At 58.8% G+C, this 144,179-nt stretch overlaps 2 protein-coding genes across 2 annotated transcripts; one reads left to right on the plus strand and one right to left on the minus strand.

Annotated features, from left to right (window-relative positions):
* Nucleotides 1-13,803: 13,803 nt before the first annotated feature.
* Nucleotides 13,804-15,978, minus strand: LOC126101485 (nucleolar protein dao-5-like). Its single transcript, XM_049912134.1, has 3 exons — nt 15,778-15,978; nt 14,956-15,726; nt 13,804-14,568 (listed from the first exon to the last, which is right to left on the minus strand). The coding sequence occupies exons 1-3, from the start codon at nt 15,976-15,978 to the stop codon at nt 13,804-13,806; spliced, it is 1,737 nt and encodes a 578-aa protein (XP_049768091.1).
* Nucleotides 15,979-29,905: 13,927 nt separating this feature from the next.
* Nucleotides 29,906-115,672, plus strand: LOC126101486 (nascent polypeptide-associated complex subunit alpha, muscle-specific form-like). Its single transcript, XM_049912135.1, has 8 exons — nt 29,906-30,669; nt 31,369-31,778; nt 42,140-42,382; nt 76,456-77,166; nt 95,991-96,765; nt 97,465-97,897; nt 114,266-114,938; nt 115,260-115,672. The coding sequence occupies exons 1-8, from the start codon at nt 29,906-29,908 to the stop codon at nt 115,670-115,672; spliced, it is 4,422 nt and encodes a 1,473-aa protein (XP_049768092.1).
* Nucleotides 115,673-144,179: the final 28,507 nt, after the last annotated feature.

The following is a 144,179-nucleotide window of genomic DNA, read 5'->3' on the forward strand; positions in this document are numbered from 1 at the left end:
GCGCCTAAACACCGCGCCAGCCGCTGGGCACCGCCCACGCACGCAACAAACAAAACGGCCCTTTTAAGGGCCACTAACATCACTCCGTCGCGAGCAAACTTTGTCGGTCGCCTCTCGCCCCACAACCACAGAACCAAAGACAAAACACACCACTTCCACTTCCCGTCCGTCCGCCACAGCCGCTCTCTCTGCCAGCTTGCTGGCGCGCGCAACAATCAACATCATCCCTCCCCGGCGCGGCGCTCAAAGCGCACAATAACCCATCGGCCGACGCCGTCAACCACACGGCCGGCCGCCGCTTCGTTTCGAAAAGAAAAGAAAAACAAACAAAAAAGCCAGGCAAGTCCAACGCCACCGACCCTTTCCACATCTCAGCGTCCCCCGCCCCCGTTGCAAGAACACACACAAGACAAGACACGTCCGAGAAGAAGAAGGCAGGCAAACCAAAGTATTCAAACAACATGACACAAACCAACAACCGTCGGCCGGCCGCGACCAAAAACGGCGACAATCAACCGCTACCGCCGCCCGCACCCGCCACCGACCCCCCGCAATCCAACCACCACGGCACGCAAACAGTATCCACACACGGGCATACAGAAACGCCAGACGACGCAACCACACCGCAACACAAACACGACAATCAAAACCTTCCCGACGTGCTTTGATGGCCCTGAGAAGGGCCGTTTTGGGCCGCGCGTCTCTTGCGCGCCACTAGACGACGGGGACGGGGGGTGGGGACGACGGAGTCATCCGCCAACCCTTCCTTTCCCATTCCTTTCTTCTTCTCCTCTACTTCTTCTTCTTGGGCGACGCCTTCGCCTTAGACGGCGTCGTCGCCTTCTTCGGGCGCGGCGCCTTCGGCTTCTTCGTCGGAACCTTGGCGGCCTTCTTCGCCTTCGACGGCGACTTGGCCTTGGCCGGCTTGGCAGCAGCCGCCTTCTTCGCACCGGCGGGAGCGGCCGACGCCGCAGACGCCTTCTTGGCGGCGCCCGCCTTCCGACCAGTCGCCGCCTTCACGCCACCAGCCTTCTTTGCGCCGGCCGCACGGGCGCCCTTCTTCTCCTTGCTGGCCGGAGCGGCGCGCTTCTTCTTGGCACCGCCAGCACGAGCCTTGCCGCCCTCAGCCGCCCCGCCGCCGGCGCCGGCAAGCTTGAAAGAGCCGGACGCGCCCTTCCCCTTCGTCTGCACCAGCTCGCCCGCCACCACGGCCGACTTGAGGTACTTCTTGATAAACGGCGCCAGCTTCTCCGCGTCCAGCTTGTAGTGCGCGGCAATGTACTTCTTGATCGCCTGCAGCGACGATCCGCCGCGCTCCTTCAGACTCTTGATGGCGGCCGTCACCATCTCAGAGGTGCGCGGGTGCGCAGGCTTGGCGCGCGGCTTCTTCGCAGACGACGCAGACTTTGCCTTCTTCGTAGTGCCGGTGGCGGCGGGTGCCGCAGCAGTCTCGTTCGTAGCCGCCTGATCTGCCATTTCGACGACGCGCGTTAACACACAGCGAGCAGCGAGAGCGAGAGGAGACACGCAGCGAGCGGAGCGCACAGCAGAGGAATAGCCGCCTCGACGCACAGGCCCAGCCAGTGTCGCGGGCGGGCGCGGACGGCCGAGAGAGCGGCCGCCACTCTGCGCGCCGCCGCGCCGCGCCTCCCGCGCTTGCTACCGCCCAACGTCCGACAGCCTGTGCGGAGCAGCCCCACACCTGCGCCACAACCACCCGCGCCTTTCAAACCACCGAGGATGGGGCTACACACAGCCACACCACAGTCGCCAACCAGTCGCCACGGCAGCGCCGCAAACCACGGCCAAACTGCAGCCACCGCGCGCTACAGCCTGGGTCGGCCCGCCGAGAATCGCCGCCCACGCCCAAATGCCGCCCCCACAGCCCCAGCCGACGACCCGCCACAATGGCCAAACCTTCGGCAAAAGCCCCACACCGTCGCCGCGGCAGCCCGGCCAGCGCGGCCGGCGCCACAGCCACACAAGCGGAGGCGTGCGGCGATGACGGCCGTGCAAACGCACCTCCGCCGCCCCATCGCCCTCCCACCGTTTCCCGATCGGCCCGCAGCCGTCGGGCCACGTCCTCCTCCTCTCGCCCGCCAACATTCACAGCCCTTTCGTTCGTTTCCCAACAATTTCAATTGTGCCCGCCGCAAAAACGGGCGCCGCCTGCAAAGCAACATGCTCCGCCGGAGCGCCCCTCGCCGCTTACGAGCCAACCCCTCGCCCGAGGCAAACCGAAATCCGCAACTACAGACCAACCCAATCTGCCGTCAGCACACACGACAGCCAACATCACGCGTGACGAGTTAGACATTAGGTTCACACGTCTCGGTTAGGTTCGGTGGACGTGGGTTAGGTTAAGGGCACTTGGGTTAGGTTAAGGGTCGGTGTTAGGTTAAGCGTCAAACTTAGGTTAAGCATTCAAACACACGTCGGGCGTCAGAGGTTAGGTTAGGTTAGGTTAGGTTAGGTTAGGTTAGGTTAAGGCCACTTGGGTTAGGTTAAGCCTCAAACTTAGGTTAAGCATTCAAACACGTCAGCCGTCAGGTGGCCGCAGCAGCCGCACCTACCTACCTACCTACCTACCTACCTACCTACCTACCCACCCACCTCACGGCCGGACAGCTTAGCTTACTTGGCGCTGAGGCTGACCTCACCGCACCTCACCTCACGCTAACGCTACGCTACAGGTTCGGTTCGGTTCGGTTCGGTTCGGTTCGGTTCGCTCAGCTTAGGCTTAGAGCTTAAGCGCCGAGGTCGGATTACGTTGGTTCACACCTTCGGGCGCCACACTTTGGGTGTAAAGGTCGCCGAAGCCACAGACAAACGGGCAGCACGACCACGACCAGATACCGAGACACACGGACCACCCACCGGCCAAAGGGCACCAAACAACAAACCAGAGCACCACGTGTCGACCAGAGCAACCCGCCGCTCACGCGACGTGGCTGGCACCGAAGGGCCGCCGCAACTGCGCTTTCCGCGCCGGGCCGGATGCACGTGCGGCACCACCACCACCGCACACAGCCGCTGTTCAACATCAACCAACAACACGCCGCGGTCGCAGCCTCAACGCCAGCACACGTTTGCACCACCATTCACACGCACCGCACAAACAGCTGTCGCCGACAACACAAACACACCGCAACGACGCCGCCGCCTCTACTTGTGCCGGCCGGCCACCCACCCCACCGACGGCGCACCTGTCGGCAGTCGGCAGTCGACACGGGAAACGCACACCGCCACTTCGCTCGCGCGCACGCCACCAACCAGTCGTCGTCTCAAACATAGGGCAGGCAACAAATCGCCTCGCACGAACCGTCCACAAAACTATCAAAGCACAGCCTCTGGCTAACGGCCACGACGCAGCGGCACCGCTGCTCCTTTCCCCGCCCCACTCGATTCACAAAGTCACGCGACACCGCCAACGACGGCCTCGCTTCCCGCAACCGACACCTTTCCGCCACTACGCACAGCCGCACCCGACGCCCGTGGCAACGACACAACTACTGCACTATCCACCGCCGCCTCCCCCTTCCCGTACACACAGCCAGCCAGCCAAAACCACACCAACGACCCAAACACGCACGTGCAACGGCACACCCCAACCAGTCAACGTCGACAACCACACGCACGGCTCGAAACCGGCGTCCTTCCACGTTGCCATCAAGCTACACACAAGACACAAGGAACCAACAACAGCAAAAGCCTGCCCGCCCGCCCCACTCTCACGCCGCAAAAAGCACACCGAAACCGCCAAACGCACATTCCCATCGCACTGACACCGACCGGCTCGCTACCACCACACCTGTGCGGCAGCCGTTTCGCAAACATGACACGGCGCGACATGACATCACGACCAACTCTCCTTTCCGACGCCTTCGGCCGGAGCACAACGCCGCCAATTCGCCACACAGTCACACAGTCGACAAGCGCCCGCCCTCCCTGCACGACGCCGCGCAGCAAAGGCGCCCGCAAACACATACCTCTCCTCTCTCTCGGCCGCCCGACGCGCCAACCGCCACACCGCCAGCCACTCGCAATTGTGCACTGCCGCCAGCCACACGTCCAACACGCCGCGCCGCCTCCGGCCACCCGCCAGGGGGCGCTCACGTCCGCGACAACAGCGCGGCCCGCCGGGCCAAACCGAACCGAGCCGCCCGCCGCTGCTCTGCACATCTTCCTGCGCGCATCAACAAAACGAGGCACGCGAGCACACCCCGTCACAACGCCACATCACGCAAATGCCGTGCCGACCTCTTGTGTCTACCGCCTAAATTGCACTCACCAGCCGCCCCTTCTTCTTCCTACCTATCCATCTGTGCGTCTGTGTCGGTCCGCGCGTGACGCCTCTCAACATCCGCCGTCGCCGTCCCCGTTTCCGCCCCAATGCCATCGTCGCGCCGCCGCCTCCTCCTCCTCCTCCTCCTCCACCGCCCCTGTCCGGCCCGCACCACACCATACACCGCTGCTTGTCCCGGCCGTTGCCACCAAAGGCGCCTACCGCAAACGCGCCACGCCGCAGCCCCCGTGCGTGCATCTCCGTGCCGACGCTGCCTCTCTGCCCTCCCGCACGCACTCGACCGACCGACATGCACTGCGTCGACGGCCTCGACAACACAGTCTCTGGCTCCGCACTGCGTGTTCCGGTACGCACGCTCAAACACGTATGTACTCATTACCAGCGATGGCGAGGCACGACACAATCTCTGACCAGAGAGTTTCTTATCGTCGCTAGTCTGCGCCACACGACACTAGTAGCACGTAGCGGGTCGGCAGGAACAGTTGTCATCTATATGTGGCGGGTCGGGAGAGGTAGTAGTCAGTCGACAGTATTAGCGAGTGGACGATTCTACTGAGCGGGCGGCGGCGTGCTCTTCTCGCGACTCTGGTCTCCGTTCGGGACGATGCATATTGTTATTAAAGGTAAGGTAATGAAGCTGCATTGCGCAAATCTAATAATGTATGTCAATTGTAACTATTTTCTTCACAACAAAATGCCCCAATAATACTTTGTTTCCAAACTAACTTTTTTAAAGTACAACCATTCATTTCCATTTAAAGAATATTTCCTACGCATTTCCTCCAACAATCAAAATTAAATGTGTGAGCCGGCATTCATTGCACGAAGCTGTGTACAGGTATCTACAGTTAAGAGCACATGTAGATGCAGTTTGTTTTCTCTTTTGTCTTTTTGTTTTTTTTTTTTATTGACGTAACGATCTTTTGCTCTTTTTATTCTAATTTGTACGTAGGCTGTTTGTTTAGATTTTTATACTGGTAATGCCACGTAGCGCTCTGCGTGAAAAATCAATGCCTGTGCTGTGTGCAGTCTGTGGCTAGTTTGCATTGTTGTCATGAACTGCTATAGCTGGATGTGAACAGCGCGTAGCGTTGCGCAGTTAGGGGTGAGCCGCCAGCACTGGTGCATGTGAGGAGAGAGATGGCGGACTTTTCAAATTACATATATTATGACTGGTGATGATGATATTAAGGGTAAATACATTGTTTGTTGTTCTCTATTAAACATCTTTACTTTGCTAACTATCCCTATCAGTAGTTAGTGCCCTCCGTAGTTTGAATCTCTTATTTAGCTGGCAGCAGTGGTGCTCGCTGTATTGCAGTAGTTCGAGTAATGAAGATTTTTGTGAGGTAAGTGATTTCCGAAAGGTGTACTTTAATGTTACTCAGGGCCATTCTTTTGCAGGGATCTTTGATAGTCAGATTGCGTTGCGCTCAAAATATTGTGTGTCAGTTTAAGCACAGTTTTGTATACATTGTTGTTCAAAGGGGGACGTCTCAGAATACAGGGCCGAAGGTCAGCCAGCGCTGCCCTTACAACGTTTATCGGGTTTTCAACTACGTCTGTTGAGATGTTCATCGTTCATTATTTCCATTCATCAATATTATCGCGCGTTTCTCATCAATCTTCGTTCGTTCATTTTCTAGGGACGTTAACAACATTCTGGCACATTTTTATCATCATTCACTCACTCACTCACTCACTTACTTACTTACGACTATTTGTGCGGGGAGGTTACACTTGGGTCCGTTTCCATTTACATTCAATGTTGATAGACCTTTTTTTTTTGTTGTTGTTTTGTTTCTGGCAGGTTACAAAAGGCCTCATTTTATGTTGGTTGCAGCAGCGTTTTTCTCCTTCTTTCTTCTAGTGTTTTCCCCGCCCCCGCCCCCGCCCCTCCCGCATCCGTCGGGTCTCACCACGTTCACTGACAGCCGCGTCTGCGGCTACACCACAACGGCCCCCTCCCGGCAACCCATTCGTTTTCTCTTCTTTTGCACAAAAACAACGCCGCACGCGCCAGCCGAGCGCAGCGCAAGCCACCCACACCGCGCCCCTCCCCGTCTTTATAGCCTCCGCGTCTCGTTTTCTTCGTTTGCCCCCTCCCATCTCCCGAATGCCATGCCATGCCGGCAGCGTTACGCGTGCCCCTCCCCTGTCCACACACTACCGCGAAACGAACAGCCTTCCGGGCCACATGCAGGGCACGCCCACCGCCATTCCCGGACGCAATTCTCAAAACAACACACACACACACACACACACACACACACACAAAATGAACGCACTATCCCACTTCGCTTCTCTCTCTCTCTCTCTCTCTCTCTCTCTCTCTCTCTCGTCCCTTCCCTTTAACGAAAGACAAACAGACCCCGGTTAACACACTTTCTCGACACCTTCATGTAGGGAGGGAGGGAGGGAGGGTGCGTGCGTGCGGTGTCTCGACCGTGACGGCAACCATCCACGATCCATTTCCCCCACTGGTAAAACATGTTCACTAACACCTACAGACATCATTCCGTACACACACAATGGCTTTGCACACGAACATAGACGGCACGGGCACTGTCGTACATTCTTCCTCAGAACCATCTCAACGAACGTTACATACACATCCGGGAAAGCAAAGCAACGCAACGCACAATTCAGCCGTCAAAGGTAACGTTCACCACGGCAGACACTTGCCGCCGCGCCGTTACACGCATTTCAGTGCGGCTACAATACACCTCCGACACGGGAACGTTCCGTTGCTCTACACTGCGTTTCTCCGTTTTGTTTGGTTTCTTTTTATCCGTTTTTTTTTTCTTCTCTCTCTCTTTTTTTTTTTCCCCTCTGTCCTTTCCTCCACCATTCTCTCCTCACGTTCTGCCCAGACATTCGACCGATCAGAGGTTCACCTTTCGGTAACCGTTCTCAGCGCGACCGTATGACGGGTGTTCAAGACGTCCGTTGCGTGATGCCGGTGTACCGCGCCGATCGACAGTTTCCCAGAGGCGACGGATCGGACCACATCACCGACACACACAAACACGTGTGCGCACATTCGCCAAAGCGACCGTCGTCTTCTAGCGTCGCGCTTACTCTACTGTACTGCACTGGACTGGACACGCGTGCATGCATCTTCAATGACGACGTCGGTGTGCGTGCGTCGTACGCACAAGCAGACACAGACACGACTATCGAAATCACAGTCGGAGGGAAAGGTACATCATCGTGCGTGTCGCCCGTACAATGCAATACACATTGGTGTCTCAATGCGCGTTCATTTAAGCGTCACTCACACGCCTCCACGCTGCAGCATTTACAGACACATCTCACCCTCGCCATGTATGGCGTGCAAACCGACCCGAAAAAAAAAAAAACGGCCGTCGTTACACACTGACATTCCCAACAATCGCGTTTCGTTTCCATCCGTCACGTAACTAACCGGCACCTCCATCCAAAGGACACATCACCGATCGCACTTCCCCCACCTCGCAGACAGGTAACACCAACGAGTTGTGCGCACGTGCCTCCATTCCACGTCACACCGTGGCCGTACCCCGCAACACGCGACGCGCCCCCATCAATCAAATTCATCGCATCGGCCACCCCACCCCGTCGCGTCGCAACCAAAGCGGTAGCTATTGCCGCCGTCCACCCACTCACACACACACAAAACAACAACAACAACAACAACAATTCCGCCCTTCCCGCAAAGGCCATTTGGTGGCCCTGAAAAGGGCCGTTTTTGCCGCTCTCGCAACGGAGGAGCCTTCTCTCCTTCCATTCCAGAGCCACCTCCTTACTTGGAGCTCGTGTACTTGGTCACCGCCTTCGTGCCCTCGCTCACGGCGTGCTTGGCCAGCTCGCCAGGCAGCAACAGCCGCACAGCGGTCTGGATCTCGCGGGACGTGATGGTCGAGCGCTTGTTGTAGTGCGCCAGGCGGGACGCCTCGGCCGCGATGCGCTCGAAAATGTCGTTCACGAAGCTGTTCATGATGCTCATCGCCTTCGACGAGATGCCCGTGTCAGGGTGCACCTGCTTCAGCACCTTGTAGATGTAGATGGCATAGCTCTCCTTCCTCTTGCGCTTCTTCTTCTTGTCGCCCTTCGAAATGTTCTTCTGCGCCTTGCCAGCCTTCTTGGCGGCCTTCCCGCTAGTCTTGGGCGGCATCTCAAACAAGAACGTGAACGTACGGCAGCAACACCAGTAGCAAGCGCTCCGCTCTAGTCAGCGTCTCCCCACACAGTGGCACCCAGCGCGCCCCGCCGCCGCACCTTTACCAGCTCGCCCCGTTGCGGCCGCCGACCAATGGGCCGCGAGCGCAACCGGCCGCCGCACCCGAGAGCATAAAGGACCCCCACCCCTGGCGGCGCCGCCACTCCGCTGCTCGACTCGCTGCGGCTCGCACCGTCGTTCGTCTCGTCTCGTTTCTACACCACAGCCCATCGCCATGTCCGGACGCGGAAAGGGAGGCAAAGTCAAGGGCAAGTCAAAGTCCCGCTCAAGCAGGGCCGGGCTCCAGTTCCCGGTCGGCAGAATCCACCGCCTCCTGCGCAAGGGAAACTACGCCGAGCGCGTCGGCGCCGGGGCGCCCGTCTACCTCGCCGCCGTCATGGAGTACCTCGCGGCTGAGGTGCTCGAGCTGGCCGGAAACGCGGCCCGCGACAACAAGAAGACGCGCATCATCCCGCGCCACCTGCAGCTTGCCATCCGCAACGACGAGGAGCTCAACAAGCTCCTGTCGGGCGTCACCATCGCACAGGGTGGTGTCCTGCCCAACATCCAGGCCGTCCTGCTGCCAAAGAAGACCGAGAAGAAGGCCTAAACAGAGAGGCCAGGCAATCGGCACGCGGACCCGCCGCCCAGCAGCGCTGCGTGCTCCCCTGCACGCAACGCGCGTTGCCGGCTCGGCTCACAACAATCGGCCCTTTTCAGGGCCACCACACAAACCTACGTCCAAAGCAAAATTTCAGTCGTCCTCGCCGCGCTTTACTTTACTTTAACGTCACTTCCACAGCCGCCGCCGCCGGCAACAAGACCATACCAACTGCTACGGATTGCAGGGGGAGATATTCTGCGAGGTACCTCGGTGTCACGCCTGACATCGAAGTGTCACATAGGGGAACGTGGCACAAACGCTCGCGCCAGGATGCAGATCCTGTACCCCTGTTCCCTCGACCCCGCAACAGGGGTAGCGATACTGGAATATGCGCGCCCTGTGTGGGGCTATGCAGCCAGATCGACGATGCATCGCCTACAGAAGGGTCCAGAGCAGAGCGCTCTACGACGGGCCTTACACGTCCCCGCGGCAGACCTGCCTAGAACCACTCACAACACGATTCCGCGCCCTGGCAGAAGCGTTCTACGCGACCGCGCGGAATTCACACAATGACTATTACGTCTTGACCCTTGGGCAATATGAACACCACAGGGACAGATGTGCAAGACCCGAGTCGCTACTCCAGCAGTAGCACAAACAGAACACATAATCACTCTCAACAAACAGCAACGTCCGAGAAAGCACACTACCAAAGATAAGAACAACACACAGAAAAGAGGAGCTAATGTCCACAGGCGACAATAACCTCCACCAACTCCCCCTCTAACGGTAGAGGACTAAAGGAAAGAGAGAAGAACAAGAAGAGCCGCCGCCGCCGCCATCTTGTCGTCCACAGCCCGTGTGGCCCAACACACACACACATTTCTCTCGTTTTGTTTCGTTTGCCTCAAGCACCTCCACGCACGCACAGTCGCCTTCCAAACGACAACGACAGCAATAATCACCACTGTTAAACGAGCGTGTCGACACACCGCCCTCCACTCCCGCGCGCCCCATACAAACGAAACAGCTGATCCGGCCGCCTTGCCTCGGCAACTCCAACGCCGCCGCAAACACACAGCCAAAACCACGCAGATATTCACCGCCTCTCGCACAACAACAACACACAGCCCGGCGTCTCCATCGATCGATAAACAAAACAAACACACAACGCCCTCTCTCGCACACACACAGCCACAAGACCCGCTTCCTTTCCTTTCTCCCAGTCACGTCAGTCAAACGCAAACGAAATGAAGAATGAAAGAAAGAAGGCAGGCAGGCAGGCAGGCAGGCAACACAGCGCACACACGCAGCAACAACACAGACTCTTTCGCACTTTTCAATTTCCGAACAGTGTGGTGGCCCTGAAAAGGGCCGTTTTCGTCTCTCCCACGGCCGCGGGAAGGCCAACGCGGCACAGCACACCGGCTGCGACGCGCCTAACCGCCGAAACCGTACAGGGTGCGCCCCTGCCTCTTCAGGGCGTACACCACGTCCATGGCCGTCACAGTCTTGCGCTTGGCGTGCTCAGTGTACGTCACCGCGTCGCGGATCACGTTCTCCAGGAACACCTTCAGCACTCCGCGGGTCTCCTCGTAGATCAGACCAGAGATGCGCTTCACGCCGCCCCTGCGAGCCAGGCGGCGGATCGCGGGCTTCGTGATGCCCTGGATGTTGTCGCGCAACACCTTGCGGTGCCGCTTGGCGCCACCCTTGCCGAGCCCCTTTCCTCCCTTGCCGCGGCCAGTCATCTCTTCTAAATCCTCAAAAAAGCTCAGGCAAGCAAAACGTCTGCTGCAGCGGCTGGCTCCTCACCCGGCGCTAGCGAGTCGGCTACGGTCTGCGCCCAGCGCCAGGTGTGCTAATGTGTGGAACATGCGTGTTTGTTCCACGTGACGAGGTTGTAGTTTCTAATAGCCTTTCGCTATTTTTCCTACAATAGGCAGAGTCTTAGTTATGGGGTAGGCTTATGTCTTCTTATGCTGTCCTGCACTGCGGACTTCGTGTTAAGGTATGCTGCGTGGTTACTGACGCAGCAAGTCTGGCCAGCGAAGGGACGCTCGCCAGTGTGGCCGGTGGCCGAGTCCTCTAACCAGTTGATTGGTTGACCTCTCGGCCTTTTCATAGAAAGTCGTCGCTGTTTCTCGGAATCTTTGCCGCAGCGGCTTGATTCCAGCGACATGGTGGAGTTCCTCTGTGGGGAAGTCCTTGGGTAGATGCAGTGCAAGACGCAACGCCCTGTTCTGTATTGTTTGCAGGCGTTTGAGGTTGGTTTCAGCCGTGTTGCCCCACACGACTGCGGCGTACTCCAGCAGCGGTCGAATGGCGGCCTTGTACAGCGTAAGACCGACGTCTTCTGGCAGCGTTGTCGTGGGGTTGAGCACTGGGTAGAGCAGCCTTAATCTACCCAGTGCCTTTCCTCTGGTTGCTTCTATATGTTGCTGCCATGTGAGACGCCGGTCTAAAGTAACGCCTAAGTACTTGGCGGTGCGGTTCCAAGGTACTGGCACACCACTCACCGATACTGTCGGCGCGTCTTGACGGAGGGGGCGATTTGTGATGATTATCGCCTGGCTCTTGTCTCCGTTGTAGGCGAGGCGCCACTTTCTAGCCCACTCCGAGAGCTCGTCGGTGGCTGCCTGTAGACGCCGCTGCAAGACGTCGACGCTCCAGCTGCTACTGTAGATCGCCGTATCGTCGGCATATAGTGCCGTCTGGACGCGGTTCGTGCGTGGCAGGTCGGCGGTATAGAGGGAGTACAGCGTCGGACCGATGACCGAGCCTTGAGGTACACCCGCAAGTATACGGCGCTCCGTGGAAATTCCACTGGAAGCACGGACGTGAAACGTCCTTTCCTGCAGGTAGCTCTGCAGGAGCCTTACGTGCGACACAGGTACCCCCTGCACAAGAAGCTTGAACAGGAGGCCGTCATGCCACACGGAGTCAAAGGCACGAGACACGTCCAGCAAGAGAGCGCCGAAATACTTGCGTCGATCAACGGCTCCGAACGCTTCCTCCGTCAGGCGGAGCAGCTGGTGCGTCGTCGCGTGTTCCCGACGGAACCCGAACTGCTCGTCAGGGAGAATTCCTTCGGCGTTTACATGCGCCAGCAGGCGGACCAGGTACAACCTTTCGAAGACCTTGGAAGTTGCTGGTAGAAGGCTGATGGGCCGGTAGTTGTTCGCAATGCGTGCGTCCTTCCCCGGCTTCGGCAAGGCGACTACCTCAGCATGCTTCCAACAGGCTGGAAACTCGCTGGAGCGCAGAATCCCGTTAAAGATGGCCGCAAGATGTTGTGCTGCGGCGTCGGGAAGCTGCTTCAGCATTAGGTTTGTAATGTTGTCTGCTCCGCCTGCTTTCTTGGGCTGAAGGTGGCGAAGCTGTAGTTGCACTTCTTCCGACGAGACAGGCTGAATCTCGTCGTCCTCTGCGCGTTCACGTAGGAAGACTGGAAGACGGTCTGCTACGAGTCGGACGTGTTCCTCGTCTATTGGGTCCTCCATAGGGGTAAAGTTTGCAGCGAAAGCATCAGCCAATGCGTTAGCCTTGGCGTCTGGTTCGCTAACAAACCTGTTACCCACTAGCAGAGGCGGTATGGGCTGCGTGCGGCGTAGGAAGCTTTTCATGGACTTCCACGCCGACCCGTCCTCGACGTTAAGTTGCCCTATTTTTGCAGCCCACTCAGCGTTTCGATGCGCATCCACATCCGCCCTGATGTGGCGGCGCATCCGATTTAATTCTCGCTTGGTGCGCGGGTTTCGCGTGAGCTGCCACTCTCGCTGCAGCCTGTTTTTAGCTGCTATGGCGTCTCGGATGCGTTGCGGGAGCTGGTGAGGGAGGTGAACTTCCTCCGCTGGACGCCTCGCGGGTGTTGCGGCCGTGGCTGCATCTGTGAGGGCTTGAGACAGGTGCTGTAGTGCGGCGTCCACGCCTTCGACGTCGACGTCGGGGAGTGTCGTGAGGGCTTCCGTGACGTTCGCTCGGTACTCTTCCCAATTTATACCTCGTAGGTCGAGTCCTCTGCGTTGCAACGGCATTACGTCGGCGTTGAGCAGGAAGATGACTGGCAAGTGATCGGACGCGAGTGCCGTTCGAGTGCTGGCCGCCACTTGCTGCCGTATGCCCTTCATTATAATAAAGTCCAACACGTCCTCCCGTCCGCGTGCTGGATAGATGGTGGCGTCGTGTGGGCCTACTGCGACGGCGTCGTGACGCTCTATTATGCGTTGTAGCCGTCTGCCGCTGGTGTTCGTAAGGCGGCTATTCCATGCCGCGTGCTTCGCGTTCCAGTCGCCCCCAAGTATAAGGTTTCCTTGGAGGGACAGGAGTTTGTTGGCGTCCGCGACATCTAGTTGTCCACGCGGCGGCCTGTAGACAGCACAGAAGGTTATCCTGCCGTGCACAGTGTCGACTGCGACTGCGGCTGCTTCAGTCGACGTCAGTTCTGGCACGGGAACCCGATGGTGTCTGATGGAACGCCGAACGTAAACGGCCGTCCCACCTCCTGCAGTCGGCCTGTCGTAGCGGTGGCAGACGTAATTAGCGACGCCGACTCGTACGCCTGGCTTTAGGTGAGTTTCCGCGACGAGGCAGATGTCTATGTCCTCGTCGCGCAGAAACTGCCGGAATTCACCGTCCTGCGTTTTCAGGCCATTGGCGTTGAATACGCAGACCCTGAGGCTTCTTGGGTTTTCAGGCATGATGGGCGGTGGAAGAGGCTATGGCGAGTACTTGCTGTACTGCGGCCATCAGCTCGGTCACGCGAGCCATCATTAGTTGCATCGTGTCAAGGAGACGGTCGATGCGGTCGCCATCCTGTCGGGGGCCGATATCATGGCGGTCGGTGTGTACGCCATTTTGTCGGGGGCCGACAGTATGGCCGTCGCCAGTGGTCCGGTTGCCGCTGCGCTGCTGGCCGCCGTTGGTGTGGGCTGCTGGAGCAGGCTGCTGGCCGGTGATTGGCCGCTGGCGACGCCATCGCGGTTCAGGGAAGTCGGCCATGCTGGACCGGTCCGGGACGGGCGGCGCTGATTGGTCCGCTCCGTTACGGCGAGGCGCGGTGGTAGGAGCTGATTGCCGAGGTAGGGGCGCAGGCGGGGGAACTACCTGCGGCTGGGCCGCCAATGGCGCGGCTCGCTGCGGCGGGGAAGGCGGGCCTGCGGCCTGGTTGGCTGCGGCCGGTGCTGCGTGAAGGCGCGCTTGTACCTGCTGTGAGGCGGCGGGCGGAGTCTGTCCGCCATCGCGCTCCATTGCCGGTGGGGCGTTCTGCGGCTGCCTGTGGGGTTGCTGCCGCTCTTTGTTCCGGGCGTCGGAGTTCCCGCGCTGCTGGGCGAGGTTGACGACCGCCTCGGAATGTGGTCGGCCGGATGCGCGGCCTCGGCGGCCTCGTCTCCTCTTTGTCTGGCTGTGCGTTGGGGCTCCACGTGGGTGCGACGTTCCCGCCGAAACTCTTCGCTGCTGCGTTTCGTTTCCGCGGGCGCGAGCCGCAAACGTTTTGTGTCTTGTGCAGCCTCTATAATTTGCGCAGTGCTCTTCGCCACAGAGTTTGCACTTGGGCGTAAAGTCTTTGTGTGGTACACCAGTTTTAGCACACGCTTCGGTGGCGTGTTGCTCACCGCACTTAACACAATACTCGGGCATTCCACAGTACTTAGTCGAGTGGCCGAGTTCCAGGCAGCGAAAGCACTGAGCGTATGCAGCTTTGTTGCGTAGCACTTCTGCACACACTTCCAAGTTGCCTATCCGCTTGAGTTGGAAAAGCTTCCGGTTTTCCGCCGTGTTGCTTGCAATTACCAGGAAGAGCGGGTTGCGTCCCTTGGTGCGATGAAGTTTCATTCTTATGACTTCCTCGACGCAGTAGCCCATTTGTTCCAGATCTTCCTTCACCTCTTCCGGCTTTAAGGTGCGAGGGATTTTTCGAAATACAACCTTCAGGGGCTTCTTCCTGTTGGAGCTGAAGGTGTAGAAATTCCAGCCCCGTCTGGTGCATTCCTCGCTGAGTTTCACGAAGTGTTCGGTGGTTTTCACCTTCACTTTGTGAAGGTCATCGCCTGACGTGCTGATGGTGTAGCTGTCCCTTCCAATCAGCAAGTTCAGAGCGTTCTGCAGCTCACGAAAGTGGCGTTCAAACTTCACTATAAGCGGCGGCGGTGCGCGACGCTGCTGCAGCGGTGGCAGAGTCAGCTCCTCGTCTTCCGAGTCACTTAGTGCTTGGAAGCTGTTGCTCGTGCCTACTGGTGCTGCTGTCGGTTGTCGTGTGGCTTTTGCGGTCTTCGTGGGAGCTACGAAGCTGTCGTTGTCCACTTTGGACTTCAGCGTGCGGCGGCGAATTTTCGTCCCGGTTTTGGTGCCGTTTAGCGCGTTTTCCTTGCGGAACTTGCGCGCGTCCGGGGCTGAGGAGTCGTCGTCGGACTTCTGCCTCTTCCTCGAGGCGCGCGACGTTGACGGTTGTGAGCCTGCCGATGTCTGCTCCGTCTGCATTTCCTCTTCGTCGTTATCGGAGTCGACTCCGAGGGGTGCAGCGGCTGCTTGCGGCATGAGACTCACCAGATGCTGGAATGCTTCGTCGATGTCCTGCTGCGCGGTGGGGACGTCCACAGGCGTCTCCAGCGGCAGCTGCAACGACGCACAACACTCGCTAGATATCGAAAGCGCGGTTTCACTTACGCGAGTGACGCGATAGGCGTGAGCACGGTCGACGCTCGTTGAGGGAGGAGTACTATCAGAGACGCTCCGTAGCGAATCTGACGTACTCGACTCGACCCCGTTAGCGTGCAGGGACGCGGCCCTGTCCGCTGGAGCTGTCGGAGACGCATTAGCGGCCTCTGGAGCGGAGCGCTCGGCGCGTGCGTCCGTCTCGCTCGGCATCGCTAACTCGAGTGCGCCCAGCGCACGCGCCAGCCCCCCTATATAGACTCTGGCCCGCCCTCCCCCCACCACGCGCAACCGAGGGCATATAAGCGCACCACGGTGGCTGGCGCGCGCCCGCCCAGCCCCCATTCGAGTTCGTGATGGCGAGCAAGGAGGACGTATGTAACGCGCGCGCGGCCGCGGCAGCTGCCGCCGCCGCGCCGGAGCTGTCTGATCGCCGTCCGGCGGCGCCCGCGCCGTCGGCGGCCCCATTGGACGCTCCACCTATGACGACCCGGCAACCCCAGGCGGACCACGAGAATATGACGACCCAGCGAGACCCGGACGATGAGATGGACTACTCTACGGACCCTCCCCGTGAAGACTGCGCTACCGGCGCCCCGCAGCGGGTGCTTCAGCGCAAGCGATCGGCTGTCACGTCAGCCAGTGATGACCAACACACTTCTGGTACGAGTGACGCTGGCTTCAAGAAGCCGCCGCCTAAGAAGAGGGCGGCTCCACGACGGCGCAACCCTGTTGCCCCTGTGCCTACTGCTAATCCGTACGACGCCCTAGCGGATGGCGCCGACTCTGAAGATGCCGACGAGCCTTCCCCGGCGACCGCCGACGATGCTACACGTCGTTCCGGCCCTAAGCTGCCACCGATTGTCATCGACTACCCTGACGATTACATGACGCTTCGGGACTGGCTCCAGGCCAACCTGAAGAATGCTTTTACCGCCAAACACTGCGGCGAAGACCGTCTGAAGCTGACTGTCGCCACCACTGAAGATTACGTTGCTGTTATGGACGTGGTTGGTGCACGTGGTATACCGAACTACACCTTCCCCACCGTGCGTCCCAAAGTTCTCAAGGTTGCCATGAGAGGCATACCGCTGAAGATGAAGGCAGACGCCTTTAAGGACGGCCTTATCACTATGGGTTTTGCGCCTACTGCTACCACGCGAATGAAGATGCCTGGTACTCAGCGTCCCATCCCTTTGATGGAGATCGTGTTGCCTGACACACCTGATAACAGGCAAATTTACCAAGTCACCCGGTTTTATGACCTTTCGGTGACTGTCGAGAAGCTACGCGCACGGAAGGGCCTCGTTCAATGCTACAATTGCCAGGAGCCAGGCCACACTTCCCGCCTGTGTCGCATGCGGCCCCGTTGTGTCAAATGTGGCGAGGGTCACCTCAGTCAGCAGTGTACCCGGAACCGGGACGAACCGGCCACCTGTGCCCTGTGCAAGCGGGCTCATCCTGCCAGCTACCGCGGTTGCGCTGTTCACAAGGCAGCCAGCCGCCGCCAGCGTGGACTACCTCCCTTGCGGGAGACGTCCCGCTCCGATGGTCGACAGCTGCGGCGCCGAGCTGCACCACCGCCTGCTACTCCTTCGCGCCAACCCGCCCAGCGGCGCCTGCTTGCTGCTCGGGCAGACCTTGGCTACGCCGACGTCCTTCAGGGCCGGACGACGCCTCCTCCTGCCCCTGCTGTCCAGCCTCCGCGACGCCCTGACGACGGGCCTGCTCCTCCTGCTGCAGCTGATGATTTCATCGCGGTCCTCAAAGAAGTTCAGGCCACCCTTGTGGCTGTCTCCGCCGCACTGGCCCAGCTGCCGGCCGCCATCACTGCTGCAGTCCATGCAGCCCTCCGAAGTTTCCCCACCGCCGCGGCGTCCACATCCACTGGCCATGGCTCGCAACCTTAGGCGCCACCAGAACTTCACGGCTGTCACGTGGAACGCGAATGGCCTCTTCCCAGCGCTTCTCGAATTCCGGCAGTTTCTCCAGGACTACAGCGTTGATGTGTGTCTCCTCACCGAGACGCACCTCAAGCCTGGCCTTCGAGCGAACGCCCCGAATTACGTCTGCTATCGCGACGACAGGCTGACGGCTGGCGGTGGCACAGCCATCTACGTCAAGCGGACACTCCGGCACTACCGAGTCCCTCTGCCACGTCTGGACTCCTGTGAAGCCACGGCCGTTGCAGTGGAGACGTCCCTTGGCACGGTCATCTTTCTCTCCGTGTACCGGCCGCCACGTGGCCACCTCACCATCCACGACGCTGACGCTCTCCTCCGTGCTGGGGACAAGATCTTCCTCGCTGGGGACCTTAATGCCAAGCACCAGCTCTGGAATTCTCGGACGCTGAACGTCAGTGGGAGGCGGCTCTATAATGCTGCTGAGAGGGCACGAGCTTCTGTCTATGGACCTGACGAGCCAACGCACTACCCTCCGAATGGTACTGCTCCCGATGTCTTGGACATTTGTCTCGTCAAGGGTGTCGACTGGTTTGTCACCCCCGACGTTCTCCACGTCTTGAGCTCCGACCACTTGCCGGTGCTCTTTCGGCTGTATGTCACTCCGCTTCCTCCAGCAGCTAAGCTCGACACCCGGAAGACCGACTGGCCGCGCTTCCAGCAGCTTGTTCTGGAACGCCTCCCTGCCGAGCCACCTCCCCTGGACACCGATGTCGATGCTGCTCTCCACACCCTGACTGCAGTTCTCACCGCGGCTGTCGCTGACTCCACTCCGCCTCCGCGGGTTTCCTCTGTGGCGGCTCCAGCTCTTCCTGCAGCCATACAGGCCCTTATCCGAGAACGAAACCGTCTCAACAGAGAGTGGCGTGAAACACGGCAGCCTCTGCTGAAGCGGCGCATCAATCATCTCCGCCGCACCATCAAGGCTGCCCTTGCTGCTCATCGTATACGCCGGTGGGAGGAGAAGCTTGCCTCCATTGATCCTGGGGCCGACACGTGGGAGATGGTCCGTTCCCTCACACGCCATCGCCCGCACATGCCGCCGCTCACAACACCGGATGGACCTGCCTACACGCCTGCCGCTCAAGCCGAGGCCTTGGCGACGGCTTTCGAGGCCAACTTCCGGCCCCTTGCGGTGCCGGTCGACCACGAGAACGTCCGCACGGTCGAGACCCGACTTCCTGTCTTCCTCCACGGCGACCCCGGTGACGCCACCATTGTCCCGACGTCGGAACGGGAGGTCACTGACCATCTTCGACGACTTCCCCAGAAGAAGGCCCCTGGGCACGACAACGTTGACGGGAGAGTCCTCCGCATGATGCCCAGGCTTGGCATCTTGTACGTGGTCGCTCTCTTCAACGCCATCCTTGTCCAGCTGCAGTACCCAGAAGCTTGGAAGACGGCTGTCGTTGTGGCGGTCCCGAAGCCGGGCAAAAACAGGACGGTGCCGGCGCATTATCGCCCCATCAGTCTCCTCCCGACGTTGAGCAAAGTTTTCGAGAGGATCCTCCTCTCTAGGTTCGGCCGGCTGCTTCACCAGGACAATATCATTCCTCGGGAGCAGTTTGGATTCCGCCAGCACCACTCCACCACTCAACAGCTGCTCCGCGTCGTCGAGGAGGCGACACTGGCTTTCAACAATCGGGAGTTTTGCGGCCTTGTCCTGCTGGATGTGTCAAAGGCCTTTGACACCGTCTGGCACCACGGCCTGCTCTTCAAGTTGTTCCACCTCGGCATCCCTTCGTGCTTCGTCCGCCTTCTTGCCAGCTACCTTGCGGGACGTACTTTTGTCGTCCGGGTTGGCAGCACGACTTCCTCTGTTCGCCCCGTCCTTGCTGGCGTGCCGCAAGGGAGTGTTCTGGGCCCGATCTTGTATTCCGTTTACACCTCCGACCTGCCGGTTTCCCCGAGGGTTGGTCGTGCCATCTATGCTGATGACACGGCCCTCTTCTCGCGCCATCGCGACATCGACGCCGTCCTCCGACGTCTGCAAGCTGCGCTGCAGGACCTCGAGCGTTGGGCCGCCGATTGGAGGATCAGCTTCAACGCCACCAAATCTCAGGGGCTGATCCTCACTCGCCGTCTCCCACCTGACGTGCCACCCCTGGTGCTTTGTAACCAGGCCATTACTTGGACCACGACTGCTACCTACCTCGGGGTCATTCTCGATCGCAAGTTGACATGGAAGGCTCAAGTCTCCGCTGTCCACCGGAAGACGTCTCAGCGGGCTGGGGCATTGTACCCCATGCTCAATGAAACCTCCTCGCTTCCTGTCGCCAACGGACTGCGTCTTTATCGCACGTGCATCCGTCCGGTCATGGACTATGCGTGTGAAGTCTGGGGCAATGCTGCCCCCTCTCACATTAAGAGGCTCCAGCAACTACAAAACAAGATTTTGCGCCGAATCTACCATGTGCCGCGTGATTTTCCTCATCGCCTCCTCCATCAGGCGGCTGAGGAACCCCTAGTCCGGGAGAGATTTCAAGCTGCAGCGCGCCGGTTTTACACCACCACCCGCACTTCAGACAATCCCCTCGTCCGGAACTTAGGGCGACATAATGACAATTACGACCACTATAGGCGGCCCGTTGCCCTGATCGAATAATCAGGTCAGCCCCGCAGATTCCCCACCACCAATTCCTCTCTGCGACTTCCAGTTATCACACGCGATGTCCTCCACCAACCTCAACCTGCAGCCTTGGTAGGAAATGCCTCTCGGTAAACCCTACATTCACGATAGACCGGGATGTTCCACACCCCGTCCAGAATCAAGTGAGGCCGCGGCGCGCGCCCGTGTCGTCAAGGCAGCACCCGACGCAGCACCTCGCCTCCACGCCGCTCCGCTACCGCTACCGCTATGGCCCGCACAAAGCAAACGGCCCGCAAGTCCACCGGCGGAAAGGCGCCGCGCAAACAGCTCGCCACCAAGGCGGCGAGGAAGAGCGCGCCCGCCACCGGCGGCGTCAAGAAGCCCCACCGCTACAGGCCGGGCACCGTCGCCCTGCGAGAAATCAGGCGCTACCAGAAGAGCACAGAGCTGCTCATCCGCAAGCTGCCATTCCAGCGCCTAGTGCGCGAGATCGCCCAGGACTTCAAGACCGACCTGCGCTTCCAGAGCTCCGCGGTCATGGCCCTGCAGGAGGCCAGCGAGGCCTACCTCGTCGGCCTCTTCGAAGACACCAACCTGTGCGCAATCCACGCCAAGCGCGTCACCATCATGCCCAAGGACATCCAGCTCGCGCGCCGCATCCGCGGCGAGCGCGCCTAAACACCGCGCCAGCCGCTGGGCACCGCCCACGCACGCAACAAACAAAACGGCCCTTTTAAGGGCCACTAACATCACTCCGTCGCGAGCAAACTTTGTCGGTCGCCTCTCGCCCCACAACCACAGAACCAAAGACAAAACACACCACTTCCACTTCCCGTCCGTCCGCCACAGCCGCTCTCTCTGCCAGCTTGCTGGCGCGCGCAACAATCAACATCATCCCTCCCCGGCGCGGCGCTCAAAGCGCACAATAACCCATCGGCCGACGCCGTCAACCACACGGCCGGCCGCCGCTTCGTTTCGAAAAGAAAAGAAAAACAAACAAAAAAGCCAGGCAAGTCCAACGCCACCGACCCTTTCCACATCTCAGCGTCCCCCGCCCCCGTTGCAAGAACACACACAAGACAAGACACGTCCGAGAAGAAGAAGGCAGGCAAACCAAAGTATTCAAACAACATGACACAAACCAACAACCGTCGGCCGGCCGCGACCAAAAACGGCGACAATCAACCGCTACCGCCGCCCGCACCCGCCACCGACCCCCCGCAATCCAACCACCACGGCACGCAAACAGTATCCACACACGGGCATACAGAAACGCCAGACGACGCAACCACACCGCAACACAAACACGACAATCAAAACCTTCCCGACGTGCTTTGATGGCCCTGAGAAGGGCCGTTTTGGGCCGCGCGTCTCTTGCGCGCCACTAGACGACGGGGACGGGGGGTGGGGACGACGGAGTCATCCGCCAACCCTTCCTTTCCCATTCCTTTCTTCTTCTCCTCTACTTCTTCTTCTTGGGCGACGCCTTCGCCTTAGACGGCGTCGTCGCCTTCTTCGGGCGCGGCGCCTTCGGCTTCTTCGTCGGAACCTTGGCGGCCTTCTTCGCCTTCGACGGCGACTTGGCCTTGGCCGGCTTGGCAGCAGCCGCCTTCTTCGCACCGGCGGGAGCGGCCGACGCCGCAGACGCCTTCTTGGCGGCGCCCGCCTTCCGACCAGTCGCCGCCTTCACGCCACCAGCCTTCTTTGCGCCGGCCGCACGGGCGCCCTTCTTCTCCTTGCTGGCCGGAGCGGCGCGCTTCTTCTTGGCACCGCCAGCACGAGCCTTGCCGCCCTCAGCCGCCCCGCCGCCGGCGCCGGCAAGCTTGAAAGAGCCGGACGCGCCCTTCCCCTTCGTCTGCACCAGCTCGCCCGCCACCACGGCCGACTTGAGGTACTTCTTGATAAACGGCGCCAGCTTCTCCGCGTCCAGCTTGTAGTGCGCGGCAATGTACTTCTTGATCGCCTGCAGCGACGATCCGCCGCGCTCCTTCAGACTCTTGATGGCGGCCGTCACCATCTCAGAGGTGCGCGGGTGCGCAGGCTTGGCGCGCGGCTTCTTCGCAGACGACGCAGACTTTGCCTTCTTCGTAGTGCCGGTGGCGGCGGGTGCCGCAGCAGTCTCGTTCGTAGCCGCCTGATCTGCCATTTCGACGACGCGCGTTAACACACAGCGAGCAGCGAGAGCGAGAGGAGACACGCAGCGAGCGGAGCGCACAGCAGAGGAATAGCCGCCTCGACGCACAGGCCCAGCCAGTGTCGCGGGCGGGCGCGGACGGCCGAGAGAGCGGCCGCCACTCTGCGCGCCGCCGCGCCGCGCCTCCCGCGCTTGCTACCGCCCAACGTCCGACAGCCTGTGCGGAGCAGCCCCACACCTGCGCCACAACCACCCGCGCCTTTCAAACCACCGAGGATGGGGCTACACACAGCCACACCACAGTCGCCAACCAGTCGCCACGGCAGCGCCGCAAACCACGGCCAAACTGCAGCCACCGCGCGCTACAGCCTGGGTCGGCCCGCCGAGAATCGCCGCCCACGCCCAAATGCCGCCCCCACAGCCCCAGCCGACGACCCGCCACAATGGCCAAACCTTCGGCAAAAGCCCCACACCGTCGCCGCGGCAGCCCGGCCAGCGCGGCCGGCGCCACAGCCACACAAGCGGAGGCGTGCGGCGATGACGGCCGTGCAAACGCACCTCCGCCGCCCCATCGCCCTCCCACCGTTTCCCGATCGGCCCGCAGCCGTCGGGCCACGTCCTCCTCCTCTCGCCCGCCAACATTCACAGCCCTTTCGTTCGTTTCCCAACAATTTCAATTGTGCCCGCCGCAAAAACGGGCGCCGCCTGCAAAGCAACATGCTCCGCCGGAGCGCCCCTCGCCGCTTACGAGCCAACCCCTCGCCCGAGGCAAACCGAAATCCGCAACTACAGACCAACCCAATCTGCCGTCAGCACACACGACAGCCAACATCACGCGTGACGAGTTAGACATTAGGTTCACACGTCTCGGTTAGGTTCGGTGGACGTGGGTTAGGTTAAGGGCACTTGGGTTAGGTTAAGGGTCGGTGTTAGGTTAAGCGTCAAACTTAGGTTAAGCATTCAAACACACGTCGGGCGTCAGAGGTTAGGTTAGGTTAGGTTAGGTTAGGTTAGGTTAGGTTAAGGCCACTTGGGTTAGGTTAAGCCTCAAACTTAGGTTAAGCATTCAAACACGTCAGCCGTCAGGTGGCCGCAGCAGCCGCACCTACCTACCTACCTACCTACCTACCTACCTACCTACCCACCCACCTCACGGCCGGACAGCTTAGCTTACTTGGCGCTGAGGCTGACCTCACCGCACCTCACCTCACGCTAACGCTACGCTACAGGTTCGGTTCGGTTCGGTTCGGTTCGGTTCGGTTCGCTCAGCTTAGGCTTAGAGCTTAAGCGCCGAGGTCGGATTACGTTGGTTCACACCTTCGGGCGCCACACTTTGGGTGTAAAGGTCGCCGAAGCCACAGACAAACGGGCAGCACGACCACGACCAGATACCGAGACACACGGACCACCCACCGGCCAAAGGGCACCAAACAACAAACCAGAGCACCACGTGTCGACCAGAGCAACCCGCCGCTCACGCGACGTGGCTGGCACCGAAGGGCCGCCGCAACTGCGCTTTCCGCGCCGGGCCGGATGCACGTGCGGCACCACCACCACCGCACACAGCCGCTGTTCAACATCAACCAACAACACGCCGCGGTCGCAGCCTCAACGCCAGCACACGTTTGCACCACCATTCACACGCACCGCACAAACAGCTGTCGCCGACAACACAAACACACCGCAACGACGCCGCCGCCTCTACTTGTGCCGGCCGGCCACCCACCCCACCGACGGCGCACCTGTCGGCAGTCGGCAGTCGACACGGGAAACGCACACCGCCACTTCGCTCGCGCGCACGCCACCAACCAGTCGTCGTCTCAAACATAGGGCAGGCAACAAATCGCCTCGCACGAACCGTCCACAAAACTATCAAAGCACAGCCTCTGGCTAACGGCCACGACGCAGCGGCACCGCTGCTCCTTTCCCCGCCCCACTCGATTCACAAAGTCACGCGACACCGCCAACGACGGCCTCGCTTCCCGCAACCGACACCTTTCCGCCACTACGCACAGCCGCACCCGACGCCCGTGGCAACGACACAACTACTGCACTATCCACCGCCGCCTCCCCCTTCCCGTACACACAGCCAGCCAGCCAAAACCACACCAACGACCCAAACACGCACGTGCAACGGCACACCCCAACCAGTCAACGTCGACAACCACACGCACGGCTCGAAACCGGCGTCCTTCCACGTTGCCATCAAGCTACACACAAGACACAAGGAACCAACAACAGCAAAAGCCTGCCCGCCCGCCCCACTCTCACGCCGCAAAAAGCACACCGAAACCGCCAAACGCACATTCCCATCGCACTGACACCGACCGGCTCGCTACCACCACACCTGTGCGGCAGCCGTTTCGCAAACATGACACGGCGCGACATGACATCACGACCAACTCTCCTTTCCGACGCCTTCGGCCGGAGCACAACGCCGCCAATTCGCCACACAGTCACACAGTCGACAAGCGCCCGCCCTCCCTGCACGACGCCGCGCAGCAAAGGCGCCCGCAAACACATACCTCTCCTCTCTCTCGGCCGCCCGACGCGCCAACCGCCACACCGCCAGCCACTCGCAATTGTGCACTGCCGCCAGCCACACGTCCAACACGCCGCGCCGCCTCCGGCCACCCGCCAGGGGGCGCTCACGTCCGCGACAACAGCGCGGCCCGCCGGGCCAAACCGAACCGAGCCGCCCGCCGCTGCTCTGCACATCTTCCTGCGCGCATCAACAAAACGAGGCACGCGAGCACACCCCGTCACAACGCCACATCACGCAAATGCCGTGCCGACCTCTTGTGTCTACCGCCTAAATTGCACTCACCAGCCGCCCCTTCTTCTTCCTACCTATCCATCTGTGCGTCTGTGTCGGTCCGCGCGTGACGCCTCTCAACATCCGCCGTCGCCGTCCCCGTTTCCGCCCCAATGCCATCGTCGCGCCGCCGCCTCCTCCTCCTCCTCCTCCTCCACCGCCCCTGTCCGGCCCGCACCACACCATACACCGCTGCTTGTCCCGGCCGTTGCCACCAAAGGCGCCTACCGCAAACGCGCCACGCCGCAGCCCCCGTGCGTGCATCTCCGTGCCGACGCTGCCTCTCTGCCCTCCCGCACGCACTCGACCGACCGACATGCACTGCGTCGACGGCCTCGACAACACAGTCTCTGGCTCCGCACTGCGTGTTCCGGTACGCACGCTCAAACACGTATGTACTCATTACCAGCGATGGCGAGGCACGACACAATCTCTGACCAGAGAGTTTCTTATCGTCGCTAGTCTGCGCCACACGACACTAGTAGCACGTAGCGGGTCGGCAGGAACAGTTGTCATCTATATGTGGCGGGTCGGGAGAGGTAGTAGTCAGTCGACAGTATTAGCGAGTGGACGATTCTACTGAGCGGGCGGCGGCGTGCTCTTCTCGCGACTCTGGTCTCCGTTCGGGACGATGCATATTGTTATTAAAGGTAAGGTAATGAAGCTGCATTGCGCAAATCTAATAATGTATGTCAATTGTAACTATTTTCTTCACAACAAAATGCCCCAATAATACTTTGTTTCCAAACTAACTTTTTTAAAGTACAACCATTCATTTCCATTTAAAGAATATTTCCTACGCATTTCCTCCAACAATCAAAATTAAATGTGTGAGCCGGCATTCATTGCACGAAGCTGTGTACAGGTATCTACAGTTAAGAGCACATGTAGATGCAGTTTGTTTTCTCTTTTGTCTTTTTGTTTTTTTTTTTTATTGACGTAACGATCTTTTGCTCTTTTTATTCTAATTTGTACGTAGGCTGTTTGTTTAGATTTTTATACTGGTAATGCCACGTAGCGCTCTGCGTGAAAAATCAATGCCTGTGCTGTGTGCAGTCTGTGGCTAGTTTGCATTGTTGTCATGAACTGCTATAGCTGGATGTGAACAGCGCGTAGCGTTGCGCAGTTAGGGGTGAGCCGCCAGCACTGGTGCATGTGAGGAGAGAGATGGCGGACTTTTCAAATTACATATATTATGACTGGTGATGATGATATTAAGGGTAAATACATTGTTTGTTGTTCTCTATTAAACATCTTTACTTTGCTAACTATCCCTATCAGTAGTTAGTGCCCTCCGTAGTTTGAATCTCTTATTTAGCTGGCAGCAGTGGTGCTCGCTGTATTGCAGTAGTTCGAGTAATGAAGATTTTTGTGAGGTAAGTGATTTCCGAAAGGTGTACTTTAATGTTACTCAGGGCCATTCTTTTGCAGGGATCTTTGATAGTCAGATTGCGTTGCGCTCAAAATATTGTGTGTCAGTTTAAGCACAGTTTTGTATACATTGTTGTTCAAAGGGGGACGTCTCAGAATACAGGGCCGAAGGTCAGCCAGCGCTGCCCTTACAACGTTTATCGGGTTTTCAACTACGTCTGTTGAGATGTTCATCGTTCATTATTTCCATTCATCAATATTATCGCGCGTTTCTCATCAATCTTCGTTCGTTCATTTTCTAGGGACGTTAACAACATTCTGGCACATTTTTATCATCATTCACTCACTCACTCACTCACTTACTTACTTACGACTATTTGTGCGGGGAGGTTACACTTGGGTCCGTTTCCATTTACATTCAATGTTGATAGACCTTTTTTTTTTGTTGTTGTTTTGTTTCTGGCAGGTTACAAAAGGCCTCATTTTATGTTGGTTGCAGCAGCGTTTTTCTCCTTCTTTCTTCTAGTGTTTTCCCCGCCCCCGCCCCCGCCCCTCCCGCATCCGTCGGGTCTCACCACGTTCACTGACAGCCGCGTCTGCGGCTACACCACAACGGCCCCCTCCCGGCAACCCATTCGTTTTCTCTTCTTTTGCACAAAAACAACGCCGCACGCGCCAGCCGAGCGCAGCGCAAGCCACCCACACCGCGCCCCTCCCCGTCTTTATAGCCTCCGCGTCTCGTTTTCTTCGTTTGCCCCCTCCCATCTCCCGAATGCCATGCCATGCCGGCAGCGTTACGCGTGCCCCTCCCCTGTCCACACACTACCGCGAAACGAACAGCCTTCCGGGCCACATGCAGGGCACGCCCACCGCCATTCCCGGACGCAATTCTCAAAACAACACACACACACACACACACACACACACACACAAAATGAACGCACTATCCCACTTCGCTTCTCTCTCTCTCTCTCTCTCTCTCTCTCTCTCTCTCTCTCTCTCTCTCGTCCCTTCCCTTTAACGAAAGACAAACAGACCCCGGTTAACACACTTTCTCGACACCTTCATGTAGGGAGGGAGGGAGGGAGGGTGCGTGCGTGCGGTGTCTCGACCGTGACGGCAACCATCCACGATCCATTTCCCCCACTGGTAAAACATGTTCACTAACACCTACAGACATCATTCCGTACACACACAATGGCTTTGCACACGAACATAGACGGCACGGGCACTGTCGTACATTCTTCCTCAGAACCATCTCAACGAACGTTACATACACATCCGGGAAAGCAAAGCAACGCAACGCACAATTCAGCCGTCAAAGGTAACGTTCACCACGGCAGACACTTGCCGCCGCGCCGTTACACGCATTTCAGTGCGGCTACAATACACCTCCGACACGGGAACGTTCCGTTGCTCTACACTGCGTTTCTCCGTTTTGTTTGGTTTCTTTTTATCCGTTTTTTTTTTCTTCTCTCTCTCTTTTTTTTTTTTCCCCTCTGTCCTTTCCTCCACCATTCTCTCCTCACGTTCTGCCCAGACATTCGACCGATCAGAGGTTCACCTTTCGGTAACCGTTCTCAGCGCGACCGTATGACGGGTGTTCAAGACGTCCGTTGCGTGATGCCGGTGTACCGCGCCGATCGACAGTTTCCCAGAGGCGACGGATCGGACCACATCACCGACACACACAAACACGTGTGCGCACATTCGCCAAAGCGACCGTCGTCTTCTAGCGTCGCGCTTACTCTACTGTACTGCACTGGACTGGACACGCGTGCATGCATCTTCAATGACGACGTCGGTGTGCGTGCGTCGTACGCACAAGCAGACACAGACACGACTATCGAAATCACAGTCGGAGGGAAAGGTACATCATCGTGCGTGTCGCCCGTACAATGCAATACACATTGGTGTCTCAATGCGCGTTCATTTAAGCGTCACTCACACGCCTCCACGCTGCAGCATTTACAGACACATCTCACCCTCGCCATGTATGGCGTGCAAACCGACCCGAAAAAAAAAAAAACGGCCGTCGTTACACACTGACATTCCCAACAATCGCGTTTCGTTTCCATCCGTCACGTAACTAACCGGCACCTCCATCCAAAGGACACATCACCGATCGCACTTCCCCCACCTCGCAGACAGGTAACACCAACGAGTTGTGCGCACGTGCCTCCATTCCACGTCACACCGTGGCCGTACCCCGCAACACGCGACGCGCCCCCATCAATCAAATTCATCGCATCGGCCACCCCACCCCGTCGCGTCGCAACCAAAGCGGTAGCTATTGCCGCCGTCCACCCACTCACACACACACAAAACAACAACAACAACAACAACAATTCCGCCCTTCCCGCAAAGGCCATTTGGTGGCCCTGAAAAGGGCCGTTTTTGCCGCTCTCGCAACGGAGGAGCCTTCTCTCCTTCCATTCCAGAGCCACCTCCTTACTTGGAGCTCGTGTACTTGGTCACCGCCTTCGTGCCCTCGCTCACGGCGTGCTTGGCCAGCTCGCCAGGCAGCAACAGCCGCACAGCGGTCTGGATCTCGCGGGACGTGATGGTCGAGCGCTTGTTGTAGTGCGCCAGGCGGGACGCCTCGGCCGCGATGCGCTCGAAAATGTCGTTCACGAAGCTGTTCATGATGCTCATCGCCTTCGACGAGATGCCCGTGTCAGGGTGCACCTGCTTCAGCACCTTGTAGATGTAGATGGCATAGCTCTCCTTCCTCTTGCGCTTCTTCTTCTTGTCGCCCTTCGAAATGTTCTTCTGCGCCTTGCCAGCCTTCTTGGCGGCCTTCCCGCTAGTCTTGGGCGGCATCTCAAACAAGAACGTGAACGTACGGCAGCAACACCAGTAGCAAGCGCTCCGCTCTAGTCAGCGTCTCCCCACACAGTGGCACCCAGCGCGCCCCGCCGCCGCACCTTTACCAGCTCGCCCCGTTGCGGCCGCCGACCAATGGGCCGCGAGCGCAACCGGCCGCCGCACCCGAGAGCATAAAGGACCCCCACCCCTGGCGGCGCCGCCACTCCACTACTGCCACTCCACTCCGAGTTGCGATGTCGAGGCGAGAGGACGTGTTTGACGATCGAGCGAAGGGTGTGGCGGATCGCCGCTCGTCGGGGTCAGCTCAGGCGACTGAGTTGCTCCCGGCGGCGGCCCCATCCGGCCCCCCACTTATGACGAACCGGCTTTCGACACCTGACTACGACAGGACTGACTCTTCGGATCATGCCGCGCGCACTCGTGAACGAGTGTTCATCCTTATGAATAAACTCGCCCATGGGGGCCCCTACCCTGGTCGAGAGGCCGACGAGGCGGCTATATTCGCCCTCTGTAAAATACAGACGGCAGCCGCTCTACCGCACACGAGGCAGCAGGTGTTGGGTGTGCCACCGAGAGCCCCGCCGGTTACATCGCATTTGCTTGCGGTCCCGGCGGCGGCGGCCTCGGCGGGAGTTGCGCCGCTGGTCTCGACCACTCAAGAGGTCGATGTGCCCCCGGTTGCCCCCCTGGCCCCCGAAACACAAGAAGAGCCCGTGGCTGCGCTAGCCGTGGCCACCGAGATGGAGGACGTCGATCTGCCCGACGCAAATCTGGCTGAGGCAATTGCCGAGTCAGAGCGTCGTGACACTGACCCTGACGCTGCCCGCGCGCCCAGAAAGCGCCGGGCTATGACAAATGACGATTCTGACACTCCCTCACAGACATCTGACGCAGCGAGGCCGCGGAAGAAGGCCCCTAGGGCCTCCCGCACCTCCACCACAGAGTCTGGGACGACTATCGCGGGCTCCTCCCGGAGCACCGCCAAGCAGAAACCGACGAAGACAACGCGGCGGTCCACTCGTCCACCTGCCGCCTCCCGGCATCCGGACGAGGACGGTTTTGTTGCCCCACCCCGGCGGCACACTGCCAGGGCTGCTGCGCTGCAGCAACCGACCCCGCTGCCGACCGCCAACGCGTTTGCGAGCGCCAGCGTAGATGCATTGGACGATGGCGCCGCGCCCCCGGCGCCTGCCCAAAAGAAGCCGCCGCCTATCGTCATCCAATGGGCTGGCGAGTACAAGGAGTTCCAGCACAAACTGGACAGGGTGGCCCCGTCCGCCGCTGTCAAGAACGCTGGCCGTGACCTCTACAAGGTCACGGTGTCGTCTAACGACGAGTACCGCGCGGTGATGGACGCCATCTGTAAAGACGGCCTCCCGTGCTACACACACCCCTCCGAGCCGCTCAAACTTCTGAAGGTGGTTTTCCGCCACCTTCCACTCAAGTTTGGTGCGGACTACCTTCGCGAGGAGCTCGAGGACATGGGCTTCGGTGTCCGGTCTACCGGACTGATGAAGTCCCCGCGCACGCACCGTGACATGCCACTATACCAGGTTGTCCTCGTTGACAACCTGGAAAATCGGAAGATTTTTCAGGTGCAACGGGTCGGCCGGGTCAAGGTAGCGGTGGAACCTCTCCGGGCCAAAGGCAAGAGGGCCCAGTGCTTTTCCTGCCAGCGGCTCGACCATGTCTCCCGCTACTGCTCCATGCAGCCCCGCTGCGTGAAGTGCGCGGGCCAGCACGAGAGCAAGTCCTGTGGGCTTGCCAGGGAAGACAAGCCGACGTGCTGCAACTGCGGCGGCACGCACGTCGCTAGCTACAGAGGCTGTTCGGCCTTTAAAAGGGGCCGAAATCAACCGAGAGGAGGGGCTGCGCCCTCTCGTAAGGTGCACCCGTCCACCAGCTTTGCTGCCGCCACCAAGGGCGGCCCGTCAGCCTCCACCGCCCGACCTTCGGCGCAGGCGGAGGGCGAGACGCAGCAACCGACCGCGCCGTCCACGGCTTCGCCCGTGGGGGTGGCAACCCCTGCGCCCTCGCAGAGCGCGCGAGTTGCCGCCCCGCGCAGGCGTCGTCGGCGCGCGGGCCGGGCCACACCTGCCGTTGCGCAACGGACTGCCGCCAACACTCTGCCGCAGCAGAGGACGGCACCTCGTGCTGTGCCGCAACCGAGATCGACTGCTGATGCTCCACAGCAGCCGTCTACTTCGGATCGGCCGCAACAGGCCGCCCCAGTGGTGGAGGCCGCCCCAGAGGCCCCCACCGCCCCCTTGGCCGCCGACGCAGCCGAGCTCCGATCGCTCTTGCGGTCGTTGAGTCAGCTGCTCGAGCAACTCCCGGTGCTAGTCACCGCGGTCACGTCGGCCCTTCAGGCCGGCGTTGCAACTCCACCGCGCCATGGATAATCGCCATATCCATGGCCTCACCGTTTGCACATTTAATGCAAACAGTTTGGTCCCCCAACAAGGAGAATTCAGGGAGTTCTTGCGCGACGAGGCGATTGACATCTGCCTCGTGTGCGAGACCTTCCTGAAGCCGGGACTCCACGTGAATGTGGCCAACTATCGATGCTACCGCACCGACAGGTTGACCCACGGTGGCGGGACGGCAATCTACATCAAGGCGTCCCTGAAGCATCATGATGTTCAGCTTCCGCCCCTCGCTGCAATGGAGGCCACTGGGGTGGCTGTCACCACAACGGCGGGGGTTATCACCTTCGTTGCGGCCTATAGGCCGCCGAGGGGAGTACTTCAGGAGGCTGACGTCGACGCCCTGCTGGCACTGCCCGGGAGAGTCTTCATTGCGGGTGACTTGAATGCCAAGCATCAGCAGTGGAACTCTCGCCTCACCAACGCCAGCGGCCGCCGCCTCCTTCGCGCCACACAACGGCATGGCGCTATTGTACTGGGGCCTTATGAGCACACAGTCTTCCCCCATCGCGGCCAGTCAGATGTGCTCGACATCGCCGTGCTCAAAGGTGTTGGGCACTTCACGTCTGCCACCGTTAGATGCGCCCTGTCGTCCGATCACCTCCCGGTGGTCTTCGACATGGACGTCATCGGTGCAACCATGCAGTCCGACCGCCACAACTTCCGAGGCATAGACGAGGCACGCTTTCGTGTCGAGGTCTCTGACCGCCTTGAGGGCGCGCCCGATCCCGATGTGCAAGGGGCTGATGCAGCATTGGCCTTCTTCACGCGGCACACACTGGCTGCTGCGGAGGCGGCCACCCCCAGGCGGCCGGGAAGACCGCGTGAGATGTCGCGCCAACTCCCGCCGCACATCCTCGAGGCGATCACTAACAAGAATCGCCTCTTCCGGGAGTGGCAGCTTACGCGGCTGCCCGAGACGAAGCGCCGCCTCAACAGGGCGAGGCGTGAGATTCGGGCTGCCATCGATGACCATCGCCATAGGGACTGGGCGGGCCTTGTGGCCACCCTAACTACGACGGACGGTAGTGCTTGGAGCACCGCCAAGCGCTTCCTTCGTCGTCGCCAGCGAGTCCCGCCTCTCGATACGGGTGCGAACGTCGTCTGCGAGCCAGATGCGAAAGCCAGCATCCTTGCGGATACGTTCGCGGCAAACTTTCAGCCTGCTGAAGACGCGGTCGATCCCGACCACGTCCGCCTGGTGGAGGACCGCCTGCCGGTCTTTCTCGCTGCACGGGAGGACGACGACTCGATCGAGGAAATCACAGCAGAGGAAGTGGACTTGCAGCTCCGTCGACTCAACCCGAAGAAGGCGGGCGGCACGGATGGTGTCACTAACCGCCTGTTGAGGATGCTTCCGCCGGAGGTGCACCAATCTCTGGCGGACATCTTTAACAGCATCCTCCGCTCTGGGACCTTCCCTTCCGCGTGGAAACACGCGGAAGTGGTTGCCATCCCCAAGAGCGGCAAGGATCCACGCCAGGCCGCGAACTACCGGCCGATCAGTCTGCTCCCGTCCCTCTCAAAAGTGTTTGAGAGGTTGTACGCGGAGCGACTGCTACGCCATGTGACGGAACAGCAGCTCATACCCGAGGAGCAGTTTGGTTTCCGGTGCGGCCACTCTACCACGCAGCAGCTGTTGCGCCTCGTGGAGCAGGCGATGCGAGCGCTGGAGACGCGGGAGTACCTAGGGGCGGTGCTTCTCGACGTCTCCAAGGCCTTCGACTGCGTGTGGCACGACGGCCTCGTGTACAAACTTTTTGCACACGGGGTACCGACGTCGCACGTAGTCCTGCTGCGCTCGTATCTCTCGGGGCGCACTTTTCACGTCCGAGCGGATGGAGGCATTTCCACCGATCGGCCGATTCGAGCGGGAGTACCGCAGGGGTCGGTCCTCGGCCCCCTGTTGTACTCCCTGTACACCGCCGACGCTCCGCGGGTGGCACGCGTGGAGTTGGCACTTTACGCCGACGACACGGCGTTGTTCACCCGCAGCATGAACGCGGCCGAGATGCGCCGTCGCCTCCAGCTCGGATGTGACGCCCTGGGCTCATGGTCCACGAAATGGCGCTTGAAGTTCAACGCTGCCAAGAGCCAGGCTGTAATCTTCAGCAGGAAGAGGCTGCCACCGGACCTACCGCCGGTCACGATCATGGGGGGCCCCATCCCGTGGTCGCGGACCGGCAAATACCTCGGGGTGACGTTAGACAGGCACCTGACGTGGCTGCCACACGTCCGAGACGTCAGAGGGCGGGCAGTGGGGCGCCTTCGTGCGCTCTACCCACTGCTCAACCCTTCATCGCCACTTCCTCCACGCCACGGCCTCACCATGTATCTGTCCCTAGTCCGGCCGGTACTGGAATACGCGGCTGTGGTGTGGGGCAACGCGGCAGCGTCGCACATTGCGACGCTCCAACGAGTGCAAAATAGGGCGCTGCGACTGGCGCTCCACAAGCCGCCTCGCTATCCGGCGAGACTCCTCCATGAGGAAGCTGGAATCCCCCTCCTGCGGGATCGCTTCCGGCAAACCGCCAGGGTGTTCTACAGGAATGCAGAACACTCTGGCAACCGCCTAATCCGTGGTCTGGGCCGCCAGGTCCACCACAGGCCGACGACTCGTTGGCCAGATATACTGCGAGACTAATATCTCGCAGCCTGCTGTCGCAACGACGGGCGTCCCAATACACGACGCCCAGTGAGGACAGCTCACCCTCTTAGGACACACAGCAACAAATAGATGTCGCCGCAGGAACAGCAGCCCAGCTGCTTAAACTGCCCCTACACCTGGCTTAGGAAGCCAGAGTTTTTTGTGCGTGCGTGCGTGCGGCGCCGCCACTCCGCTGCTCGACTCGCTGCGGCTCGCACCGTCGTTCGTCTCGTCTCGTTTCTACACCACAGCCCATCGCCATGTCCGGACGCGGAAAGGGAGGCAAAGTCAAGGGCAAGTCAAAGTCCCGCTCAAGCAGGGCCGGGCTCCAGTTCCCGGTCGGCAGAATCCACCGCCTCCTGCGCAAGGGAAACTACGCCGAGCGCGTCGGCGCCGGGGCGCCCGTCTACCTCGCCGCCGTCATGGAGTACCTCGCGGCTGAGGTGCTCGAGCTGGCCGGAAACGCGGCCCGCGACAACAAGAAGACGCGCATCATCCCGCGCCACCTGCAGCTTGCCATCCGCAACGACGAGGAGCTCAACAAGCTCCTGTCGGGCGTCACCATCGCACAGGGTGGTGTCCTGCCCAACATCCAGGCCGTCCTGCTGCCAAAGAAGACCGAGAAGAAGGCCTAAACAGAGAGGCCAGGCAATCGGCACGCGGACCCGCCGCCCAGCAGCGCTGCGTGCTCCCCTGCACGCAACGCGCGTTGCCGGCTCGGCTCACAACAATCGGCCCTTTTCAGGGCCACCACACAAACCTACGTCCAAAGCAAAATTTCAGTCGTCCTCGCCGCGCTTTACTTTACTTTAACGTCACTTCCACAGCCGCCGCCGCCGGCAACAAGACCATACCAACTGCTACGGATTGCAGGGGGAGATATTCTGCGAGGTACCTCGGTGTCACGCCTGACATCGAAGTGTCACATAGGGGAACGTGGCACAAACGCTCGCGCCAGGATGCAGATCCTGTACCCCTGTTCCCTCGACCCCGCAACAGGGGTAGCGATACTGGAATATGCGCGCCCTGTGTGGGGCTATGCAGCCAGATCGACGATGCATCGCCTACAGAAGGGTCCAGAGCAGAGCGCTCTACGACGGGCCTTACACGTCCCCGCGGCAGACCTGCCTAGAACCACTCACAACACGATTCCGCGCCCTGGCAGAAGCGTTCTACGCGACCGCGCGGAATTCACACAATGACTATTACGTCTTGACCCTTGGGCAATATGAACACCACAGGGACAGATGTGCAAGACCCGAGTCGCTACTCCAGCAGTAGCACAAACAGAACACATAATCACTCTCAACAAACAGCAACGTCCGAGAAAGCACACTACCAAAGATAAGAACAACACACAGAAAAGAGGAGCTAATGTCCACAGGCGACAATAACCTCCACCAACTCCCCCTCTAACGGTAGAGGACTAAAGGAAAGAGAGAAGAACAAGAAGAGCCGCCGCCGCCGCCATCTTGTCGTCCACAGCCCGTGTGGCCCAACACACACACACATTTCTCTCGTTTTGTTTCGTTTGCCTCAAGCACCTCCACGCACGCACAGTCGCCTTCCAAACGACAACGACAGCAATAATCACCACTGTTAAACGAGCGTGTCGACACACCGCCCTCCACTCCCGCGCGCCCCATACAAACGAAACAGCTGATCCGGCCGCCTTGCCTCGGCAACTCCAACGCCGCCGCAAACACACAGCCAAAACCACGCAGATATTCACCGCCTCTCGCACAACAACAACACACAGCCCGGCGTCTCCATCGATCGATAAACAAAACAAACACACAACGCCCTCTCTCGCACACACACAGCCACAAGACCCGCTTCCTTTCCTTTCTCCCAGTCACGTCAGTCAAACGCAAACGAAATGAAGAATGAAAGAAAGAAGGCAGGCAGGCAGGCAGGCAGGCAACACAGCGCACACACGCAGCAACAACACAGACTCTTTCGCACTTTTCAATTTCCGAACAGTGTGGTGGCCCTGAAAAGGGCCGTTTTCGTCTCTCCCACGGCCGCGGGAAGGCCAACGCGGCACAGCACACCGGCTGCGACGCGCCTAACCGCCGAAACCGTACAGGGTGCGCCCCTGCCTCTTCAGGGCGTACACCACGTCCATGGCCGTCACAGTCTTGCGCTTGGCGTGCTCAGTGTACGTCACCGCGTCGCGGATCACGTTCTCCAGGAACACCTTCAGCACTCCGCGGGTCTCCTCGTAGATCAGACCAGAGATGCGCTTCACGCCGCCCCTGCGAGCCAGGCGGCGGATCGCGGGCTTCGTGATGCCCTGGATGTTGTCGCGCAACACCTTGCGGTGCCGCTTGGCGCCACCCTTGCCGAGCCCCTTTCCTCCCTTGCCGCGGCCAGTCATCTCTTCTAAATCCTCAAAAAAGCTCAGGCAAGCAAAACGTCTGCTGCAGCGGCTGGCTCCTCACCCGGCGCTAGCGAGTCGGCTACGGTCTGCGCCCAGCGCACGCGCCAGCCCCCCTATATAGACTCTGGCCCGCCCTCCCCCCACCACGCGCAACCGAGGGCATATAAGCGCACCACGGTGGCTGGCGCGCCCTCTCATCAACCCAACCTCCTCCCTCCCCACGCACCTTGCTGTTAGACTGTACACCTCCCTTGTTCGCCCCATCCTTGAATACGCAGTGGTGGTGTGGGGCAATGCTGCCCCCACCCACCTCCGCCGCCTCCAAACCGTACAGAACCGGGCTCTCCGGCGTGCCCTCCGCCTCCCCTTCGACTTCCCCACCCACGAGCTCCACCTCCTGGCTGACGTGCCCCTCCTTCGTACCCGCATCCTCTCCGCCGCCCACTCCTTTTACCACAAAACCCGTCACTCTCCTAATCCCTTAATCCTTTCCCTGGGCACCCGTGTTCACCGACTCGCCACCACTCGCTGGCCCGACCTTTTATTTCGCCCCCCATGACTTCGCCTGCACCGGGCACCTCCTCTCAAGCCGCCTACCTCCCTCCCGCCATAGATTCTTCCCCCCAACATGCCATGTCTTTCGCTCCCCAAACATGATCCCCCTTCCCCCCCACACTACCCCCACTATTGGGCTCGTCATGTTCAGCCCTTCCTTTTTCCACTTCTTCAACTGTCACCCTCTGACTTCTTTCTCTTTCCCCCCCCCCCACTTCGCCATTTCGAAACTGACTGCCGCCACCATCACGTCGCCGCTACGAAGCAGAAGAGGCCAGGATAATGGCCGTTCGCTTTCACTCTCTCTCACTGTTCCTCCTTCTGTCCTTTCTTCTGTCACTACTCGTCATTTCCGGCCAGTCAATTGGGCCGTTCGTTTTCCTTTTCTCTCACTATCCCTCTCACTATCCTTTTCTCTTTCTTAAAAAAAAAAAAAAAAAAAAAAAAAAAAAAAAAAAAAAAAAAAAAATAACCAGCACAACTGTCAAGTACCAGCCACCACTGCCACGTCATCACTCATCCTCACCACACCATGCAAGAAGGCGAAGCGCAGCACGCGCTAGAACTTCGTCCCCGGCAGAGGGTTCAACCCTCAGTCACGTGCGACTGCGACTGCGGCTGGCGCGCATACCGAGTTAGTATTCGCTGCTCGACTCGCTGCGACACATTGCTACTGTCACCGCGCACGTCACGCTATGGCTGTACAGCAGTTTGCCGCCGCACTTGAAGTTCTCCTCCACGCGTTGGGGTTCACCGGCCGCCGCCCACGTCCGCCACGGCGCAGGCGAACGCAGCAGCATCGGATGGGCCTCCAGTGCTACAATTGCCAGCAACTGGGGCATGCCGCGCGGGAGTGCACGAACGCCGTCGCGTGCTTGAAGTGCGCGGCGGCTCACGACACTCGCCGCTGTACGAAGCCTCGTGGTTCGGCCAGCAGGTGCGTGAACTGTGGCGGGTCGCACGCCGCAAATTCGCGTAGCTGCGGCTACCTTCGGGAGTTTCGCCGTCTGTCCGCCGCACCACGTCCTGCGGCGGCGTCCACGACCACGTCGGCCGCCCCGCCCCCCCGCTCCGGCGTGGGGTGCGAGCCGCGCCGTCTTGAAGCCGCTACCGACCACGCTATGGCCGGCTTCCAAGCCGCCTTTGCGGCCGAACGGGCCGCGCTGCAAGAAGAGCTCACGGCCGTCCATCGCCAGCTCCAGCAGCTGCGCGATGAGCTGCGAGCCGTCAAGAAGACGTCGGCGGTTTCCGCCGCCGCCCCCCCCGTGCCCCGGCCGGCGGGGGTCGATGCGGCCACGCAGGCACCTGCCGACCCGTCCCCTGCCGCGACGCAAGTGGTTGCGCCTATGGACACCGAAGATGTGCCGCCGCAGCCGTCCCACTCCGTTCCGACGCCTGCCGGCCACCGTGCTGTGACAATGACCGACTCCTCCCCTGTGGAGCAGCCGCTCATCAAGAGGTTGCAGCGCCCCAAGAAGACGTCGGCGGTTCCCGCCGACGCCCCGCCCGTGCGTCGGCCGGTGGGGGTTGATGCGGCCGCACTGTCGACCGCCGCTCCGTCCCCTGCCGCGCCGCAAGTGGTTGCGCCTATGGACACCGACGATGTGCCGCCTCCGTCGTCCAACTCAGTTCCGACGTCTGCAGGTCAGCGTGCTGTGGCAACAACCGACTCCTCCAAGGTAGGGCAGTCCATCATCCAGAGGTTGCGGCAACCCCTCTTTCCAGCTGCCCGCGAGATACGTCCTTTCCTTAAGGGCCTTGTGACATCGCTCCAGGACGGGTCTTACCCCTTCTTTGACCACCCGTACCCCTACTGTCTCAAAGGTGTTCGGCCTCCCCCCCCCCATCACCCTCATCACTTTACCCAGTATCAGCTCAGGTGGCTCAATTTCTTGTCCAAGAAGGAGTTACTCCTCATTGCCAAACATCCCATCTTCACGCACGACGAATGGCAGTTCTTGGCCGAACTCTCTCACCTTCAAGTGCAGGGCCATCTCCCCACCATCCATCTTCAGTCTCCCGGATAGCAATGCAGTGCTAGGACAATATCCTCATCCATCAGCGAGAGTTATTCTCACCTCCGGCCAGCCATTTCGGCCGTTTCGTTTTCCGCCTCTCTAACTTTACCACTGACTATCCTTTTATCTTTCGCAAAAAAAAAAAAAAAAAAAAAAAAAAAAAAAAAAAAAAAAAAAAGCAACATGCACACCGTCATGCCCATCTCATCAGCCAGGACTCCACTCACCACTCCGTCATGAGGAAGGCGAAGCGCTCCCGCGCTAAAACTTCCGTATCAAGCCGAGGGTCAACCCTCACCAGTGCAGCGAAGGCTGGCGCGCGCCCGTGTCGTCAAGGCAGCACCCGACGCAGCACCTCGCCTCCACGCCGCTCCGCTACCGCTACCGCTATGGCCCGCACAAAGCAAACGGCCCGCAAGTCCACCGGCGGAAAGGCGCCGCGCAAACAGCTCGCCACCAAGGCGGCGAGGAAGAGCGCGCCCGCCACCGGCGGCGTCAAGAAGCCCCACCGCTACAGGCCGGGCACCGTCGCCCTGCGAGAAATCAGGCGCTACCAGAAGAGCACAGAGCTGCTCATCCGCAAGCTGCCATTCCAGCGCCTAGTGCGCGAGATCGCCCAGGACTTCAAGACCGACCTGCGCTTCCAGAGCTCCGCGGTCATGGCCCTGCAGGAGGCCAGCGAGGCCTACCTCGTCGGCCTCTTCGAAGACACCAACCTGTGCGCAATCCACGCCAAGCGCGTCACCATCATGCCCAAGGACATCCAGCTCGCGCGCCGCATCCGCGGCGAGCGCGCCTAAACACCGCGCCAGCCGCTGGGCACCGCCCACGCACGCAACAAACAAAACGGCCCTTTTAAGGGCCACTAACATCACTCCGTCGCGAGCAAACTTTGTCGGTCGCCTCTCGCCCCACAACCACAGAACCAAAGACAAAACACACCACTTCCACTTCCCGTCCGTCCGCCACAGCCGCTCTCTCTGCCAGCTTGCTGGCGCGCGCAACAATCAACATCATCCCTCCCCGGCGCGGCGCTCAAAGCGCACAATAACCCATCGGCCGACGCCGTCAACCACACGGCCGGCCGCCGCTTCGTTTCGAAAAGAAAAGAAAAACAAACAAAAAAGCCAGGCAAGTCCAACGCCACCGACCCTTTCCACATCTCAGCGTCCCCCGCCCCCGTTGCAAGAACACACACAAGACAAGACACGTCCGAGAAGAAGAAGGCAGGCAAACCAAAGTATTCAAACAACATGACACAAACCAACAACCGTCGGCCGGCCGCGACCAAAAACGGCGACAATCAACCGCTACCGCCGCCCGCACCCGCCACCAACCCCCCGCAATCCAACCACCACGGCACGCAAACAGTATCCACACACGGGCATACAGAAACGCCAGACGACGCAACCACACCGCAACACAAACACGACAATCAAAACCTTCCCGACGTGCTTTGATGGCCCTGAGAAGGGCCGTTTTGGGCCGCGCGTCTCTTGCGCGCCACTAGACGACGGGGACGGGGGGTGGGGACGACGGAGTCATCCGCCAACCCTTCCTTTCCCATTCCTTTCTTCTTCTCCTCTACTTCTTCTTCTTGGGCGACGCCTTCGCCTTAGACGGCGTCGTCGCCTTCTTCGGGCGCGGCGCCTTCGGCTTCTTCGTCGGAACCTTGGCGGCCTTCTTCGCCTTCGACGGCGACTTGGCCTTGGCCGGCTTGGCAGCAGCCGCCTTCTTCGCACCGGCGGGAGCGGCCGACGCCGCAGACGCCTTCTTGGCGGCGCCCGCCTTCCGACCAGTCGCCGCCTTCACGCCACCAGCCTTCTTTGCGCCGGCCGCACGGGCGCCCTTCTTCTCCTTGCTGGCCGGAGCGGCGCGCTTCTTCTTGGCACCGCCAGCACGAGCCTTGCCGCCCTCAGCCGCCCCGCCGCCGGCGCCGGCAAGCTTGAAAGAGCCGGACGCGCCCTTCCCCTTCGTCTGCACCAGCTCGCCCGCCACCACGGCCGACTTGAGGTACTTCTTGATAAACGGCGCCAGCTTCTCCGCGTCCAGCTTGTAGTGCGCGGCAATGTACTTCTTGATCGCCTGCAGCGACGATCCGCCGCGCTCCTTCAGACTCTTGATGGCGGCCGTCACCATCTCAGAGGTGCGCGGGTGCGCAGGCTTGGCGCGCGGCTTCTTCGCAGACGACGCAGACTTTGCCTTCTTCGTAGTGCCGGTGGCGGCGGGTGCCGCAGCAGTCTCGTTCGTAGCCGCCTGATCTGCCATTTCGACGACGCGCGTTAACACACAGCGAGCAGCGAGAGCGAGAGGAGACACGCAGCGAGCGGAGCGCACAGCAGAGGAATAGCCGCCTCGACGCACAGGCCCAGCCAGTGTCGCGGGCGGGCGCGGACGGCCGAGAGAGCGGCCGCCACTCTGCGCGCCGCCGCGCCGCGCCTCCCGCGCTTGCTACCAGTTCGAGTTAGTCTTCCGTAGTGTGCAGACGTGCTACGCGTGCGCTGCCATGAGTTCGGCATCTAGCTCAGCGGAGGGTGTGGCGGATCGCCGTCCGGCGGAGCTCGCTTCGTCGGCGGCCCCATCCGGCCCCCCAACCATGACGACCCGGCAAAGGCGTAAGGGCAATGATCTATTGACGACCACAGCGAGGACTCTGGACATGGCAATGGATTATTCTACTGACGCGTCGTTGGACGACGACGCTACTCGCCCGTCGACGTCCCAGTTTCGACGGAAGCGCAGCGATCCTGGACCTGGACTGCCCCATGTGGCGCCCACTGAAGACGGCTTTCTTCGTCCGCCGAAAAAGAAGCAGGCGAAGACCAAGGCCCCGGCGGCCGCGCCTGTCGTGCCTGTCAGCAACAGGTTTGACGTCATCGACGATGGAGGTGTGGCGCCGCCGGCTAATGCGGCACCACAGCAGTCACAACACCACCACCAACAACAGCAGCAGCAGCAACCACAACAGCAGCAGCATAAAATTCCACCGATCGTCCTGCAATATCCGGACACTTATCTGAAATTGTACGATTGGCTGACGCAACATCTGAAGCAGCCTTTCACAGCGAAGCAGGCTGGAGGCGATAAGTTAAAACTCACTGTCACGGCCACTGAAGACTACGTCACGGTTATGGACATGGTGGGCGCCGAGGGAATCCCGTGCTACACGTTTCCCACTGTTCGACCGCCCACTCTGAAGCTGATATTTCGAGGTATCGTCGATTCTCTTCCGAACGACAGACTCAAGGACGAATTGTCTGCATTGGGATTTGCGGCAACGGTCGTCGACTACCATCGGATGCCTGGCACGCAGCAGAAGTCAGGCCTCCGTGTGGTGGTTCTCCCGGACACACCAGAAAATCGTGATGTGTTTAAAGTCACCAGAATTTGTGCACTCTCCGTTTCTGTCGAGAAGCTGCGTAAGTCACGAGGAGTGACTCAGTGCTTCCGCTGTCAGGGCTTTAACCACGTGGCGCGGCTCTGCACAATGCCGTTTCTATGTGTGAAGTGTGGAGGCCCTCATGACAGCCGCCAGTGTCCCGTCCCCAAAGAAGAACCTGCAAAATGCGGACTGTGTGGCGGCAAGCACCCAGCCAGCTATCGTTCCTGCCAGAAACACAAAGATGCTAGTCGCCGACAGAGGGGTTTACCACCTCTCAATGCCAAGACTAGACGTGCTGGGACCCATGTCGTCAGAAGCACACCTGCCAGCAGCAGATACACCGATGCACCGCGGCAGGAGCGCGTTCCACTGATGCAACGGCGCGCCGCTTACGTCCTCCAGTCTCCGACGGCGGCGGATGTCTTGCGGGGCGACGCCTCTCCGGCGGCACCCCCACAAGCGGCATTTGAGATTGCCTCGGCGTCCTTTCCACCTCTTCGTGGCCGGCGCACCGACGACTTTGGACGTCCCCAACCGACCACTGCGGCAGCTGACGTCAACCAACTTCTGGCGCTCATGCAGACCCTGATGACGGCCGTCACCGAGATGAGCCGAGCAATTCAAGCGCTCCCGGCAGTTCTTGCCACGACGGTTGAAGCGGCCATTCGTAGTTCGCTTCGAGCCACCAGCGACGTCGCACCTACTCACCATGCCTAGGCCCCGTCGCTATGAAGACCTCTGTATAGCCACCTATAATGCGGATGGCATTTACCACGACCTACTGGAGGTTCGCCAATTCTTAGAAGATGAGCATGTCGACATCTGCATGGTCAGCGAAACGCATCTGAAGCCGGGCCTGAGGGCTAATCTCGCGAATTATCTCTGCTATCGGAACGATCGCCCCACTCAAGGCGGCGGTACAGCCATCTACATCAAGAGGACGATCTCGCACTATGTTGTCCCGACGCCTCCTTTGCGGAAGATGGAAGCGACAGCTGTGGCCGTCGAGACTTCGGTCGGCACCGTCACCTTTGTGGCCGTCTACCGCCCACCTAAGCCGCATATTGACGTCGACGATGCGAAGGCTTTGTTGCGCCTTCCTGGGAAGCTGTTCCTCGCCGGTGACTTTAACGCAAAGCATGCAGCGTGGAACTCCCTCACCACCACTTATGACGGTCGACGTCTCCTCCACGTCCTTGAGCAAGCTGATGCGCATGCTTGTGGGCCCGATGAACCGACATGCTACCCCTCCAGGGGCACTCCGGACGTCCTGGATATCGCAATCACCAAGGGCCTGAATCAGTTCATGACGGCAGAAGTGAGACATGCTCTCAATTCTAACCATCTGCCTGTCATTTTCCAGCTGAATGTCCATCTTCCTCCGCAGACGCCGCGGTGGAATCTGCGACGTACACATTGGGATGGCTACCGGGAACGGCTCCCCCATCTGCTGGCATTCACTCCACCGGATGCGCCCGTCGATGTTGCCGCGGCGGAGTTCACCACTGCTGTTACCACAGCCCTCCGGCAGTCCACGCCACAGGCCGGTCAGCGGCAGCCACTTCGTCCAGGGTTACCTCATGAGATCCTGGACCTTATCCGTCTTCGCAATCGTCTCTGCAAAGACTGGCGTCTCACCAGGGATCCGGACCTTAAGAGACGTATCAACCAACTTCGGCGCGACGTCAAGGCCGCCCTCATCGCCCACAGGAACCAGCAGTGGGCCTCGAAACTCGAGGCCTTTACGCCGGATGCCAATCATTGGGACACGGTTCGATTCTTCACTAAACGTCGGACGACTGTTCCTCCATTGGACGCCCCAGCTGGACTCGTCTACACCCCTGAGGACAAGGCCAACGCACTCGCCGATGTATTTGAAGCTAACTTCGTCCCTGTGAATGACCCGATAGACGTCCATCACGTTCAGCGCGTGGAAGCGGAAGTCCGGCACTACCTGGACCGACCTGCTGCTGTCGGTGAGGACCAAATTCCGCCCGTTACGACGGACGAAGTTCGGACGTGCATCGCTGGCCTGAACACCACCAAGGCGCCGGGGGCAGATGACATACCCAACCGAGCCCTGAAGGAACTTCCTCCAGCAGCCTATGTCTGGCTGGCTGCGGTTTTTAACAACATCTTCCGGGCGCTGACGTATCCCGAGGCATGGAAACGGGCTACAGTTATCCCCGTTCCAAAACCGGGGAAGAACAGGAAGGAACCGGCCAGTTATCGACCTATCAGCCTCCTCCCTCATATCAGTAAGGTCTTCGAACGGCTGCTGCTACGACGAATCCGCACCATAATGGACCAACGGAGGCTCCTCCCGCCGGAGCAGTTTGGGTTTCGACGCGGCCACTCCACCGAACAACAGGTGATCCGCGTCGTCGAAGACATCACCCTCGCCTTTAATAACCGGGAATACTGTGGGGCCGTATTCCTCGACATCTCCAAGGCATTCGACAGCGTCTGGCATCAGGGGCTTCTCTGGAAATTGATGCAGCACGGCTTTCCCCGATCGATGGTACAGCTGCTCGCCTCCTACCTCCGAGGGCGAACCTTTTCTGTTCGCGTTGCCAACTCCTGTTCGACTCTCCGGAACATCGCCGCTGGCGTCCCTCAGGGATCCGTCCTTGGGCCGATCCTTTACTGCCTCTTTACGTCGGACATCCCCACCTCCCCCAGGGTGGAAAAAGCTATATACGCTGACGACACCGCCATCTACACCCGCAGCCGCTGGCCTCAGGCCATGCACCGTCGGCTTCAGGAAGCCTGTTCCGACCTTGAAGGATGGTCCCGCAAATGGCGGATCCGCTTCAACGCACAGAAGAGCCAGGCCGTCATCTTTACCAGGAGAAGACCGCCGCAAGTGCCGGAACTTCGGTTATTCGGCGAAGTCATCGCGTGGCTGCCCTCAGTGACGTATCTCGGTGTCGTGCTGGATCGTCAGCTCATCTGGCAACAGCATGTCACGGCCACCCGCCGGAAAGTGGACCAGCGCCTGGGAGCCCTTTACCCGCTGCTTAATGAAGGCTCCTCACTGTCGGTTGCGAATGGCCTCCTCCTTTACAGGCTGTTCGTACGGCCGATTATGGACTATGCCTGCGTCGCCTGGGGCAATGCTGCCACCCGCCACATTCAACGACTTCAAGCGCTGGAGAATAAGGCGTTCCGAAGAATCCTCCACGTGCACCCGCAGTTCCCGTCTCGTTACGTACACGACGCTCTGCAGGAACCTGAGGTCCTTCGCAGATTTCAACGAAAAGCCAGACGCCTGTATCACAAAGCCGTGGTCTCGGAGAACCCACTCATAAGGAACATCGGAGTCCCGTCAGATGTTCGGGACACATACCAACGACCAGTCGCACTGCTTAACAGGTAACGCACCTGGCAGTGTCCAACCCACAGAAGTCCAATTCCATTTGATTCTCTAATCCGCCAATAAAGAAGACATTTTCCTCCACCTGAAGTTCCTTCTCCCATACCCAGACTTAGTAGTCAATGCCTTCGGGTAAATACTACATTCCCTCAACCCTGCCGGTAGTTTAGATGATGCGGACCGGTGCGCTTGCTACCAGTGCCGACTGAGATGTCGCATAGTACGGACGGGGAGTTAACGCGCGCGCGAGAAGCGAGCGACCACGTGCCGGCCGGCCGCGGTCCGATGGGGCTTGCCCCGTCGGCCGCCCCGCCATCAGCCGGCACACCTATGACGACTGGACCCGCGGTGGGGGGAAGTATTAGTACCCCTGCCGCGGAGCTGCCCCTGGATAACGAAATGGATTATTCTACGGACTCCGGCGCCGCCTCCGTCGCCGATCCCGCCGAGCGGACAACGCAGCGCAGAAGGACTCGCCGCGATCGCGCTTCTGAACGGCGTCAACATCGCCGTGACGCAACCGTCGACGGCTTCCAGCAGCCGCCGTTAAAGAAACAAGCACGGCCCCAACGCATCGTTGCCAGAGAACTTGACGTGTCAAACCGCTATCAACCTCTCCAGGGGGAGGGAGCGACGCTTCATGAAGCCGCGTCGTCACTAGCGGAACAGCAGCAGCGCCGAGCAGCGGCACAACAACGAGCGGGAGAAGAGGCCCCGCCCCCCATGGACTACCAACAGCCGTCATCGCAGGACCGCTCACAGGCTCCGACATCGGCCCCGCATCGGAGGGTGCCACCTATTGTCCTCCGCTTCAAGGAATCTTACAAGAAGCTGCATACATGGCTGAAGACGCACTGTAAGCAGCCATTTACGGTCAAGCAGGCAGGCGACGACACACTGAAACTACAATTGTCGTCAACGGAAGACTACACCCTCACGGTCGATGAACTTGGAAGGTCAGGCATCGCTATGTACACATTCCCGGCGGTTCGCCCTCCGGTCATCAAGACGCTTGTCAAGGGCATTCCCATGTCCTTGACACATGAAGACGTCAAGGAAGAGCTGCGCGACCTCGGTTTCGCCGCCTCCCTCGTCGAACATCATCGAATGCCTGGGACGAATCAGCACACAGGACATCGTATCGTCATCTTACCTGATATCCCAGCGCACCGAGATATTTTCCAGCTCGACCGGTTTTACGACTTGTCCATCACCGTAGAACGATTACGGAAGTCGCGTGGCCCTATACAGTGTTACAGGTGCCAAGGGTTCCGTCATGTCGCACGTCTGTGTACCATGGATTGGGTCTGCGTCAAATGCGGCGGCCCACATGACAGTCGAACGTGCACCAAGGCCAAGGAACAGCCTCCAACATGCGGACTTTGCGGCGGACCACATCCCGCCAACTTTCGCTCCTGCCCCAAACACAAGGAGGCGAGTCGACGGCAACGTGGCCTGCCTCCTGTTCCACCGAAGAGGACCACTGCTACGGGACGACGCCGCCAACAGCCGCCGCCGCCGCCGCCGCCTGTACAGCCCAGCCGGGCTCCAGCTTGGCCCACACTCATGGACCGCCGCGCGGCCAAGATACGTGCCGATCTCACGGTTGCAGACGCTCTCAGGCAGACGCTACCGCCAGATGTCACTCCAGCAGCACCTGCCCGTCCGGCAGCGCCTCAACGCCGGTGTGACCCGGCACCTCCAGCGGCTTCCCCGCCTCTCCAGCCAGACTTGCAAGCTGTCTTCGCACTCCTCACGCAAATTACTGCCTCTCTTGCTGAAGTCTCCAAAGCCCTGTCGCAACTTCCAACCACCGTCGCCGCCGCCGTTGAGGCGACCATCAGCCGCGCCTTCCAGGCCCACACAGATGCTGCACCAACTCGACATGAGTAGAGCCCTTCACCTCGAAGACTTACGCATTGTGGCATACAACGCCAACAATCTTACGCATGACGTGCCGGAATTACGCCAATTTCTTGTGGATAACAACGTGGACATCTGTATGCTTTCCGAGACGTTCCTCAAGCCGGGAATTCGCAGCAATATTGCGAATTATTGCTGCTACCGCACTGACCGACTGACGCATGGAGGCGGCACAGCAATCTACATACGACGAACCATCCGACATCATGAAATTCAGCCACCTGCTACTAGGACTTTCGAAACGACTGCGGTGGTAGTGGACACCAGGACCGGACCAGTGACGTTTCTAGCAGCGTACCGCAGCCCACGCCGACTCCTGGACCTCGACGACGCACGACTCCTGCTACGTACACCTGGCAAACTATTCATCGCGGGCGATCTGAATTGTAAACATGCCGCCTGGAACTCTCAGGTCACCAATATGAGTGGACGTCTTCTTCTCCAGGCTGTGGAAGAAGCGCAGGCCTATGTTTGCGGCCCTGACGAGCCTACCTGTTATCCCTCTCGCGGCAGACCTGATGTTATTGACGTGGCCATAACCAAGGGCATCCCGCAATTTATGAATGCGGAAACCCTACATGCTCTTAATTCCGACCACCTGCCAGTACTGTTTGACTTGCACGTTGCTCCGGACCAATATGCCGGCCGTCTCAATTTGAAACACACCAACTGGGAACATTTTCGAGAGTATGTTACCTTCTCCGTTGACGTCATCAATGCAGATGAGGAAGTCTCTGAGGACTCCGTGGAGACGCTCACCACCGCTATCACCGATGCCTTGGAGCTGGCTACACCACCACCCAAGCCTCCGCAACTCTCGCCGCCTGGACTGCCACAGCACATCTTAGACAGCATCAGGACAAGGAACAGGCTCTGCAGGGAGTGGCGCCTAACTCGAAATGCCGACCTTAAGAAGAGGATTAATCAGCTACGCCGCGATATTAAGGCTGCCATCATTGCTCACAAGAACCAACAGTGGGCCGCCAAACTTCGATCGTTCACGCCCGACCCCGCTAACTGGCAGGCCATTCGTTTCTTCACCAAACGTCGGACGCGCATCCCCCCACTCGAGACTCCCGATCGAACTGCCTATCGTCCCATAGACAAGGCAAACCTGCTGGCTGACTCATTTGCAGTCAACTTCCGTCCGCTGAACGAGGGCGTGGACCCCCAGCGTGTCAACCACATCGATCAAGAGGCGGAAGCGCTGCTGCAAGACGATGCAGATGACGGCGGTGGCGACCCCATTCCACCTGTTACCCCTGCAGAAGTGCAACATGGGATTCGGGCACTCCCATCGAACAAGGCTCCAGGATCTGACGACATAACTGGGCGGGTCCTAAAACAGCTACCTTGGAGTGCAATAGTGCGGCTAGCCACTATTTTTAACTGGATACTCACCACTGCGACCTACCCAGCGGCGTGGAAGCACTCTGTTGTGGTACCTGTACCGAAACCCGGCAAAAACCGACGCCTCCCGACGAGTTATCGCCCGATAAGCCTGCTGCCACACGTCAGCAAATTGTTTGAGCGGCTACTTCTACAACGACTTCAACACATCATCTCTCTCCGCAACATCTTACCCAATGAACAGTTTGGATTTCGGAAAGGACATTCTACCGGTCACCAAATCATCCGAGTTGTCAACGACATCACCACCGCTTTCAACAGGAAGGAGTTTTGTGGAGCGGTTCTCCTGGACATTACAAAAGCCTTTGACAGCGTGTGGCATCAGGGGCTCATCTGGAAACTTAACTCGTTCGGCCTTCCGCGAGCCTACGTCAAGCTGGTTGCCTCATACCTTCACCGTCGCACTTTTGCAGTTCGAGTGGACGACGCCCTCTCCACGGCACGGCCGATCTGCGCGGGCGTGCCCCAAGGATCGGTCCTTGGACCGGTGCTCTACACCCTGTATACGTCTGATCTCCCCACACCGCCGAGGGTCGAGAAAGCTATCTATGCGGATGATACGATGCTGTTCACACGAAGCCGATGGCGCGACGTGATGAGACCACGTCTTCAGAGTGCCTGCAACATGTTGGAAGAATGGGCAACGAAATGGCGCATCCGATTCAATCCAGCCAAGACGCATACGATCGTCTTCACGAAGCGAAGAACTATGCCAACCCGACGACTCCGACTGTACAATACGGAACTGGAGTGGCAAGACACGGTGCGCTACCTCGGGGTGATCCTCGATAAGAAACTAACGTGGAAACCGCATGTGGACGACATCCGGAACAAAGTCTCACAGCGCATGGGAGCGCTGTATCCTATAATCAACGAGGGCTCCGATCTTTCCGTCGAAAATGGCCTATTAATTTATCGCATGTACATTCGCCCCCTCTTCGACTACGCGTGCGAAGTTTGGGGTAATGCTGCGAGGACTCATCTACAGAGACTCCAATCCCTTCAGAATAAGGTACTACGGCGGGTATTCCACGTTCACCCGCAATTTCCGCACAAATACCTGCACGAAGCAGCTGAAGAACCAGAAGTGCTCCAGCGTCACCAGGAGATAGCGCGCCGTTTCTACGAGAAAGCAACGATGTCTACTAACCCCCTGATCAGAGACTTGGGGGAAGAAGATGATCCACACGACAGATACAGGCGGCCGATCGCACTGCTCGCGAGATAATGCAGCAGTGCCCTTCAAAGTAACTTAGCTCCCTCCACATCATGCAAACACCCCGTGTCCGCACACACACAAGCCCCACTGCAAATAAAGATGAACAAATTTAACACAACCCTCTCAAGCTGTAGGAAATGCCGAAAGGTAAAACCTACGCCAGACAGTTAGCAGATAACCTCAAGCAGCGGACGGAGCGCTTGCTACCGCCCAACGTCCGACAGCCTGTGCGGAGCAGCCCCACACCTGCGCCACAACCACCCGCGCCTTTCAAACCACCGAGGATGGGGCTACACACAGCCACACCACAGTCGCCAACCAGTCGCCACGGCAGCGCCGCAAACCACGGCCAAACTGCAGCCACCGCGCGCTACAGCCTGGGTCGGCCCGCCGAGAATCGCCGCCCACGCCCAAATGCCGCCCCCACAGCCCCAGCCGACGACCCGCCACAATGGCCAAACCTTCGGCAAAAGCCCCACACCGTCGCCGCGGCAGCCCGGCCAGCGCGGCCGGCGCCACAGCCACACAAGCGGAGGCGTGCGGCGATGACGGCCGTGCAAACGCACCTCCGCCGCCCCATCGCCCTCCCACCGTTTCCCGATCGGCCCGCAGCCGTCGGGCCACGTCCTCCTCCTCTCGCCCGCCAACATTCACAGCCCTTTCGTTCGTTTCCCAACAATTTCAATTGTGCCCGCCGCAAAAACGGGCGCCGCCTGCAAAGCAACATGCTCCGCCGGAGCGCCCCTCGCCGCTTACGAGCCAACCCCTCGCCCGAGGCAAACCGAAATCCGCAACTACAGACCAACCCAATCTGCCGTCAGCACACACGACAGCCAACATCACGCGTGACGAGTTAGACATTAGGTTCACACGTCTCGGTTAGGTTCGGTGGACGTGGGTTAGGTTAAGGGCACTTGGGTTAGGTTAAGGGTCGGTGTTAGGTTAAGCGTCAAACTTAGGTTAAGCATTCAAACACACGTCGGGCGTCAGAGGTTAGGTTAGGTTAGGTTAGGTTAGGTTAGGTTAGGTTAAGGCCACTTGGGTTAGGTTAAGCCTCAAACTTAGGTTAAGCATTCAAACACGTCAGCCGTCAGGTGGCCGCAGCAGCCGCACCTACCTACCTACCTACCTACCTACCTACCTACCTACCCACCCACCTCACGGCCGGACAGCTTAGCTTACTTGGCGCTGAGGCTGACCTCACCGCACCTCACCTCACGCTAACGCTACGCTACAGGTTCGGTTCGGTTCGGTTCGGTTCGGTTCGGTTCGCTCAGCTTAGGCTTAGAGCTTAAGCGCCGAGGTCGGATTACGTTGGTTCACACCTTCGGGCGCCACACTTTGGGTGTAAAGGTCGCCGAAGCCACAGACAAACGGGCAGCACGACCACGACCAGATACCGAGACACACGGACCACCCACCGGCCAAAGGGCACCAAACAACAAACCAGAGCACCACGTGTCGACCAGAGCAACCCGCCGCTCACGCGACGTGGCTGGCACCGAAGGGCCGCCGCAACTGCGCTTTCCGCGCCGGGCCGGATGCACGTGCGGCACCACCACCACCGCACACAGCCGCTGTTCAACATCAACCAACAACACGCCGCGGTCGCAGCCTCAACGCCAGCACACGTTTGCACCACCATTCACACGCACCGCACAAACAGCTGTCGCCGACAACACAAACACACCGCAACGACGCCGCCGCCTCTACTTGTGCCGGCCGGCCACCCACCCCACCGACGGCGCACCTGTCGGCAGTCGGCAGTCGACACGGGAAACGCACACCGCCACTTCGCTCGCGCGCACGCCACCAACCAGTCGTCGTCTCAAACATAGGGCAGGCAACAAATCGCCTCGCACGAACCGTCCACAAAACTATCAAAGCACAGCCTCTGGCTAACGGCCACGACGCAGCGGCACCGCTGCTCCTTTCCCCGCCCCACTCGATTCACAAAGTCACGCGACACCGCCAACGACGGCCTCGCTTCCCGCAACCGACACCTTTCCGCCACTACGCACAGCCGCACCCGACGCCCGTGGCAACGACACAACTACTGCACTATCCACCGCCGCCTCCCCCTTCCCGTACACACAGCCAGCCAGCCAAAACCACACCAACGACCCAAACACGCACGTGCAACGGCACACCCCAACCAGTCAACGTCGACAACCACACGCACGGCTCGAAACCGGCGTCCTTCCACGTTGCCATCAAGCTACACACAAGACACAAGGAACCAACAACAGCAAAAGCCTGCCCGCCCGCCCCACTCTCACGCCGCAAAAAGCACACCGAAACCGCCAAACGCACATTCCCATCGCACTGACACCGACCGGCTCGCTACCACCACACCTGTGCGGCAGCCGTTTCGCAAACATGACACGGCGCGACATGACATCACGACCAACTCTCCTTTCCGACGCCTTCGGCCGGAGCACAACGCCGCCAATTCGCCACACAGTCACACAGTCGACAAGCGCCCGCCCTCCCTGCACGACGCCGCGCAGCAAAGGCGCCCGCAAACACATACCTCTCCTCTCTCTCGGCCGCCCGACGCGCCAACCGCCACACCGCCAGCCACTCGCAATTGTGCACTGCCGCCAGCCACACGTCCAACACGCCGCGCCGCCTCCGGCCACCCGCCAGGGGGCGCTCACGTCCGCGACAACAGCGCGGCCCGCCGGGCCAAACCGAACCGAGCCGCCCGCCGCTGCTCTGCACATCTTCCTGCGCGCATCAACAAAACGAGGCACGCGAGCACACCCCGTCACAACGCCACATCACGCAAATGCCGTGCCGACCTCTTGTGTCTACCGCCTAAATTGCACTCACCAGCCGCCCCTTCTTCTTCCTACCTATCCATCTGTGCGTCTGTGTCGGTCCGCGCGTGACGCCTCTCAACATCCGCCGTCGCCGTCCCCGTTTCCGCCCCAATGCCATCGTCGCGCCGCCGCCTCCTCCTCCTCCTCCTCCTCCACCGCCCCTGTCCGGCCCGCACCACACCATACACCGCTGCTTGTCCCGGCCGTTGCCACCAAAGGCGCCTACCGCAAACGCGCCACGCCGCAGCCCCCGTGCGTGCATCTCCGTGCCGACGCTGCCTCTCTGCCCTCCCGCACGCACTCGACCGACCGACATGCACTGCGTCGACGGCCTCGACAACACAGTCTCTGGCTCCGCACTGCGTGTTCCGGTACGCACGCTCAAACACGTATGTACTCATTACCAGCGATGGCGAGGCACGACACAATCTCTGACCAGAGAGTTTCTTATCGTCGCTAGTCTGCGCCACACGACACTAGTAGCACGTAGCGGGTCGGCAGGAACAGTTGTCATCTATATGTGGCGGGTCGGGAGAGGTAGTAGTCAGTCGACAGTATTAGCGAGTGGACGATTCTACTGAGCGGGCGGCGGCGTGCTCTTCTCGCGACTCTGGTCTCCGTTCGGGACGATGCATATTGTTATTAAAGGTAAGGTAATGAAGCTGCATTGCGCAAATCTAATAATGTATGTCAATTGTAACTATTTTCTTCACAACAAAATGCCCCAATAATACTTTGTTTCCAAACTAACTTTTTTAAAGTACAACCATTCATTTCCATTTAAAGAATATTTCCTACGCATTTCCTCCAACAATCAAAATTAAATGTGTGAGCCGGCATTCATTGCACGAAGCTGTGTACAGGTATCTACAGTTAAGAGCACATGTAGATGCAGTTTGTTTTCTCTTTTGTCTTTTTGTTTTTTTTTTTATTGACGTAACGATCTTTTGCTCTTTTTATTCTAATTTGTACGTAGGCTGTTTGTTTAGATTTTTATACTGGTAATGCCACGTAGCGCTCTGCGTGAAAAATCAATGCCTGTGCTGTGTGCAGTCTGTGGCTAGTTTGCATTGTTGTCATGAACTGCTATAGCTGGATGTGAACAGCGCGTAGCGTTGCGCAGTTAGGGGTGAGCCGCCAGCACTGGTGCATGTGAGGAGAGAGATGGCGGACTTTTCAAATTACATATATTATGACTGGTGATGATGATATTAAGGGTAAATACATTGTTTGTTGTTCTCTATTAAACATCTTTACTTTGCTAACTATCCCTATCAGTAGTTAGTGCCCTCCGTAGTTTGAATCTCTTATTTAGCTGGCAGCAGTGGTGCTCGCTGTATTGCAGTAGTTCGAGTAATGAAGATTTTTGTGAGGTAAGTGATTTCCGAAAGGTGTACTTTAATGTTACTCAGGGCCATTCTTTTGCAGGGATCTTTGATAGTCAGATTGCGTTGCGCTCAAAATATTGTGTGTCAGTTTAAGCACAGTTTTGTATACATTGTTGTTCAAAGGGGGACGTCTCAGAATACAGGGCCGAAGGTCAGCCAGCGCTGCCCTTACAACGTTTATCGGGTTTTCAACTACGTCTGTTGAGATGTTCATCGTTCATTATTTCCATTCATCAATATTATCGCGCGTTTCTCATCAATCTTCGTTCGTTCATTTTCTAGGGACGTTAACAACATTCTGGCACATTTTTATCATCATTCACTCACTCACTCACTCACTTACTTACTTACGACTATTTGTGCGGGGAGGTTACACTTGGGTCCGTTTCCATTTACATTCAATGTTGATAGACCTTTTTTTTTTGTTGTTGTTTTGTTTCTGGCAGGTTACAAAAGGCCTCATTTTATGTTGGTTGCAGCAGCGTTTTTCTCCTTCTTTCTTCTAGTGTTTTCCCCGCCCCCGCCCCCGCCCCTCCCGCATCCGTCGGGTCTCACCACGTTCACTGACAGCCGCGTCTGCGGCTACACCACAACGGCCCCCTCCCGGCAACCCATTCGTTTTCTCTTCTTTTGCACAAAAACAACGCCGCACGCGCCAGCCGAGCGCAGCGCAAGCCACCCACACCGCGCCCCTCCCCGTCTTTATAGCCTCCGCGTCTCGTTTTCTTCGTTTGCCCCCTCCCATCTCCCGAATGCCATGCCATGCCGGCAGCGTTACGCGTGCCCCTCCCCTGTCCACACACTACCGCGAAACGAACAGCCTTCCGGGCCACATGCAGGGCACGCCCACCGCCATTCCCGGACGCAATTCTCAAAACAACACACACACACACACACACACACACACACACAAAATGAACGCACTATCCCACTTCGCTTCTCTCTCTCTCTCTCTCTCTCTCTCTCTCTCTCTCTCTCGTCCCTTCCCTTTAACGAAAGACAAACAGACCCCGGTTAACACACTTTCTCGACACCTTCATGTAGGGAGGGAGGGAGGGAGGGTGCGTGCGTGCGGTGTCTCGACCGTGACGGCAACCATCCACGATCCATTTCCCCCACTGGTAAAACATGTTCACTAACACCTACAGACATCATTCCGTACACACACAATGGCTTTGCACACGAACATAGACGGCACGGGCACTGTCGTACATTCTTCCTCAGAACCATCTCAACGAACGTTACATACACATCCGGGAAAGCAAAGCAACGCAACGCACAATTCAGCCGTCAAAGGTAACGTTCACCACGGCAGACACTTGCCGCCGCGCCGTTACACGCATTTCAGTGCGGCTACAATACACCTCCGACACGGGAACGTTCCGTTGCTCTACACTGCGTTTCTCCGTTTTGTTTGGTTTCTTTTTATCCGTTTTTTTTTCTTCTCTCTCTCTTTTTTTTTTCCCCTCTGTCCTTTCCTCCACCATTCTCTCCTCACGTTCTGCCCAGACATTCGACCGATCAGAGGTTCACCTTTCGGTAACCGTTCTCAGCGCGACCGTATGACGGGTGTTCAAGACGTCCGTTGCGTGATGCCGGTGTACCGCGCCGATCGACAGTTTCCCAGAGGCGACGGATCGGACCACATCACCGACACACACAAACACGTGTGCGCACATTCGCCAAAGCGACCGTCGTCTTCTAGCGTCGCGCTTACTCTACTGTACTGCACTGGACTGGACACGCGTGCATGCATCTTCAATGACGACGTCGGTGTGCGTGCGTCGTACGCACAAGCAGACACAGACACGACTATCGAAATCACAGTCGGAGGGAAAGGTACATCATCGTGCGTGTCGCCCGTACAATGCAATACACATTGGTGTCTCAATGCGCGTTCATTTAAGCGTCACTCACACGCCTCCACGCTGCAGCATTTACAGACACATCTCACCCTCGCCATGTATGGCGTGCAAACCGACCCGAAAAAAAAAAAAACGGCCGTCGTTACACACTGACATTCCCAACAATCGCGTTTCGTTTCCATCCGTCACGTAACTAACCGGCACCTCCATCCAAAGGACACATCACCGATCGCACTTCCCCCACCTCGCAGACAGGTAACACCAACGAGTTGTGCGCACGTGCCTCCATTCCACGTCACACCGTGGCCGTACCCCGCAACACGCGACGCGCCCCCATCAATCAAATTCATCGCATCGGCCACCCCACCCCGTCGCGTCGCAACCAAAGCGGTAGCTATTGCCGCCGTCCACCCACTCACACACACACAAAACAACAACAACAACAACAACAATTCCGCCCTTCCCGCAAAGGCCATTTGGTGGCCCTGAAAAGGGCCGTTTTTGCCGCTCTCGCAACGGAGGAGCCTTCTCTCCTTCCATTCCAGAGCCACCTCCTTACTTGGAGCTCGTGTACTTGGTCACCGCCTTCGTGCCCTCGCTCACGGCGTGCTTGGCCAGCTCGCCAGGCAGCAACAGCCGCACAGCGGTCTGGATCTCGCGGGACGTGATGGTCGAGCGCTTGTTGTAGTGCGCCAGGCGGGACGCCTCGGCCGCGATGCGCTCGAAAATGTCGTTCACGAAGCTGTTCATGATGCTCATCGCCTTCGACGAGATGCCCGTGTCAGGGTGCACCTGCTTCAGCACCTTGTAGATGTAGATGGCATAGCTCTCCTTCCTCTTGCGCTTCTTCTTCTTGTCGCCCTTCGAAATGTTCTTCTGCGCCTTGCCAGCCTTCTTGGCGGCCTTCCCGCTAGTCTTGGGCGGCATCTCAAACAAGAACGTGAACGTACGGCAGCAACACCAGTAGCAAGCGCTCCGCTCTAGTCAGCGTCTCCCCACACAGTGGCACCCAGCGACTGACTGGAGTGTCTGATGGGTCGTAGACCCCTGATGTTCCGAGGCCCGGGACTTGGTGTCTCTTCCCTCGTGTCTGATGTTTGGGGTTATGGATGGGGGTATTTAACTCGTTTGAGGAATTTGGGATGTTGGTTGATTAGGGAATAGGATGATGGAATTCGGCATCGTCTTGACTTCCTGTGCCCCAACGCGCCGATGACGTTAAGGCTCGGAGAACGCACTTGACCCTTGGCCTATGAAAAGGTCATGAAGTGCGCTCCCGGCGACTTGCGGTGTGCTCTGGAAGGTTGTTGGCTGCCGTGGAGCAGCCTTCGTCTGAACGTTCTTCGTTTGAGGTTCTTGAGATTCTTCGGAGACCTGAGCTGCCTTTCTCTTGGTGGCTGCCTCGACCTTGTGGGAGGCGGCCAGGGCGAGCAGCTCGCCTAAGTCTTTGGAGACCCGCACCGCCGGTTTCTTCTTGGGTGGCGGTTGAGCGTGATCTGCCTCCGAATCAGTTGAGTTCGTTGCTTCTGTGGGCTCCCGACCCGAAAGGGGGGGAGCAGGTGCGGGGGGCCGCAAGGCTTTGGTGGCAGAAGCCACTTCAGCCCGCAGCCGCTGGATCTCTCGATGAGCTGCGGCCAGCTCATCACGTAGGGCGGTCCTCTCTGCCACGAATGCGGCTTTGAGGTCCGCTATGGCGTCTTCTGTGGCCGCACGAAGCTTGTTGTGTGGCACAGCGTCATCGTGGCGGCGTCTTTCGGGGGGCGGAGGGGCCCCCTGGTGCTGCTGCTCCGTTCCTGCCACGGGCGGTGGCCCGCGGTCGGAACGTTTTCTTCGTTTCTTCCTCTTCTTCTTGCCTCCGCGACCCCAGTTAGCAATGTAACTGCAGCCACGGAAGCTCGCGACGTGTTTTCCTCCGCAGTTAGCGCATTTCGGCGCCACGTCGCGCGGCTTGGTGCAGTCACGGGTGTCGTGCTGCTTTGCGCACTTCATACACACGGCTTGGTCGCGCCGGCAGTATTTGGCCACGTGGCCAATCTGCTGGCAGCGGAAGCACTGCACATCTCGACGTGGTTTGCCGCCACCGAAACCGAACGCATCACTAAGGACACGCTCCATTACGGCGGCAACAAGGCGGCGGCTCGACCTCCCATCTCTTCTGGGCGGCATCTGAGCCACAGCGACGGCAGCAACACCAGCAGCAAGCGCTCCGCTCTAGTCAGCGTCTCCCCACACAGTGGCGCACGCACGTGGCACCCAGCGCGCCCCGCCGCCGCACCTTTACCAGCTCGCCCCGTTGCGGCCGCCGACCAATGGGCCGCGAGCGCAACCGGCCGCCGCACCCGAGAGCATAAAGGACCCCCACCCCTGGCGGCGCCGCCACTCCGCTGCTCGACTCGCTGCGGCTCGCACCGTCGTTCGTCTCGTCTCGTTTCTACACCACAGCCCATCGCCATGTCCGGACGCGGAAAGGGAGGCAAAGTCAAGGGCAAGTCAAAGTCCCGCTCAAGCAGGGCCGGGCTCCAGTTCCCGGTCGGCAGAATCCACCGCCTCCTGCGCAAGGGAAACTACGCCGAGCGCGTCGGCGCCGGGGCGCCCGTCTACCTCGCCGCCGTCATGGAGTACCTCGCGGCTGAGGTGCTCGAGCTGGCCGGAAACGCGGCCCGCGACAACAAGAAGACGCGCATCATCCCGCGCCACCTGCAGCTTGCCATCCGCAACGACGAGGAGCTCAACAAGCTCCTGTCGGGCGTCACCATCGCACAGGGTGGTGTCCTGCCCAACATCCAGGCCGTCCTGCTGCCAAAGAAGACCGAGAAGAAGGCCTAAACAGAGAGGCCAGGCAATCGGCACGCGGACCCGCCGCCCAGCAGCGCTGCGTGCTCCCCTGCACGCAACGCGCGTTGCCGGCTCGGCTCACAACAATCGGCCCTTTTCAGGGCCACCACACAAACCTACGTCCAAAGCAAAATTTCAGTCGTCCTCGCCGCGCTTTACTTTACTTTAACGTCACTTCCACAGCCGCCGCCGCCGGCAACAAGACCATACCAACTGCTACGGATTGCAGGGGGAGATATTCTGCGAGGTACCTCGGTGTCACGCCTGACATCGAAGTGTCACATAGGGGAACGTGGCACAAACGCTCGCGCCAGGATGCAGATCCTGTACCCCTGTTCCCTCGACCCCGCAACAGGGGTAGCGATACTGGAATATGCGCGCCCTGTGTGGGGCTATGCAGCCAGATCGACGATGCATCGCCTACAGAAGGGTCCAGAGCAGAGCGCTCTACGACGGGCCTTACACGTCCCCGCGGCAGACCTGCCTAGAACCACTCACAACACGATTCCGCGCCCTGGCAGAAGCGTTCTACGCGACCGCGCGGAATTCACACAATGACTATTACGTCTTGACCCTTGGGCAATATGAACACCACAGGGACAGATGTGCAAGACCCGAGTCGCTACTCCAGCAGTAGCACAAACAGAACACATAATCACTCTCAACAAACAGCAACGTCCGAGAAAGCACACTACCAAAGATAAGAACAACACACAGAAAAGAGGAGCTAATGTCCACAGGCGACAATAACCTCCACCAACTCCCCCTCTAACGGTAGAGGACTAAAGGAAAGAGAGAAGAACAAGAAGAGCCGCCGCCGCCGCCATCTTGTCGTCCACAGCCCGTGTGGCCCAACACACACACACATTTCTCTCGTTTTGTTTCGTTTGCCTCAAGCACCTCCACGCACGCACAGTCGCCTTCCAAACGACAACGACAGCAATAATCACCACTGTTAAACGAGCGTGTCGACACACCGCCCTCCACTCCCGCGCGCCCCATACAAACGAAACAGCTGATCCGGCCGCCTTGCCTCGGCAACTCCAACGCCGCCGCAAACACACAGCCAAAACCACGCAGATATTCACCGCCTCTCGCACAACAACAACACACAGCCCGGCGTCTCCATCGATCGATAAACAAAACAAACACACAACGCCCTCTCTCGCACACACACAGCCACAAGACCCGCTTCCTTTCCTTTCTCCCAGTCACGTCAGTCATACGCAAACGAAATGAAGAATGAAAGAAAGAAGGCAGGCAGGCAGGCAGGCAGGCAACACAGCGCACACACGCAGCAACAACACAGACTCTTTCGCACTTTTCAATTTCCGAACAGTGTGGTGGCCCTGAAAAGGGCCGTTTTCGTCTCTCCCACGGCCGCGGGAAGGCCAACGCGGCACAGCACACCGGCTGCGACGCGCCTAACCGCCGAAACCGTACAGGGTGCGCCCCTGCCTCTTCAGGGCGTACACCACGTCCATGGCCGTCACAGTCTTGCGCTTGGCGTGCTCAGTGTACGTCACCGCGTCGCGGATCACGTTCTCCAGGAACACCTTCAGCACTCCGCGGGTCTCCTCGTAGATCAGACCAGAGATGCGCTTCACGCCGCCCCTGCGAGCCAGGCGGCGGATCGCGGGCTTCGTGATGCCCTGGATGTTGTCGCGCAACACCTTGCGGTGCCGCTTGGCGCCACCCTTGCCGAGCCCCTTTCCTCCCTTGCCGCGGCCAGTCATCTCTTCTAAATCCTCAAAAAAGCTCAGGCAAGCAAAACGTCTGCTGCAGCGGCTGGCTCCTCACCCGGCGCTAGCGAGTCGGCTACGGTCTGCGCCCAGCGCACGCGCCAGCCCCCCTATATAGACTCTGGCCCGCCCTCCCCCCACCACGCGCAACCGAGGGCATATAAGCGCACCACGGTGGCTGGCGCGCGCCACGCCACCACTCACCAACTCCTGCGCCTTGTCGAAGAGGCACTGGATGCCATTGAACGTAGGGAGTACTTCGGGGCCGTACTCCTCGACGTGTCCAGAGCGTTTGACTCGGTCTGGCACGAAGGGCTGCTCTACAAATTATTTTCCCTTGGCTTCCCAGTGTCCCATGTACGGCTAATAGCCACGTACCTGGAAGGTCGCACCTTCCATGTCAGGATCCCTGACGGGAAATCCACGCGACGACGCATCAGGGCGGGAGTACCACAAGGCAGCGTACTTGGGCCGCTACTCTACTCCCTCTTCACAGCTGATCTGCCCTCTGCGCCGAGGGTACATTTAGCTCTCTACGCAGATGACACTGCACTCTTCTCTCGTTCTCGGAGTGCGGCAGTTCTTCAACGGCGGCTCCAGGGGGCTACAGATTCCCTAACCGACTGGGCTAGGACCTGGCGTTTGGCATTTAATCCCTCCAAAACCCAAGCCCTTATCATCTGCCGACGCCGTATTCCCATTCGGCTCCCTCAGGTGGCGGTCCTTGGTACCCCAGTCCCCTGGACTCGTACTGCCAAGTACTTGGGTGTTACCCTGGACCAACGCCTAACCTGGCGCCCCCACATCGACGAGGTGCGTCGTAAAGCAATGGGGCGGCTATGCCTGCTCTACCCTCTCATCAACCCAACCTCCTCCCTCCCCACGCACCTTGCTGTTAGACTGTACACCTCCCTTGTTCGCCCCATCCTTGAATACGCGGTGGTGGTGTGGGGCAATGCTGCCCCCACCCACCTCCGCCGCCTCCAAACCGTACAGAACCGGGCTCTCCGGCGTGCCCTCCGCCTCCCCTTCGACTTCCCCACCCACGAGCTCCACCTCCTGGCTGACGTGCCCCTCCTTCGTACCCGCATCCTCTCCGCCGCCCACTCCTTTTACCACAAAACCCGTCACTCTCCTAATCCCTTAATCCTTTCCCTGGGCACCCGTGTTCACCGACTCGCCACCACTCGCTGGCCCGACCTTTTATTTCGCCCCCCATGACTTCGCCTGCACCGGGCACCTCCTCTCAAGCCGACTACCTCCCTCCCGCCATAGATTCTTCCCCCCAACATGCCATGTCTTTCGCTCCCCAAACATGATCCCCCTTCCCCCCCACACTACCCCCACTGTTGGGCTCGTCATGTTCGGCCCTTCCTTTTTCCACTTCTTCAACTGTCACCCTCTGACTTCTTTCTCTTTCCCCCCCCCCCACTTCGCCATTTCGAAACTGACTGCCGCCGCCATCGCGTCGCCGCTACGAAGCAGAAGAGGCCAGGATAATGGCCGTTCGCTTTCACTCTCTCTCCCTGTTCCTCCTTCTGTCCTTTCTTCTGTCACTACTCGTAATTTCCGGCCAGTCAATTGGGCCGTTCGTTTTCCTTTTCTCTCACTATCCCTCTCACTATCCTTTTCTCTTTCTTAAAAAAAAAAAAAAAAAAAAAAAAAAAAAAAAAAAAAAAAAAACCGGCACAACTGTCAAGTACCAGCCACCACTGCCACGTCATCACTCATCCTCACCACACCATGCAAGAAGGCGAAGCGCAGCACGCGCTAGAACTTCGTCCCCGGCAGAGGGTTCAACCCTCAGTCACGTGCGACTGCGGCTGGCGCGCGTATACCGAGTTAGTATTCGCTGCTCGACTCGCTGCGACACATTGCTACTGTCACCGCGCACGTCACGCTATGGCTGTACAGCAGTTTGCCGCCGCACTTGAAGTTCTCCTCCACGCGTTGGGGTTCACCGGCCGCCGCCCACGTCCGCCACGGCGCAGGCGAACGCAGCAGCATCGGATGGGCCTCCAGTGCTACAATTGCCAGCAACTGGGGCATGCCGCGCGGGAGTGCACGAACGCCGTCGCGTGCTTGAAGTGCGCGGCGGCTCACGACACTCGCCGCTGTACGAAGCCTCGTGGTTCGGCCAGCAGGTGCGTGAACTGTGGCGGGTCGCACGCCGCAAATTCGCGTAGCTGCGGCTACCTTCGGGAGTTTCGCCGTCTGTCCGCCGCACCAAGTCCTGCGGCGGCGTCCACGACCACGTCGGCCGCCCCGCCCCCCCGCTCCGGCGTGGGGTGCGAGCCGCGCCGTCTTGAAGCCGCTACCGACCACGCTCTGGCCGGCTTCCAAGCCGCCTTTGCGGCCGAACGGGCCGCGCTGCAAGAAGAGCTCACGGCCGTCCATCGCCAGCTCCAACAGCTGCGCGATGAGCTGCGAGCCGTCAAGAAGACGTCGGCGGTTTCCGCCGCCGCCCCCCCCGTGCCCCGGCCGGCGGGGGTCGATGCGGCCACGCAGGCACCTGCCGACCCGTCCCCTGCCGCGACGCAAGTGGTTGCGCCTATGGACACCGAAGATGTGCCGCCGCAGCCGTCCCACTCCGTTCCGACGCCTGCCGGCCACCGTGCTGTGACAATGACCGACTCCTCCCCTGTGGAGCAGCCGCTCATCAAGAGGTTGCAGCGCCCCAAGAAGACGTCGGCGGTTCCCGCCGACGCCCCGCCCGTGCGTCGGCCGGTGGGGGTTGATGCGGCCGCACTGTCGACCGCCGCTCCGTCCCCTGCCGCGCCGCAAGTGGTTGCGCCTATGGACACCGACGATGTGCCGCCTCCGTCGTCCAACTCAGTTCCGACGTCTGCAGGTCAGCGTGCTGTGGCAACAACCGACTCCTCCAAGGTAGGGCAGTCCATCATCCAGAGGTTGCGGCAACCCCTCTTTCCAGCTGCCCGCGAGATACGTCCTTTCCTTAAGGGCCTTGTGACATCGCTCCAGGACGGGTCTTACCCCTTCTTTGACCACCCGTACCCCTACTGTCTCAAAGGTGTTCGGCCTCCCCTCCCCCATCACCCTAATCACTTTACCCAGTATCAGCTCAGGTGGCTCAATTTCTTGTCCAAGAAGGAGTTACTCCTCATTGCCAAACATCCCATCTTCACGCACGACGAATGGCAGTTCTTGGCCGAACTCTCTCACCTTCAAGTGCAGGGCCATCTCCCCACCATCCATCTTCAGTCTCCCGGATAGCAATGCAGTGCTAGGACAATATCCTCATCCATCAGCGAGAGTTATTCTCACCTCCGGCCAGCCATTTCGGCCGTTTCGTTTTCCGCCTCTCTAACTTTACCTCTGACTATCCTTTTATCTTTCGCAAAAAAAAAAAAAAAAAAAAAAAAAAAAAAAAAAAAAAAAAAAAAAAGCAACATGCACACCGTCATGCCCATCTCATCAGCCAGGACTCCACTCACCACTCCGTCATGAGGAAGGCGAAGCGCTCCCGCGCTAAAACTTCCGTATCAAGCCGAGGGTCAACCCTCACCAGTGCAGCGAAGGCGAAGGCTGGCGCGCATACCGAGTTAGTATTCGCTGCTCGACTCGCTGCGACACATTGCTACTGTCACCGCGCACGTCACGCTATGGCTGTACAGCAGTTTGCCGCCGCACTTGAAGTTCTCCTCCACGCGTTGGGGTTCACCGGCCGCCGCCCACGTCCGCCACGGCGCAGGCGAACGCAGCAGCATCGGATGGGCCTCCAGTGCTACAATTGCCAGCAACTGGGGCATGCCGCGCGGGAGTGCACGAACGCCGTCGCGTGCTTGAAGTGCGCGGCGGCTCACGACACTCGCCGCTGTACGAAGCCTCGTGGTTCGGCCAGCAGGTGCGTGAACTGTGGCGGGTCGCACGCCGCAAATTCGCGTAGCTGCGGCTACCTTCGGGAGTTTCGCCGTCTGTCCGCCGCACCACGTCCTGCGGCGGCGTCCACGACCACGTCGGCCGCCCCGCCCCCCCGCTCCGGCGTGGGGTGCGAGCCGCGCCGTCTTGAAGCCGCTACCGACCACGCTATGGCCAGCTTCCAAGCCGCCTTTGCGGCTGAACGGGCCGCGCTGCAAGAAGAGCTCACGGCCGTCCATCGCCAGCTCCAGCAGCTGCGCGATGAGCTGCGAGCCGTCAAGAAGACGTTGGCGGTTTCCGCCGCCGCCCCCCCCGTGCCCCGGCCGGCGGGGGTCGATGCGGCCACGCAGGCACCTGCCGACCCGTCCCCTGCCGCGACGCAAGTGGTTGCGCCTATGGACACCGAAGATGTGCCGCCGCAGCCGTCCCACTCCGTTCCGACGCCTGCCGGCCACCGTGCTGTGACAATGACCGACTCCTCCCCTGTGGAGCAGCCGCTCATCAAGAGGTTGCAGCGCCCCAAGAAGACGTCGGCGGTTCCCGCCGACGCCCCGCCCGTGCGTCGGCCGGTGGGGGTTGATGCGGCCGCACTGTCGACCGCCGCTCCGTCCCCTGCCGCGCCGCAAGTGGTTGCGCCTATGGACACCGACGATGTGCCGCCTCCGTCGTCCAACTCAGTTCCGACGTCTGCAGGTCAGCGTGCTGTGGCAACAACCGCCTCCTCCAAGGTAGGGCAGTCCATCATCCAGAGGTTGCGGCAACCCCTCTTTCCAGCTGCCCGCGAGATACGTCCTTTCCTTAAGGGCCTTGTGACATCGCTCCAGGACGGGTCTTACCCCTTCTTTGACCACCCATACCCCTACTGTCTCAAAGGTGTTCGGCCTCCCCTCCCCCATCACCCTAATCACTTTACCCCGTATCAGCTCAGGTGGCTCAATTTCTTGTCCAAGAAGGAGTTACTCCTCATTGCCAAACATCCCATCTTCACGCACGACGAATGGCAGTTCTTGGCCGAACTCTCTCACCTTCAAGTGCAGGGCCATCTCCCCACCATCCATCTTCAGTCTCCCGGATAGCAATGCAGTGCTAGGACAATATCCTCATCCATCAGCGAGAGTTATTCTCACCTCCGGCCAGCCATTTCGGCCGTTCGTTTTCCGCCTCTCTAACTTTACCTCTGACTATCCTTTTATCTTTCGCAAAAAAAAAAAAAAAAAAAAAAAAAAAAAAAAAAAAAAAAAAAAAAAAGCAACATGCACACCGTCATGCCCATCTCATCAGCCAGGACTCCACTCACCACTCCGTCATGAGGAAGGCGAAGCGCTCCCGCGCTAAAACTTCCGTATCAAGCCGAGGGTCAACCCTCACCAGTGCAGCGAAGGCGAAGGCGAAGGCGAAAGGCTGGCGCGCGCCCGTGTCGTCAAGGCAGCACCCGACGCAGCACCTCGCCTCCACGCCGCTCCGCTACCGCTACCGCTATGGCCCGCACAAAGCAAACGGCCCGCAAGTCCACCGGCGGAAAGGCGCCGCGCAAACAGCTCGCCACCAAGGCGGCGAGGAAGAGCGCGCCCGCCACCGGCGGCGTCAAGAAGCCCCACCGCTACAGGCCGGGCACCGTCGCCCTGCGAGAAATCAGGCGCTACCAGAAGAGCACAGAGCTGCTCATCCGCAAGCTGCCATTCCAGCGCCTAGTGCGCGAGATCGCCCAGGACTTCAAGACCGACCTGCGCTTCCAGAGCTCCGCGGTCATGGCCCTGCAGGAGGCCAGCGAGGCCTACCTCGTCGGCCTCTTCGAAGACACCAACCTGTGCGCAATCCACGCCAAGCGCGTCACCATCATGCCCAAGGACATCCAGCTCGCGCGCCGCATCCGCGGCGAGCGCGCCTAAACACCGCGCCAGCCGCTGGGCACCGCCCACGCACGCAACAAACAAAACGGCCCTTTTAAGGGCCACTAACATCACTCCGTCGCGAGCAAACTTTGTCGGTCGCCTCTCGCCCCACAACCACAGAACCAAAGACAAAACACACCACTTCCACTTCCCGTCCGTCCGCCACAGCCGCTCTCTCTGCCAGCTTGCTGGCGCGCGCAACAATCAACATCATCCCTCCCCGGCGCGGCGCTCAAAGCGCACAATAACCCATCGGCCGACGCCGTCAACCACACGGCCGGCCGCCGCTTCGTTTCGAAAAGAAAAGAAAAACAAACAAAAAAGCCAGGCAAGTCCAACGCCACCGACCCTTTCCACATCTCAGCGTCCCCCGCCCCCGTTGCAAGAACACACACAAGACAAGACACGTCCGAGAAGAAGAAGGCAGGCAAACCAAAGTATTCAAACAACATGACACAAACCAACAACCGTCGGCCGGCCGCGACCAAAAACGGCGACAATCAACCGCTACCGCCGCCCGCACCCGCCACCGACCCCCCGCAATCCAACCACCACGGCACGCAAACAGTATCCACACACGGGCATACAGAAACGCCAGACGACGCAACCACACCGCAACACAAACACGACAATCAAAACCTTCCCGACGTGCTTTGATGGCCCTGAGAAGGGCCGTTTTGGGCCGCGCGTCTCTTGCGCGCCACTAGACGACGGGGACGGGGGGTGGGGACGACGGAGTCATCCGCCAACCCTTCCTTTCCCATTCCTTTCTTCTTCTCCTCTACTTCTTCTTCTTGGGCGACGCCTTCGCCTTAGACGGCGTCGTCGCCTTCTTCGGGCGCGGCGCCTTCGGCTTCTTCGTCGGAACCTTGGCGGCCTTCTTCGCCTTCGACGGCGACTTGGCCTTGGCCGGCTTGGCAGCAGCCGCCTTCTTCGCACCGGCGGGAGCGGCCGACGCCGCAGACGCCTTCTTGGCGGCGCCCGCCTTCCGACCAGTCGCCGCCTTCACGCCACCAGCCTTCTTTGCGCCGGCCGCACGGGCGCCCTTCTTCTCCTTGCTGGCCGAAGCGGCGCGCTTCTTCTTGGCACCGCCAGCACGAGCCTTGCCGCCCTCAGCCGCCCCGCCGCCGGCGCCGGCAAGCTTGAAAGAGCCGGACGCGCCCTTCCCCTTCGTCTGCACCAGCTCGCCCGCCACCACGGCCGACTTGAGGTACTTCTTGATAAACGGCGCCAGCTTCTCCGCGTCCAGCTTGTAGTGCGCGGCAATGTACTTCTTGATCGCCTGCAGCGACGATCCGCCGCGCTCCTTCAGACTCTTGATGGCGGCCGTCACCATCTCAGAGGTGCGCGGGTGCGCAGGCTTGGCGCGCGGCTTCTTCGCAGACGACGCAGACTTTGCCTTCTTCGTAGTGCCGGTGGCGGCGGGTGCCGCAGCAGTCTCGTTCGTAGCCGCCTGATCTGCCATTTCGACGACGCGCGTTAACACACAGCGAGCAGCGAGAGCGAGAGGAGACACGCAGCGAGCGGAGCGCACAGCAGAGGAATAGCCGCCTCGACGCACAGGCCCAGCCAGTGTCGCGCGCGGGCGCGGACGGCCGAGAGAGCGGCCGCCACTCTGCGCGCCGCCGCGCCGCGCCTCCCGCGCTTGCTACCGCCCAACGTCCGACAGCCTGTGCGGAGCAGCCCCACACCTGCGCCACAACCACCCGCGCCTTTCAAACCACCGAGGATGGGGCTACACACAGCCACACCACAGTCGCCAACCAGTCGCCACGGCAGCGCCGCAAACCACGGCCAAACTGCAGCCACCGCGCGCTACAGCCTGGGTCGGCCCGCCGAGAATCGCCGCCCACGCCCAAATGCCGCCCCCACAGCCCCAGCCGACGACCCGCCACAATGGCCAAACCTTCGGCAAAAGCCCCACACCGTCGCCGCGGCAGCCCGGCCAGCGCGGCCGGCGCCACAGCCACACAAGCGGAGGCGTGCGGCGATGACGGCCGTGCAAACGCACCTCCGCCGCCCCATCGCCCTCCCACCGTTTCCCGATCGGCCCGCAGCCGTCGGGCCACGTCCTCCTCCTCTCGCCCGCCAACATTCACAGCCCTTTCGTTCGTTTCCCAACAATTTCAATTGTGCCCGCCGCAAAAACGGGCGCCGCCTGCAAAGCAACATGCTCCGCCGGAGCGCCCCTCGCCGCTTACGAGCCAACCCCTCGCCCGAGGCAAACCGAAATCCGCAACTACAGACCAACCCAATCTGCCGTCAGCACACACGACAGCCAACATCACGCGTGACGAGTTAGACATTAGGTTCACACGTCTCGGTTAGGTTCGGTGGACGTGGGTTAGGTTAAGGGCACTTGGGTTAGGTTAAGGGTCGGTGTTAGGTTAAGCGTCAAACTTAGGTTAAGCATTCAAACACACGTCGGGCGTCAGAGGTTAGGTTAGGTTAGGTTAGGTTAGGTTAGGTTAGGTTAAGGCCACTTGGGTTAGGTTAAGCCTCAAACTTAGGTTAAGCATTCAAACACGTCAGCCGTCAGGTGGCCGCAGCAGCCGCACCTACCTACCTACCTACCTACCTACCTACCTACCTACCCACCCACCTCACGGCCGGACAGCTTAGCTTACTTGGCGCTGAGGCTGACCTCACCGCACCTCACCTCACGCTAACGCTACGCTACAGGTTCGGTTCGGTTCGGTTCGGTTCGGTTCGGTTCGCTCAGCTTAGGCTTAGAGCTTAAGCGCCGAGGTCGGATTACGTTGGTTCACACCTTCGGGCGCCACACTTTGGGTGTAAAGGTCGCCGAAGCCACAGACAAACGGGCAGCACGACCACGACCAGATACCGAGACACACGGACCACCCACCGGCCAAAGGGCACCAAACAACAAACCAGAGCACCACGTGTCGACCAGAGCAACCCGCCGCTCACGCGACGTGGCTGGCACCGAAGGGCCGCCGCAACTGCGCTTTCCGCGCCGGGCCGGATGCACGTGCGGCACCACCACCACCGCACACAGCCGCTGTTCAACATCAACCAACAACACGCCGCGGTCGCAGCCTCAACGCCAGCACACGTTTGCACCACCATTCACACGCACCGCACAAACAGCTGTCGCCGACAACACAAACACACCGCAACGACGCCGCCGCCTCTACTTGTGCCGGCCGGCCACCCACCCCACCGACGGCGCACCTGTCGGCAGTCGGCAGTCGACACGGGAAACGCACACCGCCACTTCGCTCGCGCGCACGCCACCAACCAGTCGTCGTCTCAAACATAGGGCAGGCAACAAATCGCCTCGCACGAACCGTCCACAAAACTATCAAAGCACAGCCTCTGGCTAACGGCCACGACGCAGCGGCACCGCTGCTCCTTTCCCCGCCCCACTCGATTCACAAAGTCACGCGACACCGCCAACGACGGCCTCGCTTCCCGCAACCGACACCTTTCCGCCACTACGCACAGCCGCACCCGACGCCCGTGGCAACGACACAACTACTGCACTATCCACCGCCGCCTCCCCCTTCCCGTACACACAGCCAGCCAGCCAAAACCACACCAACGACCCAAACACGCACGTGCAACGGCACACCCCAACCAGTCAACGTCGACAACCACACGCACGGCTCGAAACCGGCGTCCTTCCACGTTGCCATCAAGCTACACACAAGACACAAGGAACCAACAACAGCAAAAGCCTGCCCGCCCGCCCCACTCTCACGCCGCAAAAAGCACACCGAAACCGCCAAACGCACATTCCCATCGCACTGACACCGACCGGCTCGCTACCACCACACCTGTGCGGCAGCCGTTTCGCAAACATGACACGGCGCGACATGACATCACGACCAACTCTCCTTTCCGACGCCTTCGGCCGGAGCACAACGCCGCCAATTCGCCACACAGTCACACAGTCGACAAGCGCCCGCCCTCCCTGCACGACGCCGCGCAGCAAAGGCGCCCGCAAACACATACCTCTCCTCTCTCTCGGCCGCCCGACGCGCCAACCGCCACACCGCCAGCCACTCGCAATTGTGCACTGCCGCCAGCCACACGTCCAACACGCCGCGCCGCCTCCGGCCACCCGCCAGGGGGCGCTCACGTCCGCGACAACAGCGCGGCCCGCCGGGCCAAACCGAACCGAGCCGCCCGCCGCTGCTCTGCACATCTTCCTGCGCGCATCAACAAAACGAGGCACGCGAGCACACCCCGTCACAACGCCACATCACGCAAATGCCGTGCCGACCTCTTGTGTCTACCGCCTAAATTGCACTCACCAGCCGCCCCTTCTTCTTCCTACCTATCCATCTGTGCGTCTGTGTCGGTCCGCGCGTGACGCCTCTCAACATCCGCCGTCGCCGTCCCCGTTTCCGCCCCAATGCCATCGTCGCGCCGCCGCCTCCTCCTCCTCCTCCTCCTCCACCGCCCCTGTCCGGCCCGCACCACACCATACACCGCTGCTTGTCCCGGCCGTTGCCACCAAAGGCGCCTACCGCAAACGCGCCACGCCGCAGCCCCCGTGCGTGCATCTCCGTGCCGACGCTGCCTCTCTGCCCTCCCGCACGCACTCGACCGACCGACATGCACTGCGTCGACGGCCTCGACAACACAGTCTCTGGCTCCGCACTGCGTGTTCCGGTACGCACGCTCAAACACGTATGTACTCATTACCAGCGATGGCGAGGCACGACACAATCTCTGACCAGAGAGTTTCTTATCGTCGCTAGTCTGCGCCACACGACACTAGTAGCACGTAGCGGGTCGGCAGGAACAGTTGTCATCTATATGTGGCGGGTCGGGAGAGGTAGTAGTCAGTCGACAGTATTAGCGAGTGGACGATTCTACTGAGCGGGCGGCGGCGTGCTCTTCTCGCGACTCTGGTCTCCGTTCGGGACGATGCATATTGTTATTAAAGGTAAGGTAATGAAGCTGCATTGCGCAAATCTAATAATGTATGTCAATTGTAACTATTTTCTTCACAACAAAATGCCCCAATAATACTTTGTTTCCAAACTAACTTTTTTAAAGTACAACCATTCATTTCCATTTAAAGAATATTTCCTACGCATTTCCTCCAACAATCAAAATTAAATGTGTGAGCCGGCATTCATTGCACGAAGCTGTGTACAGGTATCTACAGTTAAGAGCACATGTAGATGCAGTTTGTTTTCTCTTTTGTCTTTTTGTTTTTTTTTTTATTGACGTAACGATCTTTTGCTCTTTTTATTCTAATTTGTACGTAGGCTGTTTGTTTAGATTTTTATACTGGTAATGCCACGTAGCGCTCTGCGTGAAAAATCAATGCCTGTGCTGTGTGCAGTCTGTGGCTAGTTTGCATTGTTGTCATGAACTGCTATAGCTGGATGTGAACAGCGCGTAGCGTTGCGCAGTTAGGGGTGAGCCGCCAGCACTGGTGCATGTGAGGAGAGAGATGGCGGACTTTTCAAATTACATATATTATGACTGGTGATGATGATATTAAGGGTAAATACATTGTTTGTTGTTCTCTATTAAACATCTTTACTTTGCTAACTATCCCTATCAGTAGTTAGTGCCCTCCGTAGTTTGAATCTCTTATTTAGCTGGCAGCAGTGGTGCTCGCTGTATTGCAGTAGTTCGAGTAATGAAGATTTTTGTGAGGTAAGTGATTTCCGAAAGGTGTACTTTAATGTTACTCAGGGCCATTCTTTTGCAGGGATCTTTGATAGTCAGATTGCGTTGCGCTCAAAATATTGTGTGTCAGTTTAAGCACAGTTTTGTATACATTGTTGTTCAAAGGGGGACGTCTCAGAATACAGGGCCGAAGGTCAGCCAGCGCTGCCCTTACAACGTTTATCGGGTTTTCAACTACGTCTGTTGAGATGTTCATCGTTCATTATTTCCATTCATCAATATTATCGCGCGTTTCTCATCAATCTTCGTTCGTTCATTTTCTAGGGACGTTAACAACATTCTGGCACATTTTTATCATCATTCACTCACTCACTCACTCACTTACTTACTTACGACTATTTGTGCGGGGAGGTTACACTTGGGTCCGTTTCCATTTACATTCAATGTTGATAGACCTTTTTTTTTTGTTGTTGTTTTGTTTCTGGCAGGTTACAAAAGGCCTCATTTTATGTTGGTTGCAGCAGCGTTTTTCTCCTTCTTTCTTCTAGTGTTTTCCCCGCCCCCGCCCCCGCCCCTCCCGCATCCGTCGGGTCTCACCACGTTCACTGACAGCCGCGTCTGCGGCTACACCACAACGGCCCCCTCCCGGCAACCCATTCGTTTTCTCTTCTTTTGCACAAAAACAACGCCGCACGCGCCAGCCGAGCGCAGCGCAAGCCACCCACACCGCGCCCCTCCCCGTCTTTATAGCCTCCGCGTCTCGTTTTCTTCGTTTGCCCCCTCCCATCTCCCGAATGCCATGCCATGCCGGCAGCGTTACGCGTGCCCCTCCCCTGTCCACACACTACCGCGAAACGAACAGCCTTCCGGGCCACATGCAGGGCACGCCCACCGCCATTCCCGGACGCAATTCTCAAAACAACACACACACACACACACACACACACACACACAAAATGAACGCACTATCCCACTTCGCTTCTCTCTCTCTCTCTCTCTCTCTCTCTCTCTCTCTCTCTCGTCCCTTCCCTTTAACGAAAGACAAACAGACCCCGGTTAACACACTTTCTCGACACCTTCATGTAGGGAGGGAGGGAGGGAGGGTGCGTGCGTGCGGTGTCTCGACCGTGACGGCAACCATCCACGATCCATTTCCCCCACTGGTAAAACATGTTCACTAACACCTACAGACATCATTCCGTACACACACAATGGCTTTGCACACGAACATAGACGGCACGGGCACTGTCGTACATTCTTCCTCAGAACCATCTCAACGAACGTTACATACACATCCGGGAAAGCAAAGCAACGCAACGCACAATTCAGCCGTCAAAGGTAACGTTCACCACGGCAGACACTTGCCGCCGCGCCGTTACACGCATTTCAGTGCGGCTACAATACACCTCCGACACGGGAACGTTCCGTTGCTCTACACTGCGTTTCTCCGTTTTGTTTGGTTTCTTTTTATCCGTTTTTTTTTTCTTCTCTCTCTCTTTTTTTTTTTCCCCTCTGTCCTTTCCTCCACCATTCTCTCCTCACGTTCTGCCCAGACATTCGACCGATCAGAGGTTCACCTTTCGGTAACCGTTCTCAGCGCGACCGTATGACGGGTGTTCAAGACGTCCGTTGCGTGATGCCGGTGTACCGCGCCGATCGACAGTTTCCCAGAGGCGACGGATCGGACCACATCACCGACACACACAAACACGTGTGCGCACATTCGCCAAAGCGACCGTCGTCTTCTAGCGTCGCGCTTACTCTACTGTACTGCACTGGACTGGACACGCGTGCATGCATCTTCAATGACGACGTCGGTGTGCGTGCGTCGTACGCACAAGCAGACACAGACACGACTATCGAAATCACAGTCGGAGGGAAAGGTACATCATCGTGCGTGTCGCCCGTACAATGCAATACACATTGGTGTCTCAATGCGCGTTCATTTAAGCGTCACTCACACGCCTCCACGCTGCAGCATTTACAGACACATCTCACCCTCGCCATGTATGGCGTGCAAACCGACCCGAAAAAAAAAAAAACGGCCGTCGTTACACACTGACATTCCCAACAATCGCGTTTCGTTTCCATCCGTCACGTAACTAACCGGCACCTCCATCCAAAGGACACATCACCGATCGCACTTCCCCCACCTCGCAGACAGGTAACACCAACGAGTTGTGCGCACGTGCCTCCATTCCACGTCACACCGTGGCCGTACCCCGCAACACGCGACGCGCCCCCATCAATCAAATTCATCGCATCGGCCACCCCACCCCGTCGCGTCGCAACCAAAGCGGTAGCTATTGCCGCCGTCCACCCACTCACACACACACAAAACAACAACAACAACAACAATTCCGCCCTTCCCGCAAAGGCCATTTGGTGGCCCTGAAAAGGGCCGTTTTTGCCGCTCTCGCAACGGAGGAGCCTTCTCTCCTTCCATTCCAGAGCCACCTCCTTACTTGGAGCTCGTGTACTTGGTCACCGCCTTCGTGCCCTCGCTCACGGCGTGCTTGGCCAGCTCGCCAGGCAGCAACAGCCGCACAGCGGTCTGGATCTCGCGGGACGTGATGGTCGAGCGCTTGTTGTAGTGCGCCAGGCGGGACGCCTCGGCCGCGATGCGCTCGAAAATGTCGTTCACGAAGCTGTTCATGATGCTCATCGCCTTCGACGAGATGCCCGTGTCAGGGTGCACCTGCTTCAGCACCTTGTAGATGTAGATGGCATAGCTCTCCTTCCTCTTGCGCTTCTTCTTCTTGTCGCCCTTCGAAATGTTCTTCTGCGCCTTGCCAGCCTTCTTGGCGGCCTTCCCGCTAGTCTTGGGCGGCATCTCAAACAAGAACGTGAACGTACGGCAGCAACACCAGTAGCAAGCGCTCCGCTCTAGTCAGCGTCTCCCCACACAGTGGCACCCAGCGCGCCCCGCCGCCGCACCTTTACCAGCTCGCCCCGTTGCGGCCGCCGACCAATGGGCCGCGAGCGCAACCGGCCGCCGCACCCGAGAGCATAAAGGACCCCCACCCCTGGCGGCGCCGCGCCATTCGCTGAGTAGCTTCTGGAGAGTGCGGACGCGTGTGCGGGGCTGCGCTAGTACTCTCCCTCTTCGTTGCTACTCAGCCATAGGAACCCGCTTGCGGGATTAGTCGCTGATTGTCCTAGCGCTGTAGCTGGACGGTTCGGCACTAAGGCTTCCGAGCTCCTGATTTTTTCAAATCGGGAGCGGAGTTGCAAGAAGATTGCGGGGCGAGCAGCTGAATTGTCGGCAGCTGTTGAGCAAATTGTCGTTGCGGGTTGTGAGCTGTGGGTTGGCGCGTCCTGGTGCGCGTCTTCTTGCTGCCGCGGTTCGCTTTTTCGGCCGGTTCGAGCACTTCGGCTGCGACAGGTACTCCTGCTGCCGCAGAGACTAGCTCTGCTCCCCCCCAAGAGTAGGGAAATTGCACGTCAGGGCCTGGTCAACGGCCAGATACCCGCGCGTGTTAGAACTGTTAGGGTCGGACTGTTCTGCCTGATACCTAACGGTGCCAACCGAAAGCAGACACCGACACCCCCTGGCAGCCATCCTTCCGAGTCTGGACATGGACACCCCGGTGAAACTCACGATTATAGAGAAAGAAAACTCCCCTGGCTGCTACGAGGTCAATAGGACGGACCTAACGGGCAGCCAGGGCGGGATGAGCCCGAGCTCGCGATTGCTGTTGCTCAATGCAATCGCGGGTCTCACCGGTAGGGACAGACGTAAATACGAAAAGAAGCTCGAAAGAGCGTGGAAAGAACCACCGATATTGCCCAAGGGTGACAGAACAGCACCAAGTGCCCGTCTAATCAAGGCGAAGTCAAAGAAGTCACCGAAACGCAACAAAGTCAAACCAGGGTCACCGGTAAAGAAGCGAAAGACCACCTCGCGTAAAACCGTCGCTGCGCGGCGACCGGAAGTGGCGGACGCGGCCGGGTCGGCCGCGCCTGAGCCGACCGCGCCTGCCAACACAAAGGCCGACCGGGCCACGTGCAGCGGCGGCCAGCAGGGCCAGGTAGCAGCGGAACAAAGCGCCTGCGCTGTGACGGCTAGCGCGCCCCCCGAGGCGGCCGGGCGGCTGCGCCCCGAGGTGAATGCGCAAAAGCACGAAGGCGCGGAGGCGAGTGCGCGCGGGCGGCGGAAGGAAACCGATACCGCCGGCGCGGGCTCGCCACCGCGGGGGAATGCCGGAGCGGAGGAACCTCGGAGCGTTGCTGAGGTGTGCGCTGAGGGGAGCGAGCGATGCGGAAGCAGCGCAGAAATCGCCACGCAGGAAATTGACGACGAGGGATTCCAGCTGGCACGTAAAACCGCCAGACGATCCCCCGTCTTAGACACACCAGCCCCAATACACACCGCCAACAGATTTGACGCGGTGGGAGAGTCTGCGCAAAATGCGCCGCCAGAAGCAGATGACACTGAGGGAAACGAACAACACAAATCCCTCAGAATCCCGCCCATAGTCGTGCAATTCGACAATGACTATAAAGCACTGTACGATGTCATCACGAACACGGTAGGGCAAGGCAGATTCACCGCCAAAACAACTGGCGGTGACAAAGTTAAGATCACCCTTAGAAACGTAGACGACTACAAGGCAGTGAGGAAGGTGCTAGAGGAGCGGAAACTTCATTTCTACACCTTCCCACTAGCAGCGAGAAGGCCGATTAGACTGGTGTTCCGCGGTGTACCACATACCACCGACACTGCGGACATCAAACAGTTCCTTCAGGAGGAAGGTTTCGAGGTTAGTTCGGTGGTGTTGACGCGACCGAACCGACCCTGGCCCCTTCATACGGTCACCCTCCCAGACTCTGCCCAAAACCGAAAGATCTGGGAGGTCAAAAGGATACTGGCGCTAACGGTCACTCCCGAGAAGCTCAAAAAGAGATCGGGACCAGGCCGCTGCTATAACTGCCAGGCCCTAGGACACATCGCGCGAGACTGCACGATGCCAGTGGTGTGCGTCAGATGCACTGAACACCACACTTACGAGCAGTGCAAACTGCCAAGGGGGGAGGGAAAAGAAAAGTGCGCCAATTGCAGGGGAGCGCACCCAGCCAGCTACTTAGGATGTCCTGAGTACAGAGCTGCAAGGGACAGGCAGAGGGGCAAAGCTATCAATAAAACCCCGAATCACAATAGGAGCATGCCAGCACCCAAGCCACCCCCCCCACCACCCCAGAGAAGACACCAGGACACAGTAAGAACACAGGTCTTCGCATCTACCAAATATTCCCATGCACTTACCGGTGACCCACCCGACCCGCCGAACCACCTACCACCACCACCACACACCAGTAATCAGGTTCCTCAAGCTGACGGAAGTCCTAGGGAAGTCAGTCCACCACGCCATCCACAAACCAGTCCGCGAGAAGCAGTCGAGTCTGCTGCAATCCAGCAACTCGCGTCGTCCATCCGACTGCTACAGGCACAGATGACCCAGCTAGTGGGCATTCTAGCAACACTGACGCAGCTCCCCGCCGACCTCAGATCGGCAGCACAGCAGTCGCCTGTAGCAGCGACAGCCACAGGAAAAATTGTCCCCCACCATGGATAGGAGACCTAATATACAAGGTCTCAAAATATGCGCGTTTAACGCAGACAACCTTACTCGCCAACCCACGGAGTTTAGAGAATTCATACAGGAAGAAAAAGTTGACATATGCCTAGTGGGAGAAACATTCCTCAAACCAGGACTAAGAGTGTCTGTACCAAACTACATTTGTTACAGAAACGACCGACCCACTCACGGAGGCGGGGTAGCGGTATATGTCAAAAAAGGTATCAGACATCATCAAATATACCCCCCCAATACAGCAGAAATAGAAACAGCGGCAATCGAAGTGGCTACAGTAACTGGCCCCCTAACAGTCGTTGCAGTGTATCGCCCCCCTTCCCAAAGACTAGAAGAGGACGACATAGCTGCACTAAGTCGCATTAGAGGCAAACTACTAATAGCAGGGGACCTAAATGCCAAGCACGCGGACTGGAACTCGAGACGCCGAAATCAAGCTGGTCAACAACTGCAACGACTCGCGCGCACACACCAGTTACAAATATGGGGCCCAGAGGAACCGACACACTTCCCAAAGAACGGAGGAAGACCGGACGTCCTCGACATAGCCATCACAAAGAATCTGGTGGGCTTTGTATCCGCGACATCGGTAAACAGAATGTCGTCGGACCACAATCCCGTGATTTTCGAGGTCGACATGGGAGAATGGCTCTCTATCCCACAACGGCATGCGACATACAAGCGCATCAATAAGGAGCAATTCAGCAATGCAGTAGCAGCTGAACTTGCCCAGACCCCGCCTCCAACTGCAGAGACAGCAGAACAGGCACTAGACGACCTCACAAGAGCGATCCTACAAGCTGCTGAGGGAGCCACACCGCCTCCTGCGGGGCCCCCCCGCTCCAGGCAACTCCCCCCGCACTTGCTTGCGCAAATACGGCACAAAAACAGGATCGCCAAAGAGTGGAAGCTCACCAGAAATAGGGATACACGGAGGCTACTCAATAGGCTACAGAGAGAGCTGAAAGCCGATCTCAATGAGTACCGCAACCAACAATGGTCGGCAAGGCTCTCAGCTCTCAAACTAGACGACAATAGTTTATGGCAAGCCACCAAACAGTACACAAAAAGACGCGCAAGAATGCCACCACTCCATGGCGAACGCGGACTGCAGTTCAGCCCCATTGACAAGGCTAACGCACTAGCCGACGTGTTCGAAAAACAGTTCAGACCAGCAGAAGTACAGGACAGAGAACACGTCGCAACAGTCCGCAGAGAACTGGCCGTGTTCCTGGAAGCAGACGACGAAGATGACTACACGCCACTCTTCAGTACTGAAGATGTGGCGCGTTGCATCAAGTCCCTGCCCACCAGGAAAACCCCGGGTCACGACCAGGTCACAAATGAATTGCTGAAACTCCTCCCGCCCCTGGCAATCACCCACCTGACCGATATTGTTAATGAACTGACGCGATCACAAAAATTCCCGGCGCAGTGGAAGCATGCAGAAGTCATTGCGATCGCGAAACCAGGAAAAGACCCGGTGTTCCCGCAACATTACAGACCAATTAGTCTACTGCCTACCCTCAGTAAACTTTATGAGCGCCTCCTACTAACCCCCATACAGGACTATATCACAAGAGAGCAGATCCTGCCGAAATTCCAGTTCGGATTTAGGCAAAGACACTCCGCCCCCCAGCAAATCATGAGGGTGGTTGAAGCAGCCACGGACAGCTTCAACCGAAAGGGCTACTGCGGGCTTGTCTTATTAGACGTAGCAAAAGCCTTTGACTCAGTCTGGCACACCGGTATACTACACAAGATGTACACCCTAGGCTTCCCCGGAAAGATCGTCAAAATCGTTAAAAACTATCTCTCCGGTAGGACTTTCTCAGTCAAGATCGATGGATCCCTGTCGACCAGGAGAAGAATCGGTGCAGGCGTGCCCCAGGGCTCAGTCCTGGGACCCGTCCTCTACAGTGTCTACACTGCTGACATCCCTACGACTCAGCATGTACACACTGCACAATACGCAGACGACACTGCATTCTTCTCCTGCTCGACAAACAGGAACCTGGTTACAAGGCGTCTGCAAACCGCCCTAAACAGGACGGAAAACTGGGCTAAGCAGTGGCGAATCTCAATAAACTCTGAGAAGACACAAGCCATGCTGCTCACCAGACGCTATGGGAAACGCCGACCCCCAAGAAGACCATACCAGCTGCTGCGATTGCAGGGGCAGAATCTGCCATGGAGAAATTCTGCGAGGTACCTCGGTGTCACACTTGACAGACGCCTGACATGGAAGTGCCACATAGAGGAGCTTCGCAGAAAGGCTCACGCCAGGATGCAGATTCTGTACCCTGTCTTGAACAGCAGCAGTTCCCTCGACCCCGCAACAGGAGTAGCGATCTATCGAAGTCTAATTCGACCGATACTGGAATATGCGTGCCCTGTATGGGGCTACGCAGCCAGATCGACGATAGATCGCTTACAAAAGACTCAAAATAGAGCGTTAAGACGAGCCTTACACGTCCCCAGGCGCTTCCCCGCGGCAGACCTGCATGAAGCCGCAGACATAGAGCCAATCACCACACGATTCCGCGCCCTGGCAGAAGTGTTTTACGCCAAGGCGCGGAACTCAGATAACGACCTAATCAACACCCTTGGGCAATACGAACCCCATAGGGAGAAATATAAAAGACCCAAGTCGCTACTCCTGCAGTAGCGCAAAAAGAACAACCAAAGAAAACCTCTCAACAAAACAGCAAACAACAAAAGCGCAGTTACAAAAACCACGCAAAAGAAAAGAGGAGGAAATGTCCGAAGGAGACAACAACCTCCACCAACACCCCCTCTATTGGGTAGAGGACCAAAAGAGAGCAGAGGAGGAAGGCGGCGCCGCCACTCCGCTGCTCGACTCGCTGCGGCTCGCACCGTCGTTCGTCTCGTCTCGTTTCTACACCACAGCCCATCGCCATGTCCGGACGCGGAAAGGGAGGCAAAGTCAAGGGCAAGTCAAAGTCCCGCTCAAGCAGGGCCGGGCTCCAGTTCCCGGTCGGCAGAATCCACCGCCTCCTGCGCAAGGGAAACTACGCCGAGCGCGTCGGCGCCGGGGCGCCCGTCTACCTCGCCGCCGTCATGGAGTACCTCGCGGCTGAGGTGCTCGAGCTGGCCGGAAACGCGGCCCGCGACAACAAGAAGACGCGCATCATCCCGCGCCACCTGCAGCTTGCCATCCGCAACGACGAGGAGCTCAACAAGCTCCTGTCGGGCGTCACCATCGCACAGGGTGGTGTCCTGCCCAACATCCAGGCCGTCCTGCTGCCAAAGAAGACCGAGAAGAAGGCCTAAACAGAGAGGCCAGGCAATCGGCACGCGGACCCGCCGCCCAGCAGCGCTGCGTGCTCCCCTGCACGCAACGCGCGTTGCCGGCTCGGCTCACAACAATCGGCCCTTTTCAGGGCCACCACACAAACCTACGTCCAAAGCAAAATTTCAGTCGTCCTCGCCGCGCTTTACTTTACTTTAACGTCACTTCCACAGCCGCCGCCGCCGGCAACAAGACCATACCAACTGCTACGGATTGCAGGGGGAGATATTCTGCGAGGTACCTCGGTGTCACGCCTGACATCGAAGTGTCACATAGGGGAACGTGGCACAAACGCTCGCGCCAGGATGCAGATCCTGTACCCCTGTTCCCTCGACCCCGCAACAGGGGTAGCGATACTGGAATATGCGCGCCCTGTGTGGGGCTATGCAGCCAGATCGACGATGCATCGCCTACAGAAGGGTCCAGAGCAGAGCGCTCTACGACGGGCCTTACACGTCCCCGCGGCAGACCTGCCTAGAACCACTCACAACACGATTCCGCGCCCTGGCAGAAGCGTTCTACGCGACCGCGCGGAATTCACACAATGACTATTACGTCTTGACCCTTGGGCAATATGAACACCACAGGGACAGATGTGCAAGACCCGAGTCGCTACTCCAGCAGTAGCACAAACAGAACACATAATCACTCTCAACAAACAGCAACGTCCGAGAAAGCACACTACCAAAGATAAGAACAACACACAGAAAAGAGGAGCTAATGTCCACAGGCGACAATAACCTCCACCAACTCCCCCTCTAACGGTAGAGGACTAAAGGAAAGAGAGAAGAACAAGAAGAGCCGCCGCCGCCGCCATCTTGTCGTCCACAGCCCGTGTGGCCCAACACACACACACATTTCTCTCGTTTTGTTTCGTTTGCCTCAAGCACCTCCACGCACGCACAGTCGCCTTCCAAACGACAACGACAGCAATAATCACCACTGTTAAACGAGCGTGTCGACACACCGCCCTCCACTCCCGCGCGCCCCATACAAACGAAACAGCTGATCCGGCCGCCTTGCCTCGGCAACTCCAACGCCGCCGCAAACACACAGCCAAAACCACGCAGATATTCACCGCCTCTCGCACAACAACAACACACAGCCCGGCGTCTCCATCGATCGATAAACAAAACAAACACACAACGCCCTCTCTCGCACACACACAGCCACAAGACCCGCTTCCTTTCCTTTCTCCCAGTCACGTCAGTCATACGCAAACGAAATGAAGAATGAAAGAAAGAAGGCAGGCAGGCAGGCAGGCAGGCAACACAGCGCACACACGCAGCAACAACACAGACTCTTTCGCACTTTTCAATTTCCGAACAGTGTGGTGGCCCTGAAAAGGGCCGTTTTCGTCTCTCCCACGGCCGCGGGAAGGCCAACGCGGCACAGCACACCGGCTGCGACGCGCCTAACCGCCGAAACCGTACAGGGTGCGCCCCTGCCTCTTCAGGGCGTACACCACGTCCATGGCCGTCACAGTCTTGCGCTTGGCGTGCTCAGTGTACGTCACCGCGTCGCGGATCACGTTCTCCAGGAACACCTTCAGCACTCCGCGGGTCTCCTCGTAGATCAGACCAGAGATGCGCTTCACGCCGCCCCTGCGAGCCAGGCGGCGGATCGCGGGCTTCGTGATGCCCTGGATGTTGTCGCGCAACACCTTGCGGTGCCGCTTGGCGCCACCCTTGCCGAGCCCCTTTCCTCCCTTGCCGCGGCCAGTCATCTCTTCTAAATCCTCAAAAAAGCTCAGGCAAGCAAAACGTCTGCTGCAGCGGCTGGCTCCTCACCCGGCGCTAGCGAGTCGGCTACGGTCTGCGCCCAGCGCACGCGCCAGCCCCCCTATATAGACTCTGGCCCGCCCTCCCCCCACCACGCGCAACCGAGGGCATATAAGCGCACCACGGTGGCTGGCGCGCGCCCGTGTCGTCAAGGCAGCACCCGACGCAGCACCTCGCCTCCACGCCGCTCCGCTACCGCTACCGCTATGGCCCGCACAAAGCAAACGGCCCGCAAGTCCACCGGCGGAAAGGCGCCGCGCAAACAGCTCGCCACCAAGGCGGCGAGGAAGAGCGCGCCCGCCACCGGCGGCGTCAAGAAGCCCCACCGCTACAGGCCGGGCACCGTCGCCCTGCGAGAAATCAGGCGCTACCAGAAGAGCACAGAGCTGCTCATCCGCAAGCTGCCATTCCAGCGCCTAGTGCGCGAGATCGCCCAGGACTTCAAGACCGACCTGCGCTTCCAGAGCTCCGCGGTCATGGCCCTGCAGGAGGCCAGCGAGGCCTACCTCGTCGGCCTCTTCGAAGACACCAACCTGTGCGCAATCCACGCCAAGCGCGTCACCATCATGCCCAAGGACATCCAGCTCGCGCGCCGCATCCGCGGCGAGCGCGCCTAAACACCGCGCCAGCCGCTGGGCACCGCCCACGCACGCAACAAACAAAACGGCCCTTTTAAGGGCCACTAACATCACTCCGTCGCGAGCAAACTTTGTCGGTCGCCTCTCGCCCCACAACCACAGAACCAAAGACAAAACACACCACTTCCACTTCCCGTCCGTCCGCCACAGCCGCTCTCTCTGCCAGCTTGCTGGCGCGCGCAACAATCAACATCATCCCTCCCCGGCGCGGCGCTCAAAGCGCACAATAACCCATCGGCCGACGCCGTCAACCACACGGCCGGCCGCCGCTTCGTTTCGAAAAGAAAAGAAAAACAAACAAAAAAGCCAGGCAAGTCCAACGCCACCGACCCTTTCCACATCTCAGCGTCCCCCGCCCCCGTTGCAAGAACACACACAAGACAAGACACGTCCGAGAAGAAGAAGGCAGGCAAACCAAAGTATTCAAACAACATGACACAAACCAACAACCGTCGGCCGGCCGCGACCAAAAACGGCGACAATCAACCGCTACCGCCGCCCGCACCCGCCACCGACCCCCCGCAATCCAACCACCACGGCACGCAAACAGTATCCACACACGGGCATACAGAAACGCCAGACGACGCAACCACACCGCAACACAAACACGACAATCAAAACCTTCCCGACGTGCTTTGATGGCCCTGAGAAGGGCCGTTTTGGGCCGCGCGTCTCTTGCGCGCCACTAGACGACGGGGACGGGGGGTGGGGACGACGGAGTCATCCGCCAACCCTTCCTTTCCCATTCCTTTCTTCTTCTCCTCTACTTCTTCTTCTTGGGCGACGCCTTCGCCTTAGACGGCGTCGTCGCCTTCTTCGGGCGCGGCGCCTTCGGCTTCTTCGTCGGAACCTTGGCGGCCTTCTTCGCCTTCGACGGCGACTTGGCCTTGGCCGGCTTGGCAGCAGCCGCCTTCTTCGCACCGGCGGGAGCGGCCGACGCCGCAGACGCCTTCTTGGCGGCGCCCGCCTTCCGACCAGTCGCCGCCTTCACGCCACCAGCCTTCTTTGCGCCGGCCGCACGGGCGCCCTTCTTCTCCTTGCTGGCCGGAGCGGCGCGCTTCTTCTTGGCACCGCCAGCACGAGCCTTGCCGCCCTCAGCCGCCCCGCCGCCGGCGCCGGCAAGCTTGAAAGAGCCGGACGCGCCCTTCCCCTTCGTCTGCACCAGCTCGCCCGCCACCACGGCCGACTTGAGGTACTTCTTGATAAACGGCGCCAGCTTCTCCGCGTCCAGCTTGTAGTGCGCGGCAATGTACTTCTTGATCGCCTGCAGCGACGATCCGCCGCGCTCCTTCAGACTCTTGATGGCGGCCGTCACCATCTCAGAGGTGCGCGGGTGCGCAGGCTTGGCGCGCGGCTTCTTCGCAGACGACGCAGACTTTGCCTTCTTCGTAGTGCCGGTGGCGGCGGGTGCCGCAGCAGTCTCGTTCGTAGCCGCCTGATCTGCCATTTCGACGACGCGCGTTAACACACAGCGAGCAGCGAGAGCGAGAGGAGACACGCAGCGAGCGGAGCGCACAGCAGAGGAATAGCCGCCTCGACGCACAGGCCCAGCCAGTGTCGCGGGCGGGCGCGGACGGCCGAGAGAGCGGCCGCCACTCTGCGCGCCGCCGCGCCGCGCCTCCCGGCGACACTCACCAGGGCCTTCCCGGCAGCAACAGCAGCAGCTTCCGCCGTCAGTCATGGCCAGGATTAGACGGCTTGACGACTTGAGGATTGTGGCATATAATGCCGATGGTCTCACCCATGATGTGCCTGAATTGCAACAATTCTTGACGGACTATAACGTTGATATATGCATGGTCTGTGAAACATTCTTAAAGCCTGGGATTCGTAGCAACATCCCTAACTACTGTTGCTACCGGACGGACCGGCTGACGAGAGGAGGAGGGACGGCCATCTTCATACGCAGATCTATCCGGCATCATGAGATCCAACCGCCGGCAACGGGACTCATCGAGGCTACAGCAGTCGTTGTGGAAACGAACACAGGACCCGTCACCTTTGTTGCGGTCTATCGCAGCCCGAGAAGAGTACTGGACCTCGAAGATGCTCGAGCGCTGCTCCGCATGCCTGGACGCCTTTTCATCGCTGGGGACCTGAATTCCAAGCATGCTGCTTGGAATTCTCAGGCCACCAACTGGAGTGGACGCCTTCTTCTCCGTGCCACCGAGGAAGCACAATCGTATGTTTGTGGCCCGGAAGAGCCGACCTGTTACCCGTCCAACGGCCGCCCGGACGTGCTTGATGTGGCCATCACCAAGGGTCTTCCGCAGCATCTGACAGCTGAGGTGGTCCATGCACTGAATTCGAACCACCTCCCAGTGCTCTTCACCCTCCAAGTTGCCCCGGACCATTCCTCCGGCTGCCTCAACTACCGACGAACGAACTGGACCAGCTTCCAGGATCGGCTTACCCACTCCATTGACACCGTGCGTGCTGCAGAAGACATCAACGGTGATTCCATCGACCACTTCGTTGCTGACGTTACGGATGCGCTCGTCCATGCTACGCCTCCGCCGAAACCTACCACCGTCCCCGCTCCAGGACTGCCTCCAGACATCTTGGACTCGATCCGGCTGCGCAATCGGCTGTGTCGTGAGTGGCGGATTACCAGGAATCGAGACCTCAAGCGGCACATCAACCTCCTCCGGCGGGACATTAAGGCCAGGCTCATCGCCCATAGGAATCAGCGATGGGCTGAGAAACTTCGATCGTTCACGCCTGACCCGATGAATTTCCAGTCAATCCGCTTCTTCACACAACGACGCACCCGGATTCCGCCTCTTGCAACGGCTGCTGGTGATGTCTTCCGGCCCGATGATAAGGCGAATGCATTGGCTGATGCCTTCGAAGCCAACTTTCGCCCGCTCGACGAGGGAGTTGACCCCCAACGGGTTGCACGTATTGAACGCGACGTGGAGGCGCTGCTTCAAGATGTGGAGGAGGAAGCCGACCCTATTCCGCCTGTCACGCCTCAGGAAGTTAAAGAGGGCTTGCGGACGCTGCCTGCCAACAAAGCCCCTGGTGTCGATGCCATCCCAGGTTTGGTCCTGAAGCAGCTGCCCTGGACGGCGATTGTGTATCTGGCAGCCATCTTTTCGTGGATCCTGCGAACTGCGAATTATCCACGCGCCTGGAAGCATTCCATCGTGGTGGCAGTACCTAAGCCTGGAAAAGACCGCCGCCACCCATCCAGCTATAGGCCGATCAGCTTGCTACCCCATCTCAGCAAACTGTTCGAGAGGCTCTTGCTTCGCCGGCTACAAGTCCACATCGATGCTGAGGAAATCATGCCGCCGGAACAGTTCGGCTTTCGCAGTGGCCACTCCACCACGATGCAGATCCTTCGGGCTGTTGAATATATCGCCCAGACGTTCAACCAGCGCGACTATTGTGGGGCAGTCCTCTTCGACGTCAAGAAGGCGTTCGATAGCGTGTGGCACCAGGGACTCTTATGGAAACTACACCGACTGCAATTCCCGAAGGCCTACGTCCGTCTGATTGCGTCCTACTTGGAACACCGCACCTTTGCTGTACGAGTAGAAGATCGCCTCTCCAACGCCCGCCCTATCCGAGCTGGCGTCCCTCAAGGCTCCGTACTCGGACCGGTCCTCTACTGCTTGTTTACGTCGGACCTGCCAACACCTCCACGGGTCGAAAAAGCTGTGTACGCGGACGACACGATGTTGTTCTCTAGAAGTCGGTGGCGCGAGGTGCTGATCCCTCGCCTTCAAGCAGCTTGTCACGCCTTGCAAGATTGGGCTGCGAAATGGCGCATTGCATTTAATCCAGCGAAGACGCAGGCCATTGTCTTCACGAGGAAGAGGACTGCACCGGAACGACGACTCCGCCTCTACGACGTCGAAATTCCGTGGAGTGACACCGTCCGCTACCTGGGGGTCCTCCTGGACAAGAGGTTGACCTGGAAGCCTCACATTGATGACGTGAGGCTCAAGGTTATTCAACGGATGGGCGCTCTCTACCCATTCCTCAATGAACACTCTGAGCTGACGCCGGCGAATGGCCTTCTCATCTTTCGCCTCTACCTCCGCCCGCTGTTTGATTATGCGTGCGAGGTCTGGGGCTGTGCAGCGAGGACACATCTTCAACGCCTCCAGAGTCTGCAAAACAAGATCCTGCGGCGGGTCTTCCATGTGCACTCGCAGTTCCCCCATGAATACCTCCACGAGGCAGCCGACGAGGACACCGTGCTGGAAAGGCACAAGAAGAGTGCCAGACGGTTCTATACCCGGACGAGGGTTTCTACGAACCCCCTCATCAGAGCGCTGGGAGCTCCTGCTAATCCCAGAGACCGCTATCGACGACCAGTGGCCATGCTCGACAGATGAAGACTTGAAGCAGAAAAGCACTGCCATCCCCCTTCATACCCTGACGCCCAAAGGAAGCCCAACACCTGATGAAAACATGACGTCCCGCACACACTGATGTTACACATTAAATAAAGATGACAACATACCCACATGACACCTCAGCAGAAGCAGAAAATGCCGCAAGGTAAACTCTGCACCAAGCAGCTAATATAAGTTAGCCTTAAGTAAGCGGATGGAGCGCTTGCTACCGCCCAACGTCCGACAGCCTGTGCGGAGCAGCCCCACACCTGCGCCACAACCACCCGCGCCTTTCAAACCACCGAGGATGGGGCTACACACAGCCACACCACAGTCGCCAACCAGTCGCCACGGCAGCGCCGCAAACCACGGCCAAACTGCAGCCACCGCGCGCTACAGCCTGGGTCGGCCCGCCGAGAATCGCCGCCCACGCCCAAATGCCGCCCCCACAGCCCCAGCCGACGACCCGCCACAATGGCCAAACCTTCGGCAAAAGCCCCACACCGTCGCCGCGGCAGCCCGGCCAGCGCGGCCGGCGCCACAGCCACACAAGCGGAGGCGTGCGGCGATGACGGCCGTGCAAACGCACCTCCGCCGCCCCATCGCCCTCCCACCGTTTCCCGATCGGCCCGCAGCCGTCGGGCCACGTCCTCCTCCTCTCGCCCGCCAACATTCACAGCCCTTTCGTTCGTTTCCCAACAATTTCAATTGTGCCCGCCGCAAAAACGGGCGCCGCCTGCAAAGCAACATGCTCCGCCGGAGCGCCCCTCGCCGCTTACGAGCCAACCCCTCGCCCGAGGCAAACCGAAATCCGCAACTACAGACCAACCCAATCTGCCGTCAGCACACACGACAGCCAACATCACGCGTGACGAGTTAGACATTAGGTTCACACGTCTCGGTTAGGTTCGGTGGACGTGGGTTAGGTTAAGGGCACTTGGGTTAGGTTAAGGGTCGGTGTTAGGTTAAGCGTCAAACTTAGGTTAAGCATTCAAACACACGTCGGGCGTCAGAGGTTAGGTTAGGTTAGGTTAGGTTAGGTTAGGTTAGGTTAAGGCCACTTGGGTTAGGTTAAGCCTCAAACTTAGGTTAAGCATTCAAACACGTCAGCCGTCAGGTGGCCGCAGCAGCCGCACCTACCTACCTACCTACCTACCTACCTACCTACCTACCCACCCACCTCACGGCCGGACAGCTTAGCTTACTTGGCGCTGAGGCTGACCTCACCGCACCTCACCTCACGCTAACGCTACGCTACAGGTTCGGTTCGGTTCGGTTCGGTTCGGTTCGGTTCGCTCAGCTTAGGCTTAGAGCTTAAGCGCCGAGGTCGGATTACGTTGGTTCACACCTTCGGGCGCCACACTTTGGGTGTAAAGGTCGCCGAAGCCACAGACAAACGGGCAGCACGACCACGACCAGATACCGAGACACACGGACCACCCACCGGCCAAAGGGCACCAAACAACAAACCAGAGCACCACGTGTCGACCAGAGCAACCCGCCGCTCACGCGACGTGGCTGGCACCGAAGGGCCGCCGCAACTGCGCTTTCCGCGCCGGGCCGGATGCACGTGCGGCACCACCACCACCGCACACAGCCGCTGTTCAACATCAACCAACAACACGCCGCGGTCGCAGCCTCAACGCCAGCACACGTTTGCACCACCATTCACACGCACCGCACAAACAGCTGTCGCCGACAACACAAACACACCGCAACGACGCCGCCGCCTCTACTTGTGCCGGCCGGCCACCCACCCCACCGACGGCGCACCTGTCGGCAGTCGGCAGTCGACACGGGAAACGCACACCGCCACTTCGCTCGCGCGCACGCCACCAACCAGTCGTCGTCTCAAACATAGGGCAGGCAACAAATCGCCTCGCACGAACCGTCCACAAAACTATCAAAGCACAGCCTCTGGCTAACGGCCACGACGCAGCGGCACCGCTGCTCCTTTCCCCGCCCCACTCGATTCACAAAGTCACGCGACACCGCCAACGACGGCCTCGCTTCCCGCAACCGACACCTTTCCGCCACTACGCACAGCCGCACCCGACGCCCGTGGCAACGACACAACTACTGCACTATCCACCGCCGCCTCCCCCTTCCCGTACACACAGCCAGCCAGCCAAAACCACACCAACGACCCAAACACGCACGTGCAACGGCACACCCCAACCAGTCAACGTCGACAACCACACGCACGGCTCGAAACCGGCGTCCTTCCACGTTGCCATCAAGCTACACACAAGACACAAGGAACCAACAACAGCAAAAGCCTGCCCGCCCGCCCCACTCTCACGCCGCAAAAAGCACACCGAAACCGCCAAACGCACATTCCCATCGCACTGACACCGACCGGCTCGCTACCACCACACCTGTGCGGCAGCCGTTTCGCAAACATGACACGGCGCGACATGACATCACGACCAACTCTCCTTTCCGACGCCTTCGGCCGGAGCACAACGCCGCCAATTCGCCACACAGTCACACAGTCGACAAGCGCCCGCCCTCCCTGCACGACGCCGCGCAGCAAAGGCGCCCGCAAACACATACCTCTCCTCTCTCTCGGCCGCCCGACGCGCCAACCGCCACACCGCCAGCCACTCGCAATTGTGCACTGCCGCCAGCCACACGTCCAACACGCCGCGCCGCCTCCGGCCACCCGCCAGGGGGCGCTCACGTCCGCGACAACAGCGCGGCCCGCCGGGCCAAACCGAACCGAGCCGCCCGCCGCTGCTCTGCACATCTTCCTGCGCGCATCAACAAAACGAGGCACGCGAGCACACCCCGTCACAACGCCACATCACGCAAATGCCGTGCCGACCTCTTGTGTCTACCGCCTAAATTGCACTCACCAGCCGCCCCTTCTTCTTCCTACCTATCCATCTGTGCGTCTGTGTCGGTCCGCGCGTGACGCCTCTCAACATCCGCCGTCGCCGTCCCCGTTTCCGCCCCAATGCCATCGTCGCGCCGCCGCCTCCTCCTCCTCCTCCTCCTCCACCGCCCCTGTCCGGCCCGCACCACACCATACACCGCTGCTTGTCCCGGCCGTTGCCACCAAAGGCGCCTACCGCAAACGCGCCACGCCGCAGCCCCCGTGCGTGCATCTCCGTGCCGACGCTGCCTCTCTGCCCTCCCGCACGCACTCGACCGACCGACATGCACTGCGTCGACGGCCTCGACAACACAGTCTCTGGCTCCGCACTGCGTGTTCCGGTACGCACGCTCAAACACGTATGTACTCATTACCAGCGATGGCGAGGCACGACACAATCTCTGACCAGAGAGTTTCTTATCGTCGCTAGTCTGCGCCACACGACACTAGTAGCACGTAGCGGGTCGGCAGGAACAGTTGTCATCTATATGTGGCGGGTCGGGAGAGGTAGTAGTCAGTCGACAGTATTAGCGAGTGGACGATTCTACTGAGCGGGCGGCGGCGTGCTCTTCTCGCGACTCTGGTCTCCGTTCGGGACGATGCATATTGTTATTAAAGGTAAGGTAATGAAGCTGCATTGCGCAAATCTAATAATGTATGTCAATTGTAACTATTTTCTTCACAACAAAATGCCCCAATAATACTTTGTTTCCAAACTAACTTTTTTAAAGTACAACCATTCATTTCCATTTAAAGAATATTTCCTACGCATTTCCTCCAACAATCAAAATTAAATGTGTGAGCCGGCATTCATTGCACGAAGCTGTGTACAGGTATCTACAGTTAAGAGCACATGTAGATGCAGTTTGTTTTCTCTTTTGTCTTTTTGTTTTTTTTTTTTATTGACGTAACGATCTTTTGCTCTTTTTATTCTAATTTGTACGTAGGCTGTTTGTTTAGATTTTTATACTGGTAATGCCACGTAGCGCTCTGCGTGAAAAATCAATGCCTGTGCTGTGTGCAGTCTGTGGCTAGTTTGCATTGTTGTCATGAACTGCTATAGCTGGATGTGAACAGCGCGTAGCGTTGCGCAGTTAGGGGTGAGCCGCCAGCACTGGTGCATGTGAGGAGAGAGATGGCGGACTTTTCAAATTACATATATTATGACTGGTGATGATGATATTAAGGGTAAATACATTGTTTGTTGTTCTCTATTAAACATCTTTACTTTGCTAACTATCCCTATCAGTAGTTAGTGCCCTCCGTAGTTTGAATCTCTTATTTAGCTGGCAGCAGTGGTGCTCGCTGTATTGCAGTAGTTCGAGTAATGAAGATTTTTGTGAGGTAAGTGATTTCCGAAAGGTGTACTTTAATGTTACTCAGGGCCATTCTTTTGCAGGGATCTTTGATAGTCAGATTGCGTTGCGCTCAAAATATTGTGTGTCAGTTTAAGCACAGTTTTGTATACATTGTTGTTCAAAGGGGGACGTCTCAGAATACAGGGCCGAAGGTCAGCCAGCGCTGCCCTTACAACGTTTATCGGGTTTTCAACTACGTCTGTTGAGATGTTCATCGTTCATTATTTCCATTCATCAATATTATCGCGCGTTTCTCATCAATCTTCGTTCGTTCATTTTCTAGGGACGTTAACAACATTCTGGCACATTTTTATCATCATTCACTCACTCACTCACTCACTTACTTACTTACGACTATTTGTGCGGGGAGGTTACACTTGGGTCCGTTTCCATTTACATTCAATGTTGATAGACCTTTTTTTTTTGTTGTTGTTTTGTTTCTGGCAGGTTACAAAAGGCCTCATTTTATGTTGGTTGCAGCAGCGTTTTTCTCCTTCTTTCTTCTAGTGTTTTCCCCGCCCCCGCCCCCGCCCCTCCCGCATCCGTCGGGTCTCACCACGTTCACTGACAGCCGCGTCTGCGGCTACACCACAACGGCCCCCTCCCGGCAACCCATTCGTTTTCTCTTCTTTTGCACAAAAACAACGCCGCACGCGCCAGCCGAGCGCAGCGCAAGCCACCCACACCGCGCCCCTCCCCGTCTTTATAGCCTCCGCGTCTCGTTTTCTTCGTTTGCCCCCTCCCATCTCCCGAATGCCATGCCATGCCGGCAGCGTTACGCGTGCCCCTCCCCTGTCCACACACTACCGCGAAACGAACAGCCTTCCGGGCCACATGCAGGGCACGCCCACCGCCATTCCCGGACGCAATTCTCAAAACAACACACACACACACACACACACACACACACACACAAAATGAACGCACTATCCCACTTCGCTTCTCTCTCTCTCTCTCTCTCTCTCTCTCTCTCTCTCTCTCGTCCCTTCCCTTTAACGAAAGACAAACAGACCCCGGTTAACACACTTTCTCGACACCTTCATGTAGGGAGGGAGGGAGGGAGGGTGCGTGCGTGCGGTGTCTCGACCGTGACGGCAACCATCCACGATCCATTTCCCCCACTGGTAAAACATGTTCACTAACACCTACAGACATCATTCCGTACACACACAATGGCTTTGCACACGAACATAGACGGCACGGGCACTGTCGTACATTCTTCCTCAGAACCATCTCAACGAACGTTACATACACATCCGGGAAAGCAAAGCAACGCAACGCACAATTCAGCCGTCAAAGGTAACGTTCACCACGGCAGACACTTGCCGCCGCGCCGTTACACGCATTTCAGTGCGGCTACAATACACCTCCGACACGGGAACGTTCCGTTGCTCTACACTGCGTTTCTCCGTTTTGTTTGGTTTCTTTTTATCCGTTTTTTTTTTCTTCTCTCTCTCTTTTTTTTTTCCCCTCTGTCCTTTCCTCCACCATTCTCTCCTCACGTTCTGCCCAGACATTCGACCGATCAGAGGTTCACCTTTCGGTAACCGTTCTCAGCGCGACCGTATGACGGGTGTTCAAGACGTCCGTTGCGTGATGCCGGTGTACCGCGCCGATCGACAGTTTCCCAGAGGCGACGGATCGGACCACATCACCGACACACACAAACACGTGTGCGCACATTCGCCAAAGCGACCGTCGTCTTCTAGCGTCGCGCTTACTCTACTGTACTGCACTGGACTGGACACGCGTGCATGCATCTTCAATGACGACGTCGGTGTGCGTGCGTCGTACGCACAAGCAGACACAGACACGACTATCGAAATCACAGTCGGAGGGAAAGGTACATCATCGTGCGTGTCGCCCGTACAATGCAATACACATTGGTGTCTCAATGCGCGTTCATTTAAGCGTCACTCACACGCCTCCACGCTGCAGCATTTACAGACACATCTCACCCTCGCCATGTATGGCGTGCAAACCGACCCGAAAAAAAAAAAAACGGCCGTCGTTACACACTGACATTCCCAACAATCGCGTTTCGTTTCCATCCGTCACGTAACTAACCGGCACCTCCATCCAAAGGACACATCACCGATCGCACTTCCCCCACCTCGCAGACAGGTAACACCAACGAGTTGTGCGCACGTGCCTCCATTCCACGTCACACCGTGGCCGTACCCCGCAACACGCGACGCGCCCCCATCAATCAAATTCATCGCATCGGCCACCCCACCCCGTCGCGTCGCAACCAAAGCGGTAGCTATTGCCGCCGTCCACCCACTCACACACACACAAAACAACAACAACAACAACAACAATTCCGCCCTTCCCGCAAAGGCCATTTGGTGGCCCTGAAAAGGGCCGTTTTTGCCGCTCTCGCAACGGAGGAGCCTTCTCTCCTTCCATTCCAGAGCCACCTCCTTACTTGGAGCTCGTGTACTTGGTCACCGCCTTCGTGCCCTCGCTCACGGCGTGCTTGGCCAGCTCGCCAGGCAGCAACAGCCGCACAGCGGTCTGGATCTCGCGGGACGTGATGGTCGAGCGCTTGTTGTAGTGCGCCAGGCGGGACGCCTCGGCCGCGATGCGCTCGAAAATGTCGTTCACGAAGCTGTTCATGATGCTCATCGCCTTCGACGAGATGCCCGTGTCAGGGTGCACCTGCTTCAGCACCTTGTAGATGTAGATGGCATAGCTCTCCTTCCTCTTGCGCTTCTTCTTCTTGTCGCCCTTCGAAATGTTCTTCTGAGCCTTGCCAGCCTTCTTGGCGGCCTTCCCGCTAGTCTTGGGCGGCATCTCAAACAAGAACGTGAACGTACGGCAGCAACACCAGTAGCAAGCGCTCCGCTCTAGTCAGCGTCTCCCCACACAGTGGCACCCAGCGCGCCCCGCCGCCGCACCTTTATCAGCTCGCCCCGTTGCGGCCGCCGACCAATGGGCCGCGAGCGCAACCGGCCGCCGCACCCGAGAGCATAAAGGACCCCCACCCCTGGCGGCGCCGCCCCACTCCACTACTGCCACTCCACTCCGAGTTGCGATGTCGAGGCGAGAGGACGTGTTTGACGATCGAGCGAAGGGTGTGGCGGATCGCCGCTCGTCGGGGTCAGCTCAGGCGACTGAGTTGCTCCCGGCGGCGGCCCCATCCGGCCCCCCACTTATGACGAACCGGCTTTCGACACCTGACTACGACAGGACTGACTCTTCGGATCATGCCGCGCGCACTCGTGAACGAGTGTTCATCCTTATGAATAAACTCGCCCATGGGGGCCCCTACCCTGGTCGAGAGGCCGACGAGGCGGCTATATTCGCCCTCTGTAAAATACAGACGGCAGCCGCTCTACCGCACACGAGGCAGCAGGTGTTGGGTGTGCCACCGAGAGCCCCGCCGGTTACATCGCATTTGCTTGCGGTCCCGGCGGCGGCGGCCTCGGCGGGAGTTGCGCCGCTGGTCTCGACCACTCAAGAGGTCGATGTGCCCCCGGTTGCCCCCCTGGCCCCCGAAACACAAGAAGAGCCCGTGGCTGCGCTAGCCGTGGCCACCGAGATGGAGGACGTCGATCTGCCCGACGCAAATCTGGCTGAGGCAATTGCCGAGTCAGAGCGTCGTGACACTGACCCTGACGCTGCCCGCGCGCCCAGAAAGCGCCGGGCTATGACAAATGACGATTCTGACACTCCCTCACAGACATCTGACGCAGCGAGGCCGCGGAAGAAGGCCCCTAGGGCCTCCCGCACCTCCACCACAGAGTCTGGGACGACTATCGCGGGCTCCTCCCGGAGCACCGCCAAGCAGAAACCGACGAAGACAACGCGGCGGTCCACTCGTCCACCTGCCGCCTCCCGGCATCCGGACGAGGACGGTTTTGTTGCCCCACCCCGGCGGCACACTGCCAGGGCTGCTGCGCTGCAGCAACCGACCCCGCTGCCGACCGCCAACGCGTTTGCGAGCGCCAGCGTAGATGCATTGGACGATGGCGCCGCGCCCCCGGCGCCTGCCCAAAAGAAGCCGCCGCCTATCGTCATCCAATGGGCTGGCGAGTACAAGGAGTTCCAGCACAAACTGGACAGGGTGGCCCCGTCCGCCGCTGTCAAGAACGCTGGCCGTGACCTCTACAAGGTCACGGTGTCGTCTAACGACGAGTACCGCGCGGTGATGGACGCCATCTGTAAAGACGGCCTCCCGTGCTACACACACCCCTCCGAGCCGCTCAAACTTCTGAAGGTGGTTTTCCGCCACCTTCCACTCAAGTTTGGTGCGGACTACCTTCGCGAGGAGCTCGAGGACATGGGCTTCGGTGTCCGGTCTACCGGACTGATGAAGTCCCCGCGCACGCACCGTGACATGCCACTATACCAGGTTGTCCTCGTTGACAACCTGGAAAATCGGAAGATTTTTCAGGTGCAACGGGTCGGCCGGGTCAAGGTAGCGGTGGAACCTCTCCGGGCCAAAGGCAAGAGGGCCCAGTGCTTTTCCTGCCAGCGGCTCGACCATGTCTCCCGCTACTGCTCCATGCAGCCCCGCTGCGTGAAGTGCGCGGGCCAGCACGAGAGCAAGTCCTGTGGGCTTGCCAGGGAAGACAAGCCGACGTGCTGCAACTGCGGCGGCACGCACGTCGCTAGCTACAGAGGCTGTTCGGCCTTTAAAAGGGGCCGAAATCAACCGAGAGGAGGGGCTGCGCCCTCTCGTAAGGTGCACCCGTCCACCAGCTTTGCTGCCGCCACCAAGGGCGGCCCGTCAGCCTCCACCGCCCGACCTTCGGCGCAGGCGGAGGGCGAGACGCAGCAACCGACCGCGCCGTCCACGGCTTCGCCCGTGGGGGTGGCAACCCCTGCGCCCTCGCAGAGCGCGCGAGTTGCCGCCCCGCGCAGGCGTCGTCGGCGCGCGGGCCGGGCCACACCTGCCGTTGCGCAACGGACTGCCGCCAACACTCTGCCGCAGCAGAGGACGGCACCTCGTGCTGTGCCGCAACCGAGATCGACTGCTGATGCTCCACAGCAGCCGTCTACTTCGGATCGGCCGCAACAGGCCGCCCCAGTGGTGGAGGCCGCCGCAGAGGCCCCCACCGCCCCCTTGGCCGCCGACGCAGCCGAGCTCCGATCGCTCTTGCGGTCGTTGAGTCAGCTGCTCGAGCAACTCCCGGTGCTAGTCACCGCGGTCACGTCGGCCCTTCAGGCCGGCGTTGCAACTCCACCGCGCCATGGATAATCGCCATATCCATGGCCTCACCGTTTGCACATTTAATGCAAACAGTTTGGTCCCCCAACAAGGAGAATTCAGGGAGTTCTTGCGCGACGAGGCGATTGACATCTGCCTCGTGTGCGAGACCTTCCTGAAGCCGGGACTCCACGTGAATGTGGCCAACTATCGATGCTACCGCACCGACAGGTTGACCCACGGTGGCGGGACGGCAATCTACATCAAGGCGTCCCTGAAGCATCATGATGTTCAGCTTCCGCCCCTCGCTGCAATGGAGGCCACTGGGGTGGCTGTCACCACAACGGCGGGGGTTATCACCTTCGTTGCGGCCTATAGGCCGCCGAGGGGAGTACTTCAGGAGGCTGACGTCGACGCCCTGCTGGCACTGCCCGGGAGAGTCTTCATTGCGGGTGACTTGAATGCCAAGCATCAGCAGTGGAACTCTCGCCTCACCAACGCCAGCGGCCGCCGCCTCCTTCGCGCCACACAACGGCATGGCGCTATTGTACTGGGGCCTTATGAGCACACAGTCTTCCCCCATCGCGGCCAGTCAGATGTGCTCGACATCGCCGTGCTCAAAGGTGTTGGGCACTTCACGTCTGCCACCGTTAGATGCGCCCTGTCGTCCGATCACCTCCCGGTGGTCTTCGACATGGACGTCATCGGTGCAACCATGCAGTCCGACCGCCACAACTTCCGAGGCATAGACGAGGCACGCTTTCGTGTCGAGGTCTCTGACCGCCTTGAGGGCGCGCCCGATCCCGATGTGCAAGGGGCTGATGCAGCATTGGCCTTCTTCACGCGGCACACACTGGCTGCTGCGGAGGCGGCCACCCCCAGGCGGCCGGGAAGACCGCGTGAGATGTCGCGCCAACTCCCGCCGCACATCCTCGAGGCGATCACTAACAAGAATCGCCTCTTCCGGGAGTGGCAGCTTACGCGGCTGCCCGAGACGAAGCGCCGCCTCAACAGGGCGAGGCGTGAGATTCGGGCTGCCATCGATGACCATCGCCATAGGGACTGGGCGGGCCTTGTGGCCACCCTAACTACGACGGACGGTAGTGCTTGGAGCACCGCCAAGCGCTTCCTTCGTCGTCGCCAGCGAGTCCCGCCTCTCGATACGGGTGCGAACGTCGTCTGCGAGCCAGATGCGAAAGCCAGCATCCTTGCGGATACGTTCGCGGCAAACTTTCAGCCTGCTGAAGACGCGGTCGATCCCGACCACGTCCGCCTGGTGGAGGACCGCCTGCCGGTCTTTCTCGCTGCACGGGAGGACGACGACTCGATCGAGGAAATCACAGCAGAGGAAGTGGACTTGCAGCTCCGTCGACTCAACCCGAAGAAGGCGGGCGGCACGGATGGTGTCACTAACCGCCTGTTGAGGATGCTTCCGCCGGAGGTGCACCAATCTCTGGCGGACATCTTTAACAGCATCCTCCGCTCTGGGACCTTCCCTTCCGCGTGGAAACACGCGGAAGTGGTTGCCATCCCCAAGAGCGGCAAGGATCCACGCCAGGCCGCGAACTACCGGCCGATCAGTCTGCTCCCGTCCCTCTCAAAAGTGTTTGAGAGGTTGTACGCGGAGCGACTGCTACGCCATGTGACGGAACAGCAGCTCATACCCGAGGAGCAGTTTGGTTTCCGGTGCGGCCACTCTACCACGCAGCAGCTGTTGCGCCTCGTGGAGCAGGCGATGCGAGCGCTGGAGACGCGGGAGTACCTAGGGGCGGTGCTTCTCGACGTCTCCAAGGCCTTCGACTGCGTGTGGCACGACGGCCTCGTGTACAAACTTTTTGCACACGGGGTACCGACGTCGCACGTAGTCCTGCTGCGCTCGTATCTCTCGGGGCGCACTTTTCACGTCCGAGCGGATGGAGGCATTTCCACCGATCGGCCGATTCGAGCGGGAGTACCGCAGGGGTCGGTCCTCGGCCCCCTGTTGTACTCCCTGTACACCGCCGACGCTCCGCGGGTGGCACGCGTGGAGTTGGCACTTTACGCCGACGACACGGCGTTGTTCACCCGCAGCATGAACGCGGCCGAGATGCGCCGTCGCCTCCAGCTCGGATGTGACGCCCTGGGCTCATGGTCCACGAAATGGCGCTTGAAGTTCAACGCTGCCAAGAGCCAGGCTGTAATCTTCAGCAGGAAGAGGCTGCCACCGGACCTACCGCCGGTCACGATCATGGGGGGCCCCATCCCGTGGTCGCGGACCGGCAAATACCTCGGGGTGACGTTAGACAGGCACCTGACGTGGCTGCCACACGTCCGAGACGTCAGAGGGCGGGCAGTGGGGCGCCTTCGTGCGCTCTACCCACTGCTCAACCCTTCATCGCCACTTCCTCCACGCCACGGCCTCACCATGTATCTGTCCCTAGTCCGGCCGGTACTGGAATACGCGGCTGTGGTGTGGGGCAACGCGGCAGCGTCGCACATTGCGACGCTCCAACGAGTGCAAAATAGGGCGCTGCGACTGGCGCTCCACAAGCCGCCTCGCTATCCGGCGAGACTCCTCCATGAGGAAGCTGGAATCCCCCTCCTGCGGGATCGCTTCCGGCAAACCGCCAGGGTGTTCTACAGGAATGCAGAACACTCTGGCAACCGCCTAATCCGTGGTCTGGGCCGCCAGGTCCACCACAGGCCGACGACTCGTTGGCCAGATATACTGCGAGACTAATATCTCGCAGCCTGCTGTCGCAACGACGGGCGTCCCAATACACGACGCCCAGTGAGGACAGCTCACCCTCTTAGGACACACAGCAACAAATAGATGTCGCCGCAGGAACAGCAGCCCAGCTGCTTAAACTGCCCCTACACCTGGCTTAGGAAGCCAGAGTTTTTTTGTGCGTGCGTGCGTGCGGCGCCGCCACTCCGCTGCTCGACTCGCTGCGGCTCGCACCGTCGTTCGTCTCGTCTCGTTTCTACACCACAGCCCATCGCCATGTCCGGACGCGGAAAGGGAGGCAAAGTCAAGGGCAAGTCAAAGTCCCGCTCAAGCAGGGCCGGGCTCCAGTTCCCGGTCGGCAGAATCCACCGCCTCCTGCGCAAGGGAAACTACGCCGAGCGCGTCGGCGCCGGGGCGCCCGTCTACCTCGCCGCCGTCATGGAGTACCTCGCGGCTGAGGTGCTCGAGCTGGCCGGAAACGCGGCCCGCGACAACAAGAAGACGCGCATCATCCCGCGCCACCTGCAGCTTGCCATCCGCAACGACGAGGAGCTCAACAAGCTCCTGTCGGGCGTCACCATCGCACAGGGTGGTGTCCTGCCCAACATCCAGGCCGTCCTGCTGCCAAAGAAGACCGAGAAGAAGGCCTAAACAGAGAGGCCAGGCAATCGGCACGCGGACCCGCCGCCCAGCAGCGCTGCGTGCTCCCCTGCACGCAACGCGCGTTGCCGGCTCGGCTCACAACAATCGGCCCTTTTCAGGGCCACCACACAAACCTACGTCCAAAGCAAAATTTCAGTCGTCCTCGCCGCGCTTTACTTTACTTTAACGTCACTTCCACAGCCGCCGCCGCCGGCAACAAGACCATACCAACTGCTACGGATTGCAGGGGGAGATATTCTGCGAGGTACCTCGGTGTCACGCCTGACATCGAAGTGTCACATAGGGGAACGTGGCACAAACGCTCGCGCCAGGATGCAGATCCTGTACCCCTGTTCCCTCGACCCCGCAACAGGGGTAGCGATACTGGAATATGCGCGCCCTGTGTGGGGCTATGCAGCCAGATCGACGATGCATCGCCTACAGAAGGGTCCAGAGCAGAGCGCTCTACGACGGGCCTTACACGTCCCCGCGGCAGACCTGCCTAGAACCACTCACAACACGATTCCGCGCCCTGGCAGAAGCGTTCTACGCGACCGCGCGGAATTCACACAATGACTATTACGTCTTGACCCTTGGGCAATATGAACACCACAGGGACAGATGTGCAAGACCCGAGTCGCTACTCCAGCAGTAGCACAAACAGAACACATAATCACTCTCAACAAACAGCAACGTCCGAGAAAGCACACTACCAAAGATAAGAACAACACACAGAAAAGAGGAGCTAATGTCCACAGGCGACAATAACCTCCACCAACTCCCCCTCTAACGGTAGAGGACTAAAGGAAAGAGAGAAGAACAAGAAGAGCCGCCGCCGCCGCCATCTTGTCGTCCACAGCCCGTGTGGCCCAACACACACACACATTTCTCTCGTTTTGTTTCGTTTGCCTCAAGCACCTCCACGCACGCACAGTCGCCTTCCAAACGACAACGACAGCAATAATCACCACTGTTAAACGAGCGTGTCGACACACCGCCCTCCACTCCCGCGCGCCCCATACAAACGAAACAGCTGATCCGGCCGCCTTGCCTCGGCAACTCCAACGCCGCCGCAAACACACAGCCAAAACCACGCAGATATTCACCGCCTCTCGCACAACAACAACACACAGCCCGGCGTCTCCATCGATCGATAAACAAAACAAACACACAACGCCCTCTCTCGCACACACACAGCCACAAGACCCGCTTCCTTTCCTTTCTCCCAGTCACGTCAGTCAAACGCAAACGAAATGAAGAATGAAAGAAAGAAGGCAGGCAGGCAGGCAGGCAGGCAACACAGCGCACACACGCAGCAACAACACAGACTCTTTCGCACTTTTCAATTTCCGAACAGTGTGGTGGCCCTGAAAAGGGCCGTTTTCGTCTCTCCCACGGCCGCGGGAAGGCCAACGCGGCACAGCACACCGGCTGCGACGCGCCTAACCGCCGAAACCGTACAGGGTGCGCCCCTGCCTCTTCAGGGCGTACACCACGTCCATGGCCGTCACAGTCTTGCGCTTGGCGTGCTCAGTGTACGTCACCGCGTCGCGGATCACGTTCTCCAGGAACACCTTCAGCACTCCGCGGGTCTCCTCGTAGATCAGACCAGAGATGCGCTTCACGCCGCCCCTGCGAGCCAGGCGGCGGATCGCGGGCTTCGTGATGCCCTGGATGTTGTCGCGCAACACCTTGCGGTGCCGCTTGGCGCCACCCTTGCCGAGCCCCTTTCCTCCCTTGCCGCGGCCAGTCATCTCTTCTAAATCCTCAAAAAAGCTCAGGCAAGCAAAACGTCTGCTGCAGCGGCTGGCTCCTCACCCGGCGCTAGCGAGTCGGCTACGGTCTGCGCCCAGCGCACGCGCCAGCCCCCCTATATAGACTCTGGCCCGCCCTCCCCCCACCACGCGCAACCGAGGGCATATAAGCGCACCACGGTGGCTGGCGCGCATACCGAGTTAGTATTCGCTGCTCGACTCGCTGCGACACATTGCTACTGTCACCGCGCACGTCACGCTATGGCTGTACAGCAGTTTGCCGCCGCACTGGAAGTTCTCCTCCACGCGTTGGGGTTCACCGGCCGCCGCCCACGTCCGCCACGGCGCAGGCGAACGCAGCAGCATCGGATGGGCCTCCAGTGCTACAATTGCCAGCAACTGGGGCATGCCGCGCGGGAGTGCACGAACGCCGTCGCGTGCTTGAAGTGCGCGGCGGCTCACGACACTCGCCGCTGTACGAAGCCTCGTGGTTCGGCCAGCAGGTGCGTGAACTGTGGCGGGTCACACGCCGCAAATTCGCGTAGCTGCGGCTACCTTCGGGAGTTTCGCCGTCTGTCCGCCGCACCACGTCCTGCGGCGGCGTCCACGACCACGTCGGCCGCCCCGCCCCCCCGCTCCGGCGCGGGGTGCGAGCCGCGCCGTCTTGAAGCCGCCACCGACCACGCTATGGCCGGCTTCCAAGCCGCCTTTGCGGCCGAACGGGCCGCGCTGAAAGAAGAGCTCACGGCCGTCCATCGCCAGCTCCAGCAGCTGCGCGATGAGCTGCGAGCCGTCAAGAAGACGTCGGCGGTTTCCGCCGCCGCCCCCCCTGTGCCCCGGCCGGCGGGGGTCGATGCGGCCACGCAGGCACCTGCCGACCCGTCCCCTGCCGCGACGCAAGTGGTTGCGCCTATGGACACCGAAGATGTGCCGCCGCAGCCGTCCCACTCAGTTACGACGCCTGCCGGCCACCGTGCTGTGACACTGACCGACTCCTCCCCTGTGGAGCAGCCGCTCATCGAGAGGTTGCAGCGCCCCAAGAAGACGTCGGCGGTTCCCGCCGCCGCCCCGCCCGTGCGACGGCCATTGGGGGTTGATGCGGCCGCACGGCCGACCGCCGCTCCGTCCCCTGCCGCGACGCAAGTGGTTGCGCCTATGGACACCGATGTGCCGCCTCCGTCGTCCCACTCAGTTCCGACGTCAGCAGGTCAGCGTGCTGTGGCAACAACCGACTCCTCCCAGGTAGAGCAGTCCATCCTCCAGAGGTTGCGGCAACCCCGCTTTCCCTCTGCACACGAGATGCAGCCTTTCCTTCGGGGCCTAGTGTCATCGCTCCAGGACGGGTCTTACCCCTTCTTTGACCACCCGTACCCCTACAATCTGTCCGGTGTTCGGCCTCCCCTCCCCCATCACCCTAATCGCTTTACCCAGTTTCAGCTCAGGTGGCTCAATTTCTTGACCAAGAAGGAGTTACTCCTCATTGACAAATATCCCATCTTCTCGAACAAAGAATGGCAACTATTGGCCGAAATCTCGGAAATCCATCTGACGGGCCGTCTCCCCGCCGAGTATCGCCAGTACTACGGATAGCCCTGCAGTGCGAGGTCTTCATCATCATCCGTCAGCGTGAGTCATTCTCCCCTCCGGCCAGCCATTTCGGCCGTTCGTTTTCCGCTTCTCTAACTATACCTCTGACTATCCTTTCATCTTTCGCAAAAAAAAAAAAAAAAAAAAAAAAAAAAACAAAAAAAAAAAAAAAAAAAAAAAAAGGGAACATGCACACCGTCACGCCCATCTCATCAGCCAGGACTCCACTCACCACTCCGCCATGAGGAAGGCGAAGCGCTCCCGCGCTAAAACTTCCGTATCAAGCCGAGGGTCCACCCTCACCAGTGCAGCGAAAGCGAAGGCGAAGGCTGGCGCGCGCCCGTGTCGTCAAGGCAGCACCCGACGCAGCACCTCGCCTCCACGCCGCTCCGCTACCGCTACCGCTATGGCCCGCACAAAGCAAACGGCCCGCAAGTCCACCGGCGGAAAGGCGCCGCGCAAACAGCTCGCCACCAAGGCGGCGAGGAAGAGCGCGCCCGCCACCGGCGGCGTCAAGAAGCCCCACCGCTACAGGCCGGGCACCGTCGCCCTGCGAGAAATCAGGCGCTACCAGAAGAGCACAGAGCTGCTCATCCGCAAGCTGCCATTCCAGCGCCTAGTGCGCGAGATCGCCCAGGACTTCAAGACCGACCTGCGCTTCCAGAGCTCCGCGGTCATGGCCCTGCAGGAGGCCAGCGAGGCCTACCTCGTCGGCCTCTTCGAAGACACCAACCTGTGCGCAATCCACGCCAAGCGCGTCACCATCATGCCCAAGGACATCCAGCTCGCGCGCCGCATCCGCGGCGAGCGCGCCTAAACACCGCGCCAGCCGCTGGGCACCGCCCACGCACGCAACAAACAAAACGGCCCTTTTAAGGGCCACTAACATCACTCCGTCGCGAGCAAACTTTGTCGGTCGCCTCTCGCCCCACAACCACAGAACCAAAGACAAAACACACCACTTCCACTTCCCGTCCGTCCGCCACAGCCGCTCTCTCTGCCAGCTTGCTGGCGCGCGCAACAATCAACATCATCCCTCCCCGGCGCGGCGCTCAAAGCGCACAATAACCCATCGGCCGACGCCGTCAACCACACGGCCGGCCGCCGCTTCGTTTCGAAAAGAAAAGAAAAACAAACAAAAAAGCCAGGCAAGTCCAACGCCACCGACCCTTTCCACATCTCAGCGTCCCCCGCCCCCGTTGCAAGAACACACACAAGACAAGACACGTCCGAGAAGAAGAAGGCAGGCAAACCAAAGTATTCAAACAACATGACACAAACCAACAACCGTCGGCCGGCCGCGACCAAAAACGGCGACAATCAACCGCTACCGCCGCCCGCACCCGCCACCGACCCCCCGCAATCCAACCACCACGGCACGCAAACAGTATCCACACACGGGCATACAGAAACGCCAGACGACGCAACCACACCGCAACACAAACACGACAATCAAAACCTTCCCGACGTGCTTTGATGGCCCTGAGAAGGGCCGTTTTGGGCCGCGCGTCTCTTGCGCGCCACTAGACGACGGGGACGGGGGGTGGGGACGACGGAGTCATCCGCCAACCCTTCCTTTCCCATTCCTTTCTTCTTCTCCTCTACTTCTTCTTCTTGGGCGACGCCTTCGCCTTAGACGGCGTCGTCGCCTTCTTCGGGCGCGGCGCCTTCGGCTTCTTCGTCGGAACCTTGGCGGCCTTCTTCGCCTTCGACGGCGACTTGGCCTTGGCCGGCTTGGCAGCAGCCGCCTTCTTCGCACCGGCGGGAGCGGCCGACGCCGCAGACGCCTTCTTGGCGGCGCCCGCCTTCCGACCAGTCGCCGCCTTCACGCCACCAGCCTTCTTTGCGCCGGCCGCACGGGCGCCCTTCTTCTCCTTGCTGGCCGGAGCGGCGCGCTTCTTCTTGGCACCGCCAGCACGAGCCTTGCCGCCCTCAGCCGCCCCGCCGCCGGCGCCGGCAAGCTTGAAAGAGCCGGACGCGCCCTTCCCCTTCGTCTGCACCAGCTCGCCCGCCACCACGGCCGACTTGAGGTACTTCTTGATAAACGGCGCCAGCTTCTCCGCGTCCAGCTTGTAGTGCGCGGCAATGTACTTCTTGATCGCCTGCAGCGACGATCCGCCGCGCTCCTTCAGACTCTTGATGGCGGCCGTCACCATCTCAGAGGTGCGCGGGTGCGCAGGCTTGGCGCGCGGCTTCTTCGCAGACGACGCAGACTTTGCCTTCTTCGTAGTGCCGGTGGCGGCGGGTGCCGCAGCAGTCTCGTTCGTAGCCGCCTGATCTGCCATTTCGACGACGCGCGTTAACACACAGCGAGCAGCGAGAGCGAGAGGAGACACGCAGCGAGCGGAGCGCACAGCAGAGGAATAGCCGCCTCGACGCACAGGCCCAGCCAGTGTCGCGGGCGGGCGCGGACGGCCGAGAGAGCGGCCGCCACTCTGCGCGCCGCCGCGCCGCGCCTCCCGCGCTTGCTACCGCCCAACGTCCGACAGCCTGTGCGGAGCAGCCCCACACCTGCGCCACAACCACCCGCGCCTTTCAAACCACCGAGGATGGGGCTACACACAGCCACACCACAGTCGCCAACCAGTCGCCACGGCAGCGCCGCAAACCACGGCCAAACTGCAGCCACCGCGCGCTACAGCCTGGGTCGGCCCGCCGAGAATCGCCGCCCACGCCCAAATGCCGCCCCCACAGCCCCAGCCGACGACCCGCCACAATGGCCAAACCTTCGGCAAAAGCCCCACACCGTCGCCGCGGCAGCCCGGCCAGCGCGGCCGGCGCCACAGCCACACAAGCGGAGGCGTGCGGCGATGACGGCCGTGCAAACGCACCTCCGCCGCCCCATCGCCCTCCCACCGTTTCCCGATCGGCCCGCAGCCGTCGGGCCACGTCCTCCTCCTCTCGCCCGCCAACATTCACAGCCCTTTCGTTCGTTTCCCAACAATTTCAATTGTGCCCGCCGCAAAAACGGGCGCCGCCTGCAAAGCAACATGCTCCGCCGGAGCGCCCCTCGCCGCTTACGAGCCAACCCCTCGCCCGAGGCAAACCGAAATCCGCAACTACAGACCAACCCAATCTGCCGTCAGCACACACGACAGCCAACATCACGCGTGACGAGTTAGACATTAGGTTCACACGTCTCGGTTAGGTTCGGTGGACGTGGGTTAGGTTAAGGGCACTTGGGTTAGGTTAAGGGTCGGTGTTAGGTTAAGCGTCAAACTTAGGTTAAGCATTCAAACACATGTCGGGCGTCAGAGGTTAGGTTAGGTTAGGTTAGGTTAGGTTAGGTTAGGTTAAGGCCACTTGGGTTAGGTTAAGCCTCAAACTTAGGTTAAGCATTCAAACACGTCAGCCGTCAGGTGGCCGCAGCAGCCGCACCTACCTACCTACCTACCTACCTACCTACCTACCTACCCACCCACCTCACGGCCGGACAGCTTAGCTTACTTGGCGCTGAGGCTGACCTCACCGCACCTCACCTCACGCTAACGCTACGCTACAGGTTCGGTTCGGTTCGGTTCGGTTCGGTTCGGTTCGCTCAGCTTAGGCTTAGAGCTTAAGCGCCGAGGTCGGATTACGTTGGTTCACACCTTCGGGCGCCACACTTTGGGTGTAAAGGTCGCCGAAGCCACAGACAAACGGGCAGCACGACCACGACCAGATACCGAGACACACGGACCACCCACCGGCCAAAGGGCACCAAACAACAAACCAGAGCACCACGTGTCGACCAGAGCAACCCGCCGCTCACGCGACGTGGCTGGCACCGAAGGGCCGCCGCAACTGCGCTTTCCGCGCCGGGCCGGATGCACGTGCGGCACCACCACCACCGCACACAGCCGCTGTTCAACATCAACCAACAACACGCCGCGGTCGCAGCCTCAACGCCAGCACACGTTTGCACCACCATTCACACGCACCGCACAAACAGCTGTCGCCGACAACACAAACACACCGCAACGACGCCGCCGCCTCTACTTGTGCCGGCCGGCCACCCACCCCACCGACGGCGCACCTGTCGGCAGTCGGCAGTCGACACGGGAAACGCACACCGCCACTTCGCTCGCGCGCACGCCACCAACCAGTCGTCGTCTCAAACATAGGGCAGGCAACAAATCGCCTCGCACGAACCGTCCACAAAACTATCAAAGCACAGCCTCTGGCTAACGGCCACGACGCAGCGGCACCGCTGCTCCTTTCCCCGCCCCACTCGATTCACAAAGTCACGCGACACCGCCAACGACGGCCTCGCTTCCCGCAACCGACACCTTTCCGCCACTACGCACAGCCGCACCCGACGCCCGTGGCAACGACACAACTACTGCACTATCCACCGCCGCCTCCCCCTTCCCGTACACACAGCCAGCCAGCCAAAACCACACCAACGACCCAAACACGCACGTGCAACGGCACACCCCAACCAGTCAACGTCGACAACCACACGCACGGCTCGAAACCGGCGTCCTTCCACGTTGCCATCAAGCTACACACAAGACACAAGGAACCAACAACAGCAAAAGCCTGCCCGCCCGCCCCACTCTCACGCCGCAAAAAGCACACCGAAACCGCCAAACGCACATTCCCATCGCACTGACACCGACCGGCTCGCTACCACCACACCTGTGCGGCAGCCGTTTCGCAAACATGACACGGCGCGACATGACATCACGACCAACTCTCCTTTCCGACGCCTTCGGCCGGAGCACAACGCCGCCAATTCGCCACACAGTCACACAGTCGACAAGCGCCCGCCCTCCCTGCACGACGCCGCGCAGCAAAGGCGCCCGCAAACACATACCTCTCCTCTCTCTCGGCCGCCCGACGCGCCAACCGCCACACCGCCAGCCACTCGCAATTGTGCACTGCCGCCAGCCACACGTCCAACACGCCGCGCCGCCTCCGGCCACCCGCCAGGGGGCGCTCACGTCCGCGACAACAGCGCGGCCCGCCGGGCCAAACCGAACCGAGCCGCCCGCCGCTGCTCTGCACATCTTCCTGCGCGCATCAACAAAACGAGGCACGCGAGCACACCCCGTCACAACGCCACATCACGCAAATGCCGTGCCGACCTCTTGTGTCTACCGCCTAAATTGCACTCACCAGCCGCCCCTTCTTCTTCCTACCTATCCATCTGTGCGTCTGTGTCGGTCCGCGCGTGACGCCTCTCAACATCCGCCGTCGCCGTCCCCGTTTCCGCCCCAATGCCATCGTCGCGCCGCCGCCTCCTCCTCCTCCTCCTCCTCCACCGCCCCTGTCCGGCCCGCACCACACCATACACCGCTGCTTGTCCCGGCCGTTGCCACCAAAGGCGCCTACCGCAAACGCGCCACGCCGCAGCCCCCGTGCGTGCATCTCCGTGCCGACGCTGCCTCTCTGCCCTCCCGCACGCACTCGACCGACCGACATGCACTGCGTCGACGGCCTCGACAACACAGTCTCTGGCTCCGCACTGCGTGTTCCGGTACGCACGCTCAAACACGTATGTACTCATTACCAGCGATGGCGAGGCACGACACAATCTCTGACCAGAGAGTTTCTTATCGTCGCTAGTCTGCGCCACACGACACTAGTAGCACGTAGCGGGTCGGCAGGAACAGTTGTCATCTATATGTGGCGGGTCGGGAGAGGTAGTAGTCAGTCGACAGTATTAGCGAGTGGACGATTCTACTGAGCGGGCGGCGGCGTGCTCTTCTCGCGACTCTGGTCTCCGTTCGGGACGATGCATATTGTTATTAAAGGTAAGGTAATGAAGCTGCATTGCGCAAATCTAATAATGTATGTCAATTGTAACTATTTTCTTCACAACAAAATGCCCCAATAATACTTTGTTTCCAAACTAACTTTTTTAAAGTACAACCATTCATTTCCATTTAAAGAATATTTCCTACGCATTTCCTCCAACAATCAAAATTAAATGTGTGAGCCGGCATTCATTGCACGAAGCTGTGTACAGGTATCTACAGTTAAGAGCACATGTAGATGCAGTTTGTTTTCTCTTTTGTCTTTTTGTTTTTTTTTTTTATTGACGTAACGATCTTTTGCTCTTTTTATTCTAATTTGTACGTAGGCTGTTTGTTTAGATTTTTATACTGGTAATGCCACGTAGCGCTCTGCGTGAAAAATCAATGCCTGTGCTGTGTGCAGTCTGTGGCTAGTTTGCATTGTTGTCATGAACTGCTATAGCTGGATGTGAACAGCGCGTAGCGTTGCGCAGTTAGGGGTGAGCCGCCAGCACTGGTGCATGTGAGGAGAGAGATGGCGGACTTTTCAAATTACATATATTATGACTGGTGATGATGATATTAAGGGTAAATACATTGTTTGTTGTTCTCTATTAAACATCTTTACTTTGCTAACTATCCCTATCAGTAGTTAGTGCCCTCCGTAGTTTGAATCTCTTATTTAGCTGGCAGCAGTGGTGCTCGCTGTATTGCAGTAGTTCGAGTAATGAAGATTTTTGTGAGGTAAGTGATTTCCGAAAGGTGTACTTTAATGTTACTCAGGGCCATTCTTTTGCAGGGATCTTTGATAGTCAGATTGCGTTGCGCTCAAAATATTGTGTGTCAGTTTAAGCACAGTTTTGTATACATTGTTGTTCAAAGGGGGACGTCTCAGAATACAGGGCCGAAGGTCAGCCAGCGCTGCCCTTACAACGTTTATCGGGTTTTCAACTACGTCTGTTGAGATGTTCATCGTTCATTATTTCCATTCATCAATATTATCGCGCGTTTCTCATCAATCTTCGTTCGTTCATTTTCTAGGGACGTTAACAACATTCTGGCACATTTTTATCATCATTCACTCACTCACTCACTCACTTACTTACTTACGACTATTTGTGCGGGGAGGTTACACTTGGGTCCGTTTCCATTTACATTCAATGTTGATAGACCTTTTTTTTTTTGTTGTTGTTTTGTTTCTGGCAGGTTACAAAAGGCCTCATTTTATGTTGGTTGCAGCAGCGTTTTTCTCCTTCTTTCTTCTAGTGTTTTCCCCGCCCCCGCCCCCGCCCCTCCCGCATCCGTCGGGTCTCACCACGTTCACTGACAGCCGCGTCTGCGGCTACACCACAACGGCCCCCTCCCGGCAACCCATTCGTTTTCTCTTCTTTTGCACAAAAACAACGCCGCACGCGCCAGCCGAGCGCAGCGCAAGCCACCCACACCGCGCCCCTCCCCGTCTTTATAGCCTCCGCGTCTCGTTTTCTTCGTTTGCCCCCTCCCATCTCCCGAATGCCATGCCATGCCGGCAGCGTTACGCGTGCCCCTCCCCTGTCCACACACTACCGCGAAACGAACAGCCTTCCGGGCCACATGCAGGGCACGCCCACCGCCATTCCCGGACGCAATTCTCAAAACAACACACACACACACACACACACACACACACACAAAATGAACGCACTATCCCACTTCGCTTCTCTCTCTCTCTCTCTCTCTCTCTCTCTCTCTCTCTCTCGTCCCTTCCCTTTAACGAAAGACAAACAGACCCCGGTTAACACACTTTCTCGACACCTTCATGTAGGGAGGGAGGGAGGGAGGGTGCGTGCGTGCGGTGTCTCGACCGTGACGGCAACCATCCACGATCCATTTCCCCCACTGGTAAAACATGTTCACTAACACCTACAGACATCATTCCGTACACACACAATGGCTTTGCACACGAACATAGACGGCACGGGCACTGTCGTACATTCTTCCTCAGAACCATCTCAACGAACGTTACATACACATCCGGGAAAGCAAAGCAACGCAACGCACAATTCAGCCGTCAAAGGTAACGTTCACCACGGCAGACACTTGCCGCCGCGCCGTTACACGCATTTCAGTGCGGCTACAATACACCTCCGACACGGGAACGTTCCGTTGCTCTACACTGCGTTTCTCCGTTTTGTTTGGTTTCTTTTTATCCGTTTTTTTTTTCTTCTCTCTCTCTTTTTTTTTTTCCCCTCTGTCCTTTCCTCCACCATTCTCTCCTCACGTTCTGCCCAGACATTCGACCGATCAGAGGTTCACCTTTCGGTAACCGTTCTCAGCGCGACCGTATGACGGGTGTTCAAGACGTCCGTTGCGTGATGCCGGTGTACCGCGCCGATCGACAGTTTCCCAGAGGCGACGGATCGGACCACATCACCGACACACACAAACACGTGTGCGCACATTCGCCAAAGCGACCGTCGTCTTCTAGCGTCGCGCTTACTCTACTGTACTGCACTGGACTGGACACGCGTGCATGCATCTTCAATGACGACGTCGGTGTGCGTGCGTCGTACGCACAAGCAGACACAGACACGACTATCGAAATCACAGTCGGAGGGAAAGGTACATCATCGTGCGTGTCGCCCGTACAATGCAATACACATTGGTGTCTCAATGCGCGTTCATTTAAGCGTCACTCACACGCCTCCACGCTGCAGCATTTACAGACACATCTCACCCTCGCCATGTATGGCGTGCAAACCGACCCGAAAAAAAAAAAAACGGCCGTCGTTACACACTGACATTCCCAACAATCGCGTTTCGTTTCCATCCGTCACGTAACTAACCGGCACCTCCATCCAAAGGACACATCACCGATCGCACTTCCCCCACCTCGCAGACAGGTAACACCAACGAGTTGTGCGCACGTGCCTCCATTCCACGTCACACCGTGGCCGTACCCCGCAACACGCGACGCGCCCCCATCAATCAAATTCATCGCATCGGCCACCCCTCCCCGTCGCGTCGCAACCAAAGCGGTAGCTATTGCCGCCGTCCACCCACTCACACACACACAAAACAACAACAACAACAACAACAATTCCGCCCTTCCCGCAAAGGCCATTTGGTGGCCCTGAAAAGGGCCGTTTTTGCCGCTCTCGCAACGGAGGAGCCTTCTCTCCTTCCATTCCAGAGCCACCTCCTTACTTGGAGCTCGTGTACTTGGTCACCGCCTTCGTGCCCTCGCTCACGGCGTGCTTGGCCAGCTCGCCAGGCAGCAACAGCCGCACAGCGGTCTGGATCTCGCGGGACGTGATGGTCGAGCGCTTGTTGTAGTGCGCCAGGCGGGACGCCTCGGCCGCGATGCGCTCGAAAATGTCGTTCACGAAGCTGTTCATGATGCTCATCGCCTTCGACGAGATGCCCGTGTCAGGGTGCACCTGCTTCAGCACCTTGTAGATGTAGATGGCATAGCTCTCCTTCCTCTTGCGCTTCTTCTTCTTGTCGCCCTTCGAAATGTTCTTCTGCGCCTTGCCAGCCTTCTTGGCGGCCTTCCCGCTAGTCTTGGGCGGCATCTCAAACAAGAACGTGAACGTACGGCAGCAACACCAGTAGCAAGCGCTCCGCTCTAGTCAGCGTCTCCCCACACAGTGGCACCCAGCGCGCCCCGCCGCCGCACCTTTACCAGCTCGCCCCGTTGCGGCCGCCGACCAATGGGCCGCGAGCGCAACCGGCCGCCGCACCCGAGAGCATAAAGGACCCCCACCCCTGGCGGCGCCGCCACTCCACACACCCGCCCGCCGCATTCGAGTTCGTGATGGCGAGCAAGGAGGACGTATGTGACGCGCGCGCGGCCGCGGCAGCTGCCGCCGCCGCGCCGGAGCTGTCTGATCGCCGTCCGGCGGCGCCCGCGCCGTCGGCGGCCCCATTGGACGCTCCACCTATGACGACCCGGCAACCCCAGGCGGACCACGAGAATATGACGACCCAGCGAGACCCGGACGATGAGATGGACTACTCTACGGACCCTCCCCGTGAAGACTGCGCTACCGGCGCCCCGCAGCGGGTGCTTCAGCGCAAGCGATCGGCTGTCACGTCAGCCAGTGATGACCAACACACTTCTGGTACGAGTGACGCTGGCTTCAAGAAGCCGCCGCCTAAGAAGAGGGCGGCTCCACGACGGCGCACCCCTGTTGCCCCTGTACCTACTGCTAATCCGTACGACGCCCTAGCGGATGGCGCCGACTCTGAAGATGCCGACGAGCCTCCACCGGCGACCGCCGACGATGCCACACGTCGTTCCGGCCCTAAGCTGCCACCGATTGTCATCGACTACCCTGACGATTACATGACGCTTCGGGACTGGCTCCAGGGCAACCTGAAGAATGCTTTTACCGCCAAACACTGCGGCGAAGACCGTCTGAAGCTGACTGTCGCCACCACTGAAGATTACGTTGCTGTTATGGACATGGTTGGTGCACGTGGTATACCGAACTACACCTTCCCCACCGTGCGTCCCAAAGTTCTCAAGGTTGCCATGAGAGGCATACCGCTGAAGATGAAGGCAGACGCCTTTAAGGACGGCCTTATCACTATGGGTTTCGCGCCTACTGCTACCACGCGAATGAAGATGCCTGGTACTCAGCGTCCCATCCCTTTGATGGAGATCGTGTTGCCTGACACACCTGATAACAGGCAAATTTACCAAGTCACCCGGTTTTATGACCTTTCGGTGACTGTCGAGAAGCTACGCGCACGGAAGGGCCTCGTTCAATGCTACAATTGCCAGGAGCCAGGCCACACTTCCCGCCTGTGTCGCATGCGGCCCCGTTGTGTCAAATGTGGCGAGGGTCACCTCAGTCAGCAGTGTACCCGGAACCGGGACGAACCGGCCACCTGTGCCCTGTGCAAGCGGGCTCATCCTGCCAGCTACCGCGGTTGCGCTGTTCACAAGGCAGCCAGCCGCCGCCAGCGTGGACTACCTCCCTTGCGGGAGACGTCCCGCTCCGATGGTCGACAGCTGCGGCGCCGAGCTGCGCCACCGCCTGCTACTCCTTCGCGCCAACCCGCCCAGCGGCGCCTGCTTGCTGCTCGGGCAGACCTTGGCTACGCCGACGTCCTTCAGGGCCGGACGACGCCGCCTCCTGCCCCTGCTGTCCAGCCTCCGCGACGCCCTGACGACGGGCCTGCTCCTCCTGCTGCAGCTGATGATTTCATCGCGGTCCTCAAAGAAGTTCAGGCCACCCTTGTGGCTGTCTCCGCCGCACTGGCCCAGCTGCCGGCCGCCATCACTGCTGCAGTCCATGCAGCCCTCCGAAGTTTCCCCACCGCCACGGCGTCCACATCCACTGGCCATGGCTCGCAACCTTAGGCGCCACCAGAACTTCACGGCTGTCACGTGGAACGCGAATGGCCTCTTCCCAGCGCTTCTCGAATTCCGGCAGTTTCTCCAGGACTACAGCGTTGATGTGTGTCTCCTCACCGAGACGCACCTCAAGCCTGGCCTTCGAGCGAACGCCCCGAATTACGTCTGCTATCGCGACGACAGGCTGACGGCTGGCGGTGGCACAGCCATCTACGTCAAGCGGACACTCCGGCACTACCGAGTCCCTCTGCCACGTCTGGACTCCTGTGAAGCCACGGCCGTTGCAGTGGAGACGTCCCTTGGCACGGTCATCTTTCTCTCCGTGTACCGGCCGCCACGTGGCCACCTCACCATCCACGATGCTGACGCTCTCCTCCGTGCTGGGGACAAGATCTTCCTCGCTGGGGACCTTAATGCCAAGCACCAGCTCTGGAATTCTCGGACGCTGAACGTCAGTGGGAGGCGGCTCTATCATGCTGCTGAGAGGGCACGAGCTTCTGTCTATGGACCTGACGAGCCAACGCACTACCCTCCGAATGGTACTGCTCCCGATGTCTTGGACATTTGTCTCGTCAAGGGTGTCGACTGGTTTGTCACCCCCGACGTTCTCCACGTCTTGAGCTCCGACCACTTGCCGGTGCTCTTTCGGCTGTATGTCACTCCGCTTCCTCCAGCAGCTAAGCTCGACACCCGGAAGACCGACTGGCCGCGCTTCCAGCAGCTTGTTCTGGAACGCCTCCCTGCCGAGCCACCTCCCCTGGACACCGATGTCAATGCTGCTCTCCACAACCTGACTGCTGTTCTCACCGCGGCTGTCGCTGACTCCACTCCGCCTCCGCGGGTTTCCTCTGTGGCGGCTCCAGCTCTTCCTGCAGCCATACAGGCCCTTATCCGAGAACGAAACCGTCTCAACAGAGAGTGGCGTGAAACACGGCAGCCTCTGCTGAAGCGGCGCATCAATCATCTCCGCCGCACCATCAAGGCTGCCCTTGCTGCTCATCGTATACGCCGGTGGGAGGAGAAGCTTGCCTCCATTGATCCTGGGGCCGACACGTGGGAGATGGTCCGTTCCCTCACACGCCATCGCCCACACTTGCCGCCGCTCACAACACCGGATGGACCTGCCTACACGCCTGCCGCTCAAGCCGAGGCCTTGGCGACGGCTTTCGAGGCCAACTTCCGGCCCCTTGCGGTGCCGGTCGACCACGAGAACGTCCGCACGGTCGAGACCCGACTTCCTGTCTTCCTCCACGGCGACCCCGGTGACGCCACCATTGTCCCGACGTCGGAACGGGAGGTCACTGACCATCTTCGACGACTTCCCCAGAAGAAGGCCCCTGGGCACGACAACGTTGACGGGAGAGTCCTCCGCATGATGCCCAGGCTTGGCATCTTGTACGTGGTCGCTCTCTTCAACGCCATCCTTGTCCAGCTGCAGTACCCAGAAGCTTGGAAGACGGCTGTCGTTGTGGCGGTCCCGAAGCCGGGCAAAAACAGGACGGTGCCGGCGCATTATCGCCCCATCAGTCTCCTCCCGACGTTGAGCAAAGTTTTCGAGAGGATCCTCCTCTCTAGGTTCGGCCGGCTGCTTCACCAGGACAATATCATTCCTCGGGAGCAGTTTGGATTCCGCCAGCACCACTCCACCACTCAACAGCTGCTCCGCGTCGTCGAGGAGGCGACACTGGCTTTCAACAATCGGGAGTTTTGCGGCCTTGTCCTGCTGGATGTGTCAAAGGCCTTTGACACCGTCTGGCACCACGGCCTGCTCTTCAAGTTGTTCCACCTCGGCATCCCTTCGTGCTTCGTCCGCCTTCTTGCCAGCTACCTTGCGGGACGTACTTTTGTCGTCCGGGTTGGCAGCACGACTTCCTCTGTTCGCCCCGTCCTTGCTGGCGTGCCGCAAGGGAGTGTTCTGGGCCCGATCTTGTATTCCGTTTACACCTCCGACCTGCCGGTTTCCCCGAGGGTTGGTCGTGCCATCTATGCTGATGACACGGCCCTCTTCTCGCGCCATCGCGACATCGACGCCGTCCTCCGACGTCTGCAAGCTGCGCTGCAGGACCTCGAGCGTTGGGCCGCCGATTGGAGGATCAGCTTCAACGCCACCAAATCTCAGGGGCTGATCCTCACTCGCCGTCTCCCACCTGACGTGCCACCCCTGGTGCTTTGTAACCAGGCCATTACTTGGACCACGACTGCTACCTACCTCGGGGTCATTCTCGATCGCAAGTTGACATGGGAGGCTCAAGTCTCCGCTGTCCACCGGAAGACGTCTCAGCGGGCTGGGGCATTGTACCCCATGCTCAATGAAACCTCCTCGCTTCCTGTCGCCAACGGACTGCGTCTTTATCGCACGTGCATCCGTCCGGTCATGGACTATGCGTGTGAAGTCTGGGGCAATGCTGCCCCCTCTCACATTAAGAGGCTCCAGCAACTACAAAACAAGATTTTGCGCCGAATCTACCATGTGCCGCGTGATTTTCCTCATCGCCTCCTCCATCAGGCGGCTGAGGAACCCCTCGTCCGGGAGAGATTTCAAGCTGCAGCGCGCCGGTTTTACACCACCACCCGCACTTCAGACAATCCCCTCGTCCGGAACTTAGGGCGACATAATGACAATTACGACCACTATAGGCGGCCCGTTGCCCTGATCGAATAATCAGGTCAGCCCCGCAGATTCCCCACCACCAATTCCTCTCTGCGACTTCCAGTTATCACACGCGATGTCCTCCACCAACCTCAACCTGCAGCCTTGGTAGGAAATGCCTCTCGGTAAACCCTACATTCACGATAGACCGGGATGTTCCACACCCCGTCCAGAATCAAGTGAGGCCGCGGCGCCGCCACTCCGCTGCTCGACTCGCTGCGGCTCGCACCGTCGTTCGTCTCGTCTCGTTTCTACACCACAGCCCATCGCCATGTCCGGACGCGGAAAGGGAGGCAAAGTCAAGGGCAAGTCAAAGTCCCGCTCAAGCAGGGCCGGGCTCCAGTTCCCGGTCGGCAGAATCCACCGCCTCCTGCGCAAGGGAAACTACGCCGAGCGCGTCGGCGCCGGGGCGCCCGTCTACCTCGCCGCCGTCATGGAGTACCTCGCGGCTGAGGTGCTCGAGCTGGCCGGAAACGCGGCCCGCGACAACAAGAAGACGCGCATCATCCCGCGCCACCTGCAGCTTGCCATCCGCAACGACGAGGAGCTCAACAAGCTCCTGTCGGGCGTCACCATCGCACAGGGTGGTGTCCTGCCCAACATCCAGGCCGTCCTGCTGCCAAAGAAGACCGAGAAGAAGGCCTAAACAGAGAGGCCAGGCAATCGGCACGCGGACCCGCCGCCCAGCAGCGCTGCGTGCTCCCCTGCACGCAACGCGCGTTGCCGGCTCGGCTCACAACAATCGGCCCTTTTCAGGGCCACCACACAAACCTACGTCCAAAGCAAAATTTCAGTCGTCCTCGCCGCGCTTTACTTTACTTTAACGTCACTTCCACAGCCGCCGCCGCCGGCAACAAGACCATACCAACTGCTACGGATTGCAGGGGGAGATATTCTGCGAGGTACCTCGGTGTCACGCCTGACATCGAAGTGTCACATAGGGGAACGTGGCACAAACGCTCGCGCCAGGATGCAGATCCTGTACCCCTGTTCCCTCGACCCCGCAACAGGGGTAGCGATACTGGAATATGCGCGCCCTGTGTGGGGCTATGCAGCCAGATCGACGATGCATCGCCTACAGAAGGGTCCAGAGCAGAGCGCTCTACGACGGGCCTTACACGTCCCCGCGGCAGACCTGCCTAGAACCACTCACAACACGATTCCGCGCCCTGGCAGAAGCGTTCTACGCGACCGCGCGGAATTCACACAATGACTATTACGTCTTGACCCTTGGGCAATATGAACACCACAGGGACAGATGTGCAAGACCCGAGTCGCTACTCCAGCAGTAGCACAAACAGAACACATAATCACTCTCAACAAACAGCAACGTCCGAGAAAGCACACTACCAAAGATAAGAACAACACACAGAAAAGAGGAGCTAATGTCCACAGGCGACAATAACCTCCACCAACTCCCCCTCTAACGGTAGAGGACTAAAGGAAAGAGAGAAGAACAAGAAGAGCCGCCGCCGCCGCCATCTTGTCGTCCACAGCCCGTGTGGCCCAACACACACACACATTTCTCTCGTTTTGTTTCGTTTGCCTCAAGCACCTCCACGCACGCACAGTCGCCTTCCAAACGACAACGACAGCAATAATCACCACTGTTAAACGAGCGTGTCGACACACCGCCCTCCACTCCCGCGCGCCCCATACAAACGAAACAGCTGATCCGGCCGCCTTGCCTCGGCAACTCCAACGCCGCCGCAAACACACAGCCAAAACCACGCAGATATTCACCGCCTCTCGCACAACAACAACACACAGCCCGGCGTCTCCATCGATCGATAAACAAAACAAACACACAACGCCCTCTCTCGCACACACACAGCCACAAGACCCGCTTCCTTTCCTTTCTCCCAGTCACGTCAGTCAAACGCAAACGAAATGAAGAATGAAAGAAAGAAGGCAGGCAGGCAGGCAGGCAGGCAACACAGCGCACACACGCAGCAACAACACAGACTCTTTCGCACTTTTCAATTTCCGAACAGTGTGGTGGCCCTGAAAAGGGCCGTTTTCGTCTCTCCCACGGCCGCGGGAAGGCCAACGCGGCACAGCACACCGGCTGCGACGCGCCTAACCGCCGAAACCGTACAGGGTGCGCCCCTGCCTCTTCAGGGCGTACACCACGTCCATGGCCGTCACAGTCTTGCGCTTGGCGTGCTCAGTGTACGTCACCGCGTCGCGGATCACGTTCTCCAGGAACACCTTCAGCACTCCGCGGGTCTCCTCGTAGATCAGACCAGAGATGCGCTTCACGCCGCCCCTGTGAGCCAGGCGGCGGATCGCGGGCTTCGTGATGCCCTGGATGTTGTCGCGCAACACCTTGCGGTGCCGCTTGGCGCCACCCTTGCCGAGCCCCTTTCCTCCCTTGCCGCGGCCAGTCATCTCTTCTAAATCCTCAAAAAAGCTCAGGCAAGCAAAACGTCTGCTGCAGCGGCTGGCTCCTCACCCGGCGCTAGCGAGTCGGCTACGGTCTGCGCCCAGCGCACGCGCCAGCCCCCCTATATAGACTCTGGCCCGCCCTCCCCCCACCACGCGCAACCGAGGGCATATAAGCGCACCACGGTGGCTGGCGCGCGCCCGTGTCGTCAAGGCAGCACCCGACGCAGCACCTCGCCTCCACGCCGCTCCGCTACCGCTACCGCTATGGCCCGCACAAAGCAAACGGCCCGCAAGTCCACCGGCGGAAAGGCGCCGCGCAAACAGCTCGCCACCAAGGCGGCGAGGAAGAGCGCGCCCGCCACCGGCGGCGTCAAGAAGCCCCACCGCTACAGGCCGGGCACCGTCGCCCTGCGAGAAATCAGGCGCTACCAGAAGAGCACAGAGCTGCTCATCCGCAAGCTGCCATTCCAGCGCCTAGTGCGCGAGATCGCCCAGGACTTCAAGACCGACCTGCGCTTCCAGAGCTCCGCGGTCATGGCCCTGCAGGAGGCCAGCGAGGCCTACCTCGTCGGCCTCTTCGAAGACACCAACCTGTGCGCAATCCACGCCAAGCGCGTCACCATCATGCCCAAGGACATCCAGCTCGCGCGCCGCATCCGCGGCGAGCGCGCCTAAACACCGCGCCAGCCGCTGGGCACCGCCCACGCACGCAACAAACAAAACGGCCCTTTTAAGGGCCACTAACATCACTCCGTCGCGAGCAAACTTTGTCGGTCGCCTCTCGCCCCACAACCACAGAACCAAAGACAAAACACACCACTTCCACTTCCCGTCCGTCCGCCACAGCCGCTCTCTCTGCCAGCTTGCTGGCGCGCGCAACAATCAACATCATCCCTCCCCGGCGCGGCGCTCAAAGCGCACAATAACCCATCGGCCGACGCCGTCAACCACACGGCCGGCCGCCGCTTCGTTTCGAAAAGAAAAGAAAAACAAACAAAAAAGCCAGGCAAGTCCAACGCCACCGACCCTTTCCACATCTCAGCGTCCCCCGCCCCCGTTGCAAGAACACACACAAGACAAGACACGTCCGAGAAGAAGAAGGCAGGCAAACCAAAGTATTCAAACAACATGACACAAACCAACAACCGTCGGCCGGCCGCGACCAAAAACGGCGACAATCAACCGCTACCGCCGCCCGCACCCGCCACCGACCCCCCGCAATCCAACCACCACGGCACGCAAACAGTATCCACACACGGGCATACAGAAACGCCAGACGACGCAACCACACCGCAACACAAACACGACAATCAAAACCTTCCCGACGTGCTTTGATGGCCCTGAGAAGGGCCGTTTTGGGCCGCGCGTCTCTTGCGCGCCACTAGACGACGGGGACGGGGGGTGGGGACGACGGAGTCATCCGCCAACCCTTCCTTTCCCATTCCTTTCTTCTTCTCCTCTACTTCTTCTTCTTGGGCGACGCCTTCGCCTTAGACGGCGTCGTCGCCTTCTTCGGGCGCGGCGCCTTCGGCTTCTTCGTCGGAACCTTGGCGGCCTTCTTCGCCTTCGACGGCGACTTGGCCTTGGCCGGCTTGGCAGCAGCCGCCTTCTTCGCACCGGCGGGAGCGGCCGACGCCGCAGACGCCTTCTTGGCGGCGCCCGCCTTCCGACCAGTCGCCGCCTTCACGCCACCAGCCTTCTTTGCGCCGGCCGCACGGGCGCCCTTCTTCTCCTTGCTGGCCGGAGCGGCGCGCTTCTTCTTGGCACCGCCAGCACGAGCCTTGCCGCCCTCAGCCGCCCCGCCGCCGGCGCCGGCAAGCTTGAAAGAGCCGGACGCGCCCTTCCCCTTCGTCTGCACCAGCTCGCCCGCCACCACGGCCGACTTGAGGTACTTCTTGATAAACGGCGCCAGCTTCTCCGCGTCCAGCTTGTAGTGCGCGGCAATGTACTTCTTGATCGCCTGCAGCGACGATCCGCCGCGCTCCTTCAGACTCTTGATGGCGGCCGTCACCATCTCAGAGGTGCGCGGGTGCGCAGGCTTGGCGCGCGGCTTCTTCGCAGACGACGCAGACTTTGCCTTCTTCGTAGTGCCGGTGGCGGCGGGTGCCGCAGCAGTCTCGTTCGTAGCCGCCTGATCTGCCATTTCGACGACGCGCGTTAACACACAGCGAGCAGCGAGAGCGAGAGGAGACACGCAGCGAGCGGAGCGCACAGCAGAGGAATAGCCGCCTCGACGCACAGGCCCAGCCAGTGTCGCGGGCGGGCGCGGACGGCCGAGAGAGCGGCCGCCACTCTGCGCGCCGCCGCGCCGCGCCTCCCGCGCTTGCTACCGCCCAACGTCCGACAGCCTGTGCGGAGCAGCCCCACACCTGCGCCACAACCACCCGCGCCTTTCAAACCACCGAGGATGGGGCTACACACAGCCACACCACAGTCGCCAACCAGTCGCCACGGCAGCGCCGCAAACCACGGCCAAACTGCAGCCACCGCGCGCTACAGCCTGGGTCGGCCCGCCGAGAATCGCCGCCCACGCCCAAATGCCGCCCCCACAGCCCCAGCCGACGACCCGCCACAATGGCCAAACCTTCGGCAAAAGCCCCACACCGTCGCCGCGGCAGCCCGGCCAGCGCGGCCGGCGCCACAGCCACACAAGCGGAGGCGTGCGGCGATGACGGCCGTGCAAACGCACCTCCGCCGCCCCATCGCCCTCCCACCGTTTCCCGATCGGCCCGCAGCCGTCGGGCCACGTCCTCCTCCTCTCGCCCGCCAACATTCACAGCCCTTTCGTTCGTTTCCCAACAATTTCAATTGTGCCCGCCGCAAAAACGGGCGCCGCCTGCGAAGCAACATGCTCCGCCGGAGCGCCCCTCGCCGCTTACGAGCCAACCCCTCGCCCGAGGCAAACCGAAATCCGCAACTACAGACCAACCCAATCTGCCGTCAGCACACACGACAGCCAACATCACGCGTGACGAGTTAGACATTAGGTTCACACGTCTCGGTTAGGTTCGGTGGACGTGGGTTAGGTTAAGGGCACTTGGGTTAGGTTAAGGGTCGGTGTTAGGTTAAGCGTCAAACTTAGGTTAAGCATTCAAACACACGTCGGGCGTCAGAGGTTAGGTTAGGTTAGGTTAGGTTAGGTTAGGTTAGGTTAAGGCCACTTGGGTTAGGTTAAGCCTCAAACTTAGGTTAAGCATTCAAACACGTCAGCCGTCAGGTGGCCGCAGCAGCCGCACCTACCTACCTACCTACCTACCTACCTACCTACCTACCCACCCACCTCACGGCCGGACAGCTTAGCTTACTTGGCGCTGAGGCTGACCTCACCGCACCTCACCTCACGCTAACGCTACGCTACAGGTTCGGTTCGGTTCGGTTCGGTTCGGTTCGGTTCGCTCAGCTTAGGCTTAGAGCTTAAGCGCCGAGGTCGGATTACGTTGGTTCACACCTTCGGGCGCCACACTTTGGGTGTAAAGGTCGCCGAAGCCACAGACAAACGGGCAGCACGACCACGACCAGATACCGAGACACACGGACCACCCACCGGCCAAAGGGCACCAAACAACAAACCAGAGCACCACGTGTCGACCAGAGCAACCCGCCGCTCACGCGACGTGGCTGGCACCGAAGGGCCGCCGCAACTGCGCTTTCCGCGCCGGGCCGGATGCACGTGCGGCACCACCACCACCGCACACAGCCGCTGTTCAACATCAACCAACAACACGCCGCGGTCGCAGCCTCAACGCCAGCACACGTTTGCACCACCATTCACACGCACCGCACAAACAGCTGTCGCCGACAACACAAACACACCGCAACGACGCCGCCGCCTCTACTTGTGCCGGCCGGCCACCCACCCCACCGACGGCGCACCTGTCGGCAGTCGGCAGTCGACACGGGAAACGCACACCGCCACTTCGCTCGCGCGCACGCCACCAACCAGTCGTCGTCTCAAACATAGGGCAGGCAACAAATCGCCTCGCACGAACCGTCCACAAAACTATCAAAGCACAGCCTCTGGCTAACGGCCACGACGCAGCGGCACCGCTGCTCCTTTCCCCGCCCCACTCGATTCACAAAGTCACGCGACACCGCCAACGACGGCCTCGCTTCCCGCAACCGACACCTTTCCGCCACTACGCACAGCCGCACCCGACGCCCGTGGCAACGACACAACTACTGCACTATCCACCGCCGCCTCCCCCTTCCCGTACACACAGCCAGCCAGCCAAAACCACACCAACGACCCAAACACGCACGTGCAACGGCACACCCCAACCAGTCAACGTCGACAACCACACGCACGGCTCGAAACCGGCGTCCTTCCACGTTGCCATCAAGCTACACACAAGACACAAGGAACCAACAACAGCAAAAGCCTGCCCGCCCGCCCCACTCTCACGCCGCAAAAAGCACACCGAAACCGCCAAACGCACATTCCCATCGCACTGACACCGACCGGCTCGCTACCACCACACCTGTGCGGCAGCCGTTTCGCAAACATGACACGGCGCGACATGACATCACGACCAACTCTCCTTTCCGACGCCTTCGGCCGGAGCACAACGCCGCCAATTCGCCACACAGTCACACAGTCGACAAGCGCCCGCCCTCCCTGCACGACGCCGCGCAGCAAAGGCGCCCGCAAACACATACCTCTCCTCTCTCTCGGCCGCCCGACGCGCCAACCGCCACACCGCCAGCCACTCGCAATTGTGCACTGCCGCCAGCCACACGTCCAACACGCCGCGCCGCCTCCGGCCACCCGCCAGGGGGCGCTCACGTCCGCGACAACAGCGCGGCCCGCCGGGCCAAACCGAACCGAGCCGCCCGCCGCTGCTCTGCACATCTTCCTGCGCGCATCAACAAAACGAGGCACGCGAGCACACCCCGTCACAACGCCACATCACGCAAATGCCGTGCCGACCTCTTGTGTCTACCGCCTAAATTGCACTCACCAGCCGCCCCTTCTTCTTCCTACCTATCCATCTGTGCGTCTGTGTCGGTCCGCGCGTGACGCCTCTCAACATCCGCCGTCGCCGTCCCCGTTTCCGCCCCAATGCCATCGTCGCGCCGCCGCCTCCTCCTCCTCCTCCTCCTCCACCGCCCCTGTCCGGCCCGCACCACACCATACACCGCTGCTTGTCCCGGCCGTTGCCACCAAAGGCGCCTACCGCAAACGCGCCACGCCGCAGCCCCCGTGCGTGCATCTCCGTGCCGACGCTGCCTCTCTGCCCTCCCGCACGCACTCGACCGACCGACATGCACTGCGTCGACGGCCTCGACAACACAGTCTCTGGCTCCGCACTGCGTGTTCCGGTACGCACGCTCAAACACGTATGTACTCATTACCAGCGATGGCGAGGCACGACACAATCTCTGACCAGAGAGTTTCTTATCGTCGCTAGTCTGCGCCACACGACACTAGTAGCACGTAGCGGGTCGGCAGGAACAGTTGTCATCTATATGTGGCGGGTCGGGAGAGGTAGTAGTCAGTCGACAGTATTAGCGAGTGGACGATTCTACTGAGCGGGCGGCGGCGTGCTCTTCTCGCGACTCTGGTCTCCGTTCGGGACGATGCATATTGTTATTAAAGGTAAGGTAATGAAGCTGCATTGCGCAAATCTAATAATGTATGTCAATTGTAACTATTTTCTTCACAACAAAATGCCCCAATAATACTTTGTTTCCAAACTAACTTTTTTAAAGTACAACCATTCATTTCCATTTAAAGAATATTTCCTACGCATTTCCTCCAACAATCAAAATTAAATGTGTGAGCCGGCATTCATTGCACGAAGCTGTGTACAGGTATCTACAGTTAAGAGCACATGTAGATGCAGTTTGTTTTCTCTTTTGTCTTTTTGTTTTTTTTTTTTATTGACGTAACGATCTTTTGCTCTTTTTATTCTAATTTGTACGTAGGCTGTTTGTTTAGATTTTTATACTGGTAATGCCACGTAGCGCTCTGCGTGAAAAATCAATGCCTGTGCTGTGTGCAGTCTGTGGCTAGTTTGCATTGTTGTCATGAACTGCTATAGCTGGATGTGAACAGCGCGTAGCGTTGCGCAGTTAGGGGTGAGCCGCCAGCACTGGTGCATGTGAGGAGAGAGATGGCGGACTTTTCAAATTACATATATTATGACTGGTGATGATGATATTAAGGGTAAATACATTGTTTGTTGTTCTCTATTAAACATCTTTACTTTGCTAACTATCCCTATCAGTAGTTAGTGCCCTCCGTAGTTTGAATCTCTTATTTAGCTGGCAGCAGTGGTGCTCGCTGTATTGCAGTAGTTCGAGTAATGAAGATTTTTGTGAGGTAAGTGATTTCCGAAAGGTGTACTTTAATGTTACTCAGGGCCATTCTTTTGCAGGGATCTTTGATAGTCAGATTGCGTTGCGCTCAAAATATTGTGTGTCAGTTTAAGCACAGTTTTGTATACATTGTTGTTCAAAGGGGGACGTCTCAGAATACAGGGCCGAAGGTCAGCCAGCGCTGCCCTTACAACGTTTATCGGGTTTTCAACTACGTCTGTTGAGATGTTCATCGTTCATTATTTCCATTCATCAATATTATCGCGCGTTTCTCATCAATCTTCGTTCGTTCATTTTCTAGGGACGTTAACAACATTCTGGCACATTTTTATCATCATTCACTCACTCACTCACTCACTTACTTACTTACGACTATTTGTGCGGGGAGGTTACACTTGGGTCCGTTTCCATTTACATTCAATGTTGATAGACCTTTTTTTTTTGTTGTTGTTTTGTTTCTGGCAGGTTACAAAAGGCCTCATTTTATGTTGGTTGCAGCAGCGTTTTTCTCCTTCTTTCTTCTAGTGTTTTCCCCGCCCCCGCCCCCGCCCCTCCCGCATCCGTCGGGTCTCACCACGTTCACTGACAGCCGCGTCTGCGGCTACACCACAACGGCCCCCTCCCGGCAACCCATTCGTTTTCTCTTCTTTTGCACAAAAACAACGCCGCACGCGCCAGCCGAGCGCAGCGCAAGCCACCCACACCGCGCCCCTCCCCGTCTTTATAGCCTCCGCGTCTCGTTTTCTTCGTTTGCCCCCTCCCATCTCCCGAATGCCATGCCATGCCGGCAGCGTTACGCGTGCCCCTCCCCTGTCCACACACTACCGCGAAACGAACAGCCTTCCGGGCCACATGCAGGGCACGCCCACCGCCATTCCCGGACGCAATTCTCAAAACAACACACACACACACACACACACACACACACACAAAATGAACGCACTATCCCACTTCGCTTCTCTCTCTCTCTCTCTCTCTCTCTCTCTCTCTCTCTCTCGTCCCTTCCCTTTAACGAAAGACAAACAGACCCCGGTTAACACACTTTCTCGACACCTTCATGTAGGGAGGGAGGGAGGGAGGGTGCGTGCGTGCGGTGTCTCGACCGTGACGGCAACCATCCACGATCCATTTCCCCCACTGGTAAAACATGTTCACTAACACCTACAGACATCATTCCGTACACACACAATGGCTTTGCACACGAACATAGACGGCACGGGCACTGTCGTACATTCTTCCTCAGAACCATCTCAACGAACGTTACATACACATCCGGGAAAGCAAAGCAACGCAACGCACAATTCAGCCGTCAAAGGTAACGTTCACCACGGCAGACACTTGCCGCCGCGCCGTTACACGCATTTCAGTGCGGCTACAATACACCTCCGACACGGGAACGTTCCGTTGCTCTACACTGCGTTTCTCCGTTTTGTTTGGTTTCTTTTTATCCGTTTTTTTTTCTTCTCTCTCTCTTTTTTTTTTCCCCTCTGTCCTTTCCTCCACCATTCTCTCCTCACGTTCTGCCCAGACATTCGACCGATCAGAGGTTCACCTTTCGGTAACCGTTCTCAGCGCGACCGTATGACGGGTGTTCAAGACGTCCGTTGCGTGATGCCGGTGTACCGCGCCGATCGACAGTTTCCCAGAGGCGACGGATCGGACCACATCACCGACACACACAAACACGTGTGCGCACATTCGCCAAAGCGACCGTCGTCTTCTAGCGTCGCGCTTACTCTACTGTACTGCACTGGACTGGACACGCGTGCATGCATCTTCAATGACGACGTCGGTGTGCGTGCGTCGTACGCACAAGCAGACACAGACACGACTATCGAAATCACAGTCGGAGGGAAAGGTACATCATCGTGCGTGTCGCCCGTACAATGCAATACACATTGGTGTCTCAATGCGCGTTCATTTAAGCGTCACTCACACGCCTCCACGCTGCAGCATTTACAGACACATCTCACCCTCGCCATGTATGGCGTGCAAACCGACCCGAAAAAAAAAAAAACGGCCGTCGTTACACACTGACATTCCCAACAATCGCGTTTCGTTTCCATCCGTCACGTAACTAACCGGCACCTCCATCCAAAGGACACATCACCGATCGCACTTCCCCCACCTCGCAGACAGGTAACACCAACGAGTTGTGCGCACGTGCCTCCATTCCACGTCACACCGTGGCCGTACCCCGCAACACGCGACGCGCCCCCATCAATCAAATTCATCGCATCGGCCACCCCACCCCGTCGCGTCGCAACCAAAGCGGTAGCTATTGCCGCCGTCCACCCACTCACACACACACAAAACAACAACAACAACAACAACAATTCCGCCCTTCCCGCAAAGGCCATTTGGTGGCCCTGAAAAGGGCCGTTTTTGCCGCTCTCGCAACGGAGGAGCCTTCTCTCCTTCCATTCCAGAGCCACCTCCTTACTTGGAGCTCGTGTACTTGGTCACCGCCTTCGTGCCCTCGCTCACGGCGTGCTTGGCCAGCTCGCCAGGCAGCAACAGCCGCACAGCGGTCTGGATCTCGCGGGACGTGATGGTCGAGCGCTTGTTGTAGTGCGCCAGGCGGGACGCCTCGGCCGCGATGCGCTCGAAAATGTCGTTCACGAAGCTGTTCATGATGCTCACCGCCTTCGACGAGATGCCCGTGTCAGGGTGCACCTGCTTCAGCACCTTGTAGATGTAGATGGCATAGCTCTCCTTCCTCTTGCGCTTCTTCTTCTTGTCGCCCTTCGAAATGTTCTTCTGCGCCTTGCCAGCCTTCTTGGCGGCCTTCCCGCTAGTCTTGGGCGGCATCTCAAACAAGAACGTGAACGTACGGCAGCAACACCAGTAGCAAGCGCTCCGCTCTAGTCAGCGTCTCCCCACACAGTGGCACCCAGCGGAGTCGCTCATGTCTGGGCATTTGCCCATGTAGTTTCAAAGGTCCTGTGGCTTTTGCCTTAATGCCTTCTGTCTCAACTTGGGTTTCCTGATGCATGTCTTTGTTATAATTTTAACATGTTTTGTAGAGTATTATTGTTTTCTTTGTTTAGTGTTTTGGTGTGTCTTAGTACCTGAAGTGTCTGGTTAGTGTATTCTTTGGGTGTTTGTAGGTAACATGTAGTGGGTCAGCGCCCAAGGAAGTGATGGTGTCGTATGGTGAGTGTTCTGCTTTTGTGTAGAAAGATTGTGTTCTTTGTTGGATGACTGTGGTGATTGTGGGTGTGTTCGTGTCTATGTGTATGAGTGTGTTTGGTACAAACCAGGGAGCGTCTGTAATTATCCTAAGGGCCTTATTTTGTACAATTTGAACTTTTCTCAGGTGAGTGTCTGCGGCCATGCCCCAGACCTCACAGCCATATAGAATTGTAGGAAGGACCACCATCTTCCAAATTTTTAGCTTGACTTTGGTGGTCAGTCCATTGCCCTTGAGCAATGGGTATAGCTGGTACAGCCTAGCCGAACCCCGATTACATGCGTCGGTTATGTGTGCGTTCCATAACAGCTTGTTGTCAATTTTTAAACCAAGGTACTTAACTGTGTCACGCCAGGGGAGGTCCCTTCCGTCGATGGAGAGTTGACGGTTGGGTGGCCTTCTCCTGGTTGTGAACATAATTGAATTGCACTTGCTTGGATTTAATTTTATTTTCCAAAAGTTGCACCATTGGGTGATCTGGTCAAGGTGCCTTTGTATGTTCATGACGATGTAATTGGGTTTCGGGTGGCTGGCATATATGGCTGTGTCGTCTGCAAAGAGGGCTAGATGGGTGCTGTCCCGCTTCGGTATGTCATTGGTGTATATGCTGTACAGGATAGGTCCCAGAACAGACCCTTGGGGCACTCCTGCTTCAATGGTCTTAATGCTACTCTTAGATCTATCTATATTAACAAAGAATTTCCTGTTGCTTAAAAACGAATGGAGGATCTTCAGCAGATGCTGGGGACAGTCATACTGGTGGAGCTTGTAGATTAGGCCGTCGTGCCAGACGCGGTCAAAGGCCTTTTCAATGTCTAAGAAGACAGCCCCCGTGCTGTGCCTGTTTGCCCTAGCCTTGCAGATCTGCTCGACCACGCGGGTGGCTTGGGATATGGTGCTGTGTCCGGCACGAAAACCAAACTGTTCAGGGATGGTGATGTTCCTTTCGGTGAGGAAGTTTTGGAGAGGTTTTAGGATGAGTTGTTCAAGGACTTTGCCTAGTATGCATAGGAGGGATATGGGTCTGTAGTTCTGGGGAAAGAGAGGATTTTTGTCAGGTTTAGGAAGTGTGATCACTTTGGCTATCTTCCATGCCGATGGGAAGTGGTTGTGTTTCAGGCAGGCGTTGAGGATGTTGGTTAGGAAAAGGAAAGCTGAGTTGGGGAGGTGTTTGAGCTGTAGTGGCTTTATGCCGTCGGGGCCTGGGGATTTGGAGTTGCCGATCCCGTTTATGGTCGAGCAGACTGTTTGGTAGGACACAGGCTCAAATACGGTGTCAGGGCGTCTTCTCAGGATACCTGGGACTGTACGAATAACTGTCTCCTCGTGATCGTCAGCGTCTTCGTCATCGATTATGTTCTCGCGAAACTGAAGCTCTAGCGAGTTGGCCATAGCTTCAGCTTTTTCGGGAGGATCGTAGACGAGTCCATTTTCGCCGTGGAGCGGTTTAATGGATTTAGACGTCTCCTTACGCGACTTTACAATTCGCCAAAATTTCTGTGGGTTGTCTTGTGTTTCCTGAAGTGTCTGCTCCCAGCGTGCACTTCTGTACTCTTGCAGGTGGACCCTCACTTCCTGAGCTAGGCTGCTCGCTATGCGCCTGTCGATGGGGTCTCTGTAGGCCTGCCATCGTTTCCTGAAGCGGCGTTTAGTGCGTAGCAGCTCTTGTATTTCCTCTGGCAGGTCTTGGCGCCTGTTCAGGTGTCTAGTCCTAGTGGTTGTTTGCCTGCTACAGACTTTTAAAATGTCGGTAAAGTGCTCCACGGCATTTTCTATGTCCCTTCGGTTGTTGAGCGTAGGAGTATCTGTGGTGTGAAGGTCAACGAGAGTCCTGTATTCGTTCCAGTCAGTTTCGTACGTGTAGTAGGCCTTGTCAGCTCCTTTGTGTCTGGCACCGGCCAGCTCTAAGCCTACGGGGTTGTGGTCAGAGTCGAGGTCGTTGAACACTACTGGGTTGAGTGCCCATTGGAAGTTTTTAGTCACAAATATATCCAAAATGTCCGGACGGACAGTTTCGTTTGTGTGGAAATGGGTCGGTTCGTCGGGGGCGACGATACTGACCTCATTATGGTTTAGGATATAGTTGTGCAGTGCCCTACCGCAGGCGTTGCTGACCCTACAACCCCAGGCACGGTTTTTGGCATTCAAGTCTCCACCGAGTATGACTTTGGGGCCTAAGTTTAATAGTAAATCTATGTCGTTAGTGGGGATGTTCCTACCAGGTGGGTGATAGACTGCAACTAATATTACAAGGCCTTGTTCTGTTTTGATTTCAACTGCACTTGCCTCGACTCTCTCGAGTTGGGGCAAGTCTACTAACCTATGGGCTAACCTATTTTTAACTAATACTAGTGTGCCTCCTCCAGGGCGGTTTACTCTATCATTCCTATACATACTGAAATTTCTTATAGCTAAGGTCTGTTCTGGGCGCAGGTGCGTCTCTGATATGAGCGCTATATCGACACCATTGTCATCGAGAAAGTGCTCCAGCGTATGCTTCTGATTCGAAATGCCATTGGCATTCCAGTTTATTATGAAGAGTGATCTTCTTTGATTACGGTCCATCAAAGAAAGACAAGATAGATGATGCTATTATTAACAGCTTTGACAGCTTGTCTGGGACTGCTTGAACTTGCTCCACCGTTGATTTGATGGTGCTGATTACTTTGGGTATGTTGAAGGAACCCAGCACGCTGGCTAGGCCGTGCAGTTGGGTCAGTGTGTCGTCAGCTGCAGCTGAGTTGCCTGGCGGGAGGTTCCAGGCCGACTGCGCGCGGCCGGCGGCCGGCAGTGTGTGCCTCGCCGCAGCGGTGAGGGAGTGGGGGGCGGCGGCTGAGGTGGAGGGGGTAGCAGCAGGCTGCCTCGCGGCAGTCGCCGCCTGACCTTGTTGCTGAGCGCGTCCGCGCGAGTTTAATATGGGGAAATTCCTGGGATTGTTAGCAGGGGCTGGATTTGGTTTTCCAGCTTCCGCTTTTGGTTTGTTCTGCATGGATTGCGTGACAGCTATCCACGTGGGGCATTTTTTGTAACTAGCAGGGTGTTTACCCTCGCAGTGAACACATGTTGGGTCTACTTCCCTAGGCTTTTTGCACAGGGAGGTGAGGTGTGGGCCTGCGCACTTTACACAGCGCGGGTCCAACCTGCAGTTTCGGCTGCCATGGTGAAACCTCTGGCACCGGTAGCACTGTTGTGGCCCTTCCTTCCTCCTGAAAGACTCTATAGTGCAAGTGGTGTAGAGAAGCCTATTTACTTTATAGATTTCGCCTGCATTTTGCCCTTTGACAATGGTGGCGATATAGTTAGGCTTTTTAACCAGTGTTGGCACACCGTTTACGTCCTTCCATTCTTTCATCTGGATAACGCTCTGGACGTTGAAGTTAAGGTCCTTGAGCGCATCATGAATTTCAACCGGCTCAATAAAGCTGGGTAGTTTCTTTATTACGACTTTCTGGAGCTTTGACGGCTCCAGGTCGTAGGTGTGGTACTGAATACCACGAATGGCTAAGTTGGTTAAGATGTGCTGGTAGTCCTCGGCATTGTCAAGTTGATACTTCACTGTGTCGCCCCTATAGGCGCACTGGATTTTGCTTTTGAGCCCGGGCTCTACTTCCTTCACGAAGTCTATGTAATCCTTCGTGCGGTAACTTATAATAGGGGGGATACGTATCTTTTTAACCTGTGGTTTAGACGTCCCTGGACGGGGAGCGTCAGAAGCATCTTGTGGGAGTGCTTCAAACCTGTTTGAAGTGGGGACAGTCACCACATCCATTTCCTCAGCGTCATCGGGTGGAAGGGGAGCAGCAAGTGCTGCAGCCTCGTCCTGCATGGCCTGTCTTTTGTTACTGCATGCAGACGTGGACCCTGGTTCGCCTGCTTCCTCGTGTTGTTTGTGTTTTCGTGTCTGTCTGTGTTGAGGCATGATTAGGCTGCGGTAGCCCTTATAAGGGCCGCCACAGCGGTCTGGTGTACTTAACTGCCCAGGGGCAGCAAGTTGAGACTTCTGGCACAAGGAAAAACCACCAGGCACCACGCAATGACTGCCAGTTGCACCTTCGTTAACACCGCAGGGTGTCCAGTGCAGTGCTGACCCTATGATACACGACCGCGGGTTACCGGGCAGCGCCACGGGCCCTGGATCGGAAAAATCCCTATTCTCGGAGGATGCGGGGAGGATGCCCCGCCGCGTGATGTCGTGGCAGTGGGAATAACACGACAATTTTGCTGGCTACATACTCGGTGAGCAGTGGCAGCCTCGGAGAATTACCCACGTCGAATCTCGGCGTATCGCACAAAGACAGCGGCAAGCACACGAGCGTCCAAGCGAGTCGGCGTCTCAGCACGGAATGGCGGCACCCAGCGCGCCCCGCCGCCGCACCTTTACCAGCTCGCCCCGTTGCGGCCGCCGACCAATGGGCCGCGAGCGCAACCGGCCGCCGCACCCGAGAGCATAAAGGACCCCCACCCCTGGCGATTCGCCGAGCGGCAGTCGGGCGTTGAGCTAGTCTCCGTCAGTCTGTGACGCGAAGCCATAGGCCCCCGCTTGTACGGGAGAACAACCAGGTGCGACTTCGGCTTCGCTTTTATTAAAGCGTTGACGGGTGCACACGACGAAGCGCAGCACGGCCAAGGCGCAGTATGAGCAAATTGTCGTGTGCGGGTTCAAGCTGCGGTGACGATTCGGGGCCCCAGCAGCTTGCTGCTGGCGGCGTCGATGTCGTCTCTTCGGTGTCGCGGGCCGCTCTTCCGGGCGGTTCGAGTTCCTCTGCTGCCGCAGAGCCATGCTCTGCTCCTCCTAGCGATAGGGAATCTGCATGTCAGGGCCTGGTCGTTGGCCAGTTACCCGCGCATGCTAGTTTGTTAGGGCCAGAGTCGTCTGCCGGAAACCTAACGGTGTCGGCAACCAAGGCAGCGACTGGCACCCCCATGGCAGCCTTTGACTTTGCCTCCCCACCCAGCGGATGTAACACGGCGCCTAACGCCATAACACAGAAAACGAGCACAGCGACGTACGTCGTCAGTAAGTGCAGTTCCATCTCCACCCCCTCCCCATTCATAGATCAACTCCTTCTAGCAAACGCTCAGGATGCGCTTATCCCATTTCTTAAGCGCAAACGCGGAGACAATCACATCCCAGTGAAAATTCTTCCCAAACCATCATCAATAGCGCAACCCAAGCCCACCAGTAAACTCTCCAGCAAAGTGAAATTCACCCGCACCCCTTCCCCTCGTGTTAAGCTGTCGAGGACCCAAAAGAAAAACAGGTGCAGGCGTAGAAATCATAGAGCCAAGATCCTCGAAAGAGCCAAGGCCGCTGAAGACGAGTCACCAAATGGCGACTCTGACTCAGAGGGCGCTCTCGTGATCGATGAGACAGGGCCCCAGAACGGAAATGACGTGGCGGAACAAGAGCGCGGTCCCGACGAAAACGGCTTTGAACTAGCAAGAAACACGGTCCGCCAGCCCACTCCCCCATCATCCAGGGAGATAGCCCCCACGACTAACCGTTTCGCTAGCATAGCAGACGAGCCCACAGATGGTGATGCGCCCCAAAACCAACAGGGGGATACGCGCAAGCAGAAACGCGTCCAACTGCCCCCAATAGTTGCCGAGTTCGACAGGGATTACAAAGAATTGTATGACCTGATGAAATCGACACTAGGGGACAGACCATTTAAGGCCAAACCCGCGGGAGGCGACAAGATAAAGCTAGTCCTCCACAACCTCGACGATTACAAAGAGGTAAAGCAGGTGCTAGTGGAGAAACGAATTCCCCACTACACCTTCCCAACAGACAGAACACGCAACCTCAACATTGTGATCCGAGACCTGCCTCGCAAACTCTCCCCCAAGGCCATCAAAATCGACCTGATGAGCCAAGGTTATGATGTCAAATCGGTAACCCAGATGAAGCAACCCGGTTCCGATTATAAATGGCCACTATACGTAGCAGTAATACCGGACTCCCCCCAGAACAGGAGACAAATCACGGAAGTTCTTTCCGTCCCAGTAACCACTGAACTGCTGCGAAAGAAAAACAAATCTGTTCAGTGCTTTAAGTGCCAGGGACTCGGGCACATCGCCACACACTGTGATATGCCCCCCCGATGCAGGAAATGCGCGGGGGAACACGACTCTAGAACATGCACAATTAAAAAGGACGACCCAAGCATCAAGTGTGCGCTTTGCGGCGAAGGCCACGTCTCCAGCTACCTGGGCTGCAAAGTGCACAAAAACTACGTCCAACGCGCCAGAGGCATGAAGGCGGCTCAAAAACCGCCGGACAAACCCCGAGCCAAGCCCGCTAACCGTCCTGAAAACCAAACAAGACCGGACAGGCCGGCCTATCGGGCAAGACCCAGGGACGTTACCGATGGCGCGACCTACGCGAACGTCGCCGTCGGCACGGGCCAGCTACCCAGTGGGCCCCTGCCGGCTGCGGCGGGCGCTGAGGAGGACAACCTGACACCCACAGACGCAACTCAGGACACCACAGAACCCGACCAGATCCCGCCTAACGAGGGAAGTTCTAGGGAAGCTTTGCACCCCATACCAAAGACCAGTCTGCGAAAAGCGGCAGCAGCAGACCGTCAATCAGACGACGGTCAGCACACCGCTCCAGTAGAGAGCGAAGCTACCACCACGCCTTCCTCCGCAGACCCAATGCTAGGACTCATGACACAGACTCTCAGTCTCCTCACGCAAATGATGCGTGAGATACAACAACAAAACGTACAAATCCTCGCCGCTCTCCAAGTGGCAGCCAAGCAATCGCAGCCCTCAGCGATTTCCCCAGCAGCACCAACGGCCAAACATGGATAGACGCCCACACATTCAAGGCCTGTCAATAAGTATCTTCAACGCCGACGGAATCGTCGGGCAAGTCATGGAATTCCGCGAATTCATGAAAGAAGTCAATATCGACGTCTGCATGGTGGCCGAAACCCATCTAAAACCGGGAGTAAAAGCGACGGTCCCCAATTACAATTGTTATAGAAAAGACAGGCTAACCGCCGGAGGCGGGGTAGCCATATTTATCAAAAGAGGGATCCCCCACCACCAGGTCTACATTCCAGCTACCCAACAGTTAGAAACTGTGGCAGTGGAAATTGCCACAGCCACAGGTCCCCTAACAGTCGTTGCAGTATATCGCCCCCCTACCCCATTAATAGTAGAGGAAGATATAACCGCATTAGGGCAGATTAGAGGCAAGCTCCTAATAGGAGGAGACCTCAACGCCAAGCACGCAGACTGGCACTCGCGATACACAAACAGAGCAGGTCGTCAACTGCAACGACTCGCGCGCAACCTACAATTCGACATATGGGGCCCAGAGGAGCCGACTCACTTCCCAAAGAACGGAGGTAGGCCGGACGTCCTCGACATAGCTCTCACAAGAAGGATAACAGGCTTTGTGACAGCGAGGACAGTCAACAGAATGTCCTCCGACCACAACCCTGTTATACTAGAGGTCGACGTGGGAGAGTGGGTAGCTCTTCCACAACACCAGGCGACATACAAACGCACAAACTGGGAGCAATTTCAAGATAACGTCGCATCAGAAATTGCTCGCGCCCCGCCTCCAACTGCAAATACAGCAGAACAGGCGCTTCAAGACCTCACCAACACGATCCTGCAGGCTGCTGAGGAGGCCACACCCCGACAGCGGGAAGGCCCGCCTCCTCAAATACTACTCCCGGAGCACCTGCTTGCGCAAATTCGGCACAAAAACAGGATCGCAAAGGAATGGAAAATAACAAGAAACCCGAACACTAGGAGGCTGCTCAACAGACTACAGAGAGAGCTGAAAGCCGCACTCACTGAGCACCGCAACCAGCAATGGTCTGCACGCCTCTCAGCCCTCAAAGTAGACGACAACAGCCTATGGCAAGCGACGAAACAATTTACAAAAAGACGCGCTAGAATGCCGCCGCTGCACGGCGAGCGCGGCATGGTCTACAGCGCAGCTGACAAGGCCAACGCGCTCGCCGACGCATTTGAACAGCAGTTCAAACCAGCGGAAGCACAGGATAGAGACCATGAATACACAGTCCGTCGACAGCTTGCAGTCTTCCTAGCAGCTGAAGATGACGAAAACGAAGACCCACCACTTTTCGCCCCAGAAGACGTGGCAAAAGTAATCAAGTCTCTCCCCAACAAAAAGGCCCCAGGCCACGACCGGCTCACGAACCAACTAATAAAACATCTCCCGCCACTGGCAATTACACACATCGCGGACGTCTTCAACGAGATATCTCGTACCCGCGAGTTTCCAGCGTGCTGGAAACACGCGGAAGTGGTCGCGATAGCCAAACCAGGTAAAGACCCAGTATTCCCACAGCACCACAGGCCGATAAGCCTCCTACCCACTCTCAGTAAGATTTACGAGCGCCTCCTGCTCATACCCATCGAGCAACATATATCAAGAGAGCAAATTCTACCAAATTTCCAGTTCGGTTTCAGGCAGAAACATTCAGCCCCGCAACAAATCATGAGAGTGGTTGAAGCAGCAACCGAAGCTTTCAATCGAAGAGGCTACTGTGGGATAGTGCTACTTGACGTAGCCAAAGCCTTCGACACCGTATGGCACACTGGGTTACTATACAAACTGTACACACAGGGCTTCCCCGGGACGATAGTGAAACTACTGAAAAGCTATCTCTCGAACAGAACTTTCTCCGTTAGGGTTGACTCTTCACTCTCGACGAGAAGACGCGTGCGCGCTGGAGTGCCCCAGGGTTCGGTGCTAGGGCCTGTCCTGTATAGTCTATACACTGCAGACACGCCCACCGCGCCCCTGGTCCACACAGCGCAGTACGCGGACGATACAGCGTTCTTCACACGCAACGCCAACAGGGATCTGGTCACCAGACGACTACAGACAGTCCTAAACGACACAGAACAATGGGCAAAGAAATGGCGCATCACCATCAATAGTGAGAAAACACAGGCGATGCTCATAACCCGCCGATTAGGCAAGCGCGGGCCACAAAGAAGACCACCACTACACCTTAGGCTAAATGGCCAGGAGCTACCATGGAGGCAAACGGCAAAATATCTAGGAGTGACACTTGACAAACGCCTCACATGGAAACCACACATTGAGGACCTAAGACTCAAAGCGAGCGCCAGAATGAGCCTCTTGTACCCTGTTCTCAATACAGGAAGCTCGCTGGCAGCAAATATAGGTGTGAGAGTGTACTGCTCACTTATCCGCCCCATCATGGAGTATGCATGCCCCATCTGGGGCTATGCAGCTAAAACACACATTGAAAAACTCCAGCGTGTACAAAACAGGGCGCTAAGACGAGCGCTACATGTCCCCTCACGGTTCCCAACGGCCGACCTACACGAGGCGGCAGAAGTCATGCCACTAATAGAAAGATTCCAAGAACTCGCGGAAACCTTCTATGAGACAGCATCCAGGTCCACAAACAACCTGATCAACAGGCTAGGACAGTACGACCCAACTAGAGATAGGCATAAAAGACCGAAATCGATCCTTTATGACCAATAAGACACACCAACCATTAAATCATCCAACACCCACATCATATCACCATCTTCCAACCCAGCCCCCAACCAGGGCAGCCAAGTAATTACATATAAATGCACACCTAATATAAGACCAACCACAAAGACAAGTAAAAAATAAAAAAAAAATAAAAAATAAAAAAAAATTCCACCCAAACCTAATTGGAGTAAATGTCTCTAGGACAATAAACTCCACGCGCAGCCACCCTCAAGCAGAGGAAGCATTATAGTGCAGTAGAGAGTGGCGGCGCCGCCACTCCGCTGCTCGACTCGCTGCGGCTCGCACCGTCGTTCGTCTCGTCTCGTTTCTACACCACAGCCCATCGCCATGTCCGGACGCGGAAAGGGAGGCAAAGTCAAGGGCAAGTCAAAGTCCCGCTCAAGCAGGGCCGGGCTCCAGTTCCCGGTCGGCAGAATCCACCGCCTCCTGCGCAAGGGAAACTACGCCGAGCGCGTCGGCGCCGGGGCGCCCGTCTACCTCGCCGCCGTCATGGAGTACCTCGCGGCTGAGGTGCTCGAGCTGGCCGGAAACGCGGCCCGCGACAACAAGAAGACGCGCATCATCCCGCGCCACCTGCAGCTTGCCATCCGCAACGACGAGGAGCTCAACAAGCTCCTGTCGGGCGTCACCATCGCACAGGGTGGTGTCCTGCCCAACATCCAGGCCGTCCTGCTGCCAAAGAAGACCGAGAAGAAGGCCTAAACAGAGAGGCCAGGCAATCGGCACGCGGACCCGCCGCCCAGCAGCGCTGCGTGCTCCCCTGCACGCAACGCGCGTTGCCGGCTCGGCTCACAACAATCGGCCCTTTTCAGGGCCACCACACAAACCTACGTCCAAAGCAAAATTTCAGTCGTCCTCGCCGCGCTTTACTTTACTTTAACGTCACTTCCACAGCCGCCGCCGCCGGCAACAAGACCATACCAACTGCTACGGATTGCAGGGGGAGATATTCTGCGAGGTACCTCGGTGTCACGCCTGACATCGAAGTGTCACATAGGGGAACGTGGCACAAACGCTCGCGCCAGGATGCAGATCCTGTACCCCTGTTCCCTCGACCCCGCAACAGGGGTAGCGATACTGGAATATGCGCGCCCTGTGTGGGGCTATGCAGCCAGATCGACGATGCATCGCCTACAGAAGGGTCCAGAGCAGAGCGCTCTACGACGGGCCTTACACGTCCCCGCGGCAGACCTGCCTAGAACCACTCACAACACGATTCCGCGCCCTGGCAGAAGCGTTCTACGCGACCGCGCGGAATTCACACAATGACTATTACGTCTTGACCCTTGGGCAATATGAACACCACAGGGACAGATGTGCAAGACCCGAGTCGCTACTCCAGCAGTAGCACAAACAGAACACATAATCACTCTCAACAAACAGCAACGTCCGAGAAAGCACACTACCAAAGATAAGAACAACACACAGAAAAGAGGAGCTAATGTCCACAGGCGACAATAACCTCCACCAACTCCCCCTCTAACGGTAGAGGACTAAAGGAAAGAGAGAAGAACAAGAAGAGCCGCCGCCGCCGCCATCTTGTCGTCCACAGCCCGTGTGGCCCAACACACACACACATTTCTCTCGTTTTGTTTCGTTTGCCTCAAGCACCTCCACGCACGCACAGTCGCCTTCCAAACGACAACGACAGCAATAATCACCACTGTTAAACGAGCGTGTCGACACACCGCCCTCCACTCCCGCGCGCCCCATACAAACGAAACAGCTGATCCGGCCGCCTTGCCTCGGCAACTCCAACGCCGCCGCAAACACACAGCCAAAACCACGCAGATATTCACCGCCTCTCGCACAACAACAACACACAGCCCGGCGTCTCCATCGATCGATAAACAAAACAAACACACAACGCCCTCTCTCGCACACACACAGCCACAAGACCCGCTTCCTTTCCTTTCTCCCAGTCACGTCAGTCAAACGCAAACGAAATGAAGAATGAAAGAAAGAAGGCAGGCAGGCAGGCAGGCAGGCAACACAGCGCACACACGCAGCAACAACACAGACTCTTTCGCACTTTTCAATTTCCGAACAGTGTGGTGGCCCTGAAAAGGGCCGTTTTCGTCTCTCCCACGGCCGCGGGAAGGCCAACGCGGCACAGCACACCGGCTGCGACGCGCCTAACCGCCGAAACCGTACAGGGTGCGCCCCTGCCTCTTCAGGGCGTACACCACGTCCATGGCCGTCACAGTCTTGCGCTTGGCGTGCTCAGTGTACGTCACCGCGTCGCGGATCACGTTCTCCAGGAACACCTTCAGCACTCCGCGGGTCTCCTCGTAGATCAGACCAGAGATGCGCTTCACGCCGCCCCTGCGAGCCAGGCGGCGGATCGCGGGCTTCGTGATGCCCTGGATGTTGTCGCGCAACACCTTGCGGTGCCGCTTGGCGCCACCCTTGCCGAGCCCCTTTCCTCCCTTGCCGCGGCCAGTCATCTCTTCTAAATCCTCAAAAAAGCTCAGGCAAGCAAAACGTCTGCTGCAGCGGCTGGCTCCTCACCCGGCGCTAGCGAGTCGGCTACGGTCTGCGCCCAGCGCACGCGCCAGCCCCCCTATATAGACTCTGGCCCGCCCTCCCCCCACCACGCGCAACCGAGGGCATATAAGCGCACCACGGTGGCTGGCGCGCGCCCGTGTCGTCAAGGCAGCACCCGACGCAGCACCTCGCCTCCACGCCGCTCCGCTACCGCTACCGCTATGGCCCGCACAAAGCAAACGGCCCGCAAGTCCACCGGCGGAAAGGCGCCGCGCAAACAGCTCGCCACCAAGGCGGCGAGGAAGAGCGCGCCCGCCACCGGCGGCGTCAAGAAGCCCCACCGCTACAGGCCGGGCACCGTCGCCCTGCGAGAAATCAGGCGCTACCAGAAGAGCACAGAGCTGCTCATCCGCAAGCTGCCATTCCAGCGCCTAGTGCGCGAGATCGCCCAGGACTTCAAGACCGACCTGCGCTTCCAGAGCTCCGCGGTCATGGCCCTGCAGGAGGCCAGCGAGGCCTACCTCGTCGGCCTCTTCGAAGACACCAACCTGTGCGCAATCCACGCCAAGCGCGTCACCATCATGCCCAAGGACATCCAGCTCGCGCGCCGCATCCGCGGCGAGCGCGCCTAAACACCGCGCCAGCCGCTGGGCACCGCCCACGCACGCAACAAACAAAACGGCCCTTTTAAGGGCCACTAACATCACTCCGTCGCGAGCAAACTTTGTCGGTCGCCTCTCGCCCCACAACCACAGAACCAAAGACAAAACACACCACTTCCACTTCCCGTCCGTCCGCCACAGCCGCTCTCTCTGCCAGCTTGCTGGCGCGCGCAACAATCAACATCATCCCTCCCCGGCGCGGCGCTCAAAGCGCACAATAACCCATCGGCCGACGCCGTCAACCACACGGCCGGCCGCCGCTTCGTTTCGAAAAGAAAAGAAAAACAAACAAAAAAGCCAGGCAAGTCCAACGCCACCGACCCTTTCCACATCTCAGCGTCCCCCGCCCCCGTTGCAAGAACACACACAAGACAAGACACGTCCGAGAAGAAGAAGGCAGGCAAACCAAAGTATTCAAACAACATGACACAAACCAACAACCGTCGGCCGGCCGCGACCAAAAACGGCGACAATCAACCGCTACCGCCGCCCGCACCCGCCACCGACCCCCCGCAATCCAACCACCACGGCACGCAAACAGTATCCACACACGGGCATACAGAAACGCCAGACGACGCAACCACACCGCAACACAAACACGACAATCAAAACCTTCCCGACGTGCTTTGATGGCCCTGAGAAGGGCCGTTTTGGGCCGCGCGTCTCTTGCGCGCCACTAGACGACGGGGACGGGGGGTGGGGACGACGGAGTCATCCGCCAACCCTTCCTTTCCCATTCCTTTCTTCTTCTCCTCTACTTCTTCTTCTTGGGCGACGCCTTCGCCTTAGACGGCGTCGTCGCCTTCTTCGGGCGCGGCGCCTTCGGCTTCTTCGTCGGAACCTTGGCGGCCTTCTTCGCCTTCGACGGCGACTTGGCCTTGGCCGGCTTGGCAGCAGCCGCCTTCTTCGCACCGGCGGGAGCGGCCGACGCCGCAGACGCCTTCTTGGCGGCGCCCGCCTTCCGACCAGTCGCCGCCTTCACGCCACCAGCCTTCTTTGCGCCGGCCGCACGGGCGCCCTTCTTCTCCTTGCTGGCCGGAGCGGCGCGCTTCTTCTTGGCACCGCCAGCACGAGCCTTGCCGCCCTCAGCCGCCCCGCCGCCGGCGCCGGCAAGCTTGAAAGAGCCGGACGCGCCCTTCCCCTTCGTCTGCACCAGCTCGCCCGCCACCACGGCCGACTTGAGGTACTTCTTGATAAACGGCGCCAGCTTCTCCGCGTCCAGCTTGTAGTGCGCGGCAATGTACTTCTTGATCGCCTGCAGCGACGATCCGCCGCGCTCCTTC

This window comes from Schistocerca cancellata, chromosome 9, assembly GCF_023864275.1.
Source record: "Schistocerca cancellata isolate TAMUIC-IGC-003103 chromosome 9, iqSchCanc2.1, whole genome shotgun sequence".
Taxonomy (NCBI): Eukaryota; Metazoa; Arthropoda; class Insecta; order Orthoptera; family Acrididae; genus Schistocerca; species Schistocerca cancellata.

What these genes read in the sequence shown, in the direction of transcription:
- LOC126101485 (XM_049912134.1), bottom strand. Translation starts at nt 15,978, where the DNA reads ATGCCGAGCGAGACGGACGCACGCGCCGAGCGCTCCGCTCCAGAGGCC. An exon ending in ACGCCTATCGCGTCACTCGC is followed by an intron (nt 15,727 to 15,777) that starts GTAAGTGAAACC and finishes GCGTCGTTGCAG; the next exon opens with CTGCCGCTGGAGACGCCTGT. An exon ending in TGGGCTACTGCGTCGAGGAA is followed by an intron (nt 14,569 to 14,955) that starts GTCATAAGAATG and finishes AACGAAACGCAG; the next exon opens with CAGCGAAGAGTTTCGGCGGG.
- LOC126101486 (XM_049912135.1), top strand. Translation starts at nt 29,906, where the DNA reads ATGAATAAACTCGCCCATGGGGGCCCCTACCCTGGTCGAGAGGCCGAC. An exon ending in TGACGTCATCGACGATGGAG is followed by an intron (nt 42,383 to 76,455) that starts GTGTGGCGCCGC and finishes TCACGATTATAG; the next exon opens with AGAAAGAAAACTCCCCTGGC. An exon ending in CACGCGAATGAAGATGCCTG is followed by an intron (nt 114,939 to 115,259) that starts GTACTCAGCGTC and finishes TTCACAAGGCAG; the next exon opens with CCAGCCGCCGCCAGCGTGGA.